At 37.9% G+C, this 144,179-nt stretch overlaps 1 protein-coding gene across 2 annotated transcripts; it reads right to left on the bottom strand.

Moving 5' to 3' along the window:
* Positions 1-22,811: 22,811 nt before the first annotated feature.
* PLOD2 (procollagen-lysine,2-oxoglutarate 5-dioxygenase 2) lies at positions 22,812-143,325 on the bottom strand. Of its 2 annotated transcripts, XM_088839998.1 has the most exons (20): positions 142,994-143,259; positions 91,079-91,170; positions 87,832-87,968; positions 76,263-76,426; positions 71,965-72,077; positions 68,816-68,879; positions 67,489-67,586; positions 49,088-49,189; positions 45,579-45,704; positions 43,151-43,272; positions 39,399-39,503; positions 36,505-36,630; positions 32,161-32,302; positions 30,980-31,042; positions 29,865-29,978; positions 27,203-27,268; positions 26,098-26,202; positions 24,655-24,801; positions 24,419-24,544; positions 22,812-24,243 (listed from the first exon to the last, which is right to left on the bottom strand). In XM_088839998.1, the coding sequence occupies exons 1-20, from the start codon at positions 143,106-143,108 to the stop codon at positions 24,088-24,090; spliced, it is 2,283 nt and encodes a 760-aa protein (XP_088696124.1). In that variant the 5' UTR covers positions 143,109-143,259; the 3' UTR covers positions 22,812-24,087. The 2 variants fall into 2 exon arrangements, with proteins under 2 accessions (XP_088696124.1, XP_088696127.1); XM_088840001.1 differs by lacking the exon at positions 30,980-31,042 and having other exon boundaries at positions 142,994-143,325.
* Positions 143,326-144,179: the final 854 nt, after the last annotated feature.

Genomic DNA, 144,179 nt, shown 5'->3' with positions numbered 1-144,179 from the left:
TGCTTTATTTAACCTAGGCTTTAAGCTTGCAAGTAATGGTAATCTGTGCTCTCAAACTGCATGAATGGGAGTCCCCAGCACTGTCTACGTGGCACAGACTATAAACACATGGGGCTGATAAGTTCCCAGTGGAGAAACAGTGGTGAACTAGGGCCTTAATTGGAATTGTATTATAATGTGATAAAACATATAATGATTTCTTTCAAAAAATTGATTCTTGAACAAAGTTCAGGACATCTGTGAATGTAAATCCCTCTACTTAAACGATCTTTTAGGAATGGCAACCCAATTCAGTATTCTTGTCTGGGGAATTCCATGGAGAGAGGATCCTGGCAGGCTACAACCCATGGGGTCGCAAAGAGTTGGACACAACTGGGCTACTAACACTTTCACTTTCACAGTCCATATGCAGGTAGATTGACAATTCAATGATCCACTCTAGAATTATTTTTCTTAGTAGTGAATTTAATATCCTAAACTGATTTATAAATCAACATCCCCCAAAAAAGGAAAGTTAACATTCATATGTTACCTTCAAGATGTCAAATTCCTCACTGTCTAAAGTTATATTGTCTTCCTTTCCTCTTTTAATGAATATAGCTTCTCCTTGAACTTTTTTATATAAACTTATTTACAGAAAAACATAAACTAGAAAGTTTTGCAAAATAAAATGCAAAATAGAAAAATGTAAAATTTTGAATTATGTCTATTTTGACCATTACAGATAGGAAACAATTAGTAGTTGTCCTACAGAGACAATGAGGTTACATACATACATAAAAATTATTGCTAACTGAGAGAGGCAGGAGATGTAAAACTATCATTATAATTCAGTACTCTTCTAAAGAACTGGGTTTTATCTCAGTACAAGTACACAAATACACAATTATAGGAAATAGTACAAGTACACAGCCTGGATTTTCATCCTAATACCAGATTCTAAGGGTATCTTCGAACAACTCTCACACTAATAGGTTTGAAAAATGAAGCCATAGAACACTATTACTCAAATGAAATTTCAGAAAAATATCCAAATATACAATATTTTGTTTTACATCTGTGTGTTTCTTTAAAGCTATATATTTTCCCCTAAAAATCTCTCTCAACCAGATGTCTATTTGTGAGCAAGGCTCTCAGCTTAACAGGTGATTTATTGTTGTTTAGTCGTTAAGTGATTTATTGTTGTTCAGTTGCTAAGTCATATCGGACTTTTTCCAACCCCATGGACTGCAGAATGCCAGGCTGCCCTGTCCTTCACTCTCTCCCAGAGTATGCTCAAACTCATGTCCATTTAGTTAATGATGCCATCAAACTATCTCATCCTCTTTTGCCCCCTTCCCCTGCCACACTCAATCTTTCCCAACATCAGAGACTTTTCCAATAGGTCGGCTCTTCGCATCAGGTGGCCAAAGTATTGCAGTTTCAGCTTTAGCATCAGTCCTTACAATGAACACCCAGGACTGGTCTCCTTTAGAATGGACTGGTTGGATCTCCTTGCAGTACAAAGGACTCTCAAGAGTCTTCTCCAACACCACAGTTCAAAAGCATCAATTCTTCGGCGATCAGCTTTCTTCACAGTCCAACTCTCACATCCATACATGACCACGGGAAAAACCATAGCCTTGACTAGACGGACCTTTGTTGGCAAAGTAATGTATCTGCTTTTTAATAAACTATCAAGGTTGGTCATAACTTTCCTTCCAAGGAGTAAGTGTCTTTTAATTTCATGGCTGCAATCAGCATCTGCAGTGATTTTGGAGCCCAAAATAATTAAGTCTGACACTGTTTCCACTGTTCTTCCATCTATTTGCCATGAAGTGATGGGACCAGATGCCATGATCTTTGTTTACTGAATGTTGAGCTTCAAGCCAACCTTTTCACTCTCCTCTTTCACTTTCATGAAGAGGCTTTTGAGTTCCTCTTCATTTTCTGCCATAAGGGTGGTGCCATCTGCATATCTGAGGTTATTGATATTTCTCCCAGCAATCTTGATTCCAGCTTGTGCTTCTTCCAGCCCAGCGTTCCTCATGATGTACTCTGCATAGAAGTTAAATAAGCAAGGTTACAATATACAGCCTTGACGTACTCCTTTTCCTATTTGGAACCAGTCTGTTGTTCCATGTCCAGTTCTAACTGTTGCTTCCTGACCTGCATACAGGTTTCTCAAGAGGCAGGTCAGGTGGTCTGGGATTCCCATCTCTTTCAGAATGTTCCACAGTTTATTGTGATCCACACAGTCAAAGGCTTTGGCATAGTCAATGAAGCAGAAATAGATGTTTTTCTGGAACTCTCTTGCTTTCTCTATGATCCAGAGGATGTTGGCAATTTGATCTCTGGTGCCTCTGCCTTTTCTAAAAGCTGCTTTAACATCCAAGTTCACAGTTCACATATTGCTGAAGCCTTGCTTGGAGAATTTTGAGCATGACTTTACTAGCGTGTGAGATGAGGGCAATTGTGCGGTAGTTTGAGCATTCTTTGGCATTGCCTTTCTTTGGGATTGGAATGAAGACTGACCTTTTCCAGTCCTGTGGTGACTGCTGAGTTTTCCAAATTTGCTGGCATATTGAGTGCAACACTTTCATAGCATCATCTTTCAAGATTTGAAATAGCTCAACTTGAATTCCATCACCTCCACTAGCTTTGTCCATAGTGATGCTTTCTAAGGCCCACTTGACTTCACATTCCAAGATGTCTGGCTCTAGGAAGATTTTCTCAAATTCCCTTGCTTTCTCTATGAGCCAACAGATGTTCACAATATGATCTCTGGTTCCTGTTTTTTGTAAATCCAGCTTGTACATCTGGAAGTTCTTACTTCACATACTATTGCATACTAGCTTGAAGGATTTTAAGCATTACCTTGCTAGCATGTAAAATGAATGCAATTGTATGGTAGTTTGAATATTCTTTGCCTTGCCCTTCTTTGGGACTGAAATGAAAAGTGACCTTTTCCAATCCTGCAGCCACTGCTGAGTTTTTCAAATTTGCTGAAATAGTGAGTGCAGCACTTCAACAGCATCATCTTTTAGGGTTTTAGATCGTCAGCTGGAGTTTCATCACCTCCACTAGCTTTGTTCACAGTAATACTTCGTTAAGGCCCATGTGACTTCACACTCCAGTATCTCTAGCTCTAGGTGAGTGATTACACCATCGTGGTTATCCAGGTCATTAAGACCTTTTTTGTAGAGTTCTTCTGTGTAATCTTGCCACCTCTTCTTATTCTCCAGGCAAGAATACTGGAGTGGGTTGCCATTCCCTTCTCCAAGGGCTCTTCATGACTCAGGGGTTGAACTTGGGTCTCCCTCATTGCAGGAAAATTCTTCACAGTCTGAACCACCAGGAAAGCCCATAACAGGTGATTAAAAGGGGGAACAAAGGCTTTGCTAAAGTTTAAAACACTCATTCATTTTAAAGATGCCAGATAAGAGTTTTCTAGAATGTGCTTACAATATGTAGTTCTGCACTTATTTATATTTAAGAGACCCTTAGCAAAGAAAGGGCTTCCCTGGTGGCTCAGGTAGTAAACAATCCACCTGCAATGTGGGAGACCTGGGTTTGATGCCTGGGTATTCTGTATTCTGGCCTAGAGAATTCCTTGGACTGTATAGTCCATGGAGTCACAAAGAGACACGACTGAATGACTTTCACTTCACTTCACTTCACTCAGCAAAGAAAACAGCTCACAAAGGAGTACCTAAATCTATTCCTTTATCTCTTGAGAGTTCAAAATGTACATTAACCTCTCAGAGTCTGAGAAGTCCTGCCATGGGGAAACTGGTTTGGCTTTAACATGGGAGTCTCATATTTTCAAACACCAATACTTATTAATGTGGCAATGTATATTGGGGGAATTGCCAGGAACAATGAAGTTGAAGTAGGAAAAATTGTTTTCAAACTATGTAGAAATATTCAAAGCTCAATATATCACCGTGATCACAATCATAAGGTACTTTCCAGTTTACAAAGCACTTTCATATGCACCATCTCATTTTATTCCTATAAATATCTTAGGAACTAGAAAAGGCAATTATTAATAACACTCACTTTGAAGATCAAGTAACTAAAGTTTTCAAAACTTAAGTGAAGTTTCAAGTTCCTGTGAAGATGAATAAGCAGTTCCACTCTGCCTCTCCAACTGAACGCTACCAAAAGCCCTTGGCAGAATGCGTGGAGTGACCACACAAGAACTCTAAGTAAATAGTAGCAGGTGGCTTGGGAAGAAAAGCAGAACACAATGTACAAGCAATCAGTGGGAAGTTTCCTTCTTCTATTCTTGCATATTTCCTTGTATTTGAGTCAGTAGGAGTCCCAGAATAGTGTACCAAGTATGGAGAAAAGCATTTCAAGAGAAATTCATCTTTTGTTCTTAGGGTTGGGAAATGTAGCCTCTAGAAGACAGAGAACTTGGGGGAAATTCCCTAAAGTTTCCCTCTTTCTCTCTCAACTTTCCTTCCAGCAAGTCCCACTCCTGAAGCTTCAACCCTGTGGTAGTGGTGGCAGTGGAAGCTAGGTGGGTACCTGAAGAGAGGAGAATCCTGCTCTCCAACCAGAGAAGCCAAGTGGTCCAAAGATCATGAAGGAAAAATCTCCATTTATTGTCTCTGTTCTTCCACCACTTGCATCTAGAAGCAGAAGCAAGCTCAGGACCAACATGCAGGTCAAAAAGACCACATGCAGGTCAATAGAGGACCAAGAAGGAGGGATTTTTGGAGGGAGACTGTCTGGGGAATCACCTTAGAGAAGATGGAGCTCAAAAAAATGACCTCAAAACATTTTATTTGATCCTTTGACTTATCTCTAAACCGAGCAGTATATATGACCCTAAACAGTAAACCAGTAGCTTTGAGAATGGAAATATGAGGTAGACGACACTCAGACTTCAGACTGGCCCCCAGGAGGCACACATGCAGTAGTAGAACTGAATAACATTGCAAAGATTTTGAGAAGTATACTGACATTTGAACCACAGTCCACATAAGGCATATTAGAAATTGCAGCTAGCACCTAACTAAGCAAATTGCTTGCTAAAACAAAACAGTGACAACAAAAATGTATTCTCTGTAGGATCTAATCAAGACCCATATGCTCATAGCCTAATACCAAAATATTCAGCATTCAGTCTCAAATTTTTCAATACATAAAAAGATCAGAACTGTCTGACAAATTATCAAGGGAAAGGAAATCAACAGACATTAACCTAATATGAATAAGACGTTGAATTAGCTGGCAAAAACTTTAGAGAAGCTATTATGAAATGTTCAAAGAAGTAACAATAAACATTCTTAAAACAAATGCAAAGATAAATTTCATCAGAGAAATAGAAGCTATAAAAAAGAGCCAAATGGAAATTTTCAAACTGAAAAATACAATCACCAAATAAAAGAAAATTTACTAGATGAGCTCAATAGTAGAATGAAGACAAGAGAAGGAGTTAATGAACTTGGATGTAGATCAGTAAAAATTGTTTAATTTGATAGTTGGAAAATTCAAAGGAATTGAAAGAAAAAATAAACAGAGTATGAAGAACCTGAAGAAAATATCAGAAAGTCTAACATTTGTGTTTTGGGGGCTTCAGAAAGAAAAGAGAAAGATTATTGCACTGAAAACATATATATTTTAAGAAATAATGCCTAAAATCTTTTCAACTTTGCTAAAGATATAAACTTGCAGATTCAAGAAGTTCAGCAAATCCCTAATGGATAAACTCAAAGAATTCTATGTTGATGCATTTCACAATCAAACTGATGAAAATCAGAGATAAAAATCTTGAAAGTATTTACAGGAAAATGAACCTTCACATATAGGAGAATAATTATTCAAATGACTGTAGATTTATCATCAAAAAGAAGGCAGGGGAACAAAAATTATAGTGCTTATAGTGCTATTGCACTATAAGAAAAGAACTTTCAACCTGTAATTCTCTCAGTAAAAATAACTTAAATTCACAATTTAAAAGGAAATAAAAATATTCTCAAATGCATAAAAGCTAAGAGAATTTATCATCTGCTATACAAATATTGTAAAAGAGTATTACAAGTATTGCAAAACTTTTCAGGAGAAAGGGAAAAGATACTAGAGAGAAATATGGACTTCTGGGAATAAAAGAAGAGCAACACAAATTGTAAACATCGAATAAATAAACAGAATATTTTTCCTTGAAGTTATTTAAATGGTTCTTTAAGTTTTTAAATGGTTTAAAGTAAAAATTATAACATTGGTGGATTATTCAGTGAACATAGACTTAATAAATATCACAACTAAATTATAAAGGAAGATATGGTGGTAAGGTTTCTATAGTTGACTAGAAATTTTTTTTTTTTGTAATTATTTTTTATTGGAGGCAAATTATTTTACAATATTATATTGGTTGGTTTTGCCATACATTGACATGAATTCGCCCCGGGTTTACATAAGTTCCCCCTCCTGAACCCCCCTCCCACCTCCCTCCTCCCTTTATCCTCCCTCTGGGTCATCCCCGCATGCCAGCCCCGAGCATCCTATAACATGCATTGACCCTGAACTAGTGATTCATTTCACATATGACAACATACGTGTTTCAATGACATTCTCCCAAATCATCCCACCCTCACCCTCTCCCACAGAGTCCCAAAGACTGTTCTATACATTTGTGTCTCTTTTGCTGTCTCGTATACAGGGTTATCATTTGCATCTTTCTAAATTCCATATATATGTGTTAGTATGCTGTATTGGCGTTTTTCTTTCTGGCTTACTTCACTCTGTATAATAGGCTCCAGTTTCATCCACCTCATTAGAACTGATTCAAATAACTAGAAATATTAAAATGTTCATTCTAAGTAGACTGTGAAAACTTAAGTATGCATATTTACTACTTAGAGTAACCATTAGAAAAATATACAAAAAGACATATTAAAATCAATTTATAAAATTAAAGGTAATACTTACAATATTCAAATAACCCCAAAGAAGGCACAGGCAGGGGAATGAAAAATAGAGGGAACAAAAGAAAGAAAAAATAAAATGGTAGACCTCTCTAAACATATCAATATTTGATTTAAAGACAAATGATTTATACACTCCAGTTAAAAGACAGATCTGTTAGATTGGGAAGAAGGTAACAAATATATACGGTCTATACGAATTCCACTTTAAATATAATGATATTGGTAGATTAGAAAGGAAAAGGATGGTAGTAATATAATCACTAGTCAGAGGAAAACTAGAATATAGTATTATCAGACAAAATAAACCTCAGAACAAAGAAACTTACCAGAAATATAGAGGGATATTGCTAATGATGAGTCAATATGTTAATAAGACATAACAATGCTAAATATATAACTAACAACAGAGTTTCAAAATACTTAAAGCAAAAATGGATAGACATGACAAGAAAAACATACCAATTCTTATTGGATTTCAGCTCTCCTTTCTTTCTTTTTTTTTTTTGAGTTCAAAATTTGAGGATATTTATTTTTTCATTGTTTGTTTTTTTGTGTGTATTTATTTTTTTTAATTTATATATTTTAATTGGAGGCTAATTACTTTACACTATTGTATTGGTTTTGGCATACAGTGACATGAATCCGCCATGACTGTACTTGTGTTCCCCATCACTCCTTTCTCAGGAATCCTAAGGATACAGTAAAACTGAACAACCCATCAGACAAATGGACAAATTGGCATTTATGGAACAGGTCACTCAACAACAGCAGAATACTCATTCTTTTCATGTGCACATAGAACATTCACCTTGGTAGACTACATCATGAATCATAGTACAAATATTAACAAGTTTAAAAGAATGGTAATTATACAATCATGTTCTCTGATCATATATTTATCATATGATTCAGCAATCGCACTCAGCTCTTTATTCTAAAGAGATATAAACTTATGGTTATACAAAATGTGTACATGAATGCTTATAGACATTTTATTCATAATCACCTAACACTAAAATAACTTAAATGGCCTTCAATAAGTCAATGGATTTAAAAGTAATCATTCTTCTATTAATGGGTTACTATTGCAAATACAACTACTATTACTGTACTACTGTATACAATAAAAAGGAACATGCAACACTACTGATGAATCCCAGTGACATTATGCTGAAAGAAGTCAATGGCCAAAGGTTACGTGCTGTACGAGTCCAGAAATATAAAAACCAAAAAAAAAAAAAGCCAATGTATTTGGAAGAAGAACAGATTAGCAGATGCCAGCAATCTGGAATAGGGGGAGGTTTTAACTATTACATACTGAAAATCAAGATCAAGTGAGCTTTTGTCCTTCTGCTCCACGGGAGGTTTCTATCCTCCCTGAGCTCGCCTTAGGACACCTGCGTTACCTTTGACAGGTATACCACCCCAGTCAAACTCCCCACCTGGCACTGTCCCCACAATGGGTTGCTCCAGAAGCAAGACCCTTGGGGCTCACCCCCTGCCTCACAGGGTCAGTGAAAAAATGATCTTAGAGAGATGGGTATATCAGACCACGTTACCTGCCTCCTGAGAAACCTGTATGCAGGTCAAGAAGCAACATTTAAAACTGGACATGGAACAATGGGCTGGTTCCAAACTGGGAAAGGTGTACGTCAAGGCTGTATATTGTCACCCTGCTTATTTAGCTTATATGCATGAGAAATGCCATCCTGGGTGAAGCACAAGCTGAAATCAAGATAGACAGGAGAAATATCCATAACCTCAGATATGCAGATGACACCACCCTTATGGCAGAAAGTGAAGAGGAACTAAAATACCACTTGATGAAAATGAAAGAAGAGAATGAAAAAGCTGGCTTAAAACTCAACATTCAAAAAACTAAGATCATGGCATCCAGTCCCATCACTTCATGGGAACTAGATAGGGAAACAATGGAAACAGTGACAGACTATTTTCTTGGGCTTCTAAATCACTGCAGATAGTGACTGCGGTCATGAAATTAAAAGACGCTTGCTCCTTGGAAGAAAAGCTATGACCAACCTAGACAGTATATTAAAAAGCAGAGGCATTACTTTGCCGACAAAGGTCTGTCTAGTCAAAGCTATGGTTTTTCCAGTGGTCATGTATGGATGTGAGAGTTGGACCATAAATAAAGCTGAGTGTTTAAGAATTTATGCTTTTGAAATGTGGTTTTGGAGAACACTTTTGAGAGGCCCTTGAATTGCAAGGAGATCCAACCAGTCAATCCGACAGGAAATCAGCCCTGAATATTCACTGGAAGGACTGATGCTGAAGCTGAAGCTCCAAAATTTTGGCCACCTGATATGAAGAGCCAACTCACTGGAAAAGACCCTGATGCTGGGAAAGACTGAAGGCAGGAGGAGTAGGGGATGAAGAGAATGAGCTGGTTGGATGGCATCACCAACTCAATAGACATGAGTTTGAGCACGCTCTGGAAGTTGGTGATGGACAGGGAAGCCTGGCATTGTGCAGTCCATGGGGTTGCAAAGAGTCGGGCACAACCGAGCGACTGAACTGATCTGAACTGAACAGCTACAAAGATTTTAACTATTACAAAAGAGTTTAATTAATACAAAGGAGTAAAAGAAAAACATTGTTTGATGTAATGCTCTATTCCATATCCTGATTATGGTGATACAAGAATTTATACCGACGTTAAATCTTACAGAACTGTACATCAAGAAAAAGGAAAGTTTAAAAACAACCTTAAGTGACTTGCTGGAAATTATGTAGCAATTATGTGATGAATCAGAAGAAAAAGCTGATTAGATACTTTTGCCCTGGGCATTCAAATATTTATTGAAAGAAATGAATTGATAAGTGAAACAGCAACTACATGCATAGGTCACAATAGTTATTTGGTAATACAGTTGACCCTTGAACAACACTGGTGTGAACTCCATGGGTTCACTTATTTGTGGATATTTTTTCAATAGGTACTAGAGTAGAACTCAATCTGTGGTTGGTTGAATCCATGGATGTAGAATAGATGCTAAACAGTGAGGCCTAGTAGTCTCACCCCAGCATGTTTCCCCATTGGCAAAGATGGAAGGGCAAGTGGAAACATAAAAGGACTCTTGGAACTGGCACATCACCACTTCCATATTATTCTTTTGCTAAAGAAAGTCATATTGCTTTACCTAAACTGAAGGATAAAGAAACATACTTGGAACCTTTAGGAAGAGAAATATGACAGAGAGTGTAGAAGCAGAAAGGATAGTTGAAAGGAATGAAATGTTATTTAAAACACTAAAAATTATTATCACAATTTTAAAAATTAATATATAGTTGACCTCTTGAACAAAGCAGGAATTAGGGGCACCAACCTCATGAGGTCAAAAATCCTAGTAAGACTTTATAGCCAGCCAACCTGAATCCTAACCTGTATGCCAGGCAGGAGAGGAAGATTTGATCCCTAGATTGGGAAGATACCCTTGAAAAGGAAATATCAACCCATTCCAGTATTTTTGCCTGGGAAAATCCCACGCACGGAAGAGCCTGGAGGGTTATAGTCCATGTGGTCATGAAGAGTCAGACCTGACTGAAGAGAAGGCATGGCATGGAAAGCACACCCATGGCTGATTCATTTCAATGTATGGCAAAAACCACCACAATATTGTAAAGTAATTAGCCTCCAATTTTAATAAATAAATTAATTAAAAGAAAAAGACTGAATCTCTAGGTGAAGATCTAATACATACAGAAATAGAAAAGCATTTAAGTACCTGGGGAGTGAAAAATGCCTTTGTGGCAATATAAACAAAACTTTGTATCAATAACCTCTTCTTTTTTCTTTTGTCTTGGCTATTAAAAACTGCATAGTAAGTTTTATGAGCAATTGTAATAAACTTCTCAGCACTTCCTCTAAATGTTTCCTCACCTCTTGTACCTTCATTTTATTGGTATTAACATTATTCCTCTGGACTATCCCCAATTCATTTTAAGTGGGTGTGAAAGAGATTATGAACATCAGTGCATGATACCTTAGCTTAAGAACTAGTGCCTTCAAAACCGTACATCATGATTACTATCAACAATATACTCAATATTCCAAGAATAATGGTGGTTGCTCCTGACCTTTTAAATAAAGGGCCAATAACATGGATTTTACAAAACTGTAATTCACTACACTGCAATGCTCGGGCAATCTTAACAACTTTGATAAAAAAATTATCTTTGCCAAATGACCCAGAGATGCACATTTAAATAACTGCAGTTGTTCCTCTTAATGCTTACTCAACATTGATTAATTTCAGATGTGTCAGACTCAAAGGTTTCCGCTGCCAAACTTTCTAAATATTCCTTTTAACAGCTGAAAGATATCAAAAGTTAAAGGAATACAAAGTAGTTTAATTTGGACATGCCTTAAAACCGAGCTAATTAGCATAGGATTAATGCTTGTTTTATTTGGAAGGATCTTAAATTTGGAAAAACATTCTTGTGTCCCTTGATTACAGGTCTATGTCATTTACCAAGAATGACCGTACAAGTTTATTCATTGTATGGTGGTAGGATGCTTCTACATACTGTAATTGTATAGCACATGCATGATGATGTTATACATAAACCCAACAATATAAGAAATATTAAACTGAAATTAATCTTTATACTTTTTGAAATTCCTTTTTAAACTTTTCTAAACATTTTATGAACAGTTTAGTAATTTTAATGTTCTAGCTTTGTGGAAGATTGTTGAAGACTGACCTCACAAAATTGCACTTGGAAATCCTAGGACTCCTATTATTAAAGATGATTAGACTGATACAGAGTAAAAGTTTTGCATTCAAATAAAAAACTGCATTTACATTCAGGTTGAGAGAATCTTCATTTAAGATCATAACTTATTAGTATACATTCAAAATCACTGAAGCACTTAAAAAAAAATACCTCTACTTGGACCTTACCCCTAGAGATTCTAGTTTCTTTGGTCTGAGTTAAGATATTAGATACAGCATTTTTTAGATGCTGCCCCAGGTGACTTTAATGTGCAGCCTAAGTTGAAAAACACTAATCTGGTGTTTTCTTTTAAATCATTGTGGTATGACTCCCATCAAAGATGATAAAAAATCTTAGGTTTTCTATCTAGAAATACAGACCAAAGGGGCAATCAGAATCAGGTTTCCACTGACACACCGTCAAGTGTAATGTTGACAAAGGAGAGAGAAGGGAGTCACAGATGACTGATGCTGAGATGATTGTGAAAAATCTGAAATGCTTATCTTGGAAAGCATTTAGGAAAACTACAATCCATTTGCATTGCCAACACATAGAAAGAGCATTCAACTTAGTCTGTGTTCCTTTAGCAAGCAGAACAAGAGCAAATAGGAAGAAGTTATAAGGACAGTTGACAGCACAATAGAAGGAAAAGCATTTTGCCAACAAGATCTTTAGGCTTCCCAGATGGCTCAGTGGTAAAGAATCCGCCTGCCAATGCAGGAGATGCAGGTTCTATCCCTCAGTTGGGAAGATCCCCTGGAGGAGGAAATAGCAACCCACTCCAGTATTCCCACCTGGGAAATCCCATGAACAGAGGGGCCTGGCAGGGTATAGTCCATGGGGTCTCAAAGAGTCGGACATGACTTAGCGACTAAACAACAAGATATTTTCAACCACGGATGAGCAATCTGCAAACCCTCAAGCAGAGGTCTAGTGATCTATCCTGAACATGGGAAGGAGGCTAGACTATGCGACCTTTTATTTCCCATTGTACAAATAACCTGAGATAACATCTTGAAGCTTCTTGAAATTTCTCAAACTGAGACTGTGCTTTTGGAAGTGAAGAAACAAGACTGAGGGAACTCAGACTACTGTCTGGAATCAAAGTTGTCTATACTCATGAGATGTCTCTTCTTTATGTGGTTGCACCAAATCTAACTTGACCATCTTAGCATTGTTCGACTCTCTGAACCTAGTATGCCCTCAGGAGAAATTGGTTATTTTTGTCTTCCAACACAAAGGATTAGGTAAAAATGCAACATGTTAAGTGTGGAAAAGACAATAGGGGGTGGAAAGGTAAGAGAAAACAGTTGTGATTACTGCTATTAAATAAGTGAAAGAGAAGCTCATATTAAAAGGCATTCATTTTTTTCCACATCATTTTCAAATGTACAAATGTATACTTTAAGAAGTTACAAGAGACAGTTCAGCACCATTAAGAAAATGCTTTGCTGTGTATATGTCAAGACTCAATAACTTGGTCATCAGTGGATTCCAATGCAAGGGTGGTAAATCATAACGATAAATCTAAATCAAATCTATAATATCAGATACAATGATATTATATTGTATCAGGTACAGGCATATAAGAGACACCTAATAAACTTTCACTAAATGAAGTTTTCAAGTACATTCTGGATGATCATCAACCGGGGAAACTTGAAAGGGATTTGCCTAGGGTGATAACCTAGCTTTTAAGACCACTCCAATCTGGAGATTCTGTTGTTTGTTGTTAAGAGCCCATCATAGACACCAAGTCATGTCCAACTCTACAACGCCAGGGACTGCAGCATACCAGGCTTCCCTATCCCTCACCATCTCTGAGTGTCCATGATCATATTCTATTGTTAGATGATACAAATTAAATCCCTAAACCCTAAAATAACTCTAGGTTTTAATTATTTTAAAATCAATACATAACTAAATCTATCTTTTTCAAATATGTATCTTTTCCTTAAACATATGATTGGTATATTAGGTAAAAAATAAGCCATCTTGCAAGCCTTGAAAACTAAGTGGGTTTTTTTTTTTAATTGTAGTTGACTTACAATGTTAATTCCTGTTATACAGCAAAGTGATTTGGTTATACATAAATGTATTTACACACATTCTTTTTTAAATATTCTTTTCTATTATGGTTTATCATAGGACTTTTTTTAATTGCTTTACAGTGTGATTTGACATGTAAACCTTATTTCTTTCTCATACCTCTCTGTTGTGGGCCTGACACCTTCTCAATGGAGACTCCCTTCCAAATAGTGACTTGGGATCCAGGCACCTTAGTATATATGCTTCAAGGGTCGCTATGATGGGCTTTTAAAGATTTCGGCCTTGAAAGTGCTCCACATCACTTCTGCTCCTAGGCCAGTATCCAAAAACAGTCATAAGACCCCACCTAACCATGAGTGGGTGGAAAATCTGGGAAGCACATGGATATTCAGGGAAAAGGAAAAGTAACCATCACAAATGTAAACCATCACTGAGGATTTATATTCTGGGCTACAAGCATCTGAGCTCTCCAATTAATCATGTCACATAGACAAGTTCTCATTCTGCACATCTTGTCTATCCTCATTTTAGACCTCAAAAAAAAAAATAATGAAACACTGGAATAAATATTTGCAAGCAAGTCTGCTAAAGGATGAAACTGCTTGAAAAACAGTACATACAATATGCTTCCTCCCAAAATATAATCTGAAATTTTAAGACCAAAACAAATGTCCCAAATTAGAAGTTATAACCTTTGTAATCAATAAAATTAGATGGGGCTTAATGTCCATTTTTCATATCCTCCTTTTGAACTATAATTAGTCATTATAACTCCTCAATCTCATTGTTCTCTCCCACGTCTTTATCACTTTACACACTGATTTCACTGTTTGTTGCCCATTAAACATCTCAGATCTGCCAGATCCTTTACCAATTTTAAACAGTTCAAAATATATACTTCATATATATTTGTATAAAAATACTTTTCCCCAAGTCTGTTTTATTCAAACTATTACTGACATGCAGTCAACAAGTTTCCAAATTCTGTTTTTTCTTTCTGACATTATCCACATTACAGCTCTTCCAAACAATCCAGTTTTTGAATAAATTCATACAGGTCCACACTTTTGAAATTATGAAGTTTTAATTAATTCCATTATTGATCACGTTTCTAGCACAATACTGAAGAGATGTTAAAATGCTATTAAAATCAACAAGCCACACCCAGTGAGCAGAGTAATCTGTAACTATGGTAACAACATTAGTTTCAGTGAAAATACACCTCAAGGACACACTCTCCTTGGCATTTGGAAATCCAGTGTTTTCACGTATTTCTACTTTAGAACAATTTCTTAAAGTGTGATGATAAAATAGAGAGTTTTTAGTCAGTATATCCTGGAGTAGAGGAAATGGCAACCCACTCCGGTATTTTTGCCTGGAAAATTCCAAGGACAGAGGAGACTGGTGGGCTATAGTCCAGGAGGTCGCAAAAGAGTTGGAAACAACGGAGCGACTGAACACAAGCATGAGTCAGTATATAGATATAATGCTTTTGCATTTTATTAAAAATGGTTTTAAGATGTATAAGACCAAATTCATTCAATTCAAAATGCTTAATGAAAGGCTAATACAACATATGGCAGCCAAGCAGGTTACTCATAAACTGACCACTCCCTATCTCCGTCCTTTCTCCGGGATGTCGAGGATAACAGCGGTATGGGTTTCTTTTTATAACATCTTAGTACTTTGTACGTACTCTATCCAACTTGGGGCCACCTACATATTCTTTTATTTAGGAGCAGACTGTACAGTCTTTTTCGTCTTTACCTCATATATCATAGCCAAAGAACACATAGATTTATTTTTTATTTTGGGTCTGTTAAATTGAAAACTCCTATTTCCTTCAGGGATCATTCTGATTCAAATATAAAATCTCAGACATAAAACCAACTCCCAATTACTCATTCACACATACATGTACCTACTGTATGCCAGGCTACAAGCTAAGTTCTAAAACTTAAAAGACTGGATAAGGACCAGTCCCTTCTGTCAGAAGCTGGGCTTTCCTGGTGTCTCAGTAGTAAATAATCTGCCTGCCAAGGTAGGAGACACAGGTTTGATCCCTGGTCCAGGAAGATCCCACATGCCATGGAGCAGCTAAGCCCATGCACCACAATTGTTGAGCCTGTGCTCTAGAGCCCAGCAGCTGAAACTACTGAAGCCTGCATACCCTACAGTCAGTGCTCAACAAGAAAAGCCACCAAAATGAGAAGCCCACACATTGCAACTAGAGAGTAGCCCCTGCTTGCTGCAACTAAAGAAAAGCCCATGCAGCAAAGAAGACCTAGCATAGCCAAAAATAAATAAATAAAATTATTTTTAAAAAGAGAAGCTTATGGCCCTGTTGAGGAAAATGAAATAAGTAATTCAGTATGTTAAGTACTCAGGAAAACAGTTCCAATTAGAGAGGAAGTATAAGCGATTATCCCTGTTCAGTATCAATTACAGAACCTAGTGACTCAAAACAATGTTATCTTTGTCTCTTGTGGCTCTGCAGGTTAACTGGGTTCAGCTGGGTGGTTCCTGCTTGGGGACTCACATCTGGTTGCAGGCAAAATTCAACTATGGGGACAACAGTCATCTGAAGCTTCAATTGAGCTCGATATCCAAATAATTCACTCAGTGCCAAATGATGTAGGAATTGAGTTTTCACTATTGGAGTGCTTGTATGTGGCATGGACTTTGCACAGAATGGCACCTGGATTCCAAAAGGAGAGCCTAGGAATGAATGTTCCAAGAAATCAAAGCCATGGGGTTCTGCATGACTCAGCTTGGAAGTTATGCAGAGTACTTCTACTACACTCCATTGGTTGCAGACGGCCCACCCAGGTTCAAGGTGAGAAGGAACCATGCAGAGGGATGAATCTTGGGATGGGTCATTGAGGACCATCTTTGGAGACTTGATATCACAGACACCCAAATCATTTAGGTTTCAAAAATACACATACTTTTAAATTTCCTCTCCTTTTGGCTCACAGAAGACCAAAAGGAAAGCCCTCTTAGGACAATATGAAAGTCAATGAAATCACTCTAGAGTTATATGAGCAACACCTGACTTTAGTAAAGCATCCAGGGTGCTGCTGCTGCTAAGTCGTTTCAGTCATGTCCAACTGTGACCCCATAGACAGCAGCCCACCAGGCTCCCCCATCCCTGGGATTCTCCACGCAAGAATACTGGAGTGGGTTGCCATTTCCTTCTCCAATGCAAGATAGTGAAAAGCAAAAGTGAAGTGGCTCAGTCGTGTCTGACTCTTCGCAATCCCATGGACTGCAGCCTACCAGGCTCCTCCACCCATGGGATCTTCCAGGCAAGAGTACTGGAGTGGGTGGGTGCCATCGCCTTCTCCGATCCACGGTGCAAGGCATAACAAAGGAGGGAAGGATGATCAAGAAAGGTGTGGGGGCAACATCTAAATAAGTGAAAGTTTAAGCAAATTAGAACTACTCTAGTACACTTCCCTTCAACAACTTCAGCAGGAACAAACTACCTTAATCCCCCAAAACCCAAGACAGAGATGATTTTCACAGTTTGTCTGAATCACCCAATCATTGTGCCACAAGAAACCTGTTTTCAGGGCTGAACTTTACTATCTCTGTGCTGGTTATGAGAGGAAAAAAATGTGATTTATCCTTCCCTGCCACAAAGGAACTTTAAAAAATACATTTGGTTTTTAAAATCAAACTCTTCAATTTTCTAATGTCATGGAAGTTTTTTTGTCTACTTTAACACCAATTATTATTTCAGTTATAACTGAGTCTGATCATTTCTATACCAATGTTCTCAATGGTCCGTATTACTCAGTAAACACAGACTAGCAGTTTCTAAGTTGGACTGTGAAGAAAGCTGATCACTGAAGAATTGATGCTTTTGAACTGTGGTGTTGGAGAAGACTCTCAAGAGTACCTTGGGCTACAAGGAGATCCAACCAGTCCATCCTAAAAGAGATCAGTCCTGGGTGTTCATTGGAAGGACTGATGCTAAAGCTGAAACTCCAATACTTTGGCCACCTGATGGAAAGAGCTGACTCATTTGAAAAACCCTGATGCTGGGAGGGATTGGGGGCAGGAGGAGAAGGGGACAACAGGGGATAAGATAGTTGGAAGGCATCATTGCCTCCATGGACATGGGTTTGGGTGGACTCCAGAAGTTGGTGATGGACAGGGAGGACTGGCATGCTGTGGTTCATGGGGTCGCAAAGAGTTGGACACGACTGAGTGACTGAACTGAACATGCTTTCAAATTTTTTCATGAAGGCTAATATAAATAAAAATGATATAAATTGTATGATTTCTTTCAGGAATTGCTTTTTTTAGTTTGAAGATACAACACAGTATTTTAAAAGGAGCAATTGGGATACCTTATTCTGAAATAAGGGATAGCTAGCATATTCCCAGTTATCACTGATGAAGTGCATTGTTTTCTATATTTTATCTACCTTCAGTTCAGTTCAGTTCAGTCGCTCAGTCATGTCCGACTCTTTGCGACCCCATGAATCACAGCATGCCAGGTCTCCCTGTCCATCACCAACTCCAGGAGTTCACTCAAACTCACATCCATCAAGTCGGTGCTGCTATCCAGCCATCTCATCCCTTGTTGTCCCCTTCTCCTCCTGCCCCCAATCCCTCCCAGCATCAGCGTCTTTTCAAATGAGTCAGCTCTTTCCATCAGGTGGCCAAAGTATTGGAGTTTCAGCTTTAGCATCAGTCCTTCCAATGAACACCCAGGACTGATCTCCTTTAGGATGGACTGGTTGGATCTCCTTGTGGTACAAGGGACTCTCAAGAGTCTTCTCCAACACCACAGTTCAAAAGCGTCAATTCTTCGGCACTCAGCTTTCTTCACAGTCCAACTCTCACATCCATACATGACCACTGGAAAAACCATAGCCTTGACTAGACGGACCTTGGTTGGCAAAGTAATGTCTCTGCTTTTTAATATGTTGTCTAGGTTGGTCATAACTTTCCTTCCAAGGAGTAAATGTCTTTCAATTTCATGGATACAATCACCATCTGTAGTGATTTTGTAGCCCAGAAAAATAAAGTCAGTCACTGTTTCCCCATCTATTTGCCATGAAGTGATGGGACCAGATGCCATGATCTTAGTTTTCTGAATGTTGAGCTTTAAGCCAACTTTTTCACTCTCCTCTTTCACTTTCATCAAGATGCTTTTCAGTTCCTCTTCACTTTCTGCCATAAGGGTGGTGTCATCTGCATATCTGAGGTTATTGATATTTCTCCCGGCAATCTTGATTCCAGCTTGTGCTTCCTCCAGCCCAGCGTTTCTCATAATGTACTCTGCATATAAGTTAGTAATTCTGAAAGAGATGGGAATACCAGACCACCTGACCTGCCTCTTGAGAAAATTGTATGCAGGTCAGAAAGCAACAGTTAGAACTGGACATGGAAAAACATACTGGTTCCAAATAAAAAAAGGAGTACATCAAGGCTGTATATTGTCACCCTGCTTATTTAACTTATATGCAGAGTACATCATGAAAGCGTGAAGTTAAAAAAAAAAAAGTAAGGCTTTTGCTTTTTGCTTAAAGCTCATACTCTATTAGTTTTATACATTGGCCACAAGGTGGGGCTCTGATGTCATAATTCAGCATGATTTGTAAAATATATATTTATATAAACACAAGTGAAAATAATAAAACAAAATTTAATAATCTCATTTTTAAAATATTCATTTTCAATTATCTAATCATTTATGCTCAATAAAAGAAAGTTATGCTTTAATTTGTCCATTTCTCACCTGGAAGTTGTGCTGTGTGCTTAGCCATTCAGTCGTGTCCGACTCTTTGCAACTCCATGGACTGTAGCTTGCCAGGCTCCTCTGTCCATGGCGATTCTCCACGTTAGAATACTGGAGTGGGTTGCCATGCCCTCCTCCAGAGGATCTCCCTAACCAGGGATCGAACCCAGATCTTCCGCATTGCAGGTGGATTCTTTACCGTCTGAGTCCCCAGGGAAGCTCTGTCAAATATAAAATTCTCCTGAGTAGATGCAGGATTTTATATCATGATGTGATTTCCTTAAGGACTCTATCATTGCAGACTACATTCCTAAAGGAAAAGTTACTGAACTTAAACCAGTGTTAAGAAAAATGCCTTTTAAAGCTATTTTTAAAATTATTTTACAATGTTGTGTTAGTTTCTGCTGTACAACAATGTGAATCAGCTATATGTATGCATATATCCCCTCCCTCTTTAGCTTCCCTCCCACCCCCTAACCACATCCCTACAGGTCATCACAAAGCACCCAGCTGAGCTCCTTTCAATAAATAAATAAAATTATAATTAAGCACAGAGAAGTTCACTACTTATTAAAATCTACATGATTTTTTTCCCTCCTTCTACATTCCTTAATTCTCTTTTGCAATCTAATATTTACTTTGGGATGAAGATAATTTGGAAGGAACATCATCTTCCTTAAATTACTGATAGCATGCATGATGTTTTCCATTTATTTTGTTAAAACTGCTTTAAGTTGTTAACTTGTTTTGTATTGTTAAATAGGTAGAAATTCTTTTCTAATTTTCAAAATAGTTTAGGTAATCAGATTTTTAAGTCATTTTCAGTAAAGATAGAATAGCATGGGGAAAATAATCATTGTTACTTGATTTGCCAAAAAATTAAATACCACCTCAAAAATCAGCAAATAACTTACTTTTCCAAGTGAATATTTTCTTATTTCAATCTATTAAGAATAAAACAAAAATATTAAAAACAATCTTTAAAATTAAAAAGAAAACTGCAGGATGATTTAAAATTTATAAAGTCCACATATCCCTAGTGTATATATCCATCTCTCCAATTTTCTGATTCTTTGTACTAGAATAACTTAGCAATATAGTACTTTGCATTTTAAAGCATGTTTGTGTGTAGTTTTCCACTCTTTCATTACTTATTTCTTAGTGTATTTCTCTTTAAATGTAATCCAAAATTCATTGCTTTCATTGAAGAGCTTTATGTATTTCCCCTGTTTCTCTCCAATGGCTTTTTATACAAAGACTCACACTAAAAGAAGTCTCGAGCTTGCTATTCTGAAACATCACAGATAAACAATGTTGCTTAACAAAGCCTGCTTTCATGAAGTCTTGAAGACTTCGATACTCCGAAACACCCAGTAACTAGGTGTTTACTGAAACTGACTCTTAACTGATAATTTTGTTTGGCTTTCCTACAACTTGAAGGGATTTGTTGTATGGACCACTCTGTATTCCAATGAATGACAGGCCCCAAAAACATCATAAAAGATAGGCTTTAGGGCTTAGCAAGCAATGAAATTAAGAAAGATATTTGACAGACAGGAAAATAGGAATGAAGGAATATGCAAAGAGATTCTGTAATTAGCATGGATCACACAATTGATGTGTTAACTGTTTTCCATGTTTAGTCTCTAGAAAGGTGCTTGATCTGTTAGATAAGTTACCAATAAACGTAAAGTGCTAGTATTTTTCAAAAATAAAGTAGAGGGAAGAAAATTAACATATTGGACTATTACTAAAGTATCCATACTAAGGGAAAATATTCACTTTGATTCCTATGCACATTAAGAAGTAGAAGAAATGCCAAGATTAGCATTTAAAGCCCTTCAGTAATATATGTATACACACACACACACACACTCATATACACGCACCCACAGTCACCAATATTTACTATTGACATTAATACACTTCCTTTACTCAAATTAAATTACAAATAGGATTGCTTCTTTCTACTGTTTTTATCTTTCTTTAAATTAAAACTTAGTACGCAAATATATTTTCATAGTAAAAGATTTTAGTTCCTCAAAAAATTAAGAATTGCAGTGATATGATCTTCCACTTCTGAGAATATATCCAAAGGAAACAAAATCATTACCCCCAAAAGCTGTCTGCGCTCCCATGTTCACTGCAGCATTACGCACAACAGCCAAGATACAGAAACAACCTAAAGTGTCTATTAATCGATGAATGGTTAAAGAAAATGGAAAATATGATGTGTATACACACACACACACGTGCACACATTTGCAACGGGAGGAATATAATTCAACCATGAAAAAGAAATAATGCCATTTGTGACAACATGGATGAGGCTCAAGAGCATTGTAGTAAGTGAAGTAAATCAGACAAAGACAAATAAGCATGTTCTCACTTATATATGGAATTAAAAAGAAACAACTGAACTCACAGAAACAGAGACAGATTATTGGTTGCCAAAGCTGAACATGTGTCAAGTTACAGCTTCTTCTATCCATCTAATCCTGCCTGTTTTCCATCTTCCAAATTTTTGATCTACTTATAGGCATTTGTCACGCTTTTACTAATGATGAATTGTTCTTTTTAAAGTATACTTCATATCATTTCAGGAAATCTTGGATGAGGGGGAATGTAGAAAATATGCTGTTGATTGCCTTCATCCAATTTCTGGAAACATGGAATGAGATTAAAATAGTTACTATAAATCACCACCCACAACTGTAAATAATTAGGATCTACTTATGTCTTTCATGTGACGTGTACCACAAGGGACATTAAGCTGGCTTGCACTAGTAGAACTGTGTTTTATAACCAAAGTCTGTTCTAAATGGTTGGTATCCATGACATAGCAGTACATATTTAGAAGAGCATCCTTGAAGTACAATAGTATAATTCACAAATAATTAATAAAATGTCTTCTACCAAACTGATGGATAGTACAAATTATTGGATATGAAGTACTACTAAAGAGCAGAAACAAGGTAGAATTACAACTCTTTATCTCCTAAATCCATCTCAGTAATTATAACATCTTGTTCACCACATTTTTAGTGACTGGGCCAGTGCCTGGACCATAGTAGGGACTTGAAAAATACCACTGAATAAATAAATACATAATAAAAATGTTTTGTCTATTTTCTCACTTGTGAAATAAATCAGATGAAATCCCTAGTCAGTCTGAAACTGAAGATACTACAATTCAATTGGAAATTCAATAAATAGTGTTCATTTAATTTGGATATCAGTAAACATACCAAACAAAATAAAATCATAGCTTATTCTATCTAGATATTCTTTCAATCCACTCCACCATCATTCTCATCTAAACATAAATGACCAATAATAAAGAGAACAGAAACATTTTAAATTATTTTATTTTTCATAATTTTCTAACACACAGTGTTAGAACAATGAAGTTTGGCACCATGACTTAAAACATTTTTTCAAGTTTAACCTTTAAGTTAAAAACAGTAGCTACAATGAGAATATTTAAACCTCACTCAGAATAATGGTGAAAAAAATCAAGTCACAAAATTATGTCAGAGAATTTTTTGAAAGTGGGATAAAAGAAAAGTAATAAAAACAGTAAGAAGGATAAAATGGAGGCTATGCTGTGAAGACAAAAAAATTAATCACCCTCCTGAAAAAAAGAATTAGGAGGAAGACAGAGGGTAAAAAGGAAGAACAAAGGCTCACCAACTTTATTTTCCTGATATAAAATTCAAGTACTTAGAGTTTTATTTTTTAAAAAAATCATGTGTACTACTAAATCTCAATGAAATTTTCCTTTTCCTCATTTTCTAGAATTAAAAATGATCCTGTCTTGACTTAAGGACACTTGCTGATCTTAAATTGATGCTTGATGTACTTTTAAGAAATCAAAAGACTTGAAAGCTTTCCTAAATCTAACATCTACTTAATCTAATCCACCTTGGAAAATTTATCTGAAGGAACATAAGGCTTGATTTCTAAGGCAAATGTAAAAATATAATCTAACAATCTCAACAAAAATGTTTTCCACTGGATATGCACCTCAGTTGTATTTTGTGCTAAGTTTCTTGAAGAAAAACATTGTATTATATATTGTTCCTCATATTCCTTCAATAACCACCAAAAAAGGTCCCAATATAGATAGTCAAAGAAAGTACTTATGCAATTAATTGCATACAAATTCAGTTAGAACTCCAGTTTTCCTGCATTTCAAAACTTGAAATTTTCATTTATATCCATTTTGTCTACATGTTGATAAATAAAATTCTTCCTACTCTTTTTAATAATAAAATATTATTAGTCTCATTTGTCACTTGTACATCTGTACCTGAATCAACTAAAACACAAATTCGGAAAATTGTCATTATTCTCAGAGACAATAAGGCATAGAAATAAATAATTGCTTTTACATTTTTTTTTTCCTTTCTCTTCTTCAATCTGTGTTTTAAGGCTCAGAGCAGACATTTAGAAATATCGAACCATATTTTCTGGAAAAGTTTTTCAAATGTTTGGCCTAAAGTGAAGTTGTTCTGTGGAAGTTATTTAAATATTCCTCTCATCTTCTCAAGGACAACTTCAAAGGCATGTTCATGCCAGTCATCCATTCCAAAAGAAAATTCAATTCAATGAAAAGAAAATAACTTAGGGATCTATAAATGACACAGCGATGTATCTTGTTCCGTTTTTAACAGGAAGTCCTTCATGCAGATGGGTGAGTCTCCCTGGATGCATGAAACTCCAGCCTTTCCTTGGTGACTCAATAGAGCAATTGTACCTTAGAAATTTGCATCCACCTCCCTAAAAGGATAGAGAAATAAATGTTTCAACTTATTATATTTCATTTTTAATGAGTGATAAAATTCAAATGATGCTATCTAAGCAGAATCTAAAAAAAAAAAAAAGATAAGGCAAAGGCCATTTCATAATGACACATTTGTTTTGAAAAAATGTAAAATAGAAAAACCATAATTACCTGAAAATCTTCTCCCACATTATTGAGTGCAATGTTGATGGTAAATGTAGAAGCGTCATGATGAGGGCGAAGGGAGCGCTGTCTTTCAGGGGAGTATTTTACTACAAAATTCAAGAGTGCAAATCCCTAAAAAAAAGCAAAGTCAACTAATGGATTTGCTTATCAATAAAAACATAAAATAGCACATTTGTGTAAAAACTGGTAGGAGTAGGTAGTAGTAGTGGGAGGATAACTACCTTAGTATAATAGCCTGCAAAGACTTTCAGTGTGACCGGTGCAATAAACTCCCGGATAAAATGAAGCCATACATTCTCCAGACCAATTTGCTTCATGTGGATATCATCGGTTGGGACATTTTCATAGCCACCAGATATACGGCTATCCTGGAAAAAGCATTCATGACAACATAAAATGTGGTCCATGTGCAATTCACACTCAATTTGTCTTGGAATTTTTTTCAACCACAAGATCATAATAGACAATAAAAATATAGTTCAATTATGGTGTACCATCTGCTTTAATTGCAAAACTATCAAAATAACTTAGATAACAAGGCTTTGCAAATGTATCAGTGATGAAATAAAGTATTACAAAGTAGACTGCTTTCCTATTTATTTAACAGATATGTGAGCACTGACTCCATGGACATGAGTTTGAGTGAACTCCGGGAGTTGGTGATGGACAGGGAGGCCTGGAGTGCTGTGATTCATGGGGTCGCAAAGAGTCGGACACGACTGGGCGACTGAACTGAACTGAACTGAATGAGAAAATAAATACAATTGGTCACCAAAGCCTTTCCATGTCCCCTTAAAAACAAGTTTTTTGTTTTTTGTTTTACAGTGACCCTTCAGGAAGTCTTAGCTGCTTGATGGGCATAGATTTTGTTTCTCTGCACCTTGGACTACTACCTGTCACTGAAAATAAACTTTTCCTGCCAATCTCCTCACTTCTATCTTGTAACCCCCAAATTCCTTCCATGATTGCTTTTCATTTTCCTACAACCTGCCAATTTCAAGTTCTGCTTCAAACTTCTGCCTTCCTGATCAGCTGATTAGGTGGCTATATATTTGAGCAGAGGCATCAATATTCCAGGGTATTCCACTAAAATTCCTTGGTACTATAAAGGAGCATCTGTGGGTTCTCAGAGGTAAAGAAGTACATTGAACCACCAACAGAAATGCCTCCTGCCAAGTCTTTGAATGTAAATGCAATACTGAATTATACCAAAGGCATTCAAAATGATTCTTCCTTCCTATGTTTACACATAAAAAAATAGCTTTGGCAGTCAACCAGATAAAATTTGTTTTGTTACTTTCATTATAGCTCACTGTGAAAACACAGAGAATTTTAAAAAAAAAAATGGCCTTAGAGAAGAGTAATATCACACAATAGGCCTATATGACCTTACCATCCCTAGCCAGGGGACACAGACCCTGAAGGATCACCCAGTGTAATTGAAGATGAAATTGAGGCCCAGATAGATTAAATGTTATAAAACGATTGGCAGAATTAGATGAAAGACGTAGTTCTCTTGACAGCCTTGGGTAGCCCCTTCACTGAGGTCTAGGACTCAGAGATGTAAGACAGAAAGGACAAACCTCCTGCACTTTCTCTAAGTACCTATACTTCTCCTTGCCCCACATACACATTTTAATTCTTAATGTAAAATGACAACTTACATGATGTTTCCCACCAGACCACTGGCCATAATGCTCCATTTCTTCCACCAATTCATCACAGGCTTTTTCAGAAAATATAGGAAACCAAAAAACATCTGGACAAGGCTATGTATAAAACATGACACCACCATTAAGAGAGTAACATTTTGTGTCTTTTTACTAACAAATGGCATTTCAAAACTAATATTCAGTATTTATCTCACTTAGATGTCTTTTTAAGAAGTTTGCCCAACAATACTGACACTACCGTTACAAACAATAGATTTTTAAAACACAATTTCTAAGACTTTTTTTTGCATTTTAACCTCTATGAAATCAAGAAGTGTTCTTAGACTCACGGTTGGCTAGGCAGCCATTGTGCTATAGTTGCTAATGACACAGGGAATGTACACCTGGTCAGATATTGATTCTGTTCTCAACATGTGTGCATGTATGCATCTATATGTGTGCAAATGCATACACACATTTAGTTGGTGTTATATTTGTTAACCTGCTCTTCGAGATGTCTTTTTAAATGATACATTATGATTTGTCATTGAAATGAAATGTTATTATGTGTAAAGTGCCCTCTGACATACAACACCTTTGTCTCAGTAAGTCTAACATACCTCTTTCAATGTGCGTCATAGTTTAATTGGCAGTGTTAGTTTTCCTTTCTCACAGTGAACAAAATAACAGCATCTCAGAATTAAAGACCCTTTACAGTCTCTGAAATAAGGTATTAGCAATAATTTGGAACATTAGTCTAAAACAGAGTTCCTCTTTGAGAAGTGATGTTTGGAGTCCAATTTCTTCAAAGATGAACTTTCACTGAAAGAGGCTTACACCAGAGATCTGTCAAAAATTTATTTCTGAAATGGTTATGACATTGGGAGTATGCTAAAAAAATAGCATGACAATATTATTGTTAATTTTCATTTTTCTACATGTTAAACTATATGACCTTCAAGGCTGTAAAATTTGTAATTCAGTCACATGAACTTTACGTAAAGGACAGTTTCTCTACTTTCACAACACCCTAGCTAGAGAGTATTACGTTAATAATATTCCCTACTAGAAAATATAACAAAAATGCTCTAATATCATAGCAATTTTTAATACAAACCTGTTCAACTATATTTTCAGTGAAAATCTTTGAGTAATCTCGGTTTATATACTTTTCCTTCCAGTCCTATGGAAAAAAAAAATTGATTGCTCAGATTAAAGCAAAAACCTTTCCACGAATACTTGAAAGTAAAATATAAAGTATAGTCACTTTAGAAACTGCTCAAGCAATTTATAAATGACTGTGTGCAATAGACAAAATAGAAACTTTCAGAAACCAGAGTTTATGTTTTCTAAACTTTGCCTGATTTTTTTGTATGTTTAAAACATTCTGTGAAATGCAAATTTTCATTTATGCAGTTTTATAACTCTATTTTAAATTCTGAGTAATCTTATAGTCTCTATATTTGTATGCTATATTCTATGGATATACATGAGTTCATGAGTTGTGTGTGCTTAGTCCCTCAGTCATGTCCGACTGTAGCCCACCAGGCTCCTCTGTCCATGAGGATTCTCCAGGTAAGAATAATGGAGTGAGCTGCCATGTCCTCCTCCAGGACAGTTATACATAGGTGTAGGCAAATATGTGTGTTTTAAAAGTGAAAAATAGGAAACATAACTCTAGCAACAAACATCAGTAAAAACTAGCAAATTAATCAACTTGGCCTTGCTTATATACTTTTATAATGAATTACTCTAAAATAATTTTGATTTTTTAAAATATATTCAAAATGTGTATTTTCACTTCAGCTTTAGATTAGTATCAAAGAATGCTCAGTGGGGTTACTAACATTATCATAAGTTTCAGTTAACTGAAATTAAGGTTTAAGACCATGTATTGAAAAATAGATCCTCTTCATACTAACTCATGAACCTGAATCTTCTCTTAACCCAATCACTGACACACCAACCACACACTAAGATAAAACAATTTTTGTCAATATCAACTAAGGAATCTTTTTCCTGGAAGTGTTTTACTTAAAAACCCAATATTTAAAGGGTACATCTTAAAATAAGATTCAATATCCATAATGATCTTTTCTTAAATATATTTAGACTGTTTAACAAAATTCTTAGTGTTCTCTTTGCAAAGTACAAATAGTAAGCAAGTAGGGAAAAATTGAGGTAAGGAATATGTTTCAAAAAATATTTGTCTGAAGTATATCTTTTGAGGCCACATTTAAAAAGGGTCTTGATAATTTATTTGCCATTCTTAGTTTTACATTTCTCTGCTTATATGTAACTCAGATTATTTTTAGATCTGGAAGAACCAAAATTATCTTCAAATTCTTTAACAAAATTAACTTATACATAGTATGTCACTATAAGGATCAAATTACTCATTATCCCCTTTAATGTTTCTTGGTTCTCTGGTTCCAAAATATGGGGGAAAATTAAAAGTAAATAATCATACATAACATCTCAGAATCTTTAAAGATTTTTAAGTATTCTTTTTTGGCATCATTATAGATTTTTTTGAAATTAAAGAAACAAGATCCTAAGATTTTACATTAAAGCATTAACTTTTTATTTTAGACTGCTTTCAAATATCATTGAACAAACTGACTTTATTAATTTCTTAGTAGTTCTGATAATGGGGTAGTATTAAATACTTTGCTATGGGATATCCTTCATGAGACATATCAGTCAAACTAATTTACCAAAACTAGGACAAAGCCATGGAAAGAAAACCAGTTCCGATTTCTGATATATTCATTGCATACTCTCTGAAGATTTTAAATCTCACACAAATATCTACACTTCAGGATATAACTTGGGACATTTTTTTCAGGAAGCTAGTATTAACCAAGAAATCAAATAATTGTATCTCTCAAAATACCAAGAGTTCTAGTGCTAAAGTAAAATAGGTAATTCCATCCTCATCATTTTAAAAAAGAGCCCCTTTTCAATTCTACTCCTGTGAAAGATGGAGATACGCTGCTAAAGTGAAACAGAAGTACTTTTAAGACACACAAAAAAGTCAAAAGATATTCATTTTCCAACAGCAGAGTTTTAGAGACCATTAAATTTACTATTCCCCAAAGTCAATACTTCTACAAAGTAAAAGACAATTCTCAACAGGTGGACTGAGTCTTTGTAATTTAAAACTTGACTACTAGCAAGGAAAAGAAAAGCATAAATAGATTTTAGAGAGTATTTTCCCTTGAATAAATGTGCCATTAAGACAAAAAGGAATTCATTCCTGCATAATTCAAAAATTATAAAAAAGAAATAATTTCGGACATAGTTTCCTCAACTTAAGACTTTCTCTATATGCTGATTCCACTTTGCAATTTTCTCTAGCTATCTTTAGAGTACATTCACAGAATTTTTATTAAAAAATTATTTTAAAATGCATTTTCTCAAACTAACTTCTTGCATTTTCTTTCTGAAAGTCAAAGTGTAATACTGTCATATATGAGCTACTCGTAAACATTTTCTTCTGAAATTGAGACTGAAAATTTATTGGTGTTTTGAAATACAAATAACAGAAATATTAGGAGAAATCAAAGAAACTGATAATTCCCTTATCCAAACTTAATATGCCTTTAAAAAGAAAGTTCTTAGCCAAGAAATACAATAAATTAGGCCTGTGATTACATAATTTAAAATACTTCTTTAAAGTCTTTTGCTGTATTTCTGCATTATTAACCTAATTGATTTATATACATTTGGAGTTACAAAAAATAAGTAATAAATGAAGCTGAGCATGAAATACATACCACAGGATTTTCAAAAATCTGCCAGAGGTCATTGTTAAAATGGGAAATATTGTAATTAGCAGTTGATAATAGTCTTCCAAATTCATGTCTATTAGAAATGTACATAAACACACCCTACACGCCAAAAAATAATAGTATTAATAATATTGGAGAAAATATAAGAAAATAAGTTAAACCACAGGAAAAATTTTACAAGAGAAAAAATTTTACAATTTTTCAAATTTTGTCTCTTATTCAGGAACATGCATTTTTATTTTTCATATAAAACATGCATAATTTAAAATAAAAGTTGAATTTGATTAATTATGAATTCAGATACCACACAAAACTAATTGATAGCACTGACACTCAACTGAAAAAAAGAAAAGGAAGAAGGACTGTTTTTGTCCCTTTCTCACTGGTCCTAGATGTAGACATCAGGGAAAAAGAATTCCTGTTTGAAAGCAGAAATATTTTTGAGACGCCAAAGTGCAATTAATTTTACCTCTTTTGGCTTCTTTTCCTTTCAAAGAAGATATCACATTTTTAAACAAAAATTCAAATGTCAATATTTTATCAGTCTATTTCTTACTTTTATGTTCTGATGTTTAAAGACTGAACACAGAAATCACTCCTGCATTAAGAGGCAACTAAAGAAAGTCAGTTTCTCGTCCTTGCCCCAAACCTAATAAATATGGCAAACACCATTAAGGTAGGGTTGTTTCTTTTTGTACCTGTTTTAATGGTAAAAGAGTTCGTTATTAATAAAAAGAAAATTAGTGTGAAGAGTAATCAAAACTCATTTTAGTCAGGATGTACTTTATACATATTCCTACTTCTTCTCTCCTTAAAAATAAAACTGGAGAAACTAGTGAAAGAGATTTGTATTTAACTTTTCCATCTGTCACCCATAAAATGCAAATCAGTCCGAAGAACTAAGAGTTGAATATCACACATGCCTACCCCCAACACACAAAACACACGCTCACATATACAAATTCAGAACCAGTGAATACCAACAGTTTACACCAAGCTAAATGAAAATAAGACTCTTAAAGAAACTTTACTTTTAGGCAATATACAGTATCTAATATTTTAAGTAAATAAACAAAAATAAAAGTAAATAAAAATAACACCTTTGGGGGGCTGAGCATTTGGAATGTTTCCGGAGTAGGGGAGTCTTTTTCCCTTTGTAAAGTCTAAAATGAAGAGAAGGATTGGGTAAGTTGACCTGCACATCCACTCTCTCAGGTATTCTTAGGTAAATAAAAATAGCAGCCCTTGAGAAAAAGCTGACATTCTGAAATGTCCTTCACAGACAACATGCAGAACAAGCAAAGCTTACAGTGCACATAAAGAAACAACTCCAGCCCTTTTTTTGTTTTTCTGTTGGTCAAACATAAATCCAAGCTCATTCCTTAGTAACAGAGTTTTCATCAGATACAAAATTAAGACAAAGGAAAATAAAAAATGTGTAAGAGAGGCCATTCCAGGGTGCGCTGTTGAGTCAAATCAGCCAAACATGAGCACAAATGACATTCAGTGTAACAATGGACAAAAGTTCGTAGGAAAAACAAACATATTCAAGTAATACATGCCTTATTAAACTAGAAAAAAGTACTTGCCAACTTTCCTGATTTTTCCATAAACACATTTACTTATATAAATTTGAATAAAATAACCCAATCATTTCTAAAACCATATAAGTATGTTTTAAGACACACTTACACATTTTGAAAAACAATTTTCTACAATCACTTCAAGTTTTATAATGAAAATATATTATAGACTAGCAATTTATCATTAATTTTTCACATAAACAAACTACATATTTTAATCCTTCTCCCAGTTAAGTGATAAGGAACCTATTTTTTGAAAGTATGGGATTAATAATGACAGAGAAATATTGGATACTGACTTTAGGACAAAAGTGTGTTTTTCTTAAATATGTAAATCATCATTTCACCTGGGCTTCATCTATTAAGTTTAATTAGGTCAGATTTTTAAGTATAGTTTCAAATTAAAGACAAATTCTTAAAAATGCAAAGTTGATTTGTAACCAATCTATGCTTACAATTGAATATCTTATCGTTGCCTGTGAGTTAGCCTAAGCCAAACTTTTTTCCAGTTGTTTCTGCAGATGTCTCACAGGCAAATCATTCTCGATAATTCCTCCCAATATTTTAATACAGAACCAAAAAAATTGGCTAGTACTTACAAATTAGCAAGAAAAGGGCATCAAAACAAATGACACATCAACTGGTAAAGCAAGCCATCTTATAGAGACATTCAAGCAAGTCATCATCATATTCCCTACCATTTCTCTAGCATTTCGGCAAAGAGCCATATCAGGATCCAGTTTATCACGAACAAAATAGTTCCTTTCATTCATCTCTGATCGGAGGGTCTTTCCTTTAATTAAGTACACGTTAGCCATGTATGGGACATTCCATATCCCTCTGAAAGTAAAGATAAGACATTCCAAAATACCACAAATACAAAATATTTAAAGTTTTATTTTTATGGTTTTAAAATAAATGCCTTGTATGTTTAAAATTTTGCATATATAAACTATGGAGTCAAGTTACACACAGATACAAACACATTTCATGATATCTGACATATGTACACACAAATATACATGAGATTATTTGGTAAACACTATAAGAGTGAGTGAGTGAAAGTTGCTCAATCGTGTCTGACTGTTTGTGACCCCATGGACAGTATAGTCCATGAAATTCTCCAGGCCAGAATACTGGAGTGGGTAGCCTTTCCCTTCTCCAGGGGATCTTCCCAACCTGGAGATCAAGCCCAGGCCTCCTGCATTGCAGGCAGATTCTTTACCAGCTGAGCCACAAGGGAAGTCCAAGAATACTGGAGTGGGTAGCCTATCCCTCCTCCAGAGGATTTTTCCCGACCCATATTATGAGCTAAATCAGTATTTCCCTATAAACTTCATTTTAAAGTTGATATGTTTGGCATTTTAACTGTCATCCCTCACTTTGTTGATCCGTTAGAGTACAATATCCTGATGGGAATTTACAATTAAGCACTTTGATAGCAAAAACATCACATCCAGTTCAAACTGGCTTCCCAGAGCACTGAGCTTCCCTTCCCAAGTCTACACTCAGTGACCACATTGGAAGCTTGAAATCAGCCATAGTAGATGTATTCAGAAGACAAAGAAGGGCAAAACTCCAAACCAGGGCATTTTCCAACCCCAAGAATCAGTTATCAGATGTTTACCAGCGCACCACTGAACACAGCCTAAAATTCTCTTAAAATACAGTTTTTTGAAAGTCATTAAGCTATCTCAATTGTCTGTAGAAAAAGGAAGATATAAACATAGCATGAAGTACACAAGTGATGGAAGACACAGTTTATTTCATCCTTCTTTTTTTCCCACACTTGCCTGCTTACTTTCAACATGACTCATTTCCTGACAACAACAGAACAAAGGTTTCACTTGAAGGGATATGTTTTGCTTTCACAGAACAGAAAGGGAAGATACTGACCAAGGAAAAGTAGTCAGAGATTGAAAGCAATATACATAGTATCATTTTGTCTTACTAGATGAGTTTCAAAGGAAATGTTCAATCAAAAATATATAGTTTGCCCACTGAATTCAGATTAATCACTGGTATAGTAAAGAGTACACTGTTTCATACACACACACACATACACACACTTTGTAAGATGTCATTCTTTCATTCATCTCTTACACATAAGGTACATTCTCTTACTAACCAAATCAAAGTCAGTTCAGTTCAGTTCAGTTCAGTCGCTCAGTCGTGTCCGACTCTCCGCGACCCCATGAATCACAGCACGCCAGGCCTCCCTGTCCATCACCAACTCCCGGAGTACTCAAACTCATGTCCACAGAGTCGGTGATGCCATCCAGCCCTCTCATTCTCTGTCGTCCCCTTCTCCTCCCGCCCCCAACCTTTCCCAGCATCAGAGTCTTTTCCAGTCAGTCAACTCGTTGCATGAGGTGGCCAAAGTATTGCAGTTTCAGCTTTAGCATCAGTCCCTCCAATGAACATCCAGGATTGATCTCTTCTAGAATGGACTGATTGGATCTCCTTGCAGTATAAGGGACTCTCAAGAGTCATCTCCAACACCACAGTTCAAAAGCATCGATTCTTCGGCGATCAGCTTTCTTCACAGTCCAACTCTCACATCCATACATGACCACGGGAAAAACCATTGCCTTGACTAGACGGACCTTGGTTGGCAAAGTAATGTCTCTGCTTTTTAATATACTATCAAGGTTGGTCATAACTTTCCTTCCAAGGAGCAAGCGTCTTTTAATTTCATGGCTACAATCAGCATCTGCAGTGATTTTGGAGCCCAAAAATATAAAGTCTGACACTGTTTCCGCTGTTTTTCCATCTATTTCCCATGAAGTGATGGGACCAGATGCCATGATCTTTGTTTTCTGAATGTTGAGCTTCAAGCCAACCTTTTCACTCTCCTCTTTCACTTTCATCAAGAGGCTTTTGAGTTCCTCTTCACTTTCTGCCATAAGGGTAGTGTCATCTGCATATCTGAGGTTATTGATATTTCTCCCAGCAATCTTGATTCCAGCTTGTGCTTCTTCCAGCCCAGCGTTCCTCATGATGTACTCTGCATAGAAGTTAAATAAGCAAGGTGACAATATACAACCTTGACGTACACCTTTTCCTATGTGGAAACAGTCTGTTGTTCCATGTCCAGTTCTAACTGTTGCTTCCTGACCTGCATACAGGTTTCTCAAGAGGCAGGTCAGGTGGTCTGGGATTCCCATCTCTTTCAGAATTTTCCACAGTTTATTGTGATCCACACAGGCAAAGGCTTTGGCATAGTCAATGAAGCAGAAATAGATGTTTTTCTGGAACTCTCTTGCTTTCTCCATGATCCAGCGGATGTTGGCAATTTGATCAGTGGTGCCTCTGCCTTTTCTAAAACCTGCTTGAACATCTGGGAGTTCACGGTTTACATACTGCTGAAGCCTGGCTTGGAGAATTTTGAGCATGACTTTACTAGCGTGTGAGATGAGTGCAATTGTGTGGTAGTTTGAGCATTCTTTGGCATTGCCTCTCTTTGGGATTGGAATGAAGACTACCTCTTCCAGTCCTGTGGCCACTGCTGAGTTTTCCAAATCTGCTGGCATATTGAGTGCAGCACTTTCACAGCATCATCTTTCAAGACCTGAAATAGCTCAACTGGAATTCCATCACCACCACTAGCTTTGTTTGTAGTGATGCTTTCTAAGGCCCACTTGACTTCACATTCCAAGATGTCTGGCTCTAGGTCAGTGATCACGTTATCGTGACTATCTTGGTCATGAAGATCTTTTTTGTACAGTTCTTCTGTGTATTCCTGCCACCTCTTCTTAATATCTTCTGCTTCTGTTAGGTCCATACCATTTCTGTCCTTTATCGAGCCCATCTTTGCATGAAATGTTCCCTTGGAATCTCTAATTTTCTTGAAGAGGTCTCTTGTTTTTCCTATTCTGTTGTTTTCCTCTATTTCTTTGCATTGATCACTGAGGAAGTCTTTCTTATCAAAAGCCTCTACTTTATTCTTATCCTTTAGACAACAATGACAGGAAATTGAATGAAAACAGCTTAAATGAAATATGATTTCTCTATTTCCACTTCTGTGAAGCCTTATTTCTGTCACACCCACAGACAACATCAGGCATAAGGTCTATACAAATCATCCCAGAAATAATTAAAGTACTTTGAAACAACAGAATATGATTGTAACAGTATTTTCTCAGCTATCATACTTCTTAACTGCAGCTAACAAAAGACTCTATCCCATATATATCATTCAAACTATTACTGTTCTCATGCCTATTATAATTTTCACAAGCAAAACATCTCTTCACAACTCAACTGTTCAACAAAAACTGTATGATTTTTTTTTTTCTAAATGTTAACCCTCTTTAATTGAGCTGATGTATCTGAGAAATTAGGCAAAGCACTCAATGTCTCAGTCACTCTGGTTCAAGTCAGCTGTTTGAAAAAAAGGATGACATTCTTCTCTATTTTAACCTTAGTAAAAAGCTAATTCAAATGTGATCAGCCTTTAGTTTAAAAAATATCAACTTCTGTGTCTGAAATAAGTATAAATAATGCACATACTTGTTAGCAAGTATACTCTTTTCAAACTCTAGAAAATGGAAATCATACAGAGAAGAAACTTCTCTTTAAAGCAGAATACCAGCTATATCACACAGAAAATTCTTAAAAGGGAAATGATGGAAGGTTTAGTTTTAGGTGTTTTTGTTGACTCATTTATAAATTTTATAAGCTATCAAACAACGTTCATCTTGGCCACTAAATAAATTAGCTAAATGAAATTCCTTTTCCAAACTTTAAAGAATATTCCTCTTCTAACAACCATAAGATGACTACCCATGGTAATCATACACTATCTTTTAGTATTTACCACAACTGAGAGTGTGTGCCTTTGAAGATTTACGACATTAAGAACAATTTTTAAAATATTAGTTTTATACTAGTATTGCAGGATCACAAGTAGTCTCCAGGGTCTTCAAATTTCCATTTAACATAAAGGAAAGAGATTAAAAAATGTTTGAAAACTCAATATAATAAGACCATATCTTTACATAAAGATATTTCACATGAAAAGATCAAATCAAGTAACTTACACTCTATTCCCTTGAACAATATCCACATAATCTTCAGATCGAGCGTAGTATCCATCAGGACTCAAGGCCCCCCAGAAGTTGGACCAAAGTTTTCCATGACGAGTTACAAGAGGAGCAATGATCTTCCTGAGGAGAGAGAAACAAATTCAGATAATTATCCACTTTTTAACTGCCACAAAATTATGTGTTTGGGGCTTAACATGACACAGAAAACAATAAACTTTGTTTAACACATATGCAGTTAGTCCAAAAAACTAAAATAAAATAGGAATTTCCTCCCTTCACTTTTCCTTAAATAAGTACATTGCTGATTTTCAATCATGCTTGGTAAAAAGACTAATAAAAAAGAAAAAGTAATTGAAAATGTGAATGAAAGTATAAAAATAATTTTTAAAAGGACCATACTTACATCCAATAAAAGTGTAACTACCTTAATCTTTTATTTTAAATATTTCAAAAATTATATTCATTGAAAGCAAATATTTTCATTATTAGGCAGACATAACAGTCCCTAATGCATTAAGGTATCTCATAAATACTTGTTGAATAAAAAAATTTATGAAGATGGGCTGAGATATTTGTAAATAGGCCAGTTTTCCTAAAGTTAAGTCCTAAATTACTTTAAAGTATGTTGCAAATTTTTTTTAACTTTTATAATGGGTTGTGCTAGCCCTGGTGGCACTGAACATTTTTCTGGTTTTTGACTATTTTAGAAAACAAAATAGAATAGTGCTGTCTCACTATTTACCAGGAAAGGAGTCCCTTTGAGACAAGTACGTGTTACAAATTCAAAACATGTCAGATTTCTTCTTAAGGAAATCTAATTTATAATGCATCAACATTTTTCAACTGAAGTAACAAATTCTGAAATTCCACTAGAATTAACTTAAAAATAAACTAAATTGCAGTTCTGTTCTGTTCAGTCACTCAGTCGTGTCCGACTCTTTGCGACCCTGGGGACTGTAGCCTACCAGGCTTCTCCATCCATGGGATTCTCCAGGCAAGAATACTGGAGTGGATTACCATTTCCTTCTCCAGGGGATCTTCCTGACCCAGGGATCGAACCCGGGTCTCCCGCATCGGAGGCAGACGCGTTAACCTCTGAGCCACCAGGGAAGCCCAAATTGCAGTAGTGTGACACAATTTTGAAGAAAATCTCACACAGCTCCTCCAAGAGGAAGGTAATAGACCAACTATCTCCACAAAAAAACCATTTCACAACACTCCAATCTTCTGAAGCCCAGGTGTTACTGGAAAAGTAACACATAGTTTACAAATACACTTCATTAAAAAGTTTGTAGTTTATTTTTCCTGGTTCCTATTAGAATAAAACGTTAGCCAGATACATCTATAATCTGCTTTGTTAGAATACCCACAACATTGGAAATAAAAACATAAATTAGAATCTACATATTATGTTAATTTAAGGAATGATAATTCAAGATAACTAACAAGATCAAACACTTAATAGAAAGAAATCTTTTAATTATAATCTTAGCTGCCTGAAAGAGCTGGGTAAAGAGACAATGAAAGTGAAAATCCATCTGCTGTGTGCCTCAATGTTTTTGAGTATGGAATTCTAAGATTAATACTGAGCAGCCTTAGATTTTGAATAACTGAATTCTCAAATTGACAATATACATAGGATGGGTTAATGGCAAGCCACTCCAGTACTATTGCCTAGAAAATCCCATGGATGGAAGAGCCTGGCAGGCTGCAGTCCACGGGGTCGCTAAGGGTCGGACACGACTGAGCGACTTCACTTTCACTTTTCACTTTCACACATTGGAGAAGGAAATGGCAACCCACTCCACTGTTCTTGCCTGGAGAATCCCAGGGACAGGGGAGCCTGGTGGGCTCCCGTCTATGGGGTCACACAGAGTCGAACACGACTGAAGTGACTTAGCAGCAGCAGACATCTTACATGTTTTAATCATCAAATTCAAAACAGCAATTTTAACATTTCATTGCTAACCATTCTATTTGTTAAGAGAAATAATTGTGTTAATATTTGTGAACATACATAGATTAATACCTGGCACTTAATAAGCACTCATTAAAGGTGGGTTATTAGTGGAAATATTAATACTAGTAGTACTATTACTGGGCTTCCCTGGTAAAGAATCCATCTGCAATGCAGGAGACCCAGTTCGATTCCAGTCAGGAAGATTCTCTGGTGAAAAGAATAGCTACCCACTCCAGTATTCTTAGTTGGAGAATCCCATAGACAGAGGAGCCTGGTAGGCTATATGTAGTCCATGGGGCTGTGAAGAATCAGACATAACTGAGCGACTAAAACCTTCACTTTTTTTTTTTCACTTTCAATACTAGTGGTAGCAGTAATAAATAAAATAAAGATTAAATCACTATAAGCTAGTATAGATGGTGCCATTTTCTCACTTCAATTTGGCTAAATAAAAACAGGTACTGCCTAATGATAATTAGTTCAGTACTAAATAAAATCACAGATCAGTCTGTGGAGTAACGTGCACCTCTGAAATTTCTTTCAAATTCTAAGAACTTCCAAATCTGCTTGTAATAACTTTTTAGGTCAGAAGTTTTATGAAATTCTACTTTAAAAATATCTTTAGAAAATAAAGCAATTCCAAATGTTACAGATAGATCATAATTTCAACTAGTTTAGAAAAATAGGCCAAATATAATTAATAAACATTACATTTGTGATTGTAACATACTGAATAATCTAAATATTCATTGGGCTCTTTTCTCTTTGGCTTCTCTAAAAAATACAAATTCTTAGAATTGAAAGTTGTAGAAAATAATCTCTTGTGTTTCTTCAATTTGCTAAACACAGATAAGTAATTACAGCATGTCCACATAGATGCAGAAAATAATTATAATTTCAAAAATAAATTGACATTGAATCATAGTACCTGTTTTGTTCAATCAAAATTTTCAAAGTCCTTGGATTTGTCAAAACAACATCTGCATCCACACTAAAGTAATATTCACAGTTTTCATCCTGACGGCAAAAATCCCTGTTGTTAAAAAAGAAATAAAATAAGCATTCAGTTCAGTTCAGTTGATTTCAGTCGCTCAGTCGTGTCCGACTCTTTGCGACCCCATGAATCACAGCACGCCAGGCCTCCCTGTCCGTCACCAACTCCCGGAGTTCACTCAAACTCATGTCCGTCGAGTCGGTGATGCCATCCAGCCAGCTTATTCTCTGTCGTCCCCTTCTCCTTCAGCCCCCAATCCCTCCCAGCATCAGAGTCTTTTCCAGTGAGTCAACTCGTCGCATGAGGTGGCCAAAGTATTGGAGTTTCAGCCTTAGCATCAGTCCTTCCAATGAACACCCAGGATTGATCTCCTTTAGAATGGACTAGTTGGATCTCCTTGCTGTCCAAGGGACTATCAAGAGTCTTCTCCAGCATCACAGTTCAAAAGCATCAAATAAACCAAATATTTGAAAATATTGGTTGAAAAATGTTAACATAAATCTCATGTAAAGTAATGTTTTTCTAAAATACTTTTCTAATCAAAATAGTAAGACAATATCCAAAAGGGTAAATATTACTTTAAATTTCAAAATGGTCAGTTGATCAACGCAGATGAACATGGAAAGAGCAACACAAAAAGTTTAGAGCAAGTGAAATATATTTTCAAGCCATGAAATACTTTAAACCATAAAGCATCAGGTCAAATGGGCAATTTATAGTTCAGCATTTAGTCCTCTCTAAAAGGGAAATATACTTTATACTAATGTTTTTGTCAACAGAATTTTTTCACAAATCAAAATATTTTCTACACACACACACACACATACTCACTGAGCAAAATTCTGTATATCTACAATTTAGTTTAAGTGAAACCTTGGAGATACAGGTGTATAACTCTTTAGGTATTGATACTTTGTAAAATTGATTTACACGGAATTCTTTCTAAGACAGTCACTGCCCTGCTTCTTATATGGGGACATGGATTATGATGTATGCTGTTCCTGGTACAGTATGGAGCATTATCATCAGGAACACAAAGGAATTAGCTACTTGTGATACATGACATGCTTCCAAGTATTGTGGTTTCTGCATTTGGGGTTCTTTCTGAGCTCTCCTCTATCACTGCTGATCCAAGTTATCATTTTCTGCTATTGACAGTATTTATCTCCATAACACATTTTTTCTAAGCCACTGTCAAACAGGATACCAGACAGGAAGATTGTTAAAGTTGTGAAAAAATAAAAATTAGAGGAAATTATTTTAAAATACTCTACCTATGTATGGTGACAGATGGTAGACATTGTGGTGATTACTTCACAACATATACAAATATTAAAGCATTATGTTACATACCTGAGAAAAATATTATATGTGAATTATACCTCAATATAAAATAATAAGCTAAAAAAATTTTTTTAAAAAGCAGCCCAGATTATCTTGGATAAAAATTGAAACATTTACACTACATAATTTCAGGATGAGTATAAATTCTTGGTAATAAAGTGTGGCATTCATCTTAGAGCAACAAGACAGAATAGAGAGTTCCCAATCATGCATAAATACTCAGTCACCTAATTTAGGACCAAGGCCAAGTCAATTAAGTAGGAAAAGAAAAGCCTTAAATTAAAAAGGAGTGGGGCTCTATAACAACCTAGTGGGGTGGGATGGGGAGAGAGATGGGAGAAGGTTTCACAGGGAGGGCACTTATGTATATCTATGGCTGATTCATGTTGAAATTTGTCAGAAAACAACAAAATTCTGTAAAGCAACTATCCTTCAATTAAAAAATAAATAATTTTAAAAAAAGAAATAAAAGGAGTGTTGAAACAACTGGAATTTCATTTGCAAAGAATAAAATTTGACCCCTACTTCACTCAAAACACAAAAATGTATTCACGATGAATTGCAGATTGAAACATCTTAAACATAAATGATAGAATGATAAAGCTTATGAAAGAAAAATTTCAAAGAATGGATTCATGACATCAGAATAAGATTTCTTAAATAGAAAATGAATACCAAAGCATAAGAAAATGAAACAGAATTTTATTAAGATTAAAATTTCTTCTCATTAAAAGGCAATACTTAAAAAGCCAGAGTAAGATATCTTTTCATACCCAGTAGGGTGCCCAGGGACGGGGGAGCCTGGTGGGCTGCCGTCTATGGGGTCACACAGAGTCGGACACGACTGACGTGACTTAGCAGCAGCAGCAGGGTGCCCAAAATAAAAAGATGGGCAATGAATGTTGACAAACATGTGGAGCAGCTGGAGCTCTACCACCTTGCTGTTATAGGTGTAAAATGTCCATCCATTTTGGACTATTCAGCAGTTTCTTAAAAAGTTAAACATAATCTATCCTAACCCTGTGCCCTAGTTAGTCCATTCCTTGGTATTTTCCAAATATATTCTAAAGGATATATGTACACACACATAATACATTTTATTCACACTTCTAATAAAGAATCTTCATTAGCAGTCTTATTCATAATGGCGCAAAACTCTACATAACCCAGTGCTTATCAACTGTAGAGAAAATAAAGCACTTGTAATATATTCATATGGAAAAATACTAGTCAGCAATGAAAAGAAATGAACTGCTGATAATTTTAAATTCATAAGGAAATTCGAGAACACTGTGCTGAGGCAAAGTCAGACACAACAGAGCACATACAGAATTTTTTAAATTAGAGAAAACAGGTTCTAAATGTGGACCCAAGGTACTCTCCATGATTAAGTTACAGAATCCTTAGTATTAACATCTGTTTGATCTTTCCAAGGTCTGTTTTCCTGCCAGTCCTTATATGCCTACAGTAGGCACTGTCTATCACTCTGGGCAGAGCTACCATAGAACAATACAAGAATATCTCCTGCTAAGAAGTGACCATCTCTTACCTTTTAATCAGTAGCTCTCTAACCACTGATGGACATATTCAACAATCATTGAATAAATGATTGTCTTTACTGCAACCAAAATTTTATAAATAATCTGTCTGAAGTTATTAAAGGGGCTAGACAAAGGACCTAAAGTATTTCCTTTATGGTTATAGTACTATTTAGATCATGCATGCATGCATGCTAAGTCACTTCAGTCATGTCCAACTCTTTATGACCCCATGGACTACAGCCCACCAAGCTTCTCTGTCCATGGGATTCTCCAGGCAAGAATACTGGAGTGGGTTGCCATTTCTTCCACCAGAAGATCTTCCCAACCCAGGGATCAAACCCTCATCTCCTATGGCTCCTGCACTGCAGGCAGATTCTTTACTACTGAGCCACTGGGGAAGCCCAGGAGGTAACTAAAATATCTGAAACATACATTTCTGTCCCACAAAACCTTCAGCTAATACATATTTAAAACACTCTTACATCAGTCACATGACTCATCTGTCTGAGAATTTAAATCTTGAACTGAAGTTCAATTAATAGTTTCATTAAATATATTGACTGTCAGCCATTAAAAGAAAATTGTAAATAATTTTCATGGCCCTTTAGACATAAATACACTCAAACATAGATATAGTTCTAAAGCAGAGGCTTGCTCATGTGTGATACATACACGCACACACACACATGCACACATACACACACGTGCACACACAGTTGAGACATCCAAGTTTAGCATATTAATTCTGAAGAAAAGTTTCTTTAGTAGATACTGGTTGAATTTATATTTGTTAAAACATACATTCCCATGTTTCTGGCTTCAGCTTGACTGAGATTTTCTTCTGGTCCGACTATTTTTATAGTAGTGATTTCATGTTTAGCTTTATCAAAAAATACTTTGATGTCCTTTTCATGATAAACTTCCTGTAACATATTTTTAAAATTGAAAATTAGTTTCAAAAAAAAGAAAAGTAGTGAGAGAAAATAAGACAACTGAAGTTTTCATATGGATGACTTCACATTCAAAATTGTGAACTACACAATTCACATATTCACTCAATTACAGACAAAATGATAACTGTGTTAAACACATTATATATATAAGTGTCATCTAAATATCAGAGGAAGAACCTAAAATAAGACACATAGGAATTTTTTTAAAATATACTTTAAAATTCTTTTAATATCTACTTCTAGACAGATCCTTGCATTAATACTTAAACCCTAAGTGCTATAAAACATTTCTAACTTGAGAGGAAAAAAAGGCTTGTGGTAGAGAATCTTAGATATGTATTGTAAAATATACATAAAAATATCTATTAAACCTAACCGATAATCTGTTCTCATCTTTTTTATAAAATAAATATTACAATGTTATTTTAAGCAGAGAGAAAAATTTATGGTCATATAGAAAGTCTTTTTTTTACAAAAAGAAGGGAAAATTAAAAAGATTTTATTGATAAATACGATGAGAAAATAATCAACATCAAAAGTCATCAAACTAGTGTGATTCGACTGTGCTAAAATTTAGATAAGGTTATCTCCATCATTGGGCTTCCCTGGTGGCTCAGAGGTTAAAGCGTCTGCCTCCAATGCGGGAGACCTGGGTTTGATCCCTGGATTGGGAAGATCCCCTGGAGAGGGAAATGGTAACCCACTCCAGTATTCTTGCATGGCAAATCCCATGGACAGAGAAGCCTGGTAGGCTACAGTCTACGGGGTCGCAAAGAGTCGGACATGACTGAGCGACTTCACTCACTTATCTCCATCATTAAAGAACTTCAGAGCTTTTTATTTATCAAATCTCACTAAGTATTTTTGAAAGCTTTTCACAGCTTGTTAAAATGACATCATACAAAATCTGCAGAGAGGTAAAATTTTAAATAAAAGAAGATAAAAACTCCTGTTACCAAGGAGGAAAAGTGTAAGACACATTCCATAAAAAGAAAATACTTTAATATAAGTAATATATTACAATGCACTTTATAAAAAGCAAATGCTCAGTGCATTCACCCTTTAAAATATATTTGAGCTAGTTTTTTTGCAAATATATTAAATAAAATCATCTCTGGAAAAGGCAAATGACTAGCTGCTATGTACATCAGGAAGAAAGAACAATGTTAAACTAAAAGTATTAAGACAAAAGAGGGAAAAAAACTATACTTCATGGCTATTGAGTTTCTCCAGATGGTAATAAATGTCAACAGTTTCAACGTGAAAGAGATAAGTAAATGGAAAAACACTGAGGAAAAATGTCTTTAAGTTTAGACTATATGTGGGAGGTATTTGGGAGGATCTGAATATTTTTTGAAGGAAATGAAAGTATCAAAAGTCTTTGGGAAAGAGTATGCCATTGTGTGATTAATCAAAACAATACTGTATCTGGAAGACATTTCAAGTTCTGATGTTAGGTATTATCACCCAGTGAATGCTGAGATGCTTCAGTCATCCAACTGTGATCCCCTGGTCTGTAGCCTGCCAGGCTCCTCTGTCCATGGGATTCTGTAGACAAAAATACTGGAGTGGGTTGCCATGCCCTTCTCCAGGAGATATTCCTGACCCAAGGACTGAACCCTCATCTCTTGCAATACAGGCAGATTCTGCACGATCTGAGGCGCCAGGGAAACCCAGGTATTATCATTAGCTATGATTTTATGGCCAGTTCTATAAAAGTAAGTACCAGTGTGAACCCAAAGGCAAAGGACTGTATACTCTTTGACATCTCTTCGTTATATATTAGGTTAAATTTATTAAAATGGCTGATAGTCAACCATTTTTGATCTACAAAAAAACTGACAGCTTCATGTGGCTCATCCCAATACTATGATACTAGTTACTGGATTTGAAAATACTTAGGTGCTAAGGAGGCAAGTAAGTAAGTGTTTGTCGCTCAGTCGTGCCTGACTCTGCAAACCCATGGACTGCAGCCCACCAGGCTCCTCTGTCCATGAGATTTTCCAGGCAAGGATACTGGAGTGGGTCACCATTTCCTTCTCCAGGGGATCTTCCCAACTCAGGGCTAGAACCCAGGTCTCCTGCACTGCAGGCAGATTCTTTACTGACTGAGCTAGAAGGGAAGCCCCCTAAAGAGGCAAAGCAGTATTGATTTCAAAACCCCCACTGAATTAAACCCAAATTTAAAAAATTTTTAGACATGAACAAATAATAACAAATAGTTTCAACTAAGATCAAAATTTCAACATAAAATAATTCATTTTTTAAATACTTACTTTGTTATGAATAAAGAATTTAAGTGCTTCTTTCGGGTAATCCAGTGTCAACAACGTGTTCAGAAATCGAGGTAGGAAAGGGGTTGGTTGCTCAATAAAAACACCTATTGTTACATTTGGATAGACCTTTGTTTTATGGCAAACATAAAAACAAATTATCATTAGCATGGTTTTACTTTAAATTCTATTCAAGTATTAATCAATACAGCACAAAACATACTATAATATCAGTACAACATAACTTTGATTGCCCAGTGGCAATTCTCTAATACATTTTTGTGGACCCCATCAATGATTTTTACTGAATAACATCTTGACATTATGATTCAGGTTGAAGAGGAAGCTCACTACTATATTTATTACAGGAACACTGTGCTGCTGCTGCTGCTGCTAAGTCACTTCAGTCGTGTCCGACTCTGTGTGACCCCATAGACGGCCTCCTACCAGGCTCCCCCGTCCCTGGGATTCTCCAGGCAAGAACACTGGAGTGGGTTGCCATTTAACACTATAATTAAGGTTATTGCCTGCTCTACTATTTAATGTTCCCTTTAAAGTAGTCCTAAAAGAAACTTTCTTTAGATATGAATCTATTTTGACAGCTTCATCTCAGAAGCCAAAATGCTAACTGTGCTTCCTTGTTTGTTTCTATGGCTTGGAAACTGAATGGTTAATCTGTGGCTCAAATAAAGTAATCATAGAGATTATTATGAGAAACCTCATTTAGTCTCATTACTAAAATCATGAGACTTTATTTCTATGTTTGAATCTTTAATATAATTTTACTGATAGTTCTTTATTTTGCTTCATTATGTTATACATAAGGAAAGTTATTTTGCATCACCAATATATCTTATCTTGTGTCGATTTTTACATATTTTCTTAATTTCTGTTTGGGCAAGCGTTAGAGGATGGCTTTTCTTTCACTCATTGCATGAACAATCCTGAAATATCTATTATTAGTCAATCCTCATGATCATAAACATTTAGAAAATAGAGGGAGAGTTTCTGGCTTGGAAACTTACAAATGGTTGAGGAAGACAGAAACATAAGTAAATAACCATGCAATTGTATTTTTATTGGAACTATATGAAATATTTCTTTATAATGCCTTTTTAAATCTATGTCTTGAAGCCTGACTTTAGATTTTTAAATTACAAATTATATACAGATGGGTGAAGGAGATCAAAAGGTAAAAAGAAAAGACAAATAAGTACATCACACTATTGAAAAAGAAAAATTTATAAATAACAAAAAACTTCTAAAAATAAAGATTACAGATTTTTTAAAGTGCCATATATGTTAAGTGCCAAATTAGGTACCTCTCCCCCATCTTTTCACACATAATATCTCATGTATTCCACTGTCATCTGGATGATAACCTAATATTTGTGTGGATTTAAGTACAACTCAAACACGGTTGTATATATCAATTCATTCTATATATTCATTCAATTACCCAAATATTTATTACTAAGTCAATAAACAAAGACAAACAACTAAAGAAAAAAAATTCTACCTTCTAGGAGTTCTCAATTTAATAGGGGAAATGAGTAAACACTGGATGACAACTCTGCCTTATCAAATGAAGTGATGCATGTCATTTAAATTTCATAATAACCTTAGAAGTCATTTATTATCCCAAATTTACAATATGAGGAAAAGAAAATTTAGAGCAACTCAGAACACATTAATTAGTAGGTAAAGAGTTAGGCTTCAACATGCTACATGTCCACTAGCAATCTAAGCTCATTTTATACACTAACGATAACAGTACACCAATGATGATAACAGTTAACTACTATTCAAGGCTTAGCATTTCACATATATAATTTATCATATAAAACATCACTATATACATAAACACATATGTGTAATTCATTTAAGCCTCCTACCAATCCTCTGAGACAACCATTATCATTTTTACATATAAAGAAACTTGCCTATGGCCAACATCTTAGAATATGCTAGCCCTAGACCTTAACTATCCACATAATTTTAATTTTTATATGCATAATTGCTTCATAAATAAAATACATAAGAAATTTATTTTTATAATAAAATGGTTTTCCTTTCTAGTAGTCTGTAAGACAAAAATGACTTGAGAATCAAGTTACTACGTGCAAAAAAATAAAGATAAAAAATTATAACATAAATATTTTTCTGTCTTGTCACCAGAAAGTTTATGTTAACAGGAAACCAAACAGATAGAAAATTTTAACTCTCCCTCCAGAAGACAGCACTTTTTTGAAAAAAAGATCAGGATGAATTTTTAAACATCTTCATGATGCAGCTTCATTCAGAAATTTTCTGGCTTTCTTTCCAGATAGGAAACATTCAGCTTGTTATTTCAGAGACTGGCCAAAAAAATCTTAGTTTCAAGTAAAAGAGGGCTCTCTTCAGAAGCTCCTAAATATGAACAAATTACTCTTTATCCTCCCTTTCAAACAGTGATAAAAACAGAAACTACTTAATTCAGGACATTGAGTACTTTACAGTGAGATTATTTTGAATTTGCATGGGTCCAGAAGTCACCAGAACTATATTAAGGGGAATTTTATTTGTGTCTGCACTTATCTGGCATGCAGTAGATATTCAACAAAACTATGGTAAGTAAAGGAAATAATCATCTTAATGAGAAAATTATCCTTAGAACCCATTGTTCATACACTAATAGTCTTCCAAATTATAAGAGCCATTTTTTTGAAAGAAAAATATTACTACAGGATATCCTAAAACTGCTCTGATGACAGAAGAAGGATGCAAAAACATTTTAAACATAAATAATAATTACTTCCAATTGCATGTTTATCTTCAAAGTATAAATGGTAAACTATGGCTATAATTCTGTATGATACATGTGTATAAGTAGCACTATGCCTGGCATATAATATATATGTGACATCTAGGCAATTTTGAACAGTAGTCAAAATTATAGGGTCTGGAACCAGATTGCCTAAATTCAAATCACACTTCCAATACCAAAAAAAAAAAATTGCATGCCTTAAGTAAGTTACTTAATGTGAAGGTACCTCAGTTTTCTCATCTGTAAACCTCAGTCAAACCTATGGGATTTGTAAAATTAATATGAGTTACTATATATAAAATACTAAAACAGTCCTTAGTTATTTATTATTATTTTTACATCATAAAATTTGAAAATCAAGCACAGATAAAATTAGTCAGTACAAATACTGAAGCCTTATAACCATTATTTTCCTCAATCCTTTGACCAAGTTAAAGACTAAAAACAAGAATTCCCACTCATAGCAAGCTAGTAAATATTAACAACAAAGCCCCTTTTACTGGGGTCAATTGGGGTCAATTATTATCTGTTTTTTCTAGAAATACACATATCCAGCAATTTTCTGTCATCATGCTTTAGATTTATAACTCTATTATCTACCAAATTATCAATACTATAAAATAATGTGTTTTTATTTTACAAACCATTGCATTTCATGAAAATATACTTTTATTACTACATTTCATCCAGAGTCAATTCCACTCACATCTACTGCAGACAAGTCAATTGTATCCACTTCACAAAGAGTGCAGCCATTATCTTGTGTCCATGCATTAGGTATATAGTTTCCAAAATAATTCAGGAGGATCTGGAAAAGAAGGAAAACTGCACTATTAACAAAAGTAAGACTTTCCCATTAATGTACTTTCAGTCTATAAACCTCTAACTTCAAAGCATGTTTTCTGCATTAGGTACATCCCCTTAATAATTCTACAAATATTTGTCACCTAGAGATATACAATGAACGAAGTTCTGTCCAGACTGTGAATCATAAATGAAAGCAAGCTTTGTCTAGAAATGCCAAAAAATGCATTCAGTTCAGTTCAGTTCAGTCGCTCAGTCGTGTCCGACTCTCAGCGACCCCATGAACCACAGCACGCCAGGCCTCCCTGTCCAACACCAACTCCCGGAGTTCACTCAAACTCATGTCCATTGAGTCGGTGATGCCATCCAGCCATCTCATTCTGTTGTCCCCGTCTCCTCCTACCCCCAATCGCTCCCAGCATCAGAGTCTTTTCCAGTGAGTCAACTCTTCTCATGAGGTGGCCAAAGTATTGGAGTTTCAACTTTAGCATAAGTCCTTCCAATGAACACCCAGGATTGATCTCCTTTAGAATGGACTGGTTGGATCTCCTTGCAGTCCAAGGGACTCTCAAGAGTCTTCTCCAGCACCACAGTTCAAAAGCATCAATTCTTCGGCGATCAGCTTTCTTCACAGTCCAATTCTCACATCCATACATGACCACGGGAAAAACCATAGCCTTGACTAGACGGACCTTGGTTGGCAAAGTAATGTCTCTGCTTTTGAATATGCTATATACGTTGGTCATAACTTTCCTTCCAAGGAGTAAGCGTCTTTTAATTTCATGGCTGAAATCAGCATCTGCAGTGATTTTGGAGCCCAAAAAAATAAAGTCTGACATGATTTCCACTGTTTCCCCATCTATTTCCCATGAAGTGATAGGACCAGATGCCATGATCTTAGTTTTCTGAATGTTGAGCTTCAAGCCAACCTTTTCACTCTCCTCTTTCACTTTCATCAAGAGGCCTTTGAGTTCCTCTTCACTTTCTGCCATAAGGGTGGTGTCATCTGCATATCTGAGGTTATTGATATTTCTCCCGGCAATCTTGATTCCAGCTTGTGCTTCTTCCAGCCCAGCGTTCCTCATGATATACTCTGCATATAAGTTAAATAAGCAGGGTGACAATATACAACCTTGACGTACTCCTTTTCCTATTTGGAACCAGTCTGTTGTTCCATGTCCAGTTCTAACTGTTGCTTCCTGACCTGCATACAGGTTTCTCAAGAGGCAGGTCAGGTGGTCTGGGATTCCCATCTCTTTCAGAATTTTCCACAGTTTATTGTGATCTACACAGTCAAAGGCCTTGGCATAGTCAATGAAGCAGAAATAGATGTTTTTCTGGAACTCTCTTGCTTTCTCCATGATCCAGCGGATGTTGGCAATTTGATCAGTGGTGCCTCTGCCTTTTCTAAAACCTGCTTGAACATCTGGGAGTTCACGATTCACATATTGCTGAAACCTGGCTTGGAGAATTTTGAGCATGACTTTGTTAGCGTGTGAGATGAGTGCAATTGTGCGGTAGTTTCAGCAATCTTTGGCATTGCCTTTCTTTGGGATTGGAATGAAGACTGACCTCTTCCAGTCCTGTGGCCACTGCTGAGTTTTCCAAATTTGCTGGCATATTGAGTGCAGCACTTTCACAGCATCATCTTTCAGGATTTGAAATAGCTCAATTGGAATTCCATCACCTCCACTAGCTTTGTTCGTCGTGATGCTCTCTAAGGCCCACTTGACTTCACATTCTAAGATGTCTGGTTCCAGGTGAGTGATCATGCCATTGTGATTATCTTCGTCGTGAAGATCTTTTTTGTACAGTTCTTCTGTGTATTCTTGCCACCTCGTCTTAATATCTTCTGCTTCTGTTAGGTCCATACCATTTCTGTCCTTTATCCAGCCCATCTTTGCATGAAATGTTCCCTTGGAATCTCTAATTTCCTTGAAGAGATCTCTTGTTTTTCCTATTCTGTTGTTTTCCTCTATTTCTTTGCATTGATCACTGAGGAAGTCTTTCTTATCTCTCCTTGCTTTTCTTTGGAACTCTGCATTCAGATGCTTATATCTTTCCTTTCCTCCTTTGCTTTTCGCTTCTCTTCTTTTCACAGCTATTCGTAAGGCCTCCTCAGACAGCCATTTTGCTTTTTTGCATTTCTTTTCCATGGGGATGGTCTTGGTCCCTGTCTCCTGTACAATGTTAGTAACCTCTGTCCAGAGTTCATCAGGCACTCTATCTATCAGATCTAGACCCTTAAATCTATTTCTTATTTCCATTGTATAATCATAAGGGATGTGATTTAGGTCATATCTGAATGGTCTAGTGGTTTTTCCCTACTTTCTTCAATTTAAGTCTGAATTTGGCAATAAGGAGTTCATGATCTGAGCTACAGTCAGCTCCTGGTCTTGTTTTTCCTAACTGTATACAGCTTCTCCATCTTTGGTTGCAAAGAATATAATCAATCTGATTTCGGTGTTGACCATCTGGTGATGTCCACGTGTAGAGTCTTCTCTTGTGTTGTTGGAAGAGGGTGATTGCTATGACCAGTGCATTCTCTTGGCAAAACTCTATTAGCCTTTGCCCTGCTTCATTTCGTGCTCCAAGGCCAAATTTTCCTGTTACTCCAGGTGTTTCTTGACTTCCAGAATGTGGTCCACTGGAGAAGGGAATGGCAAACCACTTCAGTATACTTGCCTTGAGAACCCCATGAACAGTATCAAAAGGCAAAATGATAGGATAGTGAATGAGGAATTCCCTAGGTCGGTAGGTGCCCAGTATGCTACTGGAGATCAGTGGAGAAATAACTCCAGAAAGAATGAAGGGATAGAGCCAAAGCAAAACAAATACCCAGCTGTGGATGTGACTGATGCTAGAAGCAAGGTCCGATGCTGTAAAGAGCAATATTGCATAGGAACCTGGAATGTTAGGTCCATGAATCAAGGCAAACTGGAAGTGGTCAAACAGGAGATGGCAAGAGTGAACATAGACATTCTAGGAATCAGTGAACTAAAATGGACTGGAATGGGTGAATTTAACTCAGATGACCATTATAGCTACCACTGTGGGCAGGAATCCCTTAGAAGAAATGGAGTAGCCATCACGGTCAACAAAAGAGTCCGAAATGCAGTACTTGGATGCAATCTTAAAAACGACAGAATGATTTCTGTTCGTTTCCAAGGCAAACCATTCAATATCACAGTAATCCAAGTCTATGCCCCAACCAGTAACACTGAAGAAGCCGAAGTTGAACAGTTCTATGAAGACCTACAAGACCTTTTAGAACTAACACCCAAAAAAGATGTCGTTTTCATCATAGGGGACTGGAATGCAAAAAACAAATGCATTATATGTCATAAAAGTCACATTTCATTATATCAAAAATAAGAGACACCATTAAGGAAATATGTCAAACAATTTAACACAGTTTTAATTGAGCTAATGGAGCTTATAAATCAAAACAAATAAAAGCAATTATGTGAAAAATAATTTAGTAATAATATAAATATGCTTAAAGGCTCAGTCTACACATGTACAGTGAATGGGTAAGTGCCAGGGTGACCTCTTACCACCATCACCATATAAAACAAATATTGTATATACTTTATCACCAAAAGGCACTAAACTCTTCTGGGAAACTATGGTACTCACTATAACCCAGGTTTCTGGGCAGTGATTCTGGAATACTGACTTGAGGAAAAGAAAGCCTGTAGATTAAAATAGATCTAGAATAAGTTCTAATTAGAGCCACCCCACAAACCCTATCAATAATAAACTAGAGTGGGAAGGGGAGGCAGAATAAGATGGCAGAGTAGGGAGATCTTGGGCTCACCTCCCCCATACACCAAAATTGCAACTACATAGAGAGAACCATTGGAGAAGGCGATGGCACCCCACACCAGTACTCTTGCCTGGAAAATCCCATAGACGGAGAACCTGGTAGGCTGCAGTCCATGGGGTAAGGAAGAGTCGGACCCGACTGAGCGACTTCACTTTCACTTTTCACTTTAATGCATTGGAGAAGGAAATGGCAACCCACTCCAGTGTTCTTGCCTGGAGAATCCCAGGGGTGGGGGAGCCTGGTGGGCTGCAGCCTATGGGGTCGCACAGAGTCAGACACGACTGAAGCAACTTAGCAGCAGCAGCAGCAGAGAGAACCATCTCTGAGAATGACCATAAGACTAACAGAAAATATTTTCTGTAACTGAAGATAAAAAGAAAAAGCAACAATGAGACAGGTAGGAGGAGCAGAGATGCAGTTTAGTCAGAATCCGTGCCCACAGTGGAACAATCCACAAGCAGAAGGGGTATCACTGCTCTAGGGGTCTTCTCCAAAGGGCCAAGGGCCCAAGCCCAACATTGGGCTCCCCATCTTAGAAGACCTGCACCAGGAAGATGAGCCACCATAGTATCTGGCTTTAAAACCAGAGGGGCTTACATGTGGGAGAGCCAGAAGCCTGTAGGAAACTGAGACTGCTTTTAAAGGGTGCAGGCACAGATTTACTCTTTGCAAATCCCAGTGCAGAGGCAGCAGTTAGAAAAGTGCCTGGGTCATACAAGAAGGAATTTATTTATTAAATTTTGGGCATGGACCTGAGGGGCACGGATCTGAAACTTTCTCTGAGTATAAAGGAGCTGGCAGATTGTGGCCAGGTCTTACAGCTGGATGTACTGGGAACGAGCCCCATACACTAATACACCCAAAGCAATAGCAAGTCAGCAATAACAGGAGTATGCACACAGCCCACATAGAAGACACTCCTGGAGTACCTGGCTCTGGTGACCAGGAGGGGCCACACTACTGGGCCCCACAGGACACCTTCTATAAAAAGTCACTTGTTAAAGACCAGGAGATAATAGCTGATCTACCTAATCCATAGAAATAGAAAATTAGTTTATATGAAGAGACAAAGAAGTATGTTCCAAATAAAAGAACAAGACAAAACCTCAGAAAAAGAATTAAATGAAATGGAGCTAAGTTAGAAACTAGAGGGAATCACAGGCAGATTAGATGATGCAGAGGAAAGGATCAGCAATATGGAAGACAGGCTAATAGGAAATCACCCAATCAAAACAGCAAAACAAAAAAAGAATTTTAAAAAGTGAGGATAGTTTAAGGAGCCTCTGGGGCACAATAGGCATTTTAACATTTTCATAATAGAATTCCCAGAAGGAAAAGAAAGGGACAGAGATATTTCAAGAGATAATGGATGTAAATTCCCCTAAACTGGTGAAGGAAATGCATTCAAGTCTAGGAATCCCAAAGAATTCCAAATAATGTCAATCCAAAGGGACCTGCACAAATACACTACCATCAAAATGTCAGAAGTTAAAGAGAGTATTAAGGGCAGCAATGAAAGTTATGACCAACCTAGATAGTATATTAAAAAGCAGAGACATTACTTTGCCAACAAAGGTCCCTCTAGACAAGGCTATGGCTTTTCCAGTGGTCATGTATGGATTTGACAGTTGGACTATAAAGAAAGCTGAAAGTGAAAGTGAAGTCTCTCAATCGTGTCTGACTTTTTGCAACCCCATGGACTATAGCCTACCAGGTTCCTCCATCCATGGGATTTTCCAGGCAAGAGTACTGGAGTGGGTTGCCATTTCCTTCTCCACGGGATCTTCCCAACCCACGGATCGAACCCAGGTCTCCTGCATTGTAGGCAGGCACTTTACCATCTGAGCCACTGGGGGAGTCCTAAAGAATTGATGCTTTTGAACTATGGTGTTGGAGAAGACTCTTGAGAGTCCCTTAGAGTGCAAGGAGGTCCAACCAGTCCATTCTAAAGGAGATCAGCCCTGGGTGTTCATTGGAAGGACTGATGCTAAAGCTGAAACTCCAATACTTTGACCACCGCATGTGAAGAGTTGGCTCATTGGAAAAGACCCTGATGCTAAGAGGGTTTGGGGGCAGGAGGAGAAGGGGACAACAGAGGATGAGATGGCTGGATGGCATCACTGACTCTATGGACATGAGTTTGAGTAAACTCCGCGAGTTGCTGATGGACAGGGAGGCCTGGAGTGCTGCGATTCATGGGGTCACAAAGAGTCAGACATAACTGAGTGACTGAACTGAACTGAAGGGCAGAAAAAAACAAAACAAATAAACAAACAAAAAAAACTTGTCACATACAAAATAAACCCTGTGAGATTATCAGCTGATTTTTCAGCAGAAAACTTGTAGGCCAAGGAATGGCATGACATATTCAAAGTATTGAAAAGAAAAACAAAACCAAAAACCTCTATCTGGTGAAGTTAACATTGAGTATTGAAGAAGAGATAAAGAGTTTACCAGACCAGCAAAAGGTAAAGGAGTCCGTCACCACTAAGCCAACCTTATAAGAAATGTTAAAGGATCTTCCTTAAACAGAAAAGACAAGAACATTACCAGAAATATGAAAATTATAAAAGAGAAAAATACCACTAGTAAAGCCAAAGATATAGTAAAGGTAATGGATCAGCCAACTATACAGCTAGTATGAAGGTTAAAATACAAAACTAGTAAAATCAAATATTCTCTACAATAATTATTTAACAATGTACAAAATAAAAAATGTTAACTAAGACACGAAAAACATAAAATGTATCAGAGGGGAGTAAAAATGTACTGTTTTTAGAATACAGCCAAAGTTGAGCAATGATCAACTTAAAATATACTGATATTTACTATATAAGAACTTCATGGTAACCATGAATCAAAAACATATAATAGATACACAAAAGATAAAGAGGAAGTAACACAAACATAACTCAGTAACCAAATCATAAGGGACAGAGAGAAGAAATGAACAGAGAGGAATACCAAAAGTAACCAGAAAACAACGAACAACACTGTAATAAGTACATGTCTGTCAATTATTACTTTAAATGTAAATGGAATAAATGTTCAAATCCAGAAAATAGGGTGGCTGAATGGATTAAAAGAAAAACAAGCTGCATATACATGCTTCTATCAAAGGACTCACTTGACATCTAAAATCACACAAAAAGTGAGGGGGTAAAAAAAGGGTATTCTCAAACATATAAAGAGGACTTAATACCTATTTTTCTCAAACTATTTCAAAAAACTGAAGGGGAAGGAACGCTTTCAAACTCATTCTACATGGCCAGCATTACCCTGATATAAAAATCAAAGACACTATGAAAACAGAGAAAATAATAGATAATTACTCCTATAAACATGGATACAAAAATCTTCAACAGAATATCAGCAAACTTCAGTAACACATTAAAAGGATTATAAATCATGATCCAGTAGGATTTACTTATGAACACAAGAATAGTTCGATATATTCAAATCGCTCAATGTGAAACACCACATTAACAAAATAAAGGATAAAAATCATATAATGAGATGCAGAAAAACGACAAAATTCATTATCCATTTTACAACAAAAACTCTCAATAAAGTGGTTACAAAGGAAACGTACCTCAACCTAAAGGCCATATATGACAAACCCACGCTTCATGTCATATTCAGTGATGAAAGCTGAAAGTATTTCCTCTAAACTAGGAAGAAAACAAGGATCCCACTCTTCCCGATTTTATTCAACATAGTTTGGAAGCCCTTGCCAGAACAATCAGGCAAGAAAATGAGATAAAATTCATCCAAATTGAAACTGCTGCTGTTTGCAGATGACATGTACTATATAGAGAAAACTATATATGGTAATATATATATATTGTATATATATATATGGTACTATATATAGAAAACTTTAAATACTCCACACAAAAAACTATTAAGTCTACCAAATGAATTCAGTAAAGTTACAAGATACAAACAAAACACAGAAATCTATTGCATTTCTATAAACTAATAATAATCGACTAGAAATTTAAAAAAAAAATTTCATTTACAATTGCATAGAAAAGAATAAATTTCCTAGGAATAAATTTAATCAAGGAAGTGAAAGACTTGTACTCCGGAAACTATAAAACATTGGGGAAAGGAACTGAGGAAGACACAATTAAATGAACAGATAAACTGCACTCACAGATTAGAAGAATTAATACTGTGAAAATGTCCATACTACTCAGAGCAATCTCCAGATTCAATGTAATTCTTATCAAAATGCCCATAGCATTTGTCACACAACTAGAATAATCCTAAAATTTATATGACACAACAAAACAGGTCAAATAGCCAAAGCAATCTTGAGAAAGAAGAATAAAACTGGAAGTATTGTACTCCCCGGTTTCACACTATACCCCAAAGGACAGTAATCAAAACAATATAGTATTGACATGAAAACAGACACATAGATAAAAGGAATAGAATAGACAGCCCAGAAATAAACCTACACTTTTGTGGTTAATGATCTATGACACAGAAGGCAAGGATATACAATGAGAATAGACAGCCTCTTTTAACAAATGGTGCTGGGAGAACTGGACAGCTACATTCAAAAGAACCAAAATGGACTACTTTCTCATACCATATATTATACAACAAGAACCCAAAACAGATGAAGGAATTAAATCTAAGACCTGAAACCATAAAACTTGGAGAAGAAAACATAGGTAGTATGCTTTTTAACATTGATGTTAGCAGTGGTTTTTGGTTATGCCTCCTCAGGCAAGGAAAACAAAAGCAAAATGAACAAATGGGACTAAATCAAACTTAAAGTTTTTGCACATATAACAACTTCTGCACATGAAAATATTATCGACAAAACAAAAAGGCTACCCACTGAATGGAAGAAGAAATTTGCAAATGATATGCCCCAAAAAGGGGTTAATATCCAAAATATACAAAGAACTCATACAATTCAATATCAAAAAGAGAAAAAAAAAGAAACACCAATCCAATGAAAATAGAGGCAGGGTATTTGAATAGATATTTCACCAAAGAAGACATACAAATGGCCATCAGACACATGAAAAAATGCTCAACAAAATTAATCATGAGGTAAATGCAACCAAAACCACAATGAGATACCCGTTAAAATAGCTACTATCAAAAAAACATTAAGTAACAAATATTGGCAAGGATGAAGAAAAGCGGGAACCCCTATACAATGCTACTGAGAATGCAAATTGATGCAGCCACTATGGAAAACAGGAGGGAGGTCCCTCAAAAGATGAAATACAGAACTAACATATGATGCACATATTCCCTGTCTGGATATTTTTTCCAAGAAAACAAAAACACTAATTCAAAAAGATATATGCACACCATCACCAACTCAATGGACATGAGTTTGGGTGGACTCTGGGAGTTGGTGATGGACAGGGAGGCCTCGCGTGCTACGGTTCATGGGGTCGCAAAGAGTCGGACATGACTAAGTGACTGAACTGAACTGAAGACCTTAAAAGAGATCTTATGGTATAGAATAAAGAAATTAGTTCAGTACTATTTATCTGATTCCTCTCAAATATTTGGTATTCCATTCAAATATTTCTATTTATGAAAACTGAAGCAAAGGCTATTGAAACAAGTTCAGTATAATTACAAAGAGAAAACCTTTGTGTTTTACAGATATTATAGACAGTCACATTATTCTGTATAGCACAATCATAAGACATGGAAAAGTAACTCATTCACATCCCTCTTGTACTACATGAAAAGTCAAGAAACAAATTACAAGGCAGAAAATATGTAGTTATGATATTCATTAATGACATTTCAAGAATCAATACAATGATTTGAATATGTTTCTATAACAGAAACAAAATTTTACTATTGTCAAACTATAAGTGCAAATTCTAATTATTCATGTCCTATATAACATTATGATTTTGAGTTAAAAATAGAGGTTCATGTTTAAATGGGTTCTCTATTAAGCATTATTTCTAAAAGGATTTTTTTTAAAGCTGGTGAGAAATACATAGTTTTGTTTTAAATATCCTGGGAAATAATTTCTTTAGAAGAAAAAAAAATCCCCCCCATGGTTGTACATATCTAAAATTCCCACCTATATATAAAGACTGGCACCTTCCTCATCTCAGAAATCTCATAAGAAATTAAATATTTATTTCATGAATTATTGATGAGTCTGTTAGGACCCCTTGGTGAATATGAAAATGATCAATATCTTTTTTAAAAGGTTAGAGCATAAAAGATATTACATTTAGTTTTCAGAATTAAAACTCTATAACTTTTTTACTTTTTACGTCTATTTGATTTTCAAAGATCACTAAGACTGGAAATCTCTCTCTTTTTGGATCTCTCATCACACAAGCAGAGGTTACCCATCACCCTTACCCTCTGTTTACATCTGTTTTCTTCATCAAAAATCACAGACATTTGTGCTGGCAGCTTTGGAAAGTGCAGAGAACTGTTTATGTAGTTAGGCTGTTCCAGGAAGTCCCCGGCTACTAGGTGGTAGTGCTTTCTTAATCCTGTTTTCACAATATCGAAACATTTCCAAGGGTGATGTCATGTCACTGGCAGAGAAACTTTTCCAACTGAATCTTTTCTTTTTTCTTTCATTTTTTTTCAGGTCACCCAAGTATTCAAGGTCATAGTGACCCAAGCATTGAGGTTTATATGCACAAAATTAGAGTCCCTATTTTTATTGCAGATCAAATTCATTTCTGAAATAACTTGTTTTCATGTGCAAATTAGATGATCTGCTTTTATTATGTTTAACTTCTGTTTGTATAAAAATACTACCAATTTCATAATGATTTACCTTAAGAAGTACATAATCTGCTATTTAAAAGAAAAAAGTTAGGAATTAAAATAAGCATCTGATGATGTGTTACTAACAGTAAATAAGTTTCAAGAATAAAAAGCAAAACTTCAAACCAGAAGTCATGGTTTCTATCTAAAAACTGATTTATACTAGATTATACCTAGACAAGTATGAAGACAATTATGTAGAATAAATAAAAAACATATTTCAAATAAAATGTTAATTTAAAAGCAATAAAGTTGTTTATACATCACTATGAAAACAAATGAAAAATATGAATGTTTAAAGGTACATATTGCAAGGACATAAAGACTGAAAGCAACTATGAATGAAAACAAAATGAGATGTAGTGGGATTATAAGTGATTTTTAAAATTATTTATAATTTAAAAGTTGTTCTTCCTAATAGCATGAAATTTCAAGATAATAAGAAATAAACTCATCTTTACATAATTTGGTCTATAAACACATTATCAACAATTTATCATTTATATATTACGCACATTTTTAAATAAAAATGGTTTAAATATTAACATTCATGAGGTTATGGCTCAAAATCACTGACATTATAATCATTCCTTACTAAATAAAATAATAAAGCTTACTTACAAACTATATAAAAATCCTTTCATCTTTTATGATGGTTAAATAAAACTGGTGTATCTAAAAAGAGTAATCTGCTTTCTCTGTTCTTCATTATCCTGGGTAAAATATGATATTTTTTAACATATTACTAAATAAAGTATTGGCATTAGTTTGAAGGCACTGGTTTGAATGCTCATTTATATAATCCTTTCTCAAATTTTATATTATACCAAATATAATTTTACAATAAAAATTACTTCATTTTTGCTGCCAAATAGAACTATAAGGTCATGTCACAGAAAATATAATGGGATCATCATACTGCTTGAAATGTCAGAAACAGAGAGCCCAAACTAAAAATGTTGCTCAGAAGACTTAAAATTTCTTAGTGCATACAGAACTTTCTCAATGACTAAGGACTAGAGCTAGTTTTCTTATGAGAAGTCTTTTAATCACTTTGTAAAACTATCAGCATTACCCTGGAAATCTGGAAAAAACTGGTGAATACAATGAAATTACTGACTATCAGGCCTCACTCAAAATAGCTAATTTTGGGGACCAACCGCACTCTTAAAGATATTTAAGTTTGATTCAAGTATTACATGACCAAGGAGAAATAGCACACTATTTAGTTATAGATGTCTGGCTGTAGAAGTTCATTTATCTGTCTAGGGACAGTTACAGGGATCCACACATACTGCATGAATATTTTGCCCTGACAGAAAAAAATCCACTTCACTATTCCCAAGAATAATGCTAAGTCACTGGACTCTTTATAGACCTTGACGTTCAATCACAATTTATTGAAAGACTAATATATGCTGCACATGTGCTGAAGCCTGGCAAAACAGAAAGTGAACAGGATAGATACGATTTCTATTATTCTAGGCTAGAGACCCAGTAAGAGACAAAAATTTAAAACAGGTCAATCCTGTCCCTGTAAGGTGTGTGGTTCTGCGATAGACAAATTCCAGATATTATAAAGGCATGTAGGAAACTTGAAGAGTAAAGACTAAGCTGACACCTAAAAGATGAATGGCTCAGGAGGTAAAGAATCCACCTGCAATGCAGGAGACACAGGAGACATGGGTTCGATCCCTGGGTTGGGATGATCCCCTGGAAGAAGGCATGGCAACCCACTCCAGTATTCTTTCCTGGAGAGTCCCATGGACAGAGAAGCCTGGTAGGATTCTGTCCAAAGGGTCACGAAAGAGTCAGACACAACTGAGTGACTAAGCACACGCAAAAGATGAATAGCACTTAATAGATGGGTACAGCAGACAGGAATTAGGGTCAGAGGATTCCAGAATGAGTGATGTGCATGTACAGAAAACTTGCAGACAGAGGAAACTTGAAACGTTTGCAAAGTTTAAATTAACTCAGTATGGCAGGAGTTGAGGGAGAGAATGAGAAGGAGAAATGATGTATAGATATTATAGTATCAGGAGTGGGGGAGGAGATGGGATGGTAAACCAGGGACCCCTAAACCAGAAGCAAACTTCAAAGGAAAAAAAAAAGAACTTTACAAAACAAGTTGAGAATGTGGAACTTCATAGCTAAGACTACAGAGGGCCACACACAGGTTGAGTAATGTGTTTGCTTCTGCAGAATACTGTAGGTTCAAGCTGCTGGCAGATGACTGTTACTGGTGGGAGGCTGCAGGTGGCCTGAACTAAAAAGTTGCTCTTGACTCTAAGAAAATTAGTCAAACCACCATGCACAGAGTTAGAAGGTATAGCTCTTGGATTGGATGGTTGGTTTAGTTGCTCAGTCGTGTCCGACTCTTGCAACCCCATGGACTGTGGCCTGCCAGGCTCCTCCATCCGTGGAATTTCCCAGGCAAGAATACTGGAGTGGGTTGCCATTTACTTCTCCAGGGGGATTGGAAGAGAGAGGCAACTACAGCCAAAACTAAGAGCAGTTCAGTTCAGTTCAGTTCAGTTCAGTCGCTCAGTCGTGTCCGACTCTCCGCGACCCCATGAATCACAGCACGCCAGGCCTCCCTGTCCATCACCAACTCCCGGAGTACACTCAAACTCATGTCCACAGAGTCGGTGATGGCATCCAGCCATCTCATTCTCCGTCGTCCCCTTCTCCTCCCGCCCCCAACCTTTCCCAGCATCAGAGTCTTTTCCAGTGAGTCAACTCGTCGCATGAGGTGGCCAAAGTATTGCAGTTTCAGCTTTAGCATCAGTCCCTCCAATGAACACCCAGGATTGATCTCCTTTAGAATGGACTGGTTGGATCTCTTTGCAGTATAAGGGACTCTCAAGAGTCTTCTCCAACACCACAGTTCAAAAGCATCCATTCTTCGGCGATCAGCTTTCTTCACAGTCCAACTCTCACATCCATACATGACCACGGGAAAAACCATTGCCTTGACTAGACGGACCTTGGTTGGCAAAGTAATGTCTCTGCTTTTTAATATACTATCAAGGTTGGTCATAACTTTCCTTCCAAGGAGCAAGCGTCTTTTAATTTCATGGCTGCAATCAGCATCCGAAGTGATTTTGGAGCCCAAAAAAATAAAGTCTGACACTGTTTCCACTGTTTTTCCATCTATTTCCCATGAAGTGATGGGACCAGATGCCATGATCTTTGTTTTCTGAATGTTGAGCTTCAAGCCAACCTTTTCACTCTCCTCTTTCACTTTCATCAAGAGGCTTTTGAGTTCCTCTTCACTTTCTGCCATAAGGGTAGTGTCATCTGCATATCTGAGGTTATTGATATTTCTCCCAGCAATCTTGATTCCAGCTAGTGCTTCTTCCAGCCCAGCGTTCCTCATGATGTACTCTGCATAGAAGTTAAATAAGCAAGGTGACAATATACAACCTTGACGTACACCTTTTCCTACTTGGAACCAGTCTGTTGTTCCATGTCCAGTTCTAACTGTTGCTTCCTGACCTGCATACAGGTTTCTCAAGAGGCAAGTCAGGTGGTCTGGGATTCCCATCTCTTTCAGAATGTTCCACAGTTTATTGTGATCCACACAGTCAAAGGCTTTGGCATAGTCAATGAAGCAGAAATTGATGTTTTTCTGGAACTCTCTTGCTTTCTCCATGATCCAGCGGATGTTGGCAATTTGATCAGTGGTGCCTCTGCCTTTTCTAAAACCTGCTTGAACATCTGGGAGTTCACGGTTTACATACTGCTGAAGCCTGGCTTGGAGAATTTTGAGCATGACTTTACTAGCGTGTGAGATGAGTGCAATTGTGCGGTAGTTTGAGCATTCTTTGGCATTGCCTTTCTTTGGGATTGGAATGAAGACTGACCTCTTCCAGTCCTGTGGCCACTGCTGAGTTTTCCAAATCTGCCGGCATATTGAGTGCAGCACTTTCACAGCATCATCTTTCAAGACTTGAAATAGCTCAATTAATGCAAAAGTAGGAAGTCAAGAAACACCTGGAGTAACTGGCAAATTTGGCCTTGGAGCATGGAATGAAGCAGGGCAAAGGCTAATAGAGTTTTGTCAAGAGAATGCACTGGTCATAGCAAACACCCTCTTCCAACAACACAAGAGAAGACTCTACACATGGACATCACCAGATGGTCAACATCGAAATCAGATTGATTATATTCTTTGCAACCAAAGATGGAGAAGCTGTATACAGTTAGCAAAAACAAGACCAGGAGCTGACTGTGGCTCAGATCATGAACTCCTTATTGCCAAATTCAGACTTAAATTGAAGAAAGTAGGGAAAACCACTAGACCATTCAGATATAACCTCAATCAAATCCCTTATGATTATACAGTGGAAGTGAGAAATAGATTTAAGGGACTAGATCTGATTGATAGAGTGCCTGATAAACTCTGGACGGAGGTTCGTGACATTGTACAGGAGACAGGGACCAAGACCATCCCCATGGAAAAGAAATGCAGAAGAGCGAAATGGCTGTCTGAGGAGGCCTTACAAATAGCTGTGAAAAGAAGAGAGGCGAAAAGCAAAGGAGAAAAGGAAAGATATAAGCATCTGAATGCAGAGTTCCAAAGAATAGCAAGGAGAGATAAGAAAGTCTTCCTTAGTGATCAATGCAAAGAAATAGGGGAAAACAACAGAATAGGAAAAACAAGAGATCTCTTCAAGAAAATTAGAGATTCCAAGGGAACATTTCATGCAAAGATGGGCTCGATAAAGGACAGAAATGGTATGGACCTAACAGAAGCAGAAGATATTAAGAAGAGGTGGCAGGAATACACAGAAGAACTGTACAAAAAAGATCTTCACGACCAAGATAGTCATGATAACGTGATCACTGACCTAGAGCCAGACATCTTGGAATGTGAAGTCAAGTGGGCCTTAGAAAGCATCACTACTAGCAAAGCTAGTGGAGGTGATGGAATTCCAGTTGAGCTATTTCAAGTCTTGAAAGATGATGCTGTGAAACTAAGAGCAGGTTGTGGCTAATCAACTGGGTAGAAGAAGGAAAGAACTGAAGGTCTTGAGCTCCAGGCCTTGACACACAGATAAATCTAACAATTGGGCATTCAAACCCAGAGCCCAGGAAAGATAGAAGCTACAAGGATTTGAAAATAATCAGCACTAAGAGATTTGCTGACTTGGGAATGAAGCAGATTACCTAAGAATACAGAAAAAAGAATGTCTCCGACTATACCTACAGAATACTTAACTAAAACAATACAGGAAGAGGACCATCGGACCCCTGAATTTCACCACACAAAGTGTTAAATTTTAAAAATTTATATTAATGGACTTTCCCTGGTGGTTCAGTGGTTAAGAATCTGCCTGCCAACGCAGGGGACACAGGTTCAACCCCTGGTCTGGGAAGATCTCACATGCCACTGAGCAACTAAACCTGTGCGCCACAAATACTGAGCCTCAGCTCTAGAGCCTGAGAGCCACAACTACTGAGCCTCTGCACTGCAACTACTAAAGCCTATGTGCCTAGAGTCTGTGCTCTGCAACAAGAAAAGCCACTGCAATGAGAAGCTCTAGCACCACAACTAGGGAGTAGCCCTCACTCGACACAACTAGAGAAAGTGCGTGCACAGCAATGAAAACCCAACACAGTCAAAGATAAGAAAATAAATTTTATATATATATATATATATATGTATATGAAAGACAGAGACTAAAGAAGAATGAGGAATGGCCTGAAAGTTATTAGACAAACCAGCAGAGCATGATGGAAGCAAAGAGAAGTATTTAAAATTGAACCAAATGGGATGAACATCATCAAATGTTATCTTTGGATAAAAGATAAATGAGAGCTCCTTAGTGTCTACTCAACAAGGATATCACACACAACACTTTGGCAGGAGCCATTCCTGGGTGGTGGGAAGAGCAATAGTCTCTAAAGAGTGTGGCTGTGAGGGAAGGAAAATGTCCTACATTTCTGGGAAGCAATGTAGATTGAGAAGGATGTTACAGTTTGTGTTGGCTGGGTTCATAGGAAGAGAAAGACTTGATGTCTTTAAAATGTTGAGGAGAAGGAGATACTAGAGCTGGGAAAACTGTTATCAGACAGAAAAAGGAGTCCACAGCCAAGGTTCTGTAGGAGGGCTGGAATGTGATGAAAAGCAAGGTGGAAAGTAACTAGAGAAGGGTAATCTACTTTCTCCATGTTCATGGTGGAGAAGCTGCCAATGTGTGCTTTTCCTTGACTGTCTTCCCATGCATATAGCTTTTATTGGAATTCAGGCTTCTCACTCCTCTGAAATAGCAGACCTCATCTCTGATCTCTCTTCCCACAATGCAAATTTATCTAATAATATCTTTTCTATGTACTTATGGGTAATCCAGGAATCATCTTGGTATCCCAGAATATTGTTTTAAGCACAATATCACTAACCATATATGTGTATGTTTGTGTGTATATATATATATGTATGTGTATGTATATATGTGTATGTGTGTGTATATATATATATATATATATAGGTATTTACAAAACAATTCATATTTCCATTTTAATTGGATACCAGAAATACAAACTCATTACAGATTTTTCAGTCAGTAACACTTTCAGCAAGCTCAATTATATATATTTGAAAAGCATATAAAATTTCATTAGAAAAATTATGTCTTTCGATTATAATCCATCATAAATTCAAGAGGAAGCTTTCTGGATATACAGTTATACCCCAACATTAACACAGCTGTTAACTTTGACAATAATGACTCAAGTGAAACAAATGAATCCTTATAAACTTCAACATTTATTCAGAGAGGATACTCTGTATTGAGGAAATGTTCTTCACTCTCAAGTAAGCTGTTACATTAAATACTAAACTGAAATGTGTTACAAATAGAATAGAAAGGTATCAGTCTCCCAAGGAAAAAATAATCAGTTTGATTAATCTGAATGAAATCAGATAACACAGTATGGTAAAGGAATGAAACTAGTAGGTTGTTGGCACCAAAATACGTTGTGGCAACCTCTGCTGTACTGCAAAGTGACTCAGTTAAACATGAATACACACTATTTTTTTTAATATTCTTTCCATTATGATTTATCACTGGGTATTGAGTATTCCTGTCTATACAGTTCAGTTCAGTCACTCAGTCGTGTCCGACTCTTTGCGACCCCATGAATCACAGAACACCAGGCCTCCCTGTCCATCACCAACTCCCGGAGTTCACTCAAACTCATGTCCACAGAGTCGGTGATGCCATCCAGCCATCTCATTCTCCGTCGTCCCCTTCTCCTCCCGCCCCCAACCTTTCCCAGCATCAGAGTCTTTTCCAGTGAGTCAACTCGTCGCATGAGGTGGCCAAAGTATTGCAGCTTCAGCTTTAGCATCAGTCCTTCCAGACCCAGGATTGATCTCCCTTAGAATGGACTGGTTGGATCTCCTTGCAGTCCAAGGGACTCTCAAGAGTCTTCTCCAACACCACAGTAGAACCTTGTTATTTATCAAGGCTCTTAAAGATATTAAAGGAGGAAGAAGGGGAGGAAAAGGTGGGAGAGAAGGAAATAGGGGGAGGGGAAGAAGGAAGGGAAGGAGGGAGAGGGGAAGAAAGGGGAAAGGGGGAAGGAAGGGAAGAAGTCATTCTGTCAATATATACTTCTCTGTACTCTATCCTCGAGAAATAAAGAAACAGAGAAAGGTCTCCACTGTGACTCACCTTGGTAGGTCCATTTCCATTAATCGTCACTGGTAATGTTTCATAAAATACATTTTTAGCTCTGGCTTTGCCATTTTCAAATTTCAAAAAGACTTCATCTGGATTTGAAAAAAGACAGATTTTAGTCGTTTAAAATGTGTATGTATGTATTCATATACACATATACGTGTATATATCTATCTATACACTTTAGCTTGTTATAAAATTTCTCATGTATGCTATTCCAAGTGCCACACTTTTAGAAACTTTGCCTGCTTCAAGTCAACAGATATCCAAAATGAAGGACAGCATTGACACAGATGCAGATGCTAAGCACCTAACCTTCTCCAACCTGGTGCTGACAAACTGAACTGCTAAGACACTAAGAGGTCTTGGTTGAAAGAAAGCATCTTCGAATAATGTCTGTCTTTTGAAAATGATGTAGTCCCAAATGAATTAAATTATTGCCTCAATTTATTCATCTGTAAAATGGGATTCTTGCCTGCTTTTCTAGGCTACTATGAAGATAACAATGTACGCCTAGCAAGTAGAAAACTGCCAGGCATAAGCTAGGTTTCTACAACTGGCCATCACTGATAGTACTTCCAGTTCTTGAAAATCAGGCCTAATGCTAATTCCAGGAATACACAAGTCAGCACGAGGAACTGAACAAGGAGCAGAAACATGACTTTTGTTTTCAGGCTCCTTTCCTCATATTTCCAGAGCACTCAGAACTAAACGCCTTCCACTCTAAGAATCTTTTAATTTATGAATTGCCTTAATGAAGTATATTGAATTGCAATATATTTTTAATTTGTGAGGCATTAATGCATTAATGCATCAATGTATTTTTTAATGTATCAGTTAATTAAATTGAATGTATTCATGTATTTTTATCTAAATACATGTCTACCAGGAAAACATATACAGGCATGTACACACATACACCACACTCCACAGTATACGTGTCTCATTACCAGTTATCTTTAACCTAGGTTAAAATAATTTAATACTGCTGAGCAATTCACAATATTAAAAGCTGATACTGAAAACTGTAATAATAAAATGTAATTAATTTAAAACTGTATCTAGAGTCCCCAGTGGTAAATCACTAAAGTTTAAGTTACCTAAGGGCAGAAGTTTATCTTTCTGTACTATTCTTAGGAAATGATTTTAACTGAATGTATTTATATCCAGCTCAGCTTAACTCCAATATTTTGCTTAATAGTTGCAATACCTACATGTCATCCTTAGTCATAGCTCCAAAATGAATATAAAAAAGGATAAACAGTTGAAAACACTGGTGTTAATTTGCACACATGAGTAACCCACTATTTAGGAAGCATACCTACAGCTCCATTTAAGGTCTGGAAAATTTTACATTTGTGATCCAATGTGATGTTAATAGCTTCCTAAAAATAAAAATGGAAAAAAAATATTTAAAATGACAATAGAAACAGCAAACAACACTATCATGTTGATATAGTTTGTTCTTTGGGGTAATATAAAGATCCAAAACACAAATTATTCCAATAAACTTCTTCAGAAAGACCCATGTTATGTGTTATATTAAGCCATTGAGGTTGGGTATTATTATTACGCAGTATCATCTGCCTGACTGCTAAAACAGGTTTATAAGAAGAGAAGCAAAAGGCAAAGGAGAAAAGGATAGATATACCCAACTGAATGCAGAGTTCCAGAGAACAGCAAGGAGAGATAAGAAAGCCTTCTTAACTGAAAACAATTCAAAGAAATAAGAAAACAATAGAATAGGAAAGACTAGAGATCTCAAGAAAACTGGAGGTACTAAAGCAACAGTTTATGCAAAGATGGGCACAATAAATGATAGAAATGGTGAGGACCTAACCGAAGCAGAAGATATTAAGAAGAAGTAGCAAGAATACACAGAAGAACTACACAAAAAAGGTCTTAATGACATGGATAAAAATGATAGTGTGGTCACTCACCTAGAGCCAGACATTCTGGAAAGTGAAGTCAAGTAGGCCTTAGGAAGCATTACTATGAACAAAGCTAGTGGAGGTGATGGAATCCCAGTTGAACTATTTAAAATCCTAAAGGATGTTTCTGTTAATGTGTTGCACTCAATATGTCTGCAAATCTGGGAAATTCAGCAGTGACCACAGGACTAGAAAAGGTCAGTTTTCATTCTAATTCTAAAGACAGCCAATGCCAAAGAATGTTCAAACTACCAGACAACTGTGCTCATTTTACATGCTAGCTCATTTCACATGATCCAAATCCTTCAAGCTAGTATTTGTTATGTGAACCGAGAACTTCCAGATGTACAAGCTGGATTTAGAAAAGGCAGAGGAACCAGAAATCAAATTGCCAACATCTGTTGGATCAAAGAAAAAGTAAAGAGATTCCAGAAAAACATCTACTTCTGCTTCATTGACTACACTAAAGCCTTTGACTGTTTGGATCACAGCAAACTGTGAAATATCCTTAAAGAGATGGGATACAAGACAACCTTACCTGTCTCCCAAGAAACCTGTATACAGGTTAAAAAGCAACAGTTAGAACCAGACATAGAACAACAGACTGGTTCCAAATTGGGAAAGGAGGTCATCAAGGCTGTATATTATCACCCTGCTTATTTAACTTATATGAAGAGCACATCATGCAAAATGCCTGGCTGGATAAATCACAAGCTGGAATCAAGATTGCTGGGAGAAATATCAACAACCTCAGCTATGCAGATGATACCAATCTAATGGCAGAAAGTGAAGAGGAACTAAAAAGGTTCTTGATGAAGGAGAAAGAAGAAAGAGAAAAGGTGGGTTAAATCTCAATATTTAAAAAACTAAGATCTTGGCATCCGGTCCCATCAATTCATGGCAAACAGATGGGGAAAAATTGGAAACAGTGGCAGATTTTATTTTCTTTGGCTCCAAAATCACTGCAGATGGTGACTGCAGTCATGAAATTAAGACACTTATTCCCTGGAAGACAACCTAATCATAAACATTAATCTACTTTACAACCTTATTCTCAGTGGACCAATTTTTCAGCTACATTGCTCTGAAATAATATTCCTGGAATTGTCTTTTCATGCTATTACAGGGAATGTTTGTGTTCCCTGAAAATTCATATGTTCAAGCCCCAAAGTTCACTCTCTATTTCTTATCTCTCTCTCCACCATGTGGAATGCAGCAAGAAGGTGGCTGCCATCTACAAGGCAGGAAGAGAGTTCTCCCCAGAATCCAACTATTCTGGCACCCTGATATCAGACATCTAGCCTCCAGAACTCTGAGAAAACAATTTCTGTCATTTAAGCCACCCAGTCTATGATATTTTGTTATGGCAAACCAAGCAGACTAAGATACATGCTAGCCACATTAAATCTTATGCCTAGGGAAAGCATAAATAGGATTTACACAACTAAAAATACTACAGACCTAGCAGTGAGATTTCAGAGGAAGCATCCTAAAGCAAAAACAATTAAATAACACTCAGAACACTTTCACTGTGGAATTACACTCAGAAAGACAGGCATCAAGCTGCAAGGGCTAGCACTCATGCCAAGAGTAGGTTTCTCCTCTCGAATGAGAGATAAAGTCCTCAGGCTGGTTGTGTCAGGCACATAAGAGACAGTAAAAAATATATATATATATTAAGAATAAAGTTTCTTAAGAAGTATCTAATTAAAATATTTAGATAGTATTTATCAAAAATACAAAAGCAGACACAGTGCAAACTCACTCTAAAATATACTTAAAAAAAAAAAAGCTTGTTTCCTAATGACAGTACCCTGAAACACATAACTGAATAAATTTTAGAACTGTATTGATTATACAAAATAAACTTATGGAACATTAACTTATGTTAGGTAATTATACTGAAAATACTATCAAATTAAAGAACTTTGTTTTTACTTTTCTCCAAAGTTCTGTTTAAATCAATCTCAGGAATATTGTCCTTAGGGTTTAACACAAGATGCTCTTGTTTCCAACATTCTTCCCCTTAATAAGAGAATTCAGATTTTTAGTAGAATACATGTGCTTGAAATAAAGAACAAAACTCCTCTGTATTTTGTGATATGGTGTGGTGTGTGGTTTAATCGCTAAGTCATGTCTGACACTGGCGACCCCACGGATTGTAGCCCACTAGGCTCCTCTGTCCATGGGATTTCCCAGGCAAGAATACTGGAGTGGGTTGCCATTTCCTTCCAGGGATCTTCCTGACTCAGGGATCTAACCTTGGTTTCCTGCATTGCAGGCAGATTCTTTACTGAATGAGCCACTAGGGAACCCTTTCCGTATTATGTGTAGCCAAATAAATATGTTCTGATCAAAGAAAAGTATAAGAAAGTATTTTGTGAGACTTCCAGATAGGCTCCTTAGAGTTGACACAACTGAGATGGCCCCATATTTATTATTCTGCCTGTAAAATTGCCCAGAATATGGATGCAATGACTGGAGTGCCAGAAGCCACTTGAACCCAGACATTACATTGAAAGTGAGAGCTATTACCTACCCTCTTCAGTGGATCAATGTAAACTTTAGTGTAAAATAACTGATCATCATCATTATCCTGGAGATTCCACTGTTGAACTATACGGTTGATATAAGGAGCATAACCAATAAATCCTGCAATAGAAAAGAGAATGAACAGAGGATTTAGAATTCAAAGACCAAAACTCATGTCTATGTTAATTTCATAGACCAGTTGCATAGGTTTGTAAAGCTATTAGTCCTAATCCATAGTTTAGAATTTCACAGCTCACCATGAGAGAAGTATGTTATTGAGTGTCCTTTGTTTCATATGTAAATTCAAACAGAAAATGTTTTTATTACCAAGTGCAAATAAAGGACTCTCTTTGAATAAACATATTCCCCAAATTAATTTTTTAATTCATTGATTTTTAATTAAAGGACAACTGCTTTACAATATTGTATTGGTTTCTGCCATACATCAACATGAATCAGCCATAGGTATACATATGTCCCCTCCCTCTTGAACTTCCCTCCCACATCCCACTCCATCTAACCCCTCTAGGTTGTCACAGAGCCATGGTTTGAGTTCCCTGAGTCACACAGCAAATTCTCACCAGCTATCTATTTTACATATGGTAGTATAGTGTTCTTGCCTGGAGAATCCCAGGGAAGGGGGAGCCTGGTGGGCTTCCGTCTATGGGGTCACACAGAGTCGGACACGACTGAAGTGACTTAGCAGCAGCAGCAGCAGCAGTATATATGTTTCCATGCTACTACAACCCATCCATTCAACCCATCTCCCCAAATTAATTGATACAAGAGAGGGAGCTAATATTTTCGAACACATGTCAGGGAAAAAAAAGTTACTGGGAAAAAATCAGAATCAGAAGAATTTTCTTTCTTCTGAAATGCTGTTCTTAGATCCTGTGTAAAAGATTCAGTTTCTGGGGAAAAAAAAAAATCTCTACTACAGTGGTTTTAATGTCAGTGCCAGAGATGCTAACGCAATCAAAAGAATGTTGGATTTGTCACTGACTGCAAACATCTCAAAGAAATTTTATATCTAGGACATTTTGGGAATTTTTCCTTCACTGAGCTAGTCATTACTATGTCTGCTAAACCATTTTCTGGCTAGGTTTTTGTCATGGTCTGGAAAAAGGAAGTCTAAAATTGGATTTTTTTACCTTGGCCTTAGAGCACAAGCATTCAATATGCCAACAACAGTTGTCTATAAAAGACACAGACAACAGGATCATTTTTCCCTGTGTTTGAGTCTTCCTCTGAATTTCAGAAATGCAGCCAAACTGCTATGTTTCATTGATATGCAATACTTTTTAACAAGGAGCAATTTTACTCCTGAGAATTGAAAGGAAACCTAACTTATTATCCTCAAAATTAAAATGTTTTCCTAGTAATAAAAGAATCAAAAGAAATAGGCAAGAATATCATTGTTAACTAGAGAAAACAAGACAAAATGAAAAAATGACTAAATCAATCACTGATGGCTCATTTTTTCCAAATTAGAAAAATCCTAAAACACAGAAAAATATATATTTTTTAACTCTTAAAACCAATCTTCTATGATTAAAAAAAAACACATGTCTAAGCAGCAACATATGACATTTTCCAATGGTTTATCTTACTATTTTTCAAAAATTATGTTTCCTTATCTTTTTTATAAATTACAAATGTCCTTAAAAATGAGAAGGAATTACATTTATTTTCATAGCATGTGATATGTAGTTTATGGTTTACATTTTTCTATTAAACTGTCATACTATTTCAGAAGAGTAAAGTTTCTAATATTCCACCATTTTCCTCATAAAGAAATATGTTTACCCTCCATGATGACTTTTTTAACTAAATGAGATACACACAAACAAAACTCATGTCTCTTAAATAACTTTCTATGTCATTCATAAATTTACATAAACTTTTATTGAACATACTTAGATTTTCTAGCATTTCTTTAATTATTCTGACTACAGAAAGAATAAGGATGATGTTCTGATATCCCTGTCTGATTACCTTTGGGCTTTCCTGTTGGCTCAGATCGTAAAGAATTTGCCTGAAATGCAGGATACGTGGGTTGGATCCCTGAGTCAGGAAGATTCCCTAGAGCCGGTAATGGAAACCCACTCCAGTATTCTTGCCTGGAGAATCCCATGGACAGAGGGGCCTGTGGGCCGCTGTCCATGGGGTCGCACAGAGTCGGACACGACTGAAGAGACTTAGCATGCAGGCATGCATTGGAGAAGGAAATGGCAACCCACTCCAGTATTCTTGCCTGGAGAATCCCATGGACAGGGGAGCCTGGCGAGCTGCCATCTATGAGGTCGTACAGAGTCCAGCACGACTGAAGCAACTTAGTAGCAGCAGCAGCAGAACATGACTGAGAGACTAACGCTTTCATTTTTCATGATCACTTTCTCACTCATAAACATGTTCTCCTTAATTAAACTTGCTCACAAAGGCACTCGCTAGTTTTGCTGTTTCCAAAGTACTATGCCTCTGTTTGAAATTTAGATTTTTGAGTAAATATTTCACTATCTAGATTTTACATATGTTATGTTTCACTAAGGATGTCATGTTTAGAAAAACTAATAAATACAAAGTAAAACTCATCCCAGAATTCCATAGCTAAGTGACTTTTAATCTATCTAGGATTTAGGGTAAAAAGATAAGCCATGTGTCACTGAGGGTCTGACAGTTGGGAGCAGATGGAGCTCTCATTCTCATTTAAAACTGCCCAGACAGAGAAGTCTAATCTAAATCTAATCTTAGACTTCTAATCTAGAAGTCTAAATCTAAGAGGGCAATGTGACCAATATGAGAAACCCTAGGTTCTGACTTGAATGTTAAACTAAAACCCAAAGATGGTAGATAAATTAGGAGAAAAAGAAAATGGTTAGGAGATCCCCAAAACCATGAACGAAAAATGTATTGAAGAGAAAATAAGTAAGCTGAAACTTGTCAGTACAAACTAAGATTTAAGGTTTCGGAAGAACAAATTTATACGGGATGACGGAGTTCCAAAGAATCACCATGGAAATGGGTTGCTAAAAGAAAATGCAGGTGAGAAGAGCTGTAACTAAGTTACTTGTCAAAAGTTTCATATACAAAGTAACTGAGTAAAGTCTAGAACTCATTTCTGCTATCTCAAACAGCACTTATTTGAACTGGCCTGAATACAATTGGTTATCTTATGTAATTCACAATAAAATCTGTCTTTCCAGTGTGGCTTGCAATTTCCACCCAACATTGTTTCTCTGACAAGTTACCTGTCCTAGATCCACGTTTTCTGGCCATATTTTTATATTAATCTCAGTCTAAAGTAATAAAATAATGTCTAAAGTCAACTTCATTTTATTTTTTGATGAGGGGGGGAAACTTGATCATTTATTTCTTAATTCATAGTGGTATAGCTAAGGCAGTACTTTAAGTTCATGTAGGCATTCAATGTTGAATCTTCTTGACTAGGGATTTCAAGACAAATCATTTACTCCAATATATTTAAAATAAGAAAATAAAAGTGAAAGAAAGTCAAAGTGTTAGTCGCTCAGTCATGTCCGACTCTTTGCAACCCCATGGACTGTAGCCCACTAGGCTCCTCTGTCCATGGAATTCTCCAGGCAAGAATACTGGAGTGGGTTGCCATGCCCTTCTCCAGGGAATCTTCCTGACCCAGGGATCAAACCTGGATCTCCTGCATTGGCAGGCAGATTCTCTACCATCTGAGCCACCAGGTCGTTTGTTTAAAATATAGATAAAATCAATGCCTATTTGTTAGAGCTACTCAAGTGTAGCTTGCACTTTTTCCTAAGTAAGGGAATTAACTAAGCCCATTAACCTAGAGCCAGCAAATTCTTAATGAAATTATAGTCAGAAGACCAGAATCCCTGTAGTTTTTCCTTTAATAACTGAATGCCTATGGGAGAAGTCACTTAAATTAGGGAAATATGGTTTTCTCATTTATAACGTAGAAATAATAACATTTACTCATACATAACATTTACACTAGTAATAACACATTACTAGTGTTTTTAGGAGCATCATATGATATAATAGATGAGAAAATGTTTTGTCAACTATAAAACACACTGTGAATTTAAACAGATATAATTTTTCCATAGTAATAAATATGATATAATAGATGAGAAAATGTTTTGTCAACTATAAAACACACTGTGAATTTAAACAGATATAATTTTTCCATAGTAATAAGAAGATAATGGTTATTTAAAACATGTCTATAGTTACATATTTTTTAAAAAGTTGGTTGCATCAATATTTTAATCCATGACTCGCATTATACTTTTCTTACAGTATCTTACTCACCTCCTGAATTCAGGTAGCGTTTCCCAATGTGCACAATGGGATACTTGTCTGCTAGTCTTTTATCTGGCCACAGAATTCCATCAGCTGCAAAGACCACTTTGTGGTTTGACTTTTGAAACTTTTTTAGAACTTCTTCTGGACCACCAGCAAATATAACATTAAAGCTGTTTGATGAGGGGGGAAAAAAGAAGTTTTAAAATACAGTTGTCGAAATTTAGAGATATAAACCAAGAGATTATTTTTCTCTAATAAAAATCAGAATTTAGAATCCAACATCAGATTAATTCCAACTATTTGCAGAGTAAACCAAACAACTCTCCCTCAACTTAAATTATATGGATTGTATTATTAATGTTTATGTTACACTGGCAATGAAGTCCAAATAAAAGACAGCTTTTTTAGTATTAGTCTTAATTTTTTCAATAATCATTTACTTTCCAAAATCAAAATTCAAAAAGTGTTAAAAAGTTAAAAATCAGTAACTTGTTGTATAACATAGTAGAAGTGCTATTACTGACAGAGGCTGCCATTGTAACTGCCTAATGTTTCTTTCTAATTTGTACTCATCTGTAATAATTTTTTGCAGATTTCATTATCTTTGACAAAATGTTTACACCTACTAAATGTCATCAATATAAATTTAAATTTGAATCACTATTTAGCCTGAAATCCTAAACTAAATGCATACAGACATGTGTATCTTTTTAAAGCTCAATATATTTTAAACTGTTAAAAATTAAATTTATACTTTCATTGATTTTTCTGAAGACTGTATTACCCACAGTTCGTCCATAGAATCACAGTGACTTATAATATGAAATGTGACACACACTACCTGTTTCTTCTCTGCAACAAGTTCTCTATTCTTGCTACAACCACAAATTCTTCTGCATCTTTTTTTAACAAAATTAATGATTTCCAAAGATGATAATTTAATGATTTGCCATCCCAGGTGGCAAACAAGAATAGTAAACAAATGCTCTTTAATTCAGCACCAGGTCTTCCTAATAGCCAATAGTCCAAATGCACTTCTCTGATGCCTGGAGTGGTGCAGAGGCAGGAAGGGGGTACCAGCAAGGAAGGATTGGGTAAGTTGTTGGTTTTATTTTTGGCCACACTATGCTACATGCAGGATCTTAGTTCCCCCCACCAGGGACCAAACCCATGCCCACTGCAGTGGAAGTGTAGAGTCTTAACCACTGGACCATCAAGGAAGCCCCTGCTATGATATCTGAATCGGTAATTAAGGAGGCTGTTCTACACACTTTGCCAGACTTGCTCTTGAGGAGTTTGTTAATATGCTAACACAGTAGCATGTATCAGGCAACATTTAATAACTTTCTGTACATGAATTTGGGCTTCCCCTGTGGCTCAGCTGGTAAAGAATCTGTACGCCATTGCAGGCGATGCAGGAGACACGGGTTCAATCTCTGGGTCAGGAAGATTCCCTGGAGAAGGAAATGGCAATCCACTCCAGTGAATGTGAGTGGAACTGGTATGTTCATGCAACCTCCAAGTCCTGGGCTTTAAAAAGGAAGCTGCCTACCCTCTCTTTCCTCTTTCCCTTTCACGGTGAGCCAGACTTTATAAGCAAATATTCCTTGACATACTCGCCCCCACCAGACAGTCCACCTCTGAATCTTTTTTTTTTAAAAAAGATTAAAATGTTGTTAATGTGAAACTAAACTTAGTAATTATGGCTAGGATATTTTTAAAAATTAGTAAAAGTAAAGTTGAATTCAGAGAGCTACACCATTTTTTTCATTCTAAATTGTCCTAGAGAATTTAAATTTTATCATTGCTTTTTATTTGTTACCAAAAAAAAACTTCAAAATTAAAACATATCTATCTACATATATATATATATATATATATATATATGGGGGTGTGTGTGTGTATGTATATATATATACATATTTGGCATATAATTTTCTCTTTCTTTTAAGATCAATGGGTAGAAATTTTTTAATACTGTTAATAATATAATCATAAAGTGATTCAGTTCGCACAGTCTGAAGTCTAACAGATGGGTTTCTAATTCCAATTCCAGCTCTATCACTTGCCATCTGAGTAACCATAGGAAAGTTAGTAAAAAACTCTTTATATTTCTGTTTCTTTAAGCATAAAATGATGGGGAAAGTAGTGCTTATATCTCATCAAGCTATTGTTACAAAAATTAAAAATTAACACCATAATAATCTTTCAATAAATTTAACAAAATTAACATTTTTGTTACTATAGGAAAGGGACCTGAAGAAATGAGAGGTAGGACAAAAACTTACTTTTATATTTACACAAGTCCCTAGTTTATTTTATTTTTAGCCAAATACACATTTTAAGATAAATTTTAAATCAGAATAAATTTGTTCTGACTAAAACCTCAAGCCAACTCCCCTCCATGTTTATTTGAAAAAACTGAAATAATCTGACTTCACAAAATATTTATATAAATATATCAAGTTTCTCTTTTTCTTATAAATAAGTACACCTGATTTTATAAGTATGACTTTAGATTTCTGCCTTGTAGGATAACCCTATCTTTTCTAACAGGGGTATTTTCCTCAAGACTACTAGTTGCTGATATAATTTTCTTTTCTAAATACTGAAGATTAGGAAATAAAACTAGCTTTATAAGACCAGGGTAACTAAGCCCTGAGAGGTAAGGCAAATAAACCAAACCCTCTGAGGCATAGGACCCCATAAATTGTCCAGAGAGATGGATAAAAAGAGCTCATTATGTCAGAGAATCATATGATTGGAGACTTGAACCAAACTGAGTCAGATATTTCGCAGGTAGCATCATGCATTCGAACTTTCCTGGTGGCTCCAAGTTAAAGAATCTGCCTGCCAATGCAGGAAACACGGATTTTATCCCTGGGTTGGCAAGATACCCTGGAGGAGGGCATGGCAACCCACTTCAATATTCTTGCCTGGGAAATTCCATGGATGGAGGAGCCTGGTGGGCTACAGTCCATGGAGTCACAAAAGAGTTAGACACAACTTAGAAACTAAACAACAATATTACGTATTCGAAGTTATAAAGGTACAGTTAGCAAATGATTGTTTTGTCTTTGTAACACCAGTGAAGGACTTAATATCTCCACAGTATATCTCAAACTATTAGCAAAAGTCAACAGCTTGAAAAGGAGGAGTTGTGGGCAACTTGTACTCTGATAATTTAAAAATTTTATAAGTAGGCATTATCTTTATAACAAAAAGCAATTATTGTAGATCAAAATGTAAAAGGCAAAAATTCTCTTCATATCATTCAAGTAAAGATTTGACTTTGAATAAAAATTTAAGGTTGCTGGAACTTTCTCATTTCATTCTAGTAGCATTGCTATTTCTGTGTTGAAGTACTTTAGAAAAGTTTTTTTGAACTGATTTAAAACTTTTCAAAGGGCAAGAAAGTTTTTCTACTTAAAATGACTTTAGTCACATCAACCCAAAAGGTCAAACTTTTTAAAAAATGCCCACAACAGTCATAAAAATAATGCTCATAGGAATTTGATACATTTAAATGTGAAGAATAAGATAAAACTTTCCACAGTTCACTGTGGTAAATATTCCTGGGTCCTGCAAAAAACATAAGGTTTTCAACTTATGTGGTCATACTGAGTCCTCTACCAGACACGTCAGTGTTCTATCTCAGACAGGTCATTGAAACTTTTACAAGCATTTGTCCTTCTGCGTTCCCTGTTTCTGTGGCACCATCAACCATACAGTCACTCAAGCTGAAAATCCTTCATTCAGCCCTGCCTCTTCCCTTTCCATGGCCTCTCTCATCAAATCTTTCTCCAGAACTCATTGATTCCATCTACTTAATCTATTTAGAATTTAAAGCCTCTCCATCCCCACTAGAAGACACTGGACTAGATTAATCCAAAAATCTGATAAGCTTCCCTAATACACATCCCCTCTAAAAAGGACCATCTGACAAACTCTCCTGAAAACCTTTCTGTGAGAGTCCCTTGACTGGATCAGTCCCTTGACTGGATCAGAACTATGGTCTAAAGTGGGACTCAGCAAATATTTACTATCTAGCCTTTTAGAGAAAATTCTTTGGGCTTTGAGGGCAATATGGTCTCTGCTGGATGACTCAACTCTGCCATTGTGGTACAAAGCAGCCATAGGCAATATATAAATAAATGAGCACACGTGTGCTACAACAAAAGTATTTACAGAAAAGAGCCTGGGCCAGACTGCTGCTGCTGCTGCTGCTAAGTCGCTTCAGTCGTGTCCGACTCTGTGTGACCCCATAGACGGCAGCCCACCAGGCTCCCCTGTCCCTGGGATTCTCCAGGCAAGAACACTGGACTGGGTTGCCATTTCCTTCTCCAAGGCACGAAAGTGAAAAGTGAAAGTGAAGTTGCTCAGTCGTGTCCGACTCTTCGTGACCCCATGGACTGCAGCCTACCAGACTCCTCCATCCATGGGATTTTCCAGGCAAGAGTACTGGAGTGGGGTGCCATTGCCTACAGCTTACCAAACCCTGGCCTGTAAAATAAAATCTAAATGAATCAGACTCACATTAATTTTCCATTAAATAACCTGTTCTGAAGTCACACTGAATTATTTGATCTGTCTTCCATGTCTTTAACCATGATGTTTCATCAGCCTAGCACGTCTTTTCCCAATCAGATCCAAACCACTCACCCTCATCCAACTCTCACCTCCTCTACAAACCTCTACGTGAGCAGCATAAATGGAAAAGATCATTTCCATCCTCTTAATCCCACAACTCTTTCCCCTCTTTTTCCACAGAATGTTTCATTTTCTACTCGTCATGGACAGGGAAGACTGGCGTGCTGCAATCGATGGGGTTGCAAAGAGTTGGACACGACTGAGTCACTGAACTGAACTGAACTTCATGCTGGCAGTGACTATTTATACTACACTGCATTGTCTTCCTTCATATGCCAAATACACCACTTTATTCATCTGTGTATTATTCCCCTAAGTCAGAGAGGAAAACAACAGAAGTGTTTCCTGATCTTATTTATTTGTTCCTCCCCAACCCACACTTTATTCATCATCACTGATATAAATTTAAGCCAAAAGTTATGATTATCCAAACTATTAGCAGCTGGTTTTTAAAAGCTTAAAGTCTAATGAAGCATGCAAGAAACAATACACCTGATAATTCTCTCTTTAATCATGTCTTCATCTTAAATACATATCTATATTTTTCACAGATAATTAATTGATGCTAAAAAACATACTATAGAACCACTCCCCCCTCATTTTCATAAAGCAGTTGAAAATGTCTACTCAGTTGAACTTGCAGAATAAATTACAAAATAATCACAAGAGAAATGATTAAATTTATCGTAGGAATTTTGAAGGATGCGGAAGGAATAAACTCGGACAAAGTAGGGACTATTTAAAAACAATTACTGGGAGGATTTTTTTAATGGTATATAATTTCATTTTCTGAATATAATACTCCTACTGAGGCTGGGTTGATGTAGGAGTCAAATGAGGACACTGCCCAGGTGGAGAGTCATTTTCTCCAGACATTTTCCTGAGAGTTGCCAAGTCCTGAGGTAACTCCTAACAGAAAGGGGAGCCGAGGAGACACTGTGGCAAGACCTCAAGCTGCTCAAACTGCTAGCTATCTGTGGGACCATGAGTCGTCATCACCTGGTGCCTCTGCATCAGTCTCTTTACTTATAAAATAAATGGTTAAATGAAAATCTCCCTCTAATTTTAAAAGATAGTTAAATTTATCTCTGCAACATTAGAACTTTCAAATCTGATACATATTTAGTGCACAGTAAGTACGGGAAAGAACCTGACTACCGACGCAGGAGACGTAAGACTCAGGTTTGATCCCTGGGTCAGGAAGATCCTCTGAAGGAAGGCATGGCAACCTATTCTAGCATTCTTGCCTGAAGAACCCCATGAACAGAGTAGCCTGGCAGGCTACAGTCCATAGGGTCACACAGAATCAGACACGACTGAAGTGACAGCACACACACACGTGCACACACAACTAAGTATTCATTGAATCAGTGAAGAAAGCAAGAAGCTTTTTTCTCAATCCCCAGCATTTATTATTATGTAGCTATAATATTCGGAGAAGGCAATGGCAAGCCACTCCAGTACTATTGCCTGGAAAATCCCATGGATGGAGGAGCCTAGTGGGCTGCAGTCCGTGGGGTCGCTAGGGGTCGGACACGACTGAGCAACTTCACTTTCACTTTTCACTTTCACACATTGGAGAAGGAAATGGCAACCCACTCCAGTGTTCTTGCCTGGAGAATCCCAGGGACGGGGAGCCTGGTGGGCTTCCGTCTATGGGGTCACGCAGAGTCGGATACGACTGAAGTGACTTAGCAGCAGCAGCAGCAGCTATAATATTATTAATATTAGGTAGTATTATTATATAATACCACTACATATTATATATAATATACTACATACAATAATATACACATATTATTATATAATATTACATTATTATTATGTAATATTAGTATTATTATGTAGCTATGCCAGAAAACACATACAAAGCTATGGATAGAAAAACCTTTACAGAGGACAAGATTTCTGTCCCAGTCAATCCCTGCCCCACCACCAATCCAGCCATAGCAGCTAGCACCATATTTTACACAATAACAGATGCTTAATAATACATATTTACTCAAAATAAAAAGATTCAAGGAGTAGGTAATCTGGTTTGTAGATAATCTGGCTTGGGGAAAATCTAGTTTATGTCTACACACAAAAAGTAGACAAATTAGTACCATTTATCTAGCTATATATAAAAAATCAGTCCTTCTTTTGTATACAGTCTGGTTCTTCCTTATTCCAACATACCCACTAATACATTCAGTAAACACTAATAAGAATATTTGAACAATTTTTTAAAAAGTCATTCATTTCCCATGTAATTCCTAATCGTATTTCACATCATGGATGAGCCTGACGACTGTGCAATACGTTTAAGTGACAGCTAAAGATTTTAACCTTTCCTTCAAAAACAAGGGAAAAAATTAAAAAGCCATGTAGAAACTGAAAACTGATGTGTCTGGCTTTCCTTCATACAAATATAATGAAATATTGTCCATTGCTAATGACTAGGTTCTTTGTGTCCGCACTCCTAAACTGTCTTCATTGCCAAGAAGTCTATCAAATAAATCTGCCATAATTAGTTAAAATTACAGCCATCAATCTTAAAAAGCTTTGCTTTCAGAAAAATTTTACTCTGCCTTCTGTATAAACTATGTGTATTAGCAATGTATAATCAAAGTGAGAGAATAGTATATATGTTATACATGCTAACAGCAAAGATTTCTGTGACTAAGATTATCCCTATATTTTCAGTGAGTGTTTACTGAATACCATTAACAGAGTCATTTAGAAAACTACTATCAGGTTGGTGCAAACATAACTGGTTTTTACATTGTTGAATTTGCTGTTTGATAGTGGAATAGATTCTAAATAAATGTGGTCATGTTACACATCATTTGAATGTAAATTCCTATCTTTAGTTTTTTTACAAAAGACTTATTAGTTGCTGTTTATTTTATATTTACTTTAGACTAGGGAAATGATGTTAGATGAAAAGCAAATTCAAGTAATTTTCTTATTTGAGTTTAAAATGGGTCATAAAGCATGGAGACAACTCATAACATAAACAATGCATTTGGCCCAGGAACCATTAATGAATGTACAGTGCAGTGGTGGTTCAAGAAGTTTTGCAAAGGAGATGAGAGCTTCGAAGACAAGGAGCTCAGTGTCCGGCCATTGGAAGATGACAACGACCAATTCAGAGAATCATTGAAGCTGACCCTGTTAAACTACATAGGAAGTTGCTGAAGAACTCAACATAGACCATTCTACAGTTGTTCAGCATTTGAAGCAAACTGGAAAGGTGAAAAGCTCAATAAGCAATTAAGTGGGTGACTAAAAATTTTTTTAAAAAAATCAATGTTTTGAAGTGTTGCTTTCTCTTATTCCACACAACAAACCATTTCTTGATCAGATTGTGATGTGGGCTGAAATTTATATTTTGTGGTGGCACTGAATGTAAATGTCATTAATCAGATGTGCTTTTTACAGAAAGAATCCCATATATGAAATATTTGAAAGGCATGTTTGGTGTTGGTTACTGGACTCACCAAAATGATTATTTCCTCTAGGAAAATATCTACCCCATGATTTTGGTATATAGCAACTCCTTGGTTCATTGAAGTATTTGCTTAAAGATAGTTAACTTTATGACTTTGAGGTAAGATAAAGGAATTGACTTTGCAATTTATAAGCTCTTGCTAAATAATGGTAAGAGTAAGGTAGACTGAATTTTTAAAAAACTAGAATGGCAGTCGCATGTTACAATATTTGTCCCAAAATCTCTATGAGCCTACTTCAAAAGAGCTCATCATACTTTGTCCAGTCTGTTAAAGTCATCAAATCCATTATATATACTGATAGTTGTTCGGATCAAGGGAAGATTGTCAGTTTCACAAAGCATCTTAATTGCAATAAAACACACATACACACACACACATACACGGCAGGGTGAAGCAACTTGAAAAAAAAGTTTGCGGTACTTTCTCATATGAAGAGCTTCAGTGTTCATTTTGTTTTAATAATAACCCAAACCAAATGGCAACCCACTCCAGTGTTCTTGCCTGGAGAATCCCAGGGATGGGGGGGCCTTGTGGGCTTCCATCTGTGGGGTCGCACAGAGTTGGACACAACTGAAGCGACTTAGCAGCAGCAGCAAACCCTTGTTAAATATTTCCCTTCCGTTCCGTTCCGTCGCTCAGTCGTGTCCGACTCTATGCGACCCCGTGGACTGTAGCCTACCAGGCTTCTCCGTCCATGGGATTCTCCAGGCAAGAATACTGGAGTGGGTTACCGTCTCCTTCTCCAGGGATCGAACACGGGTCTCCAGGATTGGAGGCAGACACTTTAACCTCTGAGCCACCAGGGAAGCCCGTTAAATATTTATTTATATCTAAATTAAATAAAGAGTCGGACACGACTGAGCGACGGAACGGAAAGGAATGGAAATTAAATACGGTAAATCTTAATTAATATATTTATGAACACTGGCTTTAATTTTAAATGTTCATCCAAAAGTCAGTTTAGAATACATATTCCCATGAAAGTGATAAGACTGCTTTCAAATTAATTCACAAAAGCCTGTCGCAATGAACACCAGGGACCATTTTGAGATATGGGAAATGTTCCAGAATCAAGCAGTGACAATAATTCCACAACTCTGTAAATTTAATAAAAATTATTGAATTTTTCACTTAAAGTGAGCATATGTCAAGGTATATAAATCACATCTCAAAAAAGCTATTTTCTTAAAGACTATTTAAACTATTAAGTACATAAATCTTGGTATTTTTTTATACAGTAGTGACCTATACTTCTATAAAATTAATTAGTACAGTTAAATTGTCCTTAAAAACTCACATAACAAATAGTAATTGGTTTGATTTACTAAAATGAGTATATTCTGAACTGTAGCCTTAACTGGAGGTAACGTTAACTAGGAGATTAACAATTCTGTTGCAAAATGGTTTTCCTAATTCAAATAATTTACAGTCAAATTCATTTCTCCCTGATCTTGGAATACCGACAATTTCAACTGTACTGATCACTTGTCCACAATATTTTTTAAAGGGTATTGTCTTTTAAGGAAAAAAGAAAAGAGCTCTAAAGTGGTACCAATTGTCCATCCTTCTTATCTTGGTTACTGTCTCATCATCACTAGGTTTCTCCAGGAAGATAGACATGGTGAGTCATAAAAGAGAAAATGTTACTGCTGCTTCTTAGACTAGAGCTTGGGGAGATGGGCATGCGTGATTTCAGTTAGCTGGCTCTTTTCACAGAGGCAGTTGTCAAGAAATTTTATCCTTAGTTTACTGATATATCCCAAACACAGTGCATGGCACACACTGGACCTTCCATTAAAAGTCTGTTGTTATCTTTTGGTCATAGTGGGTCTTAAAGTATCAACTAAATAAATAAACGCAACCTCAAGCAGTCTTCAGATATCTCGCAATGTCCCTTTTCTTATCAGAAACCAATTGGCCCCTTACTAAACCAGTTTCTTCCAAGCTTAAACCTTAAATGGGGGGCTCCCTTAAATGGGAGGGGTTGTCTGATAAAGGAGCAAAGGGTGAGGAAAAAGAGTTCTTCCTAAAATGCAGAAAGAGGTTTGGGAACCCAAAACCACTACTGGCTCATATGTGGTAACTTTTATAAGCAGAATTTGCCTCCAAGTCAAAATCAAAATGTACATGTGGCAAATTCAAGCTGACCAAAATGGTTGGTAATTTTAAACCAAACATACTGAATGTTTAATAAAAACAGTTAGTATGAACATCCTGCTCCATTTTCCTAAGGGTTTTATATATATATATATAATAGATTCTGTAGAAAACTTCTTAGTACACAAGCTAACATCAATCTCATGTTGCAAGAATAAGTAACTATAAGCAGAACTTCATTTTTTCCTGGGAGACAATAGGGAAATTCTAAAGGTGCAAATATATGAACCTTTCAAAATTTGTAAGTGTTGATGGCACAAGAACTCCAGTATGTCTGTTTTCAATTCAAAATTTCTGCCTTTATTTAACATTTTTATAAAAAGCACTGTTCTTACTTTCATCTGTAATAATTTGTGGTTTTGGACTTTCAAACTGAGGGAGAGATAGAAAAACTTCCCTAACTTAAAGAGGAAATGCAAAGAGATTTAAAATGATAATCAATGACCAAACAATAAAAAAGAACATAGGGAAAATGGTAGAAAAAAAGGTGTCTACTAATACTGCTTCATGACAACCTGACATTATTAAAAACCTAAGAAGATAAGGAAACACAGCAGACACTCCACATTTAGTACAAGAAAAGATATTTACATATTAGAAAGATTTTCCTTTCTTATTAAACTTTTTTTTTTTAATTTTTCACTTATAACTTACATGATATATTTCCTCCTGGACAACCAGAATCCAGTGAGTTACCCTCTCAATAGAAAGGTTCAATAGATCTATATTCTATCTCAAATCATTGTTAAGACATGAATTTCACAAAAATTTTAGCCTATGCCCTGTCTTCCCATTGGTATTTATGACAACTCATCAAATTTGATCATATTACTTAAATATGTCAGACCATGGTTTTATAATTATGAATGATATCTACTTTTTAAAACAATGATTCACTGTGAATAAAATAATTCAATATATATTCTGAAAGTGTGAATTTCAACTCTTTTAAAATAATTTAATACAGACTTAGAAAGCCACATGTTCGGGACTTCACTGGCAGTCCAATGGTTAAGAATCCACTGTCCAATACAGGGGACATGGATTAGATCCTTCATCAGAGGACTAAGATCCCACATGCCTCGGGGCAAGTAAGCCCATTCACTGCAAATACAGAGAAGCCCATGCTCTGCAATGAATAATCTGCGCACTGCAACTAAGACCTACACAGCCAAAAATATTTTTTTTAATTTTAAATTAAAAAAAAAAGTCTTCCAAAAAGATGGCACCAATTGACAAAAAAAAAAAAAAAGGCCACAGGTTGTTTCTCTTACCATTCAGTAAATAAGACAACCAGATCCTCTTGATTGGCATAATGTCCCATGACTTCTTTCATCAATCTCACTTTTTGGCCCCCTCCGATTGTATTAATTCCATCACCACCTCTCCACTCTTCTCCTTGACCAAGGACCTATAAATCAAATCAACATTTTATCCCCAGACAAAAAGGTTATGAAGTGTCATAAACACTGGAAGTCACCAACAGCTTATACAATATAACATAGCACCACTCTTTAAATGTTACATTCATGATGCCAGACAGAAAAAACCTTGATGCCTAGATCAGGTCATAATTCTTTAATGTTATCCACCCCATAAAATGCCATTCTCAATTTTAACATTTCAAAAGTAGACACTAATCCAAAGAAGTTGGGGATTGGTGAGGGAAGCCACAGAAAGTATTTCTCACATCTTATTTCTCTTTATTCAGACTGAAATGAAAAGGAAAGAAAATGAAGAAACTTTCCAGATCACTTTTCAATCTGGCAGGAAATCTGTCTGATGAACAAGAGGGAACCCTGGAAGCTCAGTGAATCCTGGATGGGGCCCTTGATCTATTTCCCTGCTGAAACCAAATTGGTCATCCCAGGAAACACAGAGGGCATCAGGTCAAATGCCATCTTCCTTACCTTAAGAATCTTAAGCTTATGTTTCCCTGAAAAGTTTAATTATTTATCAGTGCAAGAAATCACCTAAGCACAATTACTCAAAACTAAGTCTGCAGTCATCCTGGGTTCTGTTTGCCCAGCCTCAGCAGTTGCCTCCTGAATTGTGTGCCTGCTGATGCACCAGGCTGTGAAGAAGCAGGAAACGAGTCTATGAGCCCCTCTGCCACAGACACACCTTGGACCTTAGTTTCATCAAAACAAAGTCTGAAGCTCCTGAAACAAGGATCTGCTAACACAGTGGTCCCCAACCATTTTGGCACCTGAGACTAGTTTCATCGAAAACAATTTTCCCACGGAGCGGGGTTGGGGATGGTTTTTATATTGTGATATATAATACAATATATAATCTGTATTTACAGCTACTCCCCTCACTAGCATCACTGTCATAGCTCCACCTCAGATCATCAGGTTTTAGATTCTCACGAGAGCATGCAACCGAGATATCTCACATGTTCACAGTTCACAGTTCATGCTCTTCTACAAGAATCTAATGCTGCTGATGATGACAGGATGTGGTGCTCAGGTAGTAACGTGAGTATGAGTGGCTGAAAATATAGATGAAGCTTCACTGGCTAACCCGTGCTCACCTCCTGTTATGCAGCCAGGATCCTAACAGGCCATAGACTGGTACCAGTCTGTGGCCTGGGGGTTGCGGGCCGCTGTACTAAAAGATTTGTGAATTCAGAGGGAATGAAATTAAGAATACAAAAGAAAAATATAAAATTAATTTAGAAAATACATATTATTAATTCTAAATTTACTTACCATTGAGCCAAATACAAGCCTGGCTGGTAGAGCTTGTGGGGCTCCCAGCCTCAGAACCCTAGTTAGCACTTCCTCACTACTTATATTGAAGGGAGAAAGAAACACTGGTGTGGGAATTCGGATTCATATTGGGGCTAGTCTATTAGAACATTAGTTCTTGACCTAAAAAGTGGCTTCCTCTGGCCCTAACATTTGTTATACTTCTGTTCCACAACCCCTTTGGGGTTGACTTCTCCAATACTACAGGAATACTGGGCCTAAATGTCTGAGCACCTGCTCTGTGCAGTGCTGTGTTGATTAAGCTCGAGTCTCTTATTTTCTGTCCACTCCATCAGTATGACAGACTTTAGTATGCATCAGAATCACATAGAGGGTTTCTTAAAACAGACTGCTGGGCCCAACTCCCAGTCTATGATTCAGAAGGTGGGGAGAAGCCTAAGAAAACTCATTGCTATTTCCCAGCTGAGGCTGATGTTGGTGGTCTGGGGTCCATACTTCAGAACCACATAATGGAAAGACAGCAGGAGGATCAAAACCTCCAGAGTCAGACAAAGGGTGCTGAGGTCCAAGATTTGACCCCTTAAAGTTATATGCCCTGGGGCAAGTTTCCTCACTCATAAGCAAAGTAATATCTACCTTACACAGTTTATATAATGAATCAACAGCATGCCATGTATAAAGGTCCTAACAGTGTCTCACACATAAGAAATATTCCACACTCTCCCCATTCTGAACCCTTACGATGTCCTTCATTGGATTTCAGAATTATTTTACCATAATTTTTCTCCATTTCCACGTAGGAAATACTACAGTATTTCCTCTGTATCCTAACAAACTTCTCTAACGTATTTCTCCTTTATCCTATATTAAACACCTAGATCTCTTTCTTTATCAAAGTTAGCTTCTTTTAACAGTTGTTCTACATTAACATATGTACCTAGTCTTCTAGCAGTTATGTAGCAAATACAATCTTTTTGTGCATTATACACTAGAACAGCTCACTTTTTCCCTAAGCAAAAAGCAATCTCTCTCTCCTTTTTTTAAGTTTTATGGTTTTGTTGTGTAAATGTACTAAATTCATGTTTGTTTTCCTACCTTGGGATATCTCCCTCTTCTCCTCTATATGTGGAAAACACTTAGCTGATAGAGCCTCATTTCTATTAAAAAAATAAATAACTCTAAAAAAACAAAGCAGGTCTTTCATAGCTCACTTTACTAGTCCTACCAAATTTCCCATTTCTTCTGACCATTTACCAATAAGATAGTCTCCTAGAGATAAGTTATCAAGCCCTTTTATAATGTTACTAAATTGCTCTAAAACAAACAAAAAACAAGAAAAGTACATCCCAATAATGGAACAGAAAAAGTATCTGCTTCACAGTAATGTTTCCAATTCTCCTAAATGAAAAAATACACCACGGTAGATAAACCCACTACAAAAAAAAATCTTCCAAGTGAAAAAAATTACTATAAAATCTTAATTATGTTATAAGCATACAAGACTCCTCAAAACAAATATATGTGTGTGTGTATCCTTCTAAATATCCTTCTGTTGTTTTATAGAACATGTTTATACAAAGCATTATCGAATACTAGGAAATTATTGTCTGAGTGGCAGAGTATTAACAAGGACAAAACCTATCTTTAAACCAATCAACTAAGTGTAAACTAACAGCAATTATGCAATCAAATTTCATCTCCCTCCTGTGGATTATAGATCGTGTTGCTATTGTTATTGTTTTTACTATGAAAAACGTACTTCAGGCACACAGTCTAAAATCTCCATGAATTAAAAGATATACCATACCTTCACAGTATAATTGAAGTATTTGGCTGATTGCATAAATCGATGGAATCCATCACTTTCTTTTGTTGCTACAGTTATGACTAATAATTTATCTGCAAAGACAGAGGGAATAACATAAGACAGTTTACCAAGAGACTAACTACTCACACTTTACAGAGATCACTATAGTGATTAGAGAACTCATTAAACACACGGGAATGTTCTGGTTTGTCAGTCTACATGAGGCTAAATTGGTTATATTACTACCAAATGACAGACTGTCAAATAATGAATTATTTTAATGGTAAGAAAGTACATTAATATTTAAGATAAAGCATGCCCTCAACGGAGGATTTCAGCACTAAGAGAAACACTTCCATAAAACTGCACAAGGTTTTATCTGTAAAGACCAACTCTCCTGCTGCTGCTGCTGCTAAGTCGCTTCAGTCGTGTCTGACTCCGTGCGACCCCATAGACGGCAGCCCACCAGGCTCCACATCCCTGGGATTCTCCAGGCAAGAACACCGGAGTGGGTTGCCATTTCCTTCTCCAATGTGTGAAAGTGAAAAGTGAAAGTGAAGTCACTCAGTTGTGTCCGACTAGTAGCGACCCCATGGACTGCAGCCTATCAGGCTCCTCTGTCCATGGGATTTTCTAGGCAAGAGTACTGGAGTGGCTTGCCAGTGCCTTCTCAACTCTCCTACATATTATCTAATCAACCAGCTTCATTGTCACCTATAAATCATCACTGATGAATACACACATCAGTTAGGTTCAGAAGGACATTACATTCCTCAAAGCACACACACAAAACAAAAAGATCCAATCATGAGATTAATCCTAACTTTTTCAAATAAATTATGACAAATTGGGAAAAAAATACTTAGAAACAGAATCTTAATACTTTTCCTATCAAAGAATGTTTGTAAATGTGAAGTCTATAAAATCCACATTTATATCACCTTCAGTGTTTTGTTTTTTCTTTAAAGAATAAAAGGAATTGAAATCAACACTGCCCTAGTAAATACACAGCTTTGAGTCATCATTTTATAATGGATTATTATTTTCAATCTAACAAAACACCTCTCCTTAATAGAAGAAAACAGATTTAAGGAGTCATCTCAAATTACCTATAGAAGCCATTAAGGAAAGATGCTTATCAGGAAAAGACAAGTTGGACAAATGCAAAAATTTAGAAACAAATGCATCAGAAGACACCAAAGGTGCTGAGCATTTTCTTTTTTAAACCTTAGGGTATCGGAGGACCAGTAGACTGAAAAAGCAAAATGTCTTTTTTACATTCTAAGCACTGAGTTCGGAGAAGGCAATGGCACCCCACTCCAGTACTCTTGCCTGGAAATTCCCATGGACAGTGGAGCCTGGTAGGTTGCAGACCATGGGGTCACTAAGAGTCGGAAACAACTGAGTGACTTCACTTTCACTTTTCACTTTTATGCATTGGAGAAGGAAATGGCAACCCACTCCAGTGTTCTTGCCTGGAGAATCCCAGGGACGGGGGAACCTGGTGGGCTGCCGTCTATGGGGTCACATAGAGTCGGACATGACTGAAGCGACTTAGCAGCACCAGCAGCAAGCACTGAGTTATGTCATTTGATTCTCAATAAGAAAAAATTTACAGTGTTAAGTATCTCCTAAACAGTAGACAACCACTGAAAATGAAATACATAGCATTAATGTATTATAACAGTCAATTAAAAACTATTTCATAAGATCCAAGGCAATCATATTTTGAAAATAAACAAAATATAAATAAGTGTAACACACATAAAGAAATCAGTTCAAGCAAGTCAATCAACAAAAAGGAAAACATTACCATGAAGATAAATATTAACATTCTTATATATGTTTCTAGAAATATGTATTTCTCACATAACTTTCACCATTATGAGAAACAGATATTCAAGCAAAAATAAAAGTCATTTTCAATTAAGCTGTCAGCACTTTTCCAATAAATTAAAAGCACTTTTCCAATAAATTATTGTTTTTTAAAAAACAAAATTCCATTTGCAAAGTTTCAAACAGGGCTTAATCAATTAAGAAAACTTGACATATTATCATTCACAATAAATTCTGAATTAAAGAATACTAGATTCTATTTCATAAGAGTAAAGGAAATACTTTCTAAGTACTTTTCACTGTCATAAAATGACTATATTTAAAGACAACTTTATTAGCTTTTTCTACATAAATCAGAGTATTAGCTATAAGTTTACAGGTTTTGCCTAGATGGATTTTTATACTTATATTTTTCAGCACAAAATTAACAGCAAGGATTTCACCATCCTTAATAGGAAAGTAATGTTGGCCAGACCCTCAGGCAGACAGAAATATTACCTAATCTAATGACTCAGAAGGCAAAACTAAAAATACATAGCCTGACTGTATCTGGCAATCCTATGCCAAATAAGGACTCCTGTTGTTTTCAATATTACTGCTAATTACAAAAAAGAAAAACCAAGTAATAAGTAATTTCATCAAAGAAAGGTCTCTTCAATAACATTACATATAAATGTTTGTTTCTTCTTACCTGCTATTAGTATCACAACTGTGAGGAAAATAAATCTTACTCAACTAGGGGAACTAAAACAAGAAAGGGCCGACATGTACCACTCACATGTTCTTGCCAGCCAGTAGTTCAACAGTTCAACTTGCCCACTGTCTTATGGCATATTCTTGCTAAAAACTTTAACCTACATTTAACACATAATTCAGATTCCAGTAAAATTCATACCACAAGTTTACCAGAAGTATTAGGACAGAAGATCAACTGATCTCCAGAATCAATGTCAAAAGAGAAAAAGAGGAAAGGGAAACTAGCATACTATATCCCACCAGAATTAAGAGACAATGCAACCAAACATACATCACTGCCTTTATTAGGGTCCTGATGTGAAAAGTCAGCTGCCAATAAGGTATCCATGAGAAAATTTGGGAAATGTGAACACTAACTTATATTTGTTAATATTGAGAAACTATTGCTCATTTTTAGCATGCTAATAATGGTGCTAATATTTTTTATTTTTTTTTTTGTGGTGCTAATATTTTTTAAAGGGTCCTTATAATTTAGAGACAAATACTCAAGTATTAACCCAATGAAAGGATACAGTGTTTGTGATCTGTTTTAAAATTCTTAGGGGTAGATAGGAGGCAATGGAGGAGACAGATAAAAAATTAAACAAGATTGCCCACATATGATGATGGTTAAAACTGAATTCCATTTACATATGTTTGGAAATTCCTACAATTTAAAAGCATAATCCATAATATTCCAATCTGAAAAATATTCAATATAAAACTTGTTTTAACAGTCTGAAAAGGAAAAATGGAATAGATAGAAGAAATTTCCTCATCAAAGAATATTATAATTTAAACAACTATCATTAGTACCTTACCCAATCCACCCACAACAACCAAAAGGATCAAGTGAGATGTTGAGAAAATAGGCTTGAAAAATGGGCACCCATCAACCACTAACAAAACCAGTCTAAGAATGTGGTAAAGAAAAGATAAGCCCAACTCTGGCCAAATATAACCTCTAGAGCCACGGCCTGCTGCTGCTGCTGCTAAGTCACTTCAGTCGTGTCCGACTCTGTGTGACCCCACTGACGGCAGCCCACCAGGCTCCCCCGTCCCTGGGATTCTCCAGGCAAGAACACTGGAGTGGGTTGCCATTTCCTTCTCTAATGTGTGAAAGTGAAAAGTGAAAGTGAAGTCGCTCAGTCGTGTCCGACCCTTAGCGACCCCACGGACTGCGGCCTACCAGGCTCCTCCATCCATGGGATTTTCTAGGCAAGAGTACTAGAGTGGCTTGCCATTGCCTTCTCCGAGAGCCACGGCCTGACTCTGTCAGAAAGTGGATTAATGCAGTTACCATGAGCAAGAAACATGTGAGGCATCAATACAGTGTGGTCGATGAGAACCATTTATCAAATGAAAATCACATCAGAGCCAAAAAAAAAAAAAATCCTTCTATAACCATATATACAAATTCCATCAAAATACCTAGCACTATAGTTCAGTTCAGTTCAGTTGCTCAGTCGTGGCCGACTCTCTGTGACCCCATGAATCACAGCACGCCAGGCCTCCTTGTCCATCACCAACTCCCGGAGTTCATTCAAACTCATGTCCATTGAGGCAGTGATGCCATCCAGCCATCTCATTCTCTGTCGTCCCCTTTTCCTCCCACCCCCAACCTTTCCCAGCATCAGAGTCTTTTCCAGTGAGTCAACTCGTCGCATGAGGTGGCCAAAGTATTGCAGTTTCAGCTTTAGCATCAGTCCTTCCAATGAACACCCAGGATTGATCTCCTTTAGAATGCACTATAGTAAGGTTTAATAAATATTTTAGTGGCTTAATATTTAGCTCTCTAGAAAAATTTAGGTGAATAACACAACCTCTCCAAAAATCAAGACAATTTATTTAGAAAGGCAAAAACAAACAAACAAATAAAAACCACACTATGTTGTCACTTAATGAATTTACAACTCTGGGAGAAAAACTCATTGTTATAGTCATGTTTTTTCTCTAGATGGTGATTTAATAACAGAATTTATCAATTTTTAGTGCTGATCTAAATTCTCTTTCCAAAAACAAATCATTACTTTAAAATAGGAAGTTTTTGGCTGATATGTCCTGTCTCCAAATGATTCTTCGATCAGCCCATAAATCCAGCTGAAATTCACTGTCTTAATGACAGGCAGCACATTGAGTAACTCAGCACCAGCCCAGCTACCTTTGATCTTACTCAGAGGAATAAATTTCCTATCTTCCCAAGAAACTTTCTCTACACTCAGTCTTAATTTTAAATTTGCAACAACAACAAAATTTCTACCCAAGAAGGAGTGCTGAGTACATTGCCCTTACTCTGCTATAACTCATTTTATGAAAGAAGTATCTTTCATCTATAAAACTCAGTGGTGCTCAACTTTCTATTCAAGGAACACATTTTCTAGGAATGGTTACCATAAGAGCCAGCAAACTTTCACTGTAAAAGTCCAAATTTGTAGTCTATATACAACCTCTGTTATGATTCTCTTTTTTTCTTTCCTCTTTAAAACATTTCTAAAATCAAAAAAATTTTTCTATGTTTTCTGGCTGGCTGCATAAAAACAGTTATGGGCCAGATTTGGCCTAAACATAGTTTGCCACTGTGGTTGGCCATATGGATCTGACAACAAACTAGATGGATTTCAGTCACAGACCTAGCACTTATTACTTGTTTGAAATTGGTCAATTACTTAAATTCTGTGTCTCATGTTTCTCACTTATAAATATAATAATAGCACCTGATAGGCTTGCTGTGACGGTTAATGAATTAATATATATAAAGTGGATGATACTACATATGTGTTAGACAGTATCTTACTTTTTCTCCTCAAAAGATAAATGTGTAAGGGAGGTTGTAGTTGAAATGCAAATCTTAGCAAGTTATAAAACTCAATCTCCATCTCTATCAGTTATTTATTCAAGAACTGAATATCTCTTTTTTATTATTAACTAATTTTTATTGGCGTACAGTTGCTTACAATGGTGTGTTACTTTCTAAAGTACAGCAAAGTGAATCAGATATATGCATAGATATATCCTCTCTTTTTTAAGTCACCACAGAGCACTGAGTAGAGTTCCCTGAACTGTGAAGTAGATTCTCATTTGTTGTTGGTGGTGTTCAGTGGCTCAGGCCTGTCAGATTCTTTGAGCCCCATGGACTGCAGCACCCCAGACTTCCCTTTTCTTCATCATCTCCCGGAGCTTGCTCAAACTCTTGTCCGGCAGTCAGTGATGGCATTCAACCATCTCGTCTTCTGTTGTCCCCTTCTCCTCCTGCCTTCAATCTTTTCCTGCATCAGGGTCTTTTCCAATGAGTCAGCTCTTCGTAACAGGTGGCTAAAGTATTGGAGCTTCAGTTTCAGCAGCAGTCCTTCAAATGAATATTCAGGGTTCATTTCCTTTAGGATTAACTGGTTTGAGCTCCTTGTTGTCCAAGGAACTCTCAAAAGTCTTCTCCAAAACCACAGTTCAAAATCTTCAATTCTTCAGCACCCAGCCTTCTTTATGGTCCAACTCTCACATCCATACGTGACTAGTGGAAAAACCATTGCTTTGACTATATGGACATAGGTCAGCAAAGTAATGTTTCTGCTTTTTAATATTCTGTCTAGGTTGGTCATGGGCTTCCCTGGTGGCTCAGAGGTTAAAGCGTCTGCCTCCAATGCGGGAGACCCGGGTTCGATCCCTGGGTCGGGAAGATCCCCTGGAGAAGGAAACGGTAACCCACTCCAGTATTCTTGCCTGGAGACTCCCATGGACGGAGAAGCCTGGTAGGCTACAGTCCACGGGGTCGCAAAGAGTCGGACACGACTGAGCGACGGAACGGAACTAGGTTGGTCATAACTTTTCTTCCAGGCAGCGAGTGTCTTTTACTTTCAAGGCTGCAGTTACTGTCTGCAGTGATTCTGAAGCCCAAGAAAATAGTCTGTCACTACTTCCATTGTTTCCCCATCTATTTGCCATGAAGGGATGGGACCGGATGCCATGATCTTAGCTTCTGGAATGTTGAGTTTTAAGCCAGCTTTTTCACTCTACTTTTGCACCTTCATCAAGAAGCCCTTTAGTTCCTCTTCGCTTCTGCCATAAAGGTAATATCATCTGTATATCTGAGGTTATTGATATTTCTCCCTGCAATCTTGATTCCAGGTTGTGCTTTATCCAGCCCAACATTTTGCATGATGTACTCTGCATAAAAGTTAAACAAACAGCTTGACAATATACAGTCTTGACATACTTCTTTTCCAGTTTTGAACCAGTCCATTGTTCCATGTCTGGTTCTAACTATTGCTTCTGGACCGCCATACAGGTTTCTCAGGAAGCAGGTAAGGTGGTCTAGTATTCTCATCTCTAAGAATTTTCCACAGTTTGTTGTGATCCACATATTCAAAGGCTTTAGCGTAGTCAGTGAAGCAGATTTTTCTGGAATTCTTCTGTATTTTCTATGATCCAACAGATGTTGGCAATTTGGTCTCTGGTTCCATTGCCTTTTCTAAATCCAGATTGTACATCTGGAAGTTCTCAGTTCACGTACTGTTGAAGCCTAGCTTGAAGGATTTTGAGCATTACCTTGCTAGCACATGAAACGAGTGCAATTGTGCAGCAGTTTGGGCATTCTTTGGCATTGCCTTTCATTGGGACTGGAATGAAACTGACCTTTTCCAGTCCTGTGGCCACTGCTGAGTTTTTCAAATTTGTTGGCATATTGAGTGTAGCATTTTTCACTGCATCATCTTTTAGGATTTGAAATAGCTCAGCTAGAATTCCTTCACCTCCACTAGATTATCATTAGTTACATATTTTTATACATAATCGTGTATATATGTCAATTCCAATCTCTCAATTCATCCCACCGCTCTCTTTCCCCCTGCTTGTCCATAGGTTTATTTTCTATATCTGAGTCTCTACTTCTGTTTAGAAAATAAGTTCATATAAACCATTTTTCTAGATTCCACATATACAATATTTGTTTTCCTCTTTCTGACTTATTTCATTACGTGTGACAGTCTCTAGGTCCATCCACATCCCTACAAATGTCTTTCAACTTTCAAGATTTCATAATACAGGTATAGCATTGTCCCTTTATCCATGATTTCTGTCACCCATGGGTTAATCATGGTTTGAAAATATTACATGGAAAATTCTCAAAATAAATAATTCATAAGTTGTTAAACTATACACCATTCTGAGTAGAATTGACTAAAAATTCAGTTACAAACTGAAAGCAGAGAATTTGGTGGGAATGTTAAGGACTCCAGGCCTGGGAGACTGTAGCCCTAAGAGTATGCTCCGAGGAGGCAGGACAGGTAATCAGGCTATATACAAGTTTTCAGCAAAAGAGGTAGTCTGAACATCAAAGATTACTGTTAAATAAGGAAAACCAGATATCAAGCTAAGGTATCTAGCATTTCTCTGTGTATGGAAAGAGGCAAGCCTCTGGGCTCACTGAATTCTTTCCTTTCCTATGCACCTCAGCGATCTAGGGCCAAATCTTGTTTCTTGATTGTTTACGTCCTTGATTCCTTGTTCACCTTAAGGGGTGGCAGACATGATGGATGGCAGCTTCTTGCATCACCTCCCTCCAGCTTCTCATCAATCTGCAGGATCACGGGCATTGCGTTCCCTTTTGGGAGCTCTCATTCACATTTGGAGGGCTGAAATCGCTGATAGCTGTGACATTTCTTGCTCAATATGGCAGAAAAGATTTCACTTCACAGTAGCATGGTAAAATCTCTAGTCATCCTGCTCTCTCCCACCCGTGACTGAATCATCCCCCTATCCAGTGTATCTCATCAGTTAGTCACTAAATAATTGTCTCAGCTATCAGATCCACTGTCACAGTATCACAGTGCTTGTCTTCAAGTCACCCTTATTTGACTTGTGCTTTGGGGCCACAAGGGTGACTTGGCCATAGGTCGACCCTTATGGCCCTAAAGCACACGACTAGTAATGCTGGCAATACACCAAAGAGAGCCATAAAGTAGTTCCTTTAAATGAAAAAGTGAAAGTTCTGACTTAATAAGGAAAAAAAAAAAGCTGAGGTTTCTAAGATCTACACTAAGAACAAATCCTCTATCTTTGAAATTGTGAAGAAAGAAAAATAAATGCATACTAGATTAACTTTCTCACTTCAAACTGTAAAAGACACAGCCACAGTGCATGGTAAGTCCTTAGTTAATATAGAAAAGGCATTAAGTTTAAAAATATTTTGAAAGATCACATTCACATAACCTTTATTATATTATATTGTTATAAATATTCTATTATTAATTATTATTGTTAATCTCTTTCTGTGCCTAACCTATAAATTAAACTTCATCATAGATACATAATATGTACAGGAAAAAACAGTACATACAGGGTTTGGGACTATCCACAGTTTCAGGCATCCACTAGGGGTCTTAGAATGTATCCCTTACAGATAAGAGCTGGGGGTGGATAGCACTGAAATGGGAAAAGTATCTATGTAAAAACAGTTCAAGTGGAAGTTGTTTACTAAAGTAATATAGAAACTGTACATATACCTTCTCAAGTCTTTTCATTTCTCTCCATCTCCAAACACGTTTATTCAAGTTATGACTAGTCCATTTCCACAATACCCTCCTAAACCCCACTACACCCACTCCAAGCATATCTCTACAATGCAGACTTATCTTTTCAAAACCCTTAGATATCTAACCATGTCACCCCATTGCTGCTGCTGCTAAGTCGCTTCAGTCATGTCCGACTGTGAGACCCCATAGATGGCAGCCCACCAGGCTCCGCCGTCCCTGGGATTCTCCAGGCAAGAACACTGGAGTGGGTTGCCATTTCCTTCTCCAATATGTAAAAGTGAAGTTGTTCAGTCGTGTCCGACTCTTCGCGACCTCATGCACTGCAGCCCACAAGGCTCCTCTGTCCATGCGATTTTCCAGGCAACAGTACTGGAGTGGCTTGCCATTGCCTTCTCCGCACCCCATTGCTAAAAATCCTTAAATTACTTTCCATTGCTCTTAGAATGGTGACCAAGCTCCATTACCTCAAAGTTCTTGACTACCTCTATCATCTCTGATCTTATTCTCCATTTTGCTCTCTCTCCTCCAACTGCAGGCCTTTTTTCTGTTCTCCAACAATGGCCTGCTCCCTCCCACCCTGAAGATAATTGTGGATGCAAAGCCTTTATATAATGTCTCTTCTGATCTCTTAAAGTAGCCACTGCCTATTCAACTCATTGAGATTCTTATATATTTGCCATTTCCTCAGCGGAATCTTTTCTAACTCAAGCAGGTCAGTGACCATTATACATTCCCACTTCATTCTCTACCTCTGTTTTGGAGCACTTTATGACAAACTATAATTTTATATTAATTTGTACAGTTCTCTTTCCCCAACTAGACTGTAAATTCCAAAAAGGCAGGATGTTTTTTGCTCAGCCCAATACCTCCAGGGCCTATCATAGTATTTAGCATGCAATCGATTCTTAATAAATATTTTGCTGAATGAGCGGATTCGGGAACAATGGATGTTATGTCTTATCTGTGCATGCGTGCATGTTAAGTCTCTTCAGTTATGTCTGACCGTTTTCAACCCTATGGAGTGTAGCCTGCCAGGCTCCTCTGTCCATGGAACTCTCTAGGCAAGAATACTGGAGTGGTTGGCCATTTCCTTCTCCAGGGGGATCTTCCCGACCCAGGGATTGAATCTGGGTCTATCACACTGCAGGCAGATTCTTTGGATGTACAAAATAATTTGTGTCTGGCAAAATCCCTGTGCAGTTTGCATTATTATATCCAATTCACAGATGAAAAAACTAAGGTTAAATAGTTTAACTTAGCCAAAGTCACCCAAGTTACCAGCATAACAGGAAGTGCAATTTCAGTTCTTCCTCACAGTCCATTTCTTTCCAGTGTTTCATGTACCTCACTTGGTGGTGAGAGGTCAAGAGACTGGAAATAAAATTTGTTTTATTACATGTGCAGAAGAGATAACACAGCAACCCTAAGACTTCAATCTTACTTTTCAGGGTTGATCCCCAACTGGCATCTGGAAAGCCGATTTTGGAGACGATTTCCATCATTCCCAGATAAGAACAGCTCATTGTATCCAAACTGTACAAACAAGGTATCTATGCTGAACACCAGCTTTCCTTCTAGGAGTTTGGAATTCTGGGACAGAAATTGCCTCTGTGACTAGCCCTGAATAAAAACCTAAATCTCTAAAAAGTCTCTAACCAAGTCTCTAACAAGTCTGTAAGTAAGTCTCTAACAACCGTTTCCAATAAATAACCTTTCACTTGTGTGGTCACAACTAGTTGCTGGTGACTCCCCTGAGAAAAGACTCTTGGAAGCTGTGTCTGGTTTCCCTGGACTTTGGCTATGTGCCTTTTCCCTTTGCTGACTTTGCTCGGTATTCTTTCAATGTAAACAGTCATAGCTATCAATATGACGATATGCTGAGTCATCTGAGTCCTCCTGAATTGGGGAGCCTGGGAATTGTCTTGGGGAGAGCTTACCCATTATGCTTCTAGCTACAAGCAGCAAGTCTTCATCTAGAAAGAGGCACTATGGGCCTAACTGATTATATACATGATACTTGCTTATTAGATTCTGGGTTCAGAGACCAGGCTACAGAGATACAGAAAAGACCCCAAATAGACTCCATAAAGGAAATATTTAATAGATAAAAGACAATCACACCCTGCTTCTCTACTGGTTGAGAATCATTTCATTTTTTTAATTTATTTTTTAATTGAAGGATAATTGCTTTACAGAATTGTTGTTTTCTGTCAAACATCAACATAGGTATACATATGAGAATCATTTCAACATAAACTGTGATCCCAGAGTTTAGTCTAGCAAAATCCACTTTTTTTATAGGGAAGGAAACCAAGACCTGAAGAGAAAATCACACTTGTCCAAGAACCTGCAACTGGTGGTAATCAGCCTAGGGCTGGAATTAATGATTCTTAATTAGTAAAAAAAAAAAAAAAGTGGTTTCCTAGGTCTCATTACACAATTTTGTTGCTTTTTTTAAGCACTGAGTCACTTAAACACTGTGACAAACTGAAGCCATGGAGTCTAGGTGGCAAGAAAACACATTTTATTTTGTGGAATTGTTGAAAGACATTCAAGAGACCAAAATTCCTCAAGAGCAATTCACGCCACAATTTCAACGAGGAAAAAAACCTAAAAAGGATATGTCAAAGAGAAATCAGAGGATTCCTTAGTACTTCTGTAGGAAAAAGGGGAAAGAGGAAAGGCTTAAAGAAAAAAATAACTTCCAAGCATTAATACTACATAGGGAACATCTTCACACATTAGTATTTAGATGGATGCCTAAGTTCCACAGCCCACTCTGGACAATGTTCTGAGTCACTAAGTCGTGCCCAACTCTTTTCAACCCCATGGACTGCAGACTGCCAGGCTCCTCTTTCCATGGAATATTCCAGGCAAGAATACTGGAGCAGGTTGCCATTTCCTACTCTAGGGGATCTCCCCAACCCAGGGATTGAACCCGCATCTCTTGCATTGGCAGGCAGATTCTTTACCACTGAGTCACATACGAAGCCCTACTCTGGACAACACACAGACATAAAGCAAATGAGATGAGCTGGGGGGTGGTGGGGGAAGGGTATCATGTAGGATAACCAACCATCCCAGTCTGTTCAGGACTAAAAAGATTCCCAGAACACAGGGCTTTCAGTTTTAACACTTGAAAAGTCCAGGATGAGTTGGTCACCCTAGCAGTAGGTAGTGGGACTACAGAGGGTGAGTATTGCTAGCTATGTGTAACAGACTGGATGACAAATGGTCCAGGAGAACATTAAGTTAGGATAAACTCTTCTGGAACCACAAGGTCAACACCAATTATCGAGTGAAACAGGATCAGATTAAGACTTCCAGAGGCCCTGGGCACCAGAAGGTCAAGTGCACGAAGAAAACCTCCACTCCTCAGAAGTACCACTCTTCTCAGGTCATAGCCAGTGCCTTCTCTCCACGTCCTCACATGAGGAGGGGCCTAGGGACCCTCTGGGGTCTCTCTCTCTCTTTTTAAATATTTATTTATTTGGCTTCACCCAGATATTAATTATGGCATGCAAACTCTTAGTTGCAGCATGTGGGATCTAGTTCCCTCACCAAAAATTGAACCTGAGCCCTCTGCATTGGGAGCATGAAGTCTCAGCCACTGGACCACCAGGGAAGTCCCTATGGAGTCTCTTTTATAAGAAAACTAATCCCATTCATGACGGCTCTACCCTCATGACCCAAGTCTTTCCCAAAGTCCTCACCTGCTAATACTATCGTCCTTGGATAGTGGAGGTAAGAATTTCAACATATGAATTTGAGGGGGACACAAATGTTCAGGCCATTGTAGTTACATACCTGTTGACTAGTAAACATGCCTACTTGATGAAACACTTTCACTTATGAGAACTGAGTTATATAAGGCAGATAAGAATAAACTTTGATCTCTGGATATTAGCTTAAATAGACCTAATAAATATCTTTCTCACAAATAGGATCAAATATCTCATACTATAAGTGCCTTCATAATTTTAACATGGTGAAAGGGGTTGAGGTATCTTCAGAACCTATTTTACAAAAACCCTAATCAAAGTCATTGTGACTTTACCCTCATGACTTAAGCACCTTCCAAAGGTCCCACCTTTGTGGATTAGGATTTCAACATACAAATTTTGGGTAGACACAAACATACAGGTCATATTAAACACAAAGTACAATTAAAAGTACCCAGAATGTATGTAGTAGCCTGGATGGGAGGGGAGTTTGTGGGAGAATGGTTACATGTATATGTATGGCTGAGTTCCTTCGCTGTTTCACCTGAAACTATCACAACACTATTAATAGGCTATACTCCAATAGAAATTTAAAAGTTTGTTTTAAAAAAAAGCACCCAGAATGAACAGACTGCCTTGAAAAAGCAGTGTTTCCTATCTCTACAGTTCAGTTCAGTCGCTCAGTCATGTCCGACTCTTTGCGACCCCATGAACCACAGCACGCCAGGCCTCCCTGTCCATCACCAGCTCCTGGAGTTCACTCAAACTCATGTCCATCAAGTCGGTGATGCCATCCAGCCATCTCATTCTCTGTCGTACCCTTCTCCTCCTACCCCCAATCCCTCCTAGCATCAGACTCTTTTCCAGTGAGTCAACTCGTCGCATGAGGTGGCCAAAGTACTGGAGTTTCAGCTTTAGCATAAGTCCTTCCAATAAACACCCGGGATTGATCTCCTTTAGAATGGACTGGTTGGATCTCCTTGCAGTCCAAGGGACTCTCAAGACTCCTCTCCAGCACCACAGTTCAAAAGCATCAATTCTTCGGCGATCAGCTTTCTTCACAGTCCAACTCTCACATCCATACATGACCACGGGAAAAACCATAGCCTTGACTAGACGGACCTTGGTTGGCAAAGTAATGTCTCTGCTTTCTAATATGCAATCTCGGCTGGTCATAACTTTCCTTCCAAGGAGTAAGTGTCTTTTAATTTCATGGCTGCAATCAGCATCCGCAGTGCTTTTGGAGCCCAAGTATTTATAAAACTATTACAGATCATATTCCAGAATTTGTGACTTGGAGAACACAATTGATCTCTTCAAAAGTTAGGATATGCATACCTTGAATGTAATTTTAATGTCAAAGGAAAAAGGATCAGCCCTCTTCACAGACAGAGCAGCTCCAATCTGTTGAATTCCAAGGGTTTAAAGGTTACAGCAACCTCCAAAATAGAAAGACACTGGTAATGAGAACCTCCTTTGAGTGTGATGGTGTAACCCATCTGCTAGCCAAATGCTTCAGCAGAGACTATGAACTGCCTGCCAGAAATCTGGTCTCAAGGTTGTGTAGTTTGTTCAAATAGATTATTGCATTTGATTTACAATCGGATCTATTGTTCTTTATTCCATGTTTTGCGTGGGCACTAAAAATATCTCCTAGACTCATAACCAAACGGTATCAATAATAAAGTTAATTACCAGAACGAAACAGCAGGGACTGAGATAATACACTCCTGCTAATTCACCTACAATTGAATAAAACAAAAACAAAACAGTTGTCCAAGGCCAGAGGCCACCCTGAGATGCACTTGTGGTCCATCTGAGACAAAGTTTAAGGGTGAGGTGCCTAAGCCAAGATGAACACTATTACCCTATAATGGAAAACAAACAAACAAAAAAATCTTTTTGAAGAATCTTGCCTAACCTAAAGGAATGAGAATAAATCAATCTAGGATGCAAAATTAAAAGCAGACCTGATAAAGTGTGGCAGGACTGAAAAGGAAACAAAAGACCCAATTTTCATTCATCATCCTCAAGTACACTGAAACATTTGCTTCTCTCATTCCACGTTGCCATGAACATATTATAATTACATATTTTTAAAGAGGGCATTTCCCATTGTACCCACATAGCGTAAAATGAACACAATTAATCTGTACAGCAGCTCCGTCTCACCTGCCTTGAGAGTTTCATGGCATCTACTGTATTTTGGCAGTTCAGAATACTACCCCACAACTTGCTGGTTCCTCACATTGGCTAACAGATTGAAGCTGCCATATAAGAGATTACTAGGAGGATGTCCCTGGTGCACAGTGGATAAGAATCCGCCAGCCAAAGGAGGGGACACAGGCTCAATCCCTGGTCCAGGAAGATTCCATATGCCACAGAGCAACTGAGCCCTGTGCCACAATTACTGAGCCCACCAGCTGCAACTACTGAAGCTTGCAGGCCTAGAGCCCAGGCTCCACAAGAGAAGCCACCACAGTGAGGTACTCCCACACTGCAAGAGTTATTCCCGCTCACTGCAACTAGAGAAAGGCTGCACAAAGCAATGAAGACCCAGCACAACCAAAAATAAATAAATAAATAATAAAAGCATAGTCTAAAAAATAAACTAACTGTAAAAGACAGATTACTAGGAAACTGAATTAGCCCATTAGACAGAAGAAGCGATTCTAAGAAGGAAGCTCATAGTGATAAATGCTAACCTCAAGAATCAAGCAAAGTCTCAAATAACAACCTACCTATATAACTCAAAGAACCAGAATTAGAGAACAAATGAAGCTCCAAGTTAGTAGAAAGACTTTTGAATGGTACATTTCCATTTTTGTCTCAAGGTATATTTTCTCTCTCTTTTGATTTCTTCTTAGACTCATTGCTTGTTCAAAAACATGTTGTTTAATCTCTACATACTTGTGAATTTTCCATTTCTCTTCATGTAATTAATTTCTACCTTAATACCATTGTGGTTGGAAAAGATGTTTGATATGATTTAAATACTCTTAAATGTATTATTGCATCAGTGATGCCATTCAGTCATCTCATCCTCTGACACCCTCTTCTCCTTCTGCAATGATGCAATAACCATGAACTTGGGCAAAACTCCGGGAGGTGGGAGGTAAGGACAGCCTGGCGTGCTGCAGTCCATGGGGTCACAAACAGTCAGGCACAACTGGGCAACTGAACAACAACAAATGAATTAAGATTTGTCTTGTGACCTAACACATGACCTGTCTTGGAAAATATCCCATATGCACTTCATAAGAATGTGCATTCTGTTGCTTTTAGATGGAATTTTCTGTAAATATCTGATCTAACATGTAATTGAAGGTTTATGTTTATGTATTGATTTTTCAGTCTAGATGATCTAACCACTGATTAAACAGGGTATTAAAGTCTCCTACTCTTAATGTATTACTGTTTATTTCCCCCTTTATGTCCATTAATATTTGCTTCACATATTTAGGTGCTCCTATATTGAGTGCATAAATAATTACAAATGATGTATTTTCTTGTTGACTCCCCCATTTATCGTTATGTATAATCTCTTCTGTTTCTTATTACAGTCTTTGTGTTAAAGTCCACATTGTCTGATATAAGTACAGCTACACCAGTTTTTCTTTTGGTTTCCATTTACATGGAATATATTTTTCTATCCCTTCACTTTTGGTTTGTGTGTTTCCTTACATCTACATGAGTCTCTTGCAGGAGACATGTAGATAATTCTTAGTCTTTTTTGGTTAAACTATTCAGCCACTTTACACATTTAGATTGGAGATTTTAATCCATTTACATTCAAATAATTATTGATAGACATGTGCTTACTGCCATTTTGTTGTTTTCTTGCTATTTTTGCAATTAATTTTTTCATCATTTTAAAAACCTTTATATATCTTTGAGATATTTTTAAGTGGAATCCAGCAGCAGAGTATTCCATCATATGAATGAACCATAATTTGATTACCACCATACTAATGGCAGATATTAAATTATTTCCAATCTAATTCTGTACTTAAAAAGCTGCAAATGATAAGGATGTACATAAGTAATTTCATACATGTAAGATTGTATCTGTAGATAAAATTTAAAAAAGAATTTCTGGGTCAAAAACTTCCTCCCATTTCAGTTCAGTTCAGTCGCTCAGTCATGTACGACTTTGCGACCAGGCCCCCCTGTCCATCACCAACTCCCGGAGTCCACCCAAAACAATGTCCACTGAGTCTATGATGCTATCCAATCATCTCATCCTCTGTTGTCCCCTTCTCCTCCTGCCCTCAATCTTTCCCAGCATCAGGGTCTTTTCAAATGAGTCAGCTCTTTGCATCAGGTGGCCAAAGTATTATAGTTTCAGCTTCAACTTCAGTCCTTCCAATGAACACCCAGGACTCCTCCCATTTACTATTTATCATTTGACCTTTGGTTTGACTCTGATTTCTGCCAGGCAAAATCTCTCCTCCTACAACATTGTTTTTATCAGCCATTAACTCTTACATTTCTAGGTTTGTATTATATTTTAGAAAGTCTTTCCACATATTATAATTACAAAATAATTTTCCATATTTTCTTCCATTTTTTTATATACCACTTTTTCATATTTATTTCTTTCATCATATGGTTGAAGTTAAACCTGACCACATGATGAATCTGTTGAGGGTTTCTCTAGTATTATTCCAAACAAGGAATTCTGTGGGTTCCATTCTGAATTATTAAAACCTACGTCAAATCAATACATTAATGTTTTAAAGAGAAATATTTTTTTATGTCAACTATGATTACAAGGTGATTTGTGATTTTTTAAAGAGAGTAAAAAAAAACAAAAGAATGTCTCAAAGTATACAAATACTGGAAATATCAAAAGTAACAGGAACATAATTCTGTCCCATAATTTGTTTTTTCTAAGTAAAATTGGCTTTACAACAATTGGCTATAAAGTCCCACATAAAAGGTTCTCTATGTGTTTCCATCTGCCACACTGACAAAAACTCACCTAAGATGGAATTATCCCTGACCCAATCAGCTCCCTGTTGTCTGTCTGTTTGATATTCCCTCCTTATTTCTTGTTTCAGTTTTGAAGAGTAACTTCATTGAATTCTAAACTAGGTCATATGTTAAAAGACTACATGGAGGATCCTCACAGACATGTCATTGTTGAACAAGTCTGTGGATGATTAACCTCAGGACCTTGAGATGGCCAACCTCCCAGAACAGCCTCCAGTCAAATCCAAACCCCTGCATCACATTCAGATCTAGGTTAATTCCATGGGGTAGGGATGGTGTTTTGTGGATAAGTGTGCACCTCAACATGGGACTTAGAATGTTTGAAGGACAACAACAGAGGAAATCTACCTAATTAACCTTTTACCATTTTACGTCATTCAAAACAATATAAAAATAAAACCTTGACCATGTTAACTATTCTGAGTTTAGTGCCCATTATAGTGAATATGTAGGTCCATTCTAACAGGAAGCCAAAGGTCTTTCTGAACATGTGTCTATATTCTCCTGGTGCTTGAAGTACAGTTCAATTCCAGTTGAAAATTAAGGAAAAAAAATGTAAAAGATTGGTATCATATAGTGAACACACATATGTGATTAAAATAAGTCCTCAAAAAGAGTAACTGGGGATTCCCAGGGAGCAATAGTGGTAAGAAACCACCTGCCAATGCAGGGGATGTAAGAGACTTGGGATCAATCCCTGGGTCAGGATCATGCCCTGGAGGAGGGCATGGCAACCCACTCCAGTATTCTTGCTTGGAGAATCCCCGTGGACAGAGGAGCCTGGTGGGCTTCAGTCCACGGGGTTGCAGAGAGTTAGACATGACCAAAGTGACTTAACACACAGAACACACAAAGAGCAATTATTTTTAAGTGTTTGATTTCAGTCTATTATCATTCGGGCAATAAAGAGACAGAAAGTGTATAATGTATATCACCTGTCTTCAAGCAAAATATTGAATTTTATATGTTGACACAATTTGTTGACTGTAATGGTTTCTATGATAATCAGGCCCCCCTCCCCAGGCCTCTAAACTTCACCCTGTGGCCATTTAACCTTGCTCCAAGAGTTCACACCAACCGAGTCTCAGTCCTCAGGTTCCTGCATTCCAAGCTCTTCTTCAGAGACATGTTCCTTTCCTGAGTAATTGAGTTTTCTGTTCATTTTTCCCACCAGTGGTCAGATACCTATCATAACATATTATTTCAAAAGATGACTTGAGCCTGCCTTTGTATCTTCTTCCTCAATTTTAGCTCCTGTCAAAATATTCCAGTCTCAGAGCTGGTACCCCAAGTGTTTACTATCCAGGAAAGGCCATGTGCTACCCTGGTCTTAGCGTGGCTTACCATTCTCAAGATTTGCCCAAAGCTAATGCTACAACTTCCAAGTTCTCTGCTAATCTTCTACTGTTCAAAATTAACTCCACAAGAAGAAAATCCAAATCATGGATTTAAGCATTCACTAACAGATTTCCATTCCCCTGGCTGTCCTTTATCCTGTAGACATATTTCCCAGTTTCTTTGTTTCAGAGAAAGGTTTTGTTTACTCATTCTTAGAACATTCTACCTCTGGCCTTCCTATACCTACTTTAGTTTCCTTCCATCTCTGGGGATTGCTAAACTCTGAAGATTTAACTGGATTCTTAATCCAGACACGCCCAGTCCAGTCCATCATGCTGATGCTCTTGTCCAGTGGTTCTCAAGCATCAGCTTGTTTCAGAAATACACAAAGCCTTATTAAAATATAAATTTCTGGATCATATCCCCAGAATTTTTGGTTTGTTATATCTTAGGAGAGACTTGGAAATAATTTTGTGTACCAAGCATCAGCACCAGGAGATGCTGACAATGGTGAACATGGATCACGTTATAAGAATTATATTCTAGGTATGCCAGTAAACATGCATATCTAGGTATCTTTAATCCTAGTTAACAGCCCAATGAGATAAAACAATGAAGAACAAAGCCAAGAGTGGCTGCGGGTAGTGCCACCGAAGAAAAAACTTTCAGGTGGGCCTCAAAGATGGGATAAGAAGAGATAGTCAGAAATGAGGAGGAAATAATAGTATTTTCAGTATCCAGAATGACAGGAAATGGTTAAACTGCAAATCACAACTTAGCAGTGAGAGAGACCAACTGTCAGCCAAAATGTGGCAGACCACAGAGGCCTTGGCCAGGGGCACTGAGCTGTGAGAGACAGGAATGTCCCTGAAGGGTCTGAACAGAGAATTAACACTGTTAAAGTGCCATAAATTCATTACTTCTTCAATAAATATTATTGTATGTCTGCTATATGCCAGACACTCTTCAGAGTTTGAAGATTGCAGAGTGCATACAAGAGACAAAAAGTAAATCTTTGCCATTGTGGAGTTTACATTCTGAAGCAGAGGAGCAAAAACCAAAACAAAAAATAATTTCTTCTAACTTACAGGGCTAAAGACAAACAGGCTTAAATTGCTGGCATTTGGAGTAGCATAGTCAAGTTTCATCAAGAAAGTGGTGTGAAGTGGAAGGAGTAGTTAGCCCTGCAGATATCTGGGTGGACGCTTTCCAATAAGAGGAAAAAACAAATACGAAGAATCTGAATGAGCCAGTTTCAGGTCTCAAATCCCTTAGAGGGAAGGGGGCAGGGAGTACACTACAGAACACAGAGGAGACTAAGCAAGGGAGAAAAAGAGAAGGGTGTAGAAATCAAGAGTGGCCAGGTGGTGCAGGGCCCAAAAGGGCATTTCAAAGATTCTGACTTCTACTCCAAATGCAATGGGAAGCTACTAGAGGATTTTGAGTAAAAGGACTACATTGCTAAAAGTTGCTAAAATACTAATACTATTACTATTACAGCTACCACTGCTGCTACTAAAAATAGTGTCTATCATGTTCAGTTCAGTTCTGTTGAGTCACTCAGCTGTGTCTGACTCTTTGCGAACCCATAGACTGCAGCATGCCAGGCCTCCCTGTCCATCACAGGGAGTTTATTCAAACTCATGTCCATTGAGTCAGTGATGCCATCCAACCATCTCATCCTTTGTCGTCCCCTTCTCCTCCTGCCTTCAGTCTTTCCCAGCATCATGGTCTTTTCAAATGAGTCAGCTCGTCGCATCAGGTGGCCAAAGTATTGGAGTGTCAGCTTCAACATCAGTCCTTCCAATGAACACTCACGACTGATCTCCTTTAGGATGGACTGGCTGGATCTCCTTGCAGTCCAAGGGACTCTCAAGAATCTTCACCAACACCACAGCTCAAAAGTATCAATTATTCGGCGATCAGCTTTCTTCACAGTCCAACTCTCACATCCATACATGACCACTGGAAAAACCATAGCCTTGACTAGACAGAACTTTGTTGGCAAAGTAATGTCCCTTCTTTTTAATATGCTGTCTAGGTTGGCGATGGCACCCCACTCCAGTACTCTTGCCTGGAAAATCCCATGGACAGAGGAGCCTAGTAGGCTGTGGTCCATGGGGTAGCAAAGAGGCGGACACAACTGAGCAACTTCACTTTCACTTTTCACTTTTATGCATTGGAGAAGGAAGTGACAACCCACTCCAGTGTTCTTGCCTGGAGAATCCCAGGGATGGGCAAGCCTGGTGGGCTGCCATCTATGGGGTCACACAGAGTCGGACACGACTGAAGTGACTTAGCAGCAGCAGGTTGGTCATAACTTTCCTTCCAAGGAGTAAGTGTCTTTTAATTTCATGGCTGCAATCACCATCTGCAGTGATTTTGGAGACCAAAAAAATTAAGTCTGCCACTGTTTCCATTCAGTTCAGTTCAGTTCAGTCGCTTAGTCATGCCCAACTCTCCGCGACCCCATGAATCACAGCACGCCAGGCCTACCTGTCCATCACCAACTCCCAGAGTTCACTCAAACTCATGTCCACAGAGTCGGTGATGCCATCCATCCAGCCATCTCATTCTCTGTCATCCCCTTCTCCTCCCGCCCCCAACCTTTCCTAGAATCAGAGTCTTTTCCAGTGAGTCAACTCGTTGCACTGTTTCCCATCTATTTGCCCTGAAGTGATGGGACCAGATGCCATGATATTAGTTTCCTGAATGCTGAGTTTTAAGCCAACTTTTTCACTCACTTCTTTCACTTTCATCAAGAGGCTCTTTAGTTCCTCTTCACTTTCTGCCATAAGGGTGGTGTCATCTGCATATCTGAAGTTATTGATACTTCTACCGGCAATCTTGATTCCAGCTTGTGCTTCATCCAGCCCAGCATTTCTCATGATGTACTCTGCATATAAGTTAAATAAGCAGGGTGACAATATACAGCCTTGACCTACTCCTTTCTCTATTTGGAACCAGTCTGTTGTTCCATGTCCAGTTCTAACTGTTGCTTCCTGACCTGCATATAGGTTTCTCAAGAGGCAGGTCAGGTGGTCTGGTATTCCCATATCTTTCAGAATGTTCCAGTTTATTGTGATCCACACAGTCAAAGGCTTTGGCATAGTCAATAAAGCAGAAATAGATGTTTTTCTGGAACTCTCTTGCTTTTTCCATGATCCAGCACACGTTGGCAATTTGATCTCTGGTTTCTCTGCCTTTTCTAAAACCAACTTGAACATCTGGAAGTTCATGGTTCACGTACTATTGAAGCCTGGCTCTGAGAATTTTGATCATTGCTTTACTAGCGTATATGATATGAGTGCAATTGTGTGGTCGTTTGTGGATTCTTTGGCATTGCCTTTCTTTGGCAATGTCTATCATGTAGATACTACTAACACTTTTAGTCTATATACTAAAGTGAAAGTGAAGTTGCTCAGTCGTGTCCGACTCTTTGTGACCCCATGGACTGTAGCCCACCATGCTCCTCCATCCATGGAATTTTCTAGGCAAGAGTACTGGAGTGAGTTGCCATTTCCTTCTCCAGGGGATCTTCCTGAACCCAGGGATCGAACCTGGGTCTCCCGCATTTCATGCAGTACAGGAGAGCCGGGTTCTCCCTGGGTTGGGCAGATCCCCTGGAGAAGGAAATGGCAATCCACTCCAGTACTCTTGCCTGGAAAATTCCATGGACTGAGGAGCTTGGTAGGCTACAGTCCATGGGATCACAAAGAGTCAGACATGACTGAGTGACTTCAATCTATATACTAAGTTATTTCAATTTTATATTTAAATATGTTGCCCCAAGTTAAACTCAAGCTATATGGCAGGACCTCTACATGAACGCAGACAGCTGAAGAGTCTGTGCCCATAACTGCTGTACCATACTATGCCCCATAATCAGACTAAAGTTTAACAGGCTCATTCTGGTTGCTATGACTAAAAGAATCAAGAGTAAAGTTAGGAAGCCTGACTGTGACAGAATTTACAATAATCTAGGCCATGGTGACATGCACCAAGGAGTAGCTTTAAAGGAGATAAAAAGTGATCTATCTAGATATGTTTTGAGAGCAGATTAAACAAGATTGACTGACATTAAATGTGGGATTTGAAAGACAGTAGTAAAGGACTCCAGATTATTTAAGAAGATTAACCCTAAAGGATTAGTCTGCTGCTTGGGTAAAATGGTAAGTGTTTAAATCAAAAGCAATTACTGTGGCCTTCAAGATGGTAAAATATCTAAATGCCACAATTCCTGTCCTGTAGGGGAGACAAGTCGCTGTAACTTCTCTTTAGACAAGTCCCTGTAACTTCTCTTTTGGTGATACTTGTTTGTCCCTGAAGGAGTTATGGACTCCAACCAACAGACAACCTAAATGTAGATGAAGTGTTTTAACACATAAAACAAGAGGATGGCCGAGCTCATTCTAAAACATAAAACTTCTCTGTACCCATAATAGTTACTTAGCTATTCACTGGTTTTAGAAATCAACATGCAGAGGCTTTCTTTCTTTTTTAAATCTGTTTTTGTAGAATATGCAAGCCATACTTGCACATTCCTGTATAAATGCCATCATTTTCAGTCATTAGTAAGAAATGTGTTACAAGGATTAGAACATGTAGGGAGAAAAGCAACTGGGGAGAAGAAATATCAGCTGCTGGCAAAGAGCCCTGTTAGAGGAAGGTCACTGTAAAAACGTTGACCTGCCCTCCCCTCTCTTTCCCCATCTCCTGAACAATCCCATTCAATTAATACCTCACCCACTGGTTCCTCAAAAAGAACAAAACACAGGAAGGCATGAAGTAGTCACTAAAATCATACATATTTAAAGCAGATGTTTATAAAATAGCTCCCTTTTGAATGTAACCTAATCTCACCAGTATAAATCCCCAGGGAGTAGGGGAGGGTTTGCTCCTATATACTGGGTCAGAGTGTATCTTACTGAGTCAGCAAGCTCATTCAGGGACCCTGTGCAGATGCCCTAGTTGGAAAACCTGGTCAGTGTCAAATGGGGCCAGCTGCTGTAAGGACTCAAAAATCTGAGCTCTCAAGAAGCCTCTACACACCAGAATCAAAGAAGACATTCCCACTGCTGGAGTGGTCCTGGCATGACTCATCAGAGAGCCAGTCCCCAGTGAAGTCTTATTTCACTGGTACCTGGAAGCAAGGATAAAACATTCAGTATTTCTTAGCATCAGGGGGCCTCTCCAACACTCCTCACTTCCTATTTTCAAATTCTCAAAGTAGAAGAAAACTCACAATAATGTCCTAAACAGTATATTGCTAAATATACACATATACATCCAATAACACTATGTGTATTTTTTCAGAAATAAACACTCTGGTTTAAAACAAGAATAGAGAAGATTTATTAAATTCACAAATTAATCCCTGTCCACATTTTTGGTCATTAAGAATTCCAATTATTTAGGTTGCAGAGTCTTTGATCTTTCCCTAAACACTTTTTAATAGAAATCATTGTACAAAATACTATAATTAAGCAAAGAATACTAAACAAATATAACCTCTTCCTGATGCTTTGTGATCATTTCTTACTGTACAACCCAGTGACACAGTAATTCCCCAAAACACATCTCATTCTAACAGCCATTTATCCCCATTCCTAGTGGGCCCAGACAAGTATTTTTCACATCTTGCTGCTGCCCTTAATTTCACAGTCTCGATTTTGATTTCTGAGTATCAGAATGTCTGCTTCCATCAGTAACATTTCTCTAGTTACTGCCTCCTTGTGATTTTTATACTGTATTATGTATGCTGAGGTAGAAAACTCATTTGTTCATAATGCGTATTAAATAAAGTCAGTAAACAGGTTTCCTATCTTTAATCATAAGTAACATAAAGAAACAGCTGGAGGTTTATATTAATCATGCCCAAAAAATAAAAGTATGAAGTTAATTACCTGTGTTAAAAGTAAAATTGCTACACTTTTAAGTGTTCACCAATAATAAAATGATCACTACCACACAAAGTCTTTGGAGATGTATCAGTAGCCTACTTAAACTATAAATGCTACCTAGATGCAGGTTACAAAATAAAATCTAACACTAAGGAGATCCTACTTCATATTGAAAGTTCAGTTCAGTTCAGTCGCTCAGTCATGTCTGACTCTCCGTGACCCCATGAATCACAGCACGCCAGGCCTCCCTGTCCATCACCAACTCCCAGAGTTCACTCAAACTCATGTCCACAGAGTCGGTGATGCCATCCAGCCATCTCATTCTCTGTCGTCCCCTTCTCCTCCAGCCCCCAACTTTTCCCAGCATCAGAGTCCTTTCCAGTGAGTCAACTCGTCGCATGAGGTGGCCAAAGTATTGCAGTTTCAGCTATAGCATCAGTCCTTCCAATGAACACCCAGGATTGATCTCCTTTAGAATGGACTGGTTGGATCTCCTTGCAGGCCAAGGGACTCTCAAGAGTTTTCTCCAGCACCACAGTTCAAAAGCATCAATTCTTCAGCGATCAGCTTTCTTCACAGTCCAACTCTCACATCCATACAGTTGCTGCTGCTAAGTCACTTCAGTCGTGTCTGACTCTGTGTGACCCCATAGACGGAAGCCCAGCAGGCTCCCCCGTCCCTGGGATTCTCCAGGCAAGAACACTGGAGTGGGTTGCCATTTCCTTCTCCAATGTGTGAAAGTGAAAAGTGAAAGTGAAGTCGCTCAGTCGTGTCCGACCCTTAGCGACCCCACGGACTGCAGCTTACCAGGCTCCTCCATCCATGGGATTTTCTAGGCAAGAGTACTGGAGTGGCTTGCCATTGCCTTCTCCGTCCATACAGTTAAGTTGACCTAAAACATTCTCAGGCTGAAGCAGTGAAAAGTATCTCTGGCTCCCTGGGTTATGTGCTGAAAACTTGTGTTGTTTGATAATTATTCCAGTGGTGTGGGAAAAAATTCAAAACTCCTCTGGACAAGAAAATACACATACACGCACTCACACAACCTACCTACAAACTCTTCTGCCAAAATAAAGAGTAGTATTGACAAGAAGCGAACCCTATAGACAAAACCTCCATACTCTTCATCCTTTGTAAGATGTAATCTTGGACCCTGCCTGTATAATACAGCCACCTAAAGAGCCCAGAGCTCTTTTCGAACCAATTCATCAGGCAGAATTTCTGGGTTCTTCTTTTTTCTCCTTTCAGAGAGGGAGATCACTGTGGTCAGAGAGAAACTCTTGTGCATCAAAGGGGCACCACAGAGGCAAGGGGACCAGGAAATTTCAGCCTGAGATAGGAAAAAGGAGCCCCTAGTCTCAGGAGTTTATATTCCTCAACTTCAGATTTAAGGTTTGACTTCACTCCACCTTTGAGCTCTGTAAATAATCCTCCCTGACTTTTACCTTCATTCTCTTACCAACTAGTCACTATTTTATGTGAAATAGGCACTATGCTAAATGTTAGAGATACGATAGATAAAAAAGGAAACAAAAACACGAGTATATTGTAAATTGCAGGAGCATATGTAGACCCAACTCCTAGTTGTCACATAACAGTTCAGTTCAGTTCAGTTGCTCAGTCATGTCCGACTATTTGTGACCCGATGGACTGCAGCACACCAGGCTTCCCTGTCCATCACCAACTCCCAAAGTTTACTCAAATTCATGTCCATTGAGTCAATGATGCCATTCGACCATCTCATCCTCTGTCATCCCCTTCTCCTCCTGCCCTCAATCATTCCCAACATCAGGGTTTTTCAAATGAGTCAGTCCTTAGCATCAGGTGGCCAAAGTATTGGAGTTTCAGCTTTAGCATCAGTCCTACCAATGACTATTCAGGACTGATTTCCTTTAGGATGGACTGGTTGGATCTCTTTGCAGTCCAAGGGACTCTCAAGAGTCTTCTCCAACACCACAGTTCAAAAGCATCAGTTTTTCGGCTCTCAGCTTTCTTCACAGTCCAACTCTCACATCCAGACATGACCACTGGAAAAACCATAGCCTTGACTAGACGGACCTTTGTTGGTAAAATAATGTCTCTGCTTTTTAATATGCTATCTAGGTTGGTCATAACTTTCCTTCTAAGGAGTAAGCGTCTTTTAATTTCATGGATGCAATCACCATCTGTAGTGATTTTAGAGCCAAAAAATAAAGTCTGACACTATTTCCACTGTTTCCCCATCTATTTCCCATGAAGTGATTGGACCAGATGCCATGATCTTAGTTTTCTGAATGTTGAGCTTTAAGCCACCTTTTTCACTCTCTTCTTTCACTTTCAAGAGGTTTTTTAGTTCCTCTTCACTTTCTGCCATAAGGGTGGTTATTGATAGTTCTCCCGGCAATCTTGATTCCAGCTTGTGCTTCTTCCAGCCCAGTGTTCCTCATGATGTACTCTGCATATAAGTTAAATAAGCAGGGTGACAATATACAGCCTTGACATACTCCTTTTCCTATTTGGAACCAGCCTGTTGTTCCATTTCCAGTTCTAACTGTTACTTCCTGACCTGCATATAGGTTTTTCAAGAGGCAGGTGAGGTGGTCTGGTATTCCCATCTCTGTCAGAATTTTCCACAGTTTGTTGTGAGCCACACAGTCAAAGGGTTTGGCACAGTCAATAAAACAGAAATAGATGTTTTTCTGGAACACTCTTGCTTTTTCCATGATCCAGCACATGTTGGCAATTTGATCTCTGGTTCCTCTGCCTTTTCTAAAGCCAGCTTGAACATCTGGAAGTTCACGGTTCCCATATTGCTGAAGCCTGTCTTGGAGAATTTTGAGCATGACTTTACTAGCGTGTGAGATGAGTGCAATTGTGTGGTAATTTGAGCATTCTTTGGCAAGTATGTGTACAGTGTTGCTTTTCCTCCCCAGTAAACAGACAATTAGGTAATCCAATAATTTTCCGAGTTTGATTCAATCAGCAGAAAGGTTTAGTGCCAAATTCACTGTCCCTGTCCAGCTGTACCAAACCATCCTTCTCATGCTTCTCTCTTCTATTTTTTTTCCCTTTGCGTATTCATTTTCAATCTCTTTTTCCAGTGTTTCTTCCTCCATCTGCTTCTGGAAGCCAAGAGTGGCACATATCAGAATCAGGAGGGACCTTTCTCCAGCTACATGGTAGCTACTTTTTAATGTAAAGGATTATCAGTGAAAATCCTACAAAACCCAAACCTCTCATTTCACAAGAATAACCTTCCCACTGAACTAAATGGAAAGCAAGGGGAAAGGGGAAAAGTTTCTGGTCACATATATTTCCCAGTGCTTTTCTTTCAACACAGTTTAAGCATAAAAAATAACAAAGAATGCAAAATTCACAATAAAGCTTTCTGATTAACAGACTGCATCAAATTATGAGAGATGGGCATGATCAGCACATTCTGATCTCCTGTCAAGTCAAGTGCAATGATGCCTCATGCAAACCCCAGCCAACTAGGGGCAGTTCACCAGCACTGAGCCCACAGTCATGAACCTGTATTCTCCCATCCAATCTCCTCCTATCTTACTTGCTCTGGTTACATGACAAGTCCTGCAAACTTAAAAATCTGCTTCAAGCTGCTCTGTAATTTTTCAGCACTTCAACTGCCATTTTGCAGATTGCTGACTTCCAAACTCACAGCTTAATGAATCACAGCAGCTGTTCTGGCCTTCTTCCTAGAGTTTCACACTCTGACTTCCCTTGTAAAAACTTCTGTTGTGGGGGCCTGTTTCTCAGCACTCACACTCTACTGAAGAAACACCTCAGTACCAACATTAGAGGCACACACACACACACACACAGAGACTATAAATTTTAATAACGGTGATTATTCAAATAAATGTAAAATAGTCACCAAAATCCTTCACAAGGAAGTTTCAATCCATACAAACAAAAGGGAAAGTATAAAGAATGGCAAGCAGTTTATTCCTAATTAACGTAGGCTTTGACACACTGACTCATTTGAAAAGACCCTGATGCTGGGAAAGACTGAAGGTGAGAGGAGAAGGGGACAACAGAGGATGAGATGGTTGGATGGCATCACTGACTCAATGGACATGAATTTGAGTAAACTCCAGGAGTTGGTGATGGACAGGGAGGCCTGGCGTGCTGCAGTCCATGGGTTCGTAAAGAGTCAGACACGACTGAGGGACTGCACTGAACTTGGCAACTTTAAACCTTTTTTTTTTTTTCTTTTTGGCCTTGGGCACAGCTTGCGGGGATCTTAGTTCTCAGACCAGGAATGGAACCCGTGCCCCTTGCAATGGAAGCACAGAGTCTTAACCCCTGGCACTAGAGAATTCCCAAATTTAAATGCTTAACATGCAAAGTGTTAACTCCTCTATTCCCCTCACATTCCTTCCCCAATCAATCTGCAAGTTCTACCAGCAAGACAGAATCCAGCCTCACAAGTCCACCTTCTCTGCCTGGACACCATCATCTCCTCCCTGGACACTCGGCCTCATAAGTGATCTCCCCACATTTACCTGTGCCCACTTCGATCTTCTCTATACAGGGCCTCCAGGGTGACACTTCTACATGTCCCCTGCAGGCCCCTGAGTGTAGCTGAGCAGTTGCACCACACCCAGCCACCTAGCAGAGAAGCCAGTGGGAAAATGGGGCTGAAAGCCAGCCTCCATTCACAGGTGGTAATTTATTCTAATCCATGTAGAGCTTGCCTCTTTTTGTCTCAAAACAGTTCAGTAGTTTCCTTCTTGTTCTCCATCAAACCCAAGCTCTATACCATAGTTCCCAAGTGATCTGGTCCTGCCATTCTGATCTCCTCTTGGAGCACCTGGCCCTCCCTGCCCCACTGCAGGTACAGGGAAATGTGCTTTTCCAGGGACACACCAAGCACATTCTACACTCAAAACACTTGCTCTTGTCATTCCTGCTGCCTGTAATGCTCACTGCTGCCACTACTGTTTACTCAATAAGTCGTGTTCGAAAATTTGCAACCCTACAGACTATAGCCCACCAGGCTCCTCTGTCCATGGGATTCTCCAGGCAAGAACACTGGAGTGAGCTGCCACTTCCTCCTCCAGGGAATCTTCCCAACCCAGGGATTGAACCGGCATCTCCTGCGTCTCCTGCATTGGCAGGCAGGTTCTTTGAGCCACCTGGGAAGCTGATAATGCTCACTCTTCTCCCAACAAAACCTCTTCCTTCAGATCTAGGCTCAAATGTAACCACTAAGAAAAACCTTCTCTGGAAGTAGCGCCTAACATGGCATTTCCAATCTCAGCACTCTTGCCCCTAATCTCATTTCACTTTCTTCTTAGTGCCTGTATCCACTGAACATATCTATTTATTATCCTTTCTCACTCCACTAAGATGTATACTCTATTGATATGAATATGCTGTTTACAGAAGAAATAGCGGTTCCTAAAAAAAAATGAAAGATTTTATTTTGGCAAGGAAAGAAATAACTGACCATAAATTTAAGAAATTTAAAAAGGAAGATAAAGAGAAGTACATTTTATTTTCCCCTATAAACTAGAAGAGAGTCTTTAAAAAGTAAAACTGAAGAATTTCATAATGTAGATCACCTGGGACCCTGTTAGGAAAGATGCAAATCCATACAACATTCTGGAAAGTGACTCAAGGATACAGAACAAGAGATATAAGAACCCATATTCTTTGATGAATACTTTGTTTCTTGGGCCTATCCTGTAAAAATAGAAACAAAAACTCATTTTTGAGAACATCCCTATGATATTATTTCTGTAAGTACAAAACAGCAAATTATATATACACTTATTCCCTGGTGGCTCAGAGGTTAAAGCGTCTGCCTCCAATGCGGGAGACCCAGGTTCGATCCCTGGGTCAGGAAGATCCCCTGGAGAAGGAAATGGTAACCCACTCCAGTATTCTTGCCTGGAGAATCCCATGGACGGAGAAGCCTGGTAGGTTACAGTCCACGGGGTCGCAAAGAGTCGGACACGACTGAGCGACTGAACAGAACAGAACAGAACAGAATTGTTACATATTGGATAGTGGTGTTGTTATTCAGTCACTTAGGCGTGTCTGATCCTGCCATCCCAGGGACTGCAGCATGCCAGGTTTCCCTATTCTTCACCATCTCCTGGAGCTTGCTCAAACTCATGTCCATTGAGTCAGTGATGCCAACCAACCATCTTGTTTTCTGTCATCCCCCTTTCCCTCCTACCTTCAATCTTACCCAGCATCAGTGTCTTTTCCAATCAGTAGGCTCTTCCAATCAGGTGGCCAAAGTACTACAGCTTCAGCATCATTTCTTCCAATGAATATTTACGGTTGATTTCCTTTAGGATTGACTTGTTTGCCGTCCAAGAGACTCTTGAAGAGTTTTCTCCAACACCACAATTTGAAAGCATTTTATAAAGAAAACATATGAGGATATATGCACACGAAAAAGTACTGTCACAATATTTTACATCCTTTATTAATGACAGTGGGATTATGAACAAATTGAATATGTATAAATGTCTTCATTTTCAATGGAACCAAAAATGCAATTTTTAAATGAAGTTATACCATTTTCATGAAGTTTGTTATATCCGAGTTCTTACTGATTCCTCCTGGTGCTTCATCATTTCTTAAAAGAGCTCTGTCATTTCTTATTAAAGCTTTCAGAATGATTTATACATAAAAACATCATTCAGTTCAGTTCAGTTCAGTTCAGTCGCTCAGTCGTATCCGACTCTCCGCGACCCCATGAATCACAGCATGCCAGGCCTCCCTGTCTATCACCAAGTCCCGGAGTTCACTCAAACTCATGTCCACAGAGTCGGTGATGCCATCCAGCCATCTCATTCTCCGTCGTCCCCTTCTCCTCCGACCCCCAGCTTTTCCTAGCATCAGAGTCTTTTCCAGTGAGTCAACTCGTAGCATGAGGTGGCCAAAGTATTGCAGTTTCAGTTTTAGCATCAGTCCTTCCAATGAACACCTAGGATTGATCTCCTTTAGAATGGACTGGTTGGATCTCCTTGCAGTACAAGGGACTCTCAAGAGTCTTCTCCAACACCACAGTTCAAAAGCATCAATTCTTCGGCGATCAGCTTTCTTCACAGTCCAACTCTCACATCCATACATGACCACGGGAAAAACCATAGCCTTGACTAGACAGACCTTGGTTGGCAAAGTAATGCCTCTGCTTTTTAATATACTATCTAGGTTGGTCATAACTTTCCTTCCAAGGAGTAAGCGTCTTTTAATTTCATGGCTGCAATCAGCATCTGCAGTGATTTTGGAGCCCAAAAAAATAAAGTCTGATACTGTTTCCGCTGTTTTTCCATCTATTTCCCATGAAGTGATGGGACCAGATGCCATGATCTTTGTTTTCTGAGTGTTGAGCTTCAAACCAACCTTTTCACTCTCCTCTTTCACTTTCCTCAAGAGGCTTTTGAGTTCCTCTTCACTTTCTGCCATAAGGGTGATGTCATCTGCATATCTGAGGTGATTGATATTTCTTCCAGCAATCTTGATTCCAGCTTGTGCTTCTTCCAGCCCAGCGTTCCTCATGATGTACTCTGCATAGAATTAAATAAGCAAGGTGACAATATACAGCCTTGACGTACTCCTTTTCCTATTTGGAACCAGTCCGTTGTTCCATGTACAGTTCTGACTGTTGCTTCCTGACCTGCATACAGGTTTCTCAAGAGGCAGGTCAGGTGGTCTGGTATTCCCATCTCTTTCAGAATTTTCCACAGTTTATTGTGATCCACACAGTCAAAGGCTTTGGCATAGTCAATGAAGCAGAAATAGATGTTTTTCTGGAACTCTCTTGCTTTCTCCATGATCCAGCGGATGTTGGCAATTTGATCTCTGGTGCCTCTGCCTTTTCTAAAACCTGCTTGAACATCTGGGAGTTCATGGTTCACATATTGCTGAAGCCTGGCTTGGAGAATTTTGAGCATGACTTTACTAGCATGTGAGATGAGTGCAATTGTGTGGTAGTTTGAGCATTCTTTGGCATTGCCTTTCTTTGGTATTGGAATGAAGACTGACCTCTTCCAGTGCTGTGGCCACTGCTGAGTTTTCCAAATCTGCTGGCATATTGAGTGCAGCACTTTCACAGCATCATCTTTCAAAATTGAAATAGCTCAACTGGAAGGCTAAACTGACTGCACACTGTGCATACGTTATAGTATTGGGCACATGTCATCAAAATAAACCCAGTTGCACCAAAGGTTTATTTTTATCTTCATCAAAATTCAAGTGAAAAGTTTTGAAGTGTTTCATTTAAACATACACACAACCAAAAAGCTATAACTCCCATGGTAGCATATTAAACCTACATATGTAATTATTAACCAAACCCAGCCATTTCCAATCTAGTTCTGTTTGCTTGTTCATTTTAACCCTTAAGAGTATGTACACAAGATTGTCACAGTGATACAAAACAAATGTAATTTTTTTAATATGCCATTTATTGCCACAAATGACAAGCAAATTGTCACAAGTGATAAGCAAAACAAATATAATTTAAAAATAAATAAATGCCATAGGCAGTTGGAAAGAACCTAGAAAAGTTGACTAAAATGAAACACATTTGCATGTCCCAACTCTAAGAAATTTTGAGGAAAACCAACTTATAATTTTAATGTAAGATAATCTTCTGTAGATTTGCTCAGCAGAACTTTCAGCCACAAGCCTATTTATAGCTTCTGCTCTGAGCAGAGAAACTACAAATGTAAAAAAGTGTTAAATGAAAACAAAGCTTTCAATAAAAATCACTAAAAATAAATGTATAATTATGAAGAGTAGCTAAGGTGATTCACAAAGGTTTGGGGGCTTTTTTTTTTTTTTTGTACTTTTGCTTTCATGAATACTTTACAAGTGGTGTCAAATAAAATCCTTCCTTCCTAAATGAGCTAGAATTTTTCCATTATCTCTTGACCTTTGCAAATTCCAGAAGCCTTGAGTAAGTCCCTGTTGTTTCATCTCAGAAAAGACACTTTAGCCAGCTAAATACTTACTGAAATTAACAGGGTGTACTATAAGATGAAAGGACTAGAAAATAAAAATAAATAGCTGAAAGTGAAACAAATACTGCAAAATGTTAGAGATTAGAGATAGCTACACTACATTGTTCCCCCATAAGCTAGGAACCACTGGGCTGGCCTAAAAATGTAGGGCGAGGGGAGATAAATCCCTATTAATTACTTACCTTTATTTTATGGCTTTATTTCATTTTTCCATGACTATCTTCAGTAATTGTTGAAATTTAGGAAAGTAATAATCTTCAAACTTTATAAGAGAGCCCTTCTTAAGAAGCTGAGCCTGTGTTTCACGTAATGATGAGCCCACACTTTCATTTCTACTATCAAAAAGATATAAATTTCTAAAACTTTTGAATGATTTCTCAAGCTTCAAAGAGAACAATTACTGAGGTAAGTTATGGAAAAAATAACTATTAAAGCTACATTTCCCCAACTCCTTTGCAGCTAAGCTTCTAGATGAAAAACATGCCCCTCTTTTCAGACACGTTACTATGAAATTTGGAAGACAGATGGGCTTCCCACCATTTCTGGCCATTTCTATTGGTAAACACAGTCAGGAAGACATGGGGTCACCCGACCTCAGTGTTCCACTTTGTGAAGCAAGAGTGGGAGGGAGAGACACAGATAGGTATGCAGCTGAGGCAATGGTTGAATTCTGCTTTCTAGAGTCTAGTCACCAGCTTCCAGTGCACAAGTCAGCGGAGGCAGCCTCCTGATCCCGGGATGCCATTGATAGCCACATATTCATGCCTCAGTAGTTCTAATGGAGGCCTTCTGCTTCCCCCCAGTTGGAAATGAGATAGTAACCTCTTAGCTTGGTCAGCTCTCTGCTGTTCCAGAAGTCAAGGCTGGAGGCTCAGCCTTTTCAACAGTTGTGCAACTCCATAATTACTTTTGTCAAATCACCTCCTGCTCAATACATCTAGATTGGCCTCTCTCTCCTGAACAGAGAGCACTGGCAAACACAGGTGCCCACTTGCCTCGTTAGTTGTGACTGATGTGACATGTGTTGTCTGACTACCCTTCTGTAAGGCCTAAAGGCAAAGAAACTTCCAGAGACTTCAAGCTCTGAGGCACAGCAATTCACAGACGTGGTACCAGCAATAAGAGATAGTGTCTCTGTACTCCTGCAGTTTAAAACCCAGCTGAGTATATGAAGTCAGTTCACATGAAGAGGCTGAGAATAACATACTAAATCTCCAAATAAGTAACAGATTATAAGCTGGCAAGTAATATTACAGGAGCCCAGCACAGAGAGGGGAACAAGAAACTAGGATACACCTTGTATATAGCATCTAATTTCCCCAGATGCAGTTTCTTGGATTGGAGAAACAGAAACAGTAGTGAAAGAAAGTGTTAAAATAGATCATTTTTAAGAAAGTCTCCAGTTCTGGACTTCCCTGGTAGCCCAGTGGTTAAGAATCCGCCTGCCAATGCAGTGGACATGGGTTTGATTCCTCGTCCAGGAAGATTCCACATGCCCTGGGGCAACTAAGCCCGTGAACCACAACTACTAAGCTCATGCACTCAGAGCCTGTGCTCTGCAACGACAGAAGCCACCACAATGAGAAGACCTCACACCACAACTAGAGAAAGCCCGGATGCAGCAATGGAGACCCAGTGCAGCCACAAATAAATACATGAAAAAAAATTTTTAAGTTCCCAGTTCTAAATGCAAACTGGTACAGCCACTACAAAGAACAGTGCAGAGATTCCTTAAAGAACTGGAGATAGAACTGCCATATGACCCAGCAATCCCACGGCTGGGCATACACACCGAGGAAATCAGAATTGAAGACACAAGTATCTCAGTGTTCACTGCAGTGCTGTTTACAATTGCTAGGACATGGAAGCAACCTACATGTCCATCAGCAGACGAATGGATAAGGAAGTTGTGGTACATATACACAATGGAGTATTGCATGCTAAGTCGCTTCAGTTGTGTCTGACTCTTTGAGACCCTATGGACTGCAGGCTCCTCTGTCCATGGGATTCTCCAGGCAAGAATACTGGAGTGGGTTACCATTTTATCACTCAGGTATAAAAAAAGACTGCATTTGAGTCAGTTCTAATGAGGTGAATGAAACTGGAGCCTATTATACAGAGTGAAGTAAATCCAAAAGAGAAACACCAATACAGTATATTAATGTATATATATATGGAATTTAGGAAAAGGCTAATGCTGACCCTATATGCAAGGCAGCAAAAGAGACACAGATGTAAGAAACAGACTTTTGAACTATATGGGAGAAGGTGAGGGTGGGATGATTGGAGAGAACAGCATTGAAACATGTATATTACCATATATAAAATAGATGATCAGTGCAAGTTTGATGCATGAAGCAGGGCACTCGAAGTCAATGCTCTGGGACAACTCAGAGGGATGGAGTCAGGAGGGATGTGGGAGGGGCAGTTCAGGATGGTGGGACACATGTGTACTTATGGCTGACTCATGGCGATGTATGGCAAAAACCACTACAATATTGCAAAACAATTATCCTCCAATTAAAATAAATCAATTTTTTTGAAGTTCCCAGTTCTAATAAGATAATTTCTGGAGAATAATATGGAAAACTGTCATAAAACACATGAACGGACAAAACCAAAGCCTTGAACAGGTTAAGTAGAGGGAACTTCACTTATGGTCTAGCGGCTAAGAATCCAGGCTTCCACTGCACAGACACAGGTTTGATCCCCAGTTGGGGAATTAAAATTCCACATGTCTGTGGTATGGTCAAAAAATACAACATTTAAAATTGAAAAAAAATGTTACACTGGCTTTTGACAGTGCGAAGAAACTGGAAAAACAGAAATGACTTTATAAAAGATAAAATCATGGTATCTTCGCTAGATTAAGGAGTCTAAGTATGCATTATCAAGTGAAAATTGGGAAACAATGATAAGCACATTTGGAAATAGGGACAGCACAGGAAGTTTCTAAAAAAGGCAGTAAAATTGGAAATGTGCCATTAGACTAGAGCAGAGTTTCTCAGCCTTGGCTCTACTGACGTTTGGGGCCAAGTAATTCTCTTGAATTCCCTGAAAAAGGGAATGGTACCCACTCCAGTATTCCTGCCTGGAGAATCCCACAAACAGGAGCCTGGCAGGCTACAGTCCCTGGGATTGCAAAGAGTCTGACATGAATGAGCGCCTAAGCATATACAATTATCTTGTGCTGTGCACTGTCAGATATTTTAGCAGCATCCCTGATATCTACCTACAGGATGCCAGTAGCACCCATCACTCAAGACAATCAAAAATGTCACCAGACATTACCAAACATCCCATGGAGGGAGAAAAAAAAAAAAAAATCCCCAGTTGAAAGCTACAAGCCTTGAGAAAGATTAGTATGGAAAGATGAGGCAAGATAAGAGCTTCACTGATGACTCAAACTACCAGTAAAGCATCTGCCAATACAGGAGACCCAGGTTCAATCCCTGAGTCAGGAATATCCCTTGGAGAAGGAAATGGCAATCCACTCCAGTATTCTTGCCTGGGGAATCCCATGCACAGAGGAGCCTGGTGGGCTACAGTCCATGGGGTTGCAAAGAGTCAGACATGACCTAGCAACAACGATTTAACAATTTAAGAAGCAAGTATAACTATCTCATTCTGTGGTGTTACCCAGACCTGGAGTCGTGACACACAATAAATACTGAAGAGGCTGGGGGTGGGGGGGCAGGGACCGGGGGCAGCGGGGAAGCTATGGTGAACAGGAGTACACAAGTACCATCTTCAGGGGGAGCCCCTCAGCACCAGCCAGCTATCATCATCTGCCCTGTGGGAGGGCAAATCCAAGATCTCCAAGTCTCCTCCCCGTCCCACCCATCCCAAGAGAAATAAGTTTCAGACTTTTAAGTAAATTTTCCTGATTTTAAAAACGCGGGACTTAGTTCAAGTTTTCTGCAAAACAGTAGGCAGGCTGAATTTGGCCTTCAAGCTGCCAGAATCCAGATCTGTAGTCTGGACTACAGACTAAGATGATAGCTTGAAGGGGTGTTTAGGAGAAATTGATGGATCCTGACCAAATAAATCAACTGTTAAAAGCCAGTTTGGAGAACAGGGAGCAAAAGTGAACTTGAATAAGTATTAGACAATATGATGGAATGTCTGTTGAGTGTGATAATAGCTTTAAGACTATGTCTAAAAAAAGAAAAGCCTTATCTGTTTGAGATATTTAAATATATACATATATGCTTTCCACTACAGATGAAACAAGCAACAAACAAACAAAAAAACAGAGAGATAAAAAATAGTGGTTAAAATTCAACATATCTGAATATCAAGGTTAAGAGAAATAAGGAAAAGTGACTTCAAAATTCTGAATTCGAGTAAATAATCAAAAAATATCACCCAAGAAACTATACTGCTAAACTTATTTATTTCCTTTGGGTTCCCCTGGAAAAAGTTGTCTTTATAGCTTAACTTGTTAAAACTTATTTTCTAGTATTAACTGAAAGCCTACACTTTCCTTTCCATTATCAATCAGAATAAAAGAATTCATTTCATGCATCATATGCTCCACTTTAAATAATGTTAATGGGAATTGCACTCTTTAAAATAATACATTTTAGCTAGTAGCACTTGAGCAATTTCTGTTTGTAGACTCTGTGCTAAGCCTTTCACTGGTATTAGCATATTTAATCCTCAAGTCAAATGCAGAAGGCAATTACCATTTTAAACTATGATTTAGAGAGGTTAAGTAACTTCTTCCCAGGACAATCAGCAAATAAGTGGCAGACACGGACTTTAAATATGGATTGATACCAAAACCCATCTCCTTAGCATTATCCTATACTGTCCAGAGGGCATCTTTCATAATTAGCATACAATCAGTTATGAATATCTGGCCTTAAAATAAATCATTTGTCCCAGTAAGTCAGGCAAGCTCATACATACCTTTAACTCCCATTTGGAAGTGTCTAGGCAACCCACTCCAGTATTCTTGCCTGGAGAATCCCAGGGACGGGGGAGCCTGGTGGGCTGCCATCTATGGGGTCGCACAGAGTCGGACAAGACTGAAGCGACTTAGCAGCAGCAGCAGCAGCAGCAGCAGCCCCTTCCTGAATGGTGAACCCTCTTTGGCTGTATTCAGAAAGCAAACCTCCCTTCTATAACCCCTTTGCAATTGACCCACAATGTTTGAAGGGCAAACTAGTATCTTCCTCAAATTCTTAATAATATATTTAGATTGAAAGTGGGACCAATACAGCTTTCCAGATAATTCAAAGCACAACGGACTTGCACCTCAATTTATCAGTAACTTCAAGAAATGTGAAGCAATTTCTTCCACCATGGAACACACCCACGGATGGCAACACAGAGTAACAGTGTCTAGGTTTCTGAACCTCTGCCAGTCACCACAGCAACCAGCGAATTCCTCGTGATCAAATGTAAAGCAAATCCAGTACTGCACTGTCAGTGTGCACAACCCACCAGGAACCATGCACACAGGACTGCAGCCTCAGAATCACAGACAGCAACAATGGCTGGGATGTACAGTCTATTAAGGTTAATACGACATGCTTTGCTATCCAGGTAAACAAATTCCTCATAGGAAACTATTCAAACCTATATTTCCATTTAGGGCATGTCCAATTTTACACAAGCAAATTTCCCCTCTGACAGCATTTGAAGCAGTGGCACTTTCAGGTATTTCTGAACTCAGTGCCTGAACCCATTAGAATCACATATCATATAATTTTCTAACAGACCCGCAAGCAATTTCATGTTCTCTTCTCCATGTCGCCTCCACCTCCTATCACACAGTAAGACCCCTCTTCACACAGTAAGACTCATTTTTCACAAGGATTTTCTACAATTCAGATATGCTCTAAACTCATTCAAACATGCACCCTTCTGACACTTAAGAAAAAGTCATACCTTACATCAATGAAGAATTTAAATTCAATTTTAGAAAAGGAGATATAACTGTCCATTGTGACCATTTCTTAGGTTTACATATATGGTTTAAAATAAGCTTCTTAGTTTATCTTTTGGGGACTTCCCAGTGGTAAAGAACCTGCCTGCCAATGTAGGAGATGTAAGAGACGAGGGGTCGATCTCTGGGTTGGGAGGATCCCCTGGAGGAGGGCATGGCAAAAATAAGCTTCTTAGGTTATCTTTTATCTCAACCTAAAAAACCTTCCCTACCCACTCAGCCATAAACTGTAACCCGCCACAGTGCTGCTGTCACTGGTGTAATGAGTCATTCGGGGACTTGCTATGGAGAAGAAAGACTGGGCTATTCAGGATTATATACCCTGCAGAAAAATCTCATGCTTCTACTTGAGAGACATGAATATATCAACTATTTTATAATAATATGAAGGTTAATTATTTTAATGAAACAGACTTTTCTTCAACCTTACCTACTCTCCAGGAGAAACATCTGCTAAACAGGTAAACATACCTGTTTATTTGATAAATCACAGTTAGTCTCGAAAAACAACACCCAGATTAAATATTTCTGTGATCTTTTTATAATCTTACATTTAAAAAGGTAACAACTGTATGTTTTCAAAACTAAGCCACCCTCTTTCCCATCCAATTGTTTTCTTTGAACTGCTTCCTTCAATTTACATAAAATCCATCTACAGCTGTAGGGAAAAAAAGGCAGAAAAAGAGAAAATGCAAAGGGCACCACCATCTCCTCCACAGTCTGGGTCTAAGACTGCATTACTTACTAGACATGTTCCATTCCAGGGGTGCAAACACATTACTGTGACACTGATTGAACAATACATCAAAGAAAAGTCCAGATCAAATGGGATTCCAAATTTCTACTCCATTCTCAAGGTTTATTAATTACCTCAGGATTTCCCTGATGGCTCAGTGGTGCAGAATCCACCAACCAATGCAGGGGATAAGGGTTCAATCCCTGATCCAGGAAGATCCCACATGTCACAGAGCAACTAAGCCCATGTGCCACAACTACTGAGCCTATGCTCTGGAGCCTGGGAGCCACAACTACCAAGCCCACATGCCACAGCTACTAAAACACAGGGCCCAGAACCCATGCTCTGCAAGAAGAGAAGCCACCACCTTACGAAATCCACATACTGCAACTGGAGAGTAGGACTCGCTCATTGCAAATAGAGAAAAATGCCACACAGCAACAAAGACCCAGCACAGCCAACAAATAAAATTATATATATTTTTTAAAAGAGTTATTACTGTGAGTAGCAAACACTATGCATACACACACACAATGCATACAAAAGCTTTGCTCCCATGAGCTGATTTTCTTTTTGTTTATCCTGCTCTGGGTTCTATCCCTGGGTCCGGAAGATCCCCTGGAGAAGGAAATGGTAACCCACTCCAGTACTCTTGCCTGGAAAATCCCATGGATGGAGGAGCCTGGTAGGCTACAGTCCATCGGGTCACAAAGAGTCAAACACGACTGTGAGACTTCACTTCACGTTTACTAAATGCAATCATATTTTAAAGATATTTTATGCTTCAAAAAAGTAGATCTAGTTGATTTGATTAAGTGTTACACAACAATTTGGAGAAGCACTTCCAATTCTTAAACAGCATATTTCATTAAAAAAACAAATTTCAACTTCAAAGGAGTTACCAGCATCATTTTTGTAAATCAACAGGACTTAGGACTGAAACAGAGAAATACAGTTATTTTTTAAAGCAGTTGTGTGTGCTCACTCATGTCCAACTCTTTGCCACTCCATGGACCATGGAATTTCCCAGGCAAGAATTCTGGGGTGGGTTGCCATTTCCTTCTTCAGGGGATCTTCCCAACCCAGGGATGAAACTCGTATCTCCTGCATCTCCTGCATTGGCAGGCTGATTCTTTATCACTGAGCCACCTGTGAAGCCCTTAAAAACAGTTTACAGTATTTAAATGTACTGTGGAATATATGATTCTCCTCAGAAGATGGAAAACAGCTTCATATAAACACCAGATTGTTTTCTCCTCTCATACTGAAACACTTGGAATATTTTTAAATGTAAATTTAATTCTAATTATTCTTGACCTTACTTACTTACCTCTAACTCAAAAGTTAATTAGGAAAAACACAATATCAAAGCCTAAATCCAGCCTCTGACAGAATAATTAAAATCTTAAAATACAAACAACTTTGTATCTATGCTTTCTTTGGCCTAACAAAAATATTGAGTTTCCTTGAGGCCTCTTTCTGACTCCTGAGGCACTTTGTCTCCACTACACATCCTGACATTTAGAATTTCAAAACATCAAATAAAAGAGCTAGAGAAAGCATCCATTACAAAGAAGTCTGGAGAGGAAAAGTAACTGGCTGTTAGTGAGGGAAAGGGTTGGAACTTAGATGTAGGTTTCCTGATTCCCAGATGTCTATGGTCTTCCAACAAGCCAGACTTCATCATAAGTGCCCCTTTGATTTGTTCAGTTTTAATATGCATTATTTTCCATGTAAGCAGCTTTGAACCAGACTGAGCCTGACGCGCTTTTTGTTTTTCATGGTTTTCTACTTTTCCTCCACATAAGGCAACTCAGAACACAGACTCGACATTCAATTAATACTCACTGAATTAAATTTTCAAATATTAATTGTCACCCACACAGACCCTTTCTCCCACGTCACCTGGGTGTCCTGGAATTCAATTCGATTTAACCATAATTAGCACAGACCCAACAGGTTAAGGACTCAGTCCCATAAGTATTCCCATTTCAGATACCATCACAAGCAGAATGATCCCAGGTTACCCACAACTTCTGCCTGACTTTGCTACAAATCAGAGGTTCCCAGGACTCCTCTCCTTGGGCTCAGTAATTTGCTAGCATGGCTCACAGAACCAAGGAAAATAGTTGACTTACTACTGCCAATTTATTACAAAAGCTATGTGTTAAAGGATACAAAGGAATAGCAAGATGAAGAGATACACAGGGCCTAAGAGATGAAGGTCTACAGGGTCCCAAGGGCGGGAGCCTCTGTCCCCATGGAGTCAGGTATACACCACCTTCCTGGCTTGTAGATACATTCCAAGGTTCAGAAGCTCTCCAAATGCTGTACTTTGGGGATCTCTATAGAGGCTTCATCCCATAGGCAAGGTCAATTATTAACTGGTTTTCGAAATATTCTCTCTTTCCAGAATATGGAGGGGTAGGGCTGAAAGTTCCAAGTTTCTAATCATGGTCTGGTCTTTCTAGTGACCAGCCCCATTCATGAGCCCACCAGGAGTTATCTCATTAGAACAAAAGATGCTCCTATCACCCAGGAAATTCCAAGAGATACAGGAACTCTGTGTCAGACACTCTTACACTATTATCACTCAGGAAATTACAAGGGTTTTTAGGAGCTTTGTGTCAGAAACCAGGCTCAAAGACCAAATATTAGCAGGAAGAGGGGAGTAGAGACCAAACTAAATGTATATTTTTTATTATCTCACAACTTAATATTTTGGCCACCTGATGCAAAGAACCGACTCATTGGAAAATACCCTGATGCTGGGAAAAATTGAGGGCAGGAGGAGAAGAGGGCGACAGAGGATGAGATGGTTGGATGGCATCACCAACTCAATGAATATGAGTTTGAGCAAACTCCAGGAGATAATGAAGGACAGGGAAGCCTGGGGCACTGTAGTCCATGGGGTTGCAAAGAGTTGGATACATCTTAGCAACTGAACAACAATAACACTTATCTAAGTATGGACTTTGTGGATTCCAACCCTGGAAAAGAAAGATCTGTATGGGTAAAATAAAACGGTGAGAAGAACTGAGAACTGGGATGGAAGAGTGGAGAAAGAAAAGCTGAGCAAAGACACATAATCTATAAATCCCTAAGGATGTGCCAGGTATGCAGGTCTTTAACTAAAGTCATAATAGGGCAAGAAATGTGAGTCTCTACTTTGTGTGTTCATTGCTTTGCTTTTGGTGATTTTCCAGTTTGGCGTTTTGTTTTGTTTTGCTCTTGGTTACCTAGTAAAGTCACTGTTTAAAAAATTCCAACCCTGTTTAAACTAAGAAGAAAAGGAGAATTGTCCTTCTCTAGACGTGGCCGACAGGAATTTCAGAGGCTCTGGATGAACAAGGCACTCTGGTCACAGTTTCGGTGCCAGCTGGAGGCCCTGAAAAGACCCAGTGAGGTTAGCGCAGGAGAGCGGGGAAGCAGAGAGCCTTGGAAGACAAGAGGCCTCAGAGCTGTCTTAGGCAGGACTGGAAAATCCCATCAGAGGGCTTGCGATCTGCAGAGCAGCACTGTAGGACTTCCCCAGGGAATTGAATTAGGGAGGTCATTTGAATCTTTCTGCCTGTAAACTGTTAACCAGGTAACTAAAAAAAAAAGAAATTAATTTGATTAATATATTTGCTTTTTTTCTTTGGCATAGTATACTCCTAGACCCAGGAAGAAAGGATTAAATGTTTAAAGAATCAGTTTGAGAATACATTTTAAAAATCTAAAAGTAAATGGCTTCCTTCCTGGCACATTACTGAACAGGGGGATTGAAGCAGGAATCAATGCCTGTGGCCAGCAATTTGTTATGTAAATGAATATTGAAATGTTTCCAGTCAATAACATTTGGGTAACAAAAGACATATTAATAAGTCTCTGGTTAATTATATGCTAGCCACGTATGTAGCACCTATAAGTAATTAGCAACCCAGGCTCTATAAAAGTTGTAGCTTCAAACCAGTAAAACTGACTAGTCTATGACAGAGCCTCACTGATGGGACACTGGCTCTGTGCTGGGGCTCTGTGGTCTCTGGAACTAAGATGCAGAGTTTCTGGGGCTTTTTCTGAACAATGTCCCAGAATCAGGAATTCAAGGCTGCCAGAATTCCACGTATTTCTTCCACTTGCTGCTGTGCCTGCAGAGTGACGCTGCATGACATGATACATATTCAATGTCTCCTTAGTGCCCCTGAAAGTCTGGGTCTGACTGGGGCTGGTGATGAGAGCAATGAAAATTGTGTATGCTTGCAAGTTACTTCCTGCCATAAGAATCTTTACTGTATAATATTCACATCATTAGAAACGTAGAACCACAGCACTTTAACCAGAGGAAAATCCTCTCTCTCTCTGTGGAAGAAATGTTGAAATAGATTAGCAGTAACTAGAAAAATAAACAGAATTCCTTGTAAAAATTTGAGTATGTAACCCTAAAGTAAATGAGCAGATGATCGTTTAGTGTAGTAACACCAGGTCATCTTATGCATTCAAAATAATAAAAGTAATATTAAAGTCAACATAACAAATGAGTTTTAATTATAACTCTATCCCATTTTATAAATTCGATCATGTTTGCTAGACGCACTTTTCCTGACCATTTAGCCCCCTCATTTTAGCTGTATATCCTTGAAAATTCTTAGTTGTATTAAAAATTTTTAGAATGTATTAACAATAACAAGCAAGAAATTGCCATGTGCTTTCTTCTATTTCTAGTGAAGATTTTGATTATAAAGTAAGGATTGTCTATTCACCATTCATTCAACATTTTCTCCCTAACTAAATAAAATGTAATTCCAATCCTATACAAACTAAATTTTAAATCAAACTGTTTTGTAGCAGAATATAAACAGTAAACAAAGTAAATGTCCACACTAACAAATTAAGCATCTTCACAAATAATCACATCTTTTTTTAAGAAATAAATTTAAGGCAGGAGATACATTCATATTTCAATCAGAATAAAAAAATGATTGTTATTTTCCCAAAACTGCTACAATATACAATATGTTAGTGAACATAACTAAGGCCTGAAAAATACTTATCAATCCATCTAGTTAACTAAATATGTAAATGCACTTACCTGAATAAGTTTTTTTAAGAGATTTATATTTAAAAAATAAATCAAAATCATTTACAGATGTTGATTCGCTTCTTTTAATACACAGAAGCAAACATGAAATGGAATTTTTTTCCCCAAGTATGAAATAACATATCTCCAGTCTTGGAATCTTGTTTTAAAAAAAGTTATCCTGAATGGGAAACATTAAAACTTATTTAAGTTTTGTGTAATTTTTATTTTATTATAATCAGTATTTTTTAAAGGAGCACTCTTGTGACACAGCTAAGAGGGTAGTAATAAACTCAGTAGCACCATAACCAAACACAGGTTGCAACATAATAGACTGTAAGTAGCAAATCAACTATGTTTCAGTTTTTAAAAAGACAGTAAGTAGCATAATGACAACAAATCATAATACACTATTTATAATTCTACTCCTCTGCATAACTATTTCTTGGCTAATTAAAATCTCAATTGTGAAAATTAGTTCTGTTATTTTAGTTTAGTGAGGCAAACACTGCAGCAAATGCAAAGAAGTAAAATGTAAAAGGAAATATCTGTCATTTTAAAAGCAGCAATTTCTCAGTTTAGCCTCAGTTTTATAGCAATGGTTGAAGGAGAATACTCATTGAAAAATGTGCTAAATATTTCCTCCCAGGAATGAAGCCACAAATTCATAACCAAGTTTCTAGACCAAGTTTCTAGAACACACACAAGCTCCGAAGAAGAAATATGCATCTCCTTTCCAACTGGACATCAGTGTTTATTCATTTTGCATCATAAGCACACTATTTACACCAAAGTACATGTCTAGTGAGCATCGAGCGCCAGGTTTAAAAAGATGTAACAGAGAAGCTCTCTGTTTGAATTCAAAATGCCACAGAAATCAGTGGTGAAGTCTAAAATGAGAAACAGCCCTCTCAAATGCCAGAGCCAACTGCTACTGTCCACAATCCGACTCTTTCCAAGGGGAACAGCAGATCTGCAGAAGACATGACTTAAGTGGGAACATCGCTTCCTAAAAATGGGCAAAGGGTTTCTGTACAGGACCTGAGGAAATAATTTCGAATTTGCAGGCCATACAGCCTCTGTGACAAACACCACTCCACTCTGCCTTGTGGCACCAGGGCAGGCACAGATGATATGTTAATGAATGAATGTGGCTTTTAGCCAATAAATCTTTATGGACCTGAATACTGGATTTCTTATAACTTTTACATGTCATGATATGCTATTTTTCTTTTGATATTTTTTCAGCTTTTTTTAAAATATGAAAGCCATCGTTAGCTCACTAGCCGTACAAAAGCAAGTAGCTGTTAACAGTTCACTGGATTTGACCCATGGGCTGTAGTTTGCTACAAGTATCAGCAAAAGGTTTCCATTAGGCTCTGTCTGTCCCTTGCCCCTCCATTTACACAAACCTACAAATTAGGGCTCTTTAGCAAAGTGGCCCTTTTGCTTCTTTCAGATCTCTGATGCCCAGTTTCTATGTTTTTCCCATAGGTCTCAAAAGTCTAACACAACAATGGTCAGGAAAGACATAGAGTGTGGCCTGAAGAAAGGGAAGAAGCCCTCTTCATTTGCTTTCAGCCATCTGATCTTCTACAAATGACACAACATCCAAATGTTCATTTCACTGTCTATAAGAGGATCATGGTATCCAACCACCTGAAAGTATTTTTGAAAGTGTGATTTTACATTGAAAAAGGCAGGTAGAGCAAAAGACGCCACATGTGGAGGAGAGTTGCCAAAAACTTGTTCAGAAACAAGGCCTAGCTTGACGTTTCATGGGTAAGTTCCTTGATCATGATGGTGTGTGGGTCCCAGGGAGAGAAAGTGAATTTAGTTAAAACCCCAGGGAAAGAAACAGCAAACAATCCCATTGACTGCATGCCACTTTTCATAATTATCCAAGGTGGCCTGAAACATAACAAACATTAACTGAGAATCTTCTGTGTTAAAAGAACAGGAAAGGTAGTATGAGGAGCATAAAAAGGAATAAGACTCAACCCTTAGGCCAAAGAATGTATCATTTATTAAACATAAACATCTATCTTACAAAGCAGATATGATTTGTATAAATCAACAGCATTAAGAAGTTAGAAAGACAGCAAAAAAAAAATAGTAGGGGGAAGAATTTCTTAGGAGCTAGATTTAAATAAAGAACAGAATTTCAAGGAGAACAGCCACAAATTTGAGAGACATGTACATGTACATCTAGGGTTATAGGATATGCGGATTCTCAATTCCAACAGATGTTACTAAATTTTCTCCAAAGGTGCCGTGCTTCCATTAACAGTTTAAAACTTCATCCTCACAACAGTTGGTGTAATGAGAGTTTATTTTTTAAATGCTTTAGTCAATGTGATGGGTAGAAAAGGATACCTTAATTTCATTTTCATCTCTGGTCCTCTCATTCTCCCAAGTTGTTTCATATGTCTATTTTTATATGAACGCAAGGCAGAGGCTGGTCATTCTATGTGGCTGGAAACCAGGACACAGAAAGTACACAGAGGACAAGCCTCCCTCTCTTCTTCTGGAGGTTTCTCTGGGACCTTGGTCTTTTCCTCTCCACCCCGTAAATTGCCAGTTTACATCAGCAGATAGGGACAACCTTCCCTTTCCTCCATGAATGTGCCAGGGTAAATTAAAGAGTTTATAAATGAACATGCTTGAAAAATACTGGTCTTGACAGAAACATCTGAAACCACTTCCTCCATTTTTCCCTAAAACTTGGTTTCTGCCCAATTTAGACCACGGATGGTCAAGGTACCTTAAAAAACACACAAAATGTTGATCCAGCTCTGGAGGCCTGATTACAAATCCTTGGCAGGAATACATCCACTGCTTTCTCATCTCACTGAGAAGGCAAAAAAGTGCAGGAAACATAAATTAGGGAATGAACTTGAAATGCTGACACTCATTAGGAGGGTTTTGCCTCAAAAGCTCCCATGGAAATAAAATTTTAAGGCAAAATTCCTATAAATGATTCTAGGAGAAAATGATTATTTTTAACCAAATCCTTATTCAGAGTCTTTCAATGTTGAGAATAAAGTGGCAATCAAACAAGAATGAATGCAGTACACAGCAGAACTCTCAGTCAAGAGAACAAAAAGCAGTATTTTCAACCTCGGTTAACACACAGCATCAAAGCTAGGAAAAACTATAGTCCAAAAACTGATTAATGTGATTCGAACAGTATATTCTCTACTACAGTGGAAAAATTGAAAATCACTACAAATATTTGTTTCCAAAAGAAAGCATTAGTCGCTCAGTCATGTCCAACTCTTTGCGACCCCATGGACTGTAGCCCACCAGGCTCTTCTGTCCCTGGGATTCTCCAGGCCAGAATACTGGAGTGGGTTGCCATTCCCTTCACCAGGTGATCTTCCTGACCCAGGGACTGAACTGGGACCTCCTGAAATGCAGGCAGATTCTTTACTGTCTGAGCCACCAAGGAAGTTTAGAGTGGCTAACATCATCCCAGTAATACTATAATACCACATGGTCTTGAATACAGATGGATTTGTCTAATCCAATGGTTCCCAATCCTGAGCAATTGTGTCCCTTGGAAGACATATGATTATTTTTCATTTTGAGACATATATCATATTCACATCTGCAGAAGGGTGCTCCTGGTATCCAATAGGGAGAGACAAAGGGTGCTGCTAAACATTGTAAAATGCACTGAGTAGTCTCCCACAATAAATAGTTATCTGGTTCAAAATGTAAAGAAGACCTGTTCTAATCTATTTCTTCATGGCTAGCTGGGATATATTGGCAAAAATAGGGGGTTAGAGATGATAAGTATTCCTTAAACACCACCTATTGAGTAAGCTAGACAACACAGAGTTCTGAAGTTTGCTTGATACTGACATAAAGTTTTCAATTAAGCAATTTTCAGTTGTAATATTTGAGAAAGAAAATGGAACATAATCCATGATTCTCCCTATGTTATTAAGCACTGTACCATCTATATATATTAGCTTATCACATTTACTTATACAACAGTTCATAATCAAACTGGCAACTGCTGGCTTCACCTATTACAAATCAATATATTTCTGAATTTATATGATTCTGAACTTCCCATGCCCACTCACCAAAACCAGTCTTCAGATTTCAGCAGTGGGTTTTATGTGGTCACTTTCTGAAAAAAAGCATTCATATCTGAAATTTCCTTCTCTGATGTTGCTGCTGCTGCTGCTGCTAAGTCACTTCAGTCGTGTCCGACTCTGTGTGACCCCACTGACAGCAGCCCACCAGGGTCCCCTGTCCCTGGGATTCTCCAGGCAAGAACACTGGAGTGGGTTGCCATTTCCTTCTCCAATGTGTGAAAGTGAAGTCGCTCAGTCGTGTCCGACCCTTAGCGACCCCACGGACTGCAGCTTACCAGGCTCCTCCATCCATGGGATTTTCTAGGCAGGAGTACTGGAGTGGCTTGCCATTGCCTTCTCCGATGTTACAATCCATTAAAACTTTACAGTACACCTCCATGAAATTAAAAGTCAAATTAGGAAAGCAAGATGATTTTGAATGTAAACCTAAACGCAACCACAAAGAGATGCCTTCTATAAAAAGTAAGGAGTGCTGAGAATGAAGTGAAATAAAATATGCAAAGGCTGAAGAGGTCCCTCTAAAAGCAGCAAAACCCTTAGAGGTTATTTTATTTCCCAGTAAGTTTCTTTGGATATTTCAACAAAGAAAGTCATTTTCCTGGGAATTATTTTTTGTCTCCTTTTCTAAGTTTGCTGAAGGCATTTTCTTGTCTAGATGTTACACTAAAAGATAATTTTTAAATAATGAAAAAAAATTAGTTAAAATTTAAAGGAACCACAAATGGTTGGGAAACTCATTTTGAAGCCATCCCAGGTACCTGAGAAAAAGGAAAGTATCCTGTAACTGACAAAAATCTATCTGAATGCTGAAGTTTCTCAAGCTAACAAAGCTCATACTGTTTGTTGTTTGACAGGAATGTAGAAAGATGGGCAACTTACTCCACTGCAGTTTTCTGAAACACAGATGAAAACAAAGGTATTGCTTACATGGACTGATTGGGTTTTACACCAAATGTCAACTTCGGAATGTAGACCCAAAATAGAAATTTCTGTCCTTGTGCTTAAGTAAAATTCAAACAGAAAGAGCCCTATTTACTCACCTACCCCAAAAAGACAAAATGATCTTATTTTGTTTTGTTTTTTAAAAAAAGCAGTACAGCAGAAGGACTTTTAAACGCAAGATCTAATTTCAGAGAGCACTGAGTTAGAGGACAAAAGTGGAAAAGCCCAAGGATCTCATGTGCTGTAAATGGATGCAAAGTATGTTTCCACGAACACGTGGTGAGGTTCTCTTTAATCTTGCTAAATGTAAAAAGTTGTGTTTTAGATGACCTTGACTGTACTATGGACTGCAGTTCCAACTTCTGAAAGGAGAATGTGCCTAAAGGCAAGAGAAGCGTCCCCTCCAAATCCCCAAGGAGGAAAGCTGCCGCCTGAAGGGAGGTATTGGGTAGCCAAGCCATCTTACTGAAAACAACCAAGGTTTTTGAGCGTTGTTTTTGGCAGGAGGCAGGTGTTACCGGCAGCTTCCTGGGGCGCTGGAAGGAATGTGTCACCATCAATCAGAAAGTACACTGAGCCCCGTGTTTAGGTCACAGAGGGAGCACCGCCTCGTCCAGTAAGGATAAATCCTGCCAACTCCAGCAAAAGAGGAGAAAGGAAAGTTGCAGGAAAGGTGTTGGCGCTCAGGGACCTCCAAGTCCAAAAGGAAACCCCCAACTTGTGTTGAAGTAAATCCCCAACTTGTGTTGAAGTAAACTTCGTGAGCTCTCGGGTTCCGATTCCAAGAGCCCATGAGGGCTGATGCTCGTACATTCCTCCCGGGTCCAGCACCGCCCGAGCTCAGTTCTGGGGAAGACCTGGGCGGTGCTGGGAAGAAAGGGCAGTCCGCCCCACCCACCTCGGTGGTCCTGGCGGAAGGACAGCCTCGCTCCAAATCAACCTCCGGGCACTTGAGGGGGACGGGTCCCCCTCAACCTACTCACCTGGCGGGCCCCACGCGAAAGGCCAGCGGATGAATGAACCACCCATCCGGCCGAGCCCCGCGGGACAGGGCGGCCCGCGGGAGCGCTCACCTGTGGGGATACTGGGGGGCTTCTCCGAGTCTGCACCCAGGCAGGGATTCCAGGGCTGGAGAACCAGCGCCGCCAGCAGCAGGAGCAGCTGCGTCTTCACAGCGCACCACCCCATCTTCGGCCCCTCGAGGGCCCGCGCGGGCTCCGGCACCCCAGCCGCCCGGCCGCGGCGCACTTCTCGCGAGAGCGGGGACCCCTCGTCCGCCCGGGGTAGAGGACAGCAGGCGGGAGCCGGCGGGCGGAGTGTGCGCGGGGGACCGGCGGGCGGTAACGCGAGCGGCGCGGGAAACCCGGCGGTCTGGGAAGCACAGGGCGGCGGGCGCCCCGGGCGCCGCGGGCGACTTATAGCCTCCCCGAGGGGGAGGCGACGGGGCGGGCTGCGCCCCGGCTATTGGCCGCCGGCTGACCTGCTGCGCCGCTGCGTGCACCGTGCGGTCGCCTCGGCTCGCCTGCCCCAGCCCCACGTCTGGGATTGTTTGCGCCACTCCGACCTATTTAAGGAGCCGTCTGCGGCTACGTGTGGAGGCTCACGCAGGGCTTCTGGATGGAACCAGGAAGCTTGTAGTTCGGTTTGGGAGTGGGCCTGCGGCGGCGGAGAGGAGACGCCCGCAGTCTGGCCGGCGGGCGGCGCTCCCCGCTCCCTACTCTGCGTTCCCCCAGGGACCCGAGCTTCCCGGTAGCCTCAGAGGGTGCGCGAATCTGTTCTCTGGATTTGGATCCTACCCTCGGGTCAGAAGCGACTACAAATCTCGGTAATCCTGGCTGAGTGGGACCTCGCCAGGCCTTGAGCGCTGGAGATGTACACACCCACACTCACCCCATACCCCCATTAACTCAGGCGAGTTTCAACAGCCTGTGAAAGAAAGGCCCGGTTTTTACTTTACTCTGTAAACCGAAAGTTTTTATTGTCCATTGAACATTTCTTCTTCCTCTGCCCGCGCCAGGAGAGCCGTAGACTCTCTCCAGTAATGGCTTGTAAATCCTGCAGAATCAGAGTCCAGCATGTGTAACCTGGGGCTGTGCCTTACAAGATCCTCCTGCGGTCCACATGGAAAATTACTCCCAGAGATGTTGTCAGAGCCATCTCGCGGCTCCCTGGCGCGTCCTCCCTTGCTTCCAGTTTTGACTCATGTCTGAGCGAATTCCGTTTAATGTATTACTTCTCATCACATTTCAGCTAGCCCAG

Source organism: Moschus berezovskii, chromosome 1 (assembly GCF_049115385.1).
Source record: "Moschus berezovskii isolate FMDL1 chromosome 1, NW_MosBer_1.0, whole genome shotgun sequence".
In the NCBI taxonomy this organism is placed as follows: domain Eukaryota; kingdom Metazoa; phylum Chordata; class Mammalia; order Artiodactyla; family Moschidae; genus Moschus; species Moschus berezovskii.
This window is presented reverse-complemented; position numbering and strand designations above follow the sequence as displayed.

Excerpts from the sequence above, each read along its gene's own strand:
- PLOD2 (XM_088839998.1), bottom strand. The coding sequence starts at position 143,108 with ATGGGGTGGTGCGCTGTGAAGACGCAGCTGCTCCTGCTGCTGGCGGCG. Across the intron at positions 49,190-67,488 it reads ATGGAAATGGACCTACCAAG|ATCCTCCTGAATTATTTTGG; the intron begins GTGAGTCACAGT and ends CTTCTTTTCCAG. Across the intron at positions 39,504-43,150 it reads GAAGCCAGAAACATGGGAAT|GGATTTTTGCCGTCAGGATG; the intron begins GTATGTTTTAAC and ends TTTTAACAACAG.